This window comes from Rhipicephalus microplus, unplaced genomic scaffold, assembly GCF_043290135.1.
Source record: "Rhipicephalus microplus isolate Deutch F79 unplaced genomic scaffold, USDA_Rmic scaffold_24, whole genome shotgun sequence".
NCBI lineage: Eukaryota > Metazoa > Arthropoda > Arachnida > Ixodida > Ixodidae > Rhipicephalus > Rhipicephalus microplus.
Genome location: NW_027464597.1, coordinates 9,669,175 through 9,784,045, shown reverse-complemented (window position 1 = coordinate 9,784,045; position 114,871 = coordinate 9,669,175). Strand labels below are relative to the sequence as shown.

General features: G+C 46.1%; 8 protein-coding genes across 12 annotated transcripts; 5 read left to right on the top strand and 3 right to left on the bottom strand.

The window, feature by feature from the left end:
- Positions 1–3,594: 3,594 nt before the first annotated feature.
- On the bottom strand, positions 3,595–28,154 carry LOC119181336 (eukaryotic translation initiation factor 2D). The gene is made up of 10 exons (XM_037432551.2): positions 27,741–28,154; positions 27,202–27,476; positions 24,528–24,823; positions 23,894–24,046; positions 21,190–21,378; positions 20,071–20,273; positions 18,571–18,660; positions 17,547–17,811; positions 6,259–6,339; positions 3,595–4,965 (listed from the first exon to the last, which is right to left on the bottom strand). Exons 1-10 carry the CDS (start codon positions 27,794–27,796, stop codon positions 4,855–4,857), a joined length of 1,719 nt encoding a protein of 572 aa, XP_037288448.2. The 5' UTR covers positions 27,797–28,154; the 3' UTR covers positions 3,595–4,854.
- Positions 28,155–28,173: 19 nt separating this feature from the next.
- On the top strand, positions 28,174–48,569 carry LOC119181335 (transcription factor TFIIIB component B'' homolog Bdp1). 2 transcript variants are annotated; one of them, XM_037432550.2, is made up of 6 exons: positions 28,174–29,004; positions 30,017–30,119; positions 32,265–32,371; positions 33,947–34,337; positions 36,313–36,367; positions 45,698–48,569. In XM_037432550.2, the coding sequence occupies exons 1-6, from the start codon at positions 28,571–28,573 to the stop codon at positions 46,192–46,194; spliced, it is 1,587 nt and encodes a 528-aa protein (XP_037288447.2). In that variant the 5' UTR covers positions 28,174–28,570; the 3' UTR covers positions 46,195–48,569. The 2 variants fall into 2 exon arrangements, with proteins under 2 accessions (XP_037288447.2, XP_037288446.2); XM_037432549.2 differs by having other exon boundaries at positions 45,683–48,569.
- Positions 48,570–50,040: 1,471 nt separating this feature from the next.
- LOC142786482 (uncharacterized) lies at positions 50,041–57,640 on the top strand. Of its 2 annotated transcripts, XM_075884191.1 has the most exons (4): positions 50,041–50,603; positions 54,705–55,007; positions 55,709–55,961; positions 56,882–57,640. In XM_075884191.1, the coding sequence occupies exons 2-4, from the start codon at positions 54,713–54,715 to the stop codon at positions 57,192–57,194; spliced, it is 861 nt and encodes a 286-aa protein (XP_075740306.1). In that variant the 5' UTR covers positions 50,041–50,603; positions 54,705–54,712; the 3' UTR covers positions 57,195–57,640. The 2 variants fall into 2 exon arrangements, with proteins under 2 accessions (XP_075740306.1, XP_075740307.1); XM_075884192.1 differs by lacking the exon at positions 50,041–50,603 and having other exon boundaries at positions 52,631–55,007.
- A 6,647-nt stretch (positions 57,641–64,287) lies between these two features.
- LOC119181463 (E3 ubiquitin-protein ligase MARCHF9) lies at positions 64,288–72,426 on the top strand. The gene is made up of 2 exons (XM_037432719.2): positions 64,288–64,710; positions 66,031–72,426. The coding sequence occupies exons 1-2, from the start codon at positions 64,477–64,479 to the stop codon at positions 66,481–66,483; spliced, it is 687 nt and encodes a 228-aa protein (XP_037288616.2). The 5' UTR covers positions 64,288–64,476; the 3' UTR covers positions 66,484–72,426.
- Positions 72,427–73,290: 864 nt separating this feature from the next.
- On the bottom strand, positions 73,291–94,174 carry LOC142786479 (alpha-1,3/1,6-mannosyltransferase ALG2-like). Of its 3 annotated transcripts, none has more exons than XM_075884189.1 (6): positions 94,151–94,174; positions 91,191–91,378; positions 89,390–89,530; positions 81,127–81,316; positions 78,359–78,562; positions 73,291–77,047 (listed from the first exon to the last, which is right to left on the bottom strand). In XM_075884189.1, exons 2-6 carry the CDS (start codon positions 91,299–91,301, stop codon positions 76,545–76,547), a joined length of 1,149 nt encoding a protein of 382 aa, XP_075740304.1. In that variant the 5' UTR covers positions 91,302–91,378; positions 94,151–94,174; the 3' UTR covers positions 73,291–76,544. The 3 variants fall into 3 exon arrangements, with proteins under 3 accessions (XP_075740304.1, XP_075740302.1, XP_075740303.1); XM_075884187.1 differs by lacking the exon at positions 94,151–94,174 and adding an exon at positions 93,670–93,860; XM_075884188.1 differs by lacking the exon at positions 94,151–94,174 and adding an exon at positions 93,670–93,848 and having other exon boundaries at positions 91,191–91,397.
- A 78-nt stretch (positions 94,175–94,252) lies between these two features.
- LOC142786480 (ATPase ASNA1 homolog) lies at positions 94,253–99,647 on the top strand. The gene is made up of 2 exons (XM_075884190.1): positions 94,253–94,959; positions 99,033–99,647. The coding sequence occupies exons 1-2, from the start codon at positions 94,435–94,437 to the stop codon at positions 99,528–99,530; spliced, it is 1,023 nt and encodes a 340-aa protein (XP_075740305.1). The 5' UTR covers positions 94,253–94,434; the 3' UTR covers positions 99,531–99,647.
- A 3,411-nt stretch (positions 99,648–103,058) lies between these two features.
- On the bottom strand, positions 103,059–105,291 carry LOC142786483 (DNA-directed RNA polymerase II subunit RPB11-a-like). Its single transcript, XM_075884193.1, has one exon. It carries the CDS (start codon positions 105,197–105,199, stop codon positions 104,846–104,848), a length of 354 nt encoding a protein of 117 aa, XP_075740308.1. The 5' UTR covers positions 105,200–105,291; the 3' UTR covers positions 103,059–104,845.
- A 734-nt stretch (positions 105,292–106,025) lies between these two features.
- On the top strand, positions 106,026–114,521 carry LOC142786463 (large ribosomal subunit protein eL15-like). Its single transcript, XM_075884170.1, has 4 exons — positions 106,026–106,160; positions 107,200–107,390; positions 113,509–113,645; positions 114,193–114,521. Exons 2-4 carry the CDS (start codon positions 107,219–107,221, stop codon positions 114,496–114,498), a joined length of 615 nt encoding a protein of 204 aa, XP_075740285.1. The 5' UTR covers positions 106,026–106,160; positions 107,200–107,218; the 3' UTR covers positions 114,499–114,521.
- The last annotated feature ends 350 nt before the right edge of the window (positions 114,522–114,871 follow it).

Sequence of the window (114,871 nt, the reverse complement as noted above, 5' to 3'; positions counted from 1 at the left end):
GAGTGCCCGTCCCCGACTACTCGCCTTTTTTTTCTGCACTCTACTTTTATTTTTCGACGATGCACTAACTCACCCAGCAACGCATTCTCTTACCACAACTCCTAGTTATCCCTTCGTCTTCCATGAGGGTTCAAAAAGCCTTAATCGACAGCCAATTATTGGCAGTGCGGGAATCACCAAACCCAAGGGCCAGCCTCTACATGTTCTTTTTAACCTCTTCAAGAAATGCTAATGAGAAACAATAAATCAGTTGTTCAAGAAATTGTTCTCTTAGAAGTCTACCGTCATTGATAGTGCAATCATGGGCATGGTTTCAGGAGAGAAATTCAAGTTGAAACTTATAGTTTTGAATGACTCGTCAAAACCCTAACATCAGTGCATCACTGTGAGGTTACCGATTTCTAAGTACAAGTGTTAGTCTTTGACCACGTTTACTGAACAAAAGTTCTCAAAAGTGGCCAGGGTAAGTCTCTGGCTCCTTTAAAATGCAATAAATCTAATAAGTGCCATTTACAAGCAGTTGAAGAATCATATAGTGAGCTAAGTGCAGCATATTGTAGAGTAGATGGGAGAATTCCAAGGAGGCATGACAATGGCTTACCAATTTTCTCGCTGTTGAGCTCGAGGTTGTGAGTTCGATTCCCAGCCATGGAGACAGCCATGCTGTCTCCGTGGCGGGGAAAATGGCCACCCGTGCGCCTAGATTTAGGCGCATGTTAATGAGCCCCAAGCGATTGAAATTGATCTGGACGTAAGTAAACCCCCTCAGAATTTTTACTTCAATTTCCAAAGTTACACAGTTCGGTTTGTGCTTTAAAGGGACATGAAATTAAAACCACGAGTCAGCTTAGATTGATAAAATGTACAACTCTAATGTTATTATTGCACCATCATTGGCCTATTAATTGAGGAGAGAAACAAGGTCAGAATGTAATTTTTAAATTTCACACCTACATCCTTACGCGTGATGTAAAAGATTTCAAAGTGTATTTTTCTTGGCAAAATTGGCTCAACAGCATTTCCTGAAAGTTGGTAAGGGCACTTTTCTTATTTTGGTGACATTGGCTCAAGAGCATTTTCTGAGAGTTGGTACACTCTGTTTATGGCCCTCTCGAAATACGATACACTTCGCTCTTACCAATCAGGCACTGCCCTAGTAGACGCTATCAAAATGCAGGACATCGCGGCATTCGGCGCGGGCATTTCAAAGTGGCATTGACACCAAAATCTTCTTTTAGCTCGTTTTCTTGCCTGACAAGCGTGGTGATTTTGATATTGCGTGAGAGAGTGATATACTAATATGATAAAAACAGTCTCTCTCTTTAGTGCCTCTTTAATGTACAATGCTATAAAAATACACGACCTCACAATAAGATCGTGCAGGGACTTACAAGCTGGCACCACACATCTTTTTTTTCCCTTATTTTTTTGCATACCAAGCTTACTACCATGTAGCAGCATAATTTATGGCGTACAGCATAGCAGCAGTAAAATATAATGTAAAGTAGACTCGTCTTTATTCTTCCATTGAGCAAATAAAATTTCAAGTACCAAAATACTGCATACCTCGCATTAAACCATTTTGTATGTTGTGTTGTTACCACAATGTTTGTTTCTGATATTAGTGCCGTTTTTAAAATGTATATTTGAACATGTTATGAAGTGTTGAATTCAAAGATATGAATTCCTATGTAAAGTGTGTCTTGGCATAAGCAAAAAATAAAGAAAAGAAAAGTTATTACCAAAATGTTTCGCTTCACAATTTTGTCGCACGATTTCTAGCCTGAGAGTACTGCAAGACTTAAAATGTTTTCAGCGTGTACAGATGTGGCCATCGTGGCACAGTGCGTTGCAATGCCCATAGCATGCTACAATAATGCAATAAAAGATAGCACGGTCATTTTCAGAACTAACTTCTTATCACTTTCGATGCAGTAATGCTCAGTTGAGACGAACCCACAACGCCGCGTGCAGCGCAGAGTCGTTCAATGGGAGCACATCCACTCGAAGCAACAATCTACACAAAACAACGACACGGGCAAAAATTGTAACAACCTCATTTATTGCGACGCTAAAAACCGCCGGCTTCTCTCGATTTCAACAATAATGTGGCTGCTCGTCACACTGAAGAGCATGTGAGGCATGCACAATGTTTCCACAGCCAAAGGCAAGACGGTGATTACATAAAAAGATGATCCCTCATGTTCAACTACCTCGTGACAACATTACACGCAGCTCTAGTTCGTGCACGCAAATGCTACAAAAACATGAACACCATTGCGGTCATTCGGTGGCCTCAGAGATCTTTTACACAGATATTTACAGACACTGGGCCTCTCTTCTCCAAGGCCACCAGGTTGATGCTATGCCACTGAACCTGTTCCAAATTTAAGAGCCTGTTTTCTTTATTAAGCACAACATTAATGAAAAATAACAGAAAATTAAGCCAAGAAATGTATGGATGATGTTAATAAATGCAATTGTAATGCAAGTGTGAAGAAAGAAAAGCGGACAAAAAGAAAACTTGCCGCCGGCGGAGTTCGAACAGTAACCTTCGAATAATGTGTCTGAAACCCTTACCTTGGTATTCTGTTAGCTCTCATTGATATTGAAACTGTTCGACGATACATTGGTTCACATAACGAAGGACCCTTTGTACTGCCAAAAGCAGCTGAATATTAGAGATCTACCCAAAAGGGTACACTTGAATCATTCAATAAGAATACTTGATCTGGCGAACTAATGAATATGTAGAATGACTGCCAGATGGGCGTGTTGGTATGGTGAGATACGAATGGTGAGAATGAATATAGTGAGATAAATCTAAAATTCTTCAATAAAGAAAGGTACAAGAGGACCACTTAAAGATGAAACAACACAGGCACTTTCTGTTTTTCGGCAGTGTTACTCCTGCACTGTTCCGTTTCTTTGAGAAATAGTGAATGATCCAGCCAGACATCGCACAGCGTAGTAATATGTTTCTCACCAATGTGACCATGTAATGCGTATGCTCATCATGAACATTAAATGTAAAGAAATTATTCTGTGTCTCGGCCACAACCTCGATACAAAGAGATTAATCTATTTTTGAAGTAAAAAGGCACCTATGAAAGTACTGCTGCACCTTTTTTTTTTTTTTTAAGAAGAGCAGCTTCCTTTGCTGACAAAGGGAAGCTGCACAGAACACATCTCTAATCTTGACAATCCAAATGCCTTGATTACAAAGTGCCTTGGCCAAGCCCAGTGTAGCATTTGTCTATGCCTAAGCATGGTGGCATTTGGTAAAGTCAAATCTTGTCATAACAAAGTAAATCTGGCATAAAAATAGATAGATTAGAGGTGACAGCTCAAAGAGCATACACTGCTAATGCTGTCTTAATCGCAATGTTCCTCAATCACTGCATTAGAACCAATAATTCGTTACACTCAGGTTCGACAGTCAAGTCTAATGTTCTCATGACTTACCGTATTTACTCGCGTAATGAACACATTCGCATAATAAATGCACCCCCAGCTTCAGTCATCAAAATTTGGATTCCCCCCCCCCCCCCCTCGTAATAAACACACCCCCTACATTCATCCGCTGCAGTTTCGCTAAAGACACATGGCGCCTCCTTGCCCATTGGATCTCTTGCATTTTTTATTACTTTGCCAACCCCCCCCCAACCACCTCGGCTCCCTTCCCCCTCCTCCTGCAGGTTGCTGCCTGTCTATTGCTTTTCTTTCTATCTGTGCCCAGCAGGTCCCCTATCTTATTTGTGTGCCACAGGGGGGGTTGAGGGGTGGGGGTAAGTGCCAGTGTAGAGACATCGCAGCAAGCAAAGGTCACCAAACTGCCCATGCCAACCCACCTCACTCGCTTCCTGAGAATCCCCCCTTTTCTTTCTTAGCCTACTTTCTTTTTTATTCACTCTCACTGTCCCTGCATTCCCGGTTCACCAGTGAGTGCACGCTTTTGGGCGCCCCTCGAGATCACAAGCAGATACCATAGTTGCAATTAAACGATTGCAAGAAAATATAGTCACAAAGCGCTTTTATGGCGTGCACAGGTGGCCAGGGGACAGCTTGCAGAAGATAGCACTATCAACCACCAAAGACCAGTAAAGTGCAACAAAGAAGCTGTTTCCAAACAGTGTACGCATATGTAAATTGTGAAAGGCTAAGTGGCCTAACTTTTTTTTGCATTACCACATTTTTTCTTCTCCCAAAAAAGTTTTCATAAAATTTACACCATGTAATAAACGCACCCCCAACTTTGCTCCGATTTTTCGAGAAAAAAAAAAGTGCGTTCATTAGGCCAGTAAATATGGTATATACACAAAATATAACATTTTGCATCCTAATGCCTCTTCAAGGGTTATTTGTTCAATCAATCAATCCAATCAATCAATCACACTTATGGATTTTACAATATTGCGGTGGAGCAGTGAGCATTAAGGGAAGGCATTCCATTCCTCCCTGTACATCAACATTCATTGGCTCCGTCAATTAGCACACAATGAAAATGAAATTTCATTCATCAAATAGGAGCAAGGCTCTTGCATCCAAAGCTTCAGGAAAGGACAGACCACTGCCACCATTCTTGTCAGGTGGGCGGCATTCCGGGAGACACCAGCTGCATCTACCACTGTAGACACTCACGGAACAAGTGACCCAGGTTCAGTTCATGTTCAGGCACAGTTGAACACCTGCTCCCTTTTCTCCATAGTCCGGCCGCACGCACAACCCGTGTACATTGAATGTGTATTCCTGACCAGAGAACGCAGACCCACAATTGGTCGGGAGGCGGCCCAACTCCAGACTGATTGGTCGGGCTGCCCCAATGTCTGCGACGAGTGAAGTTGGCAGTCAAGTTCATTTTCGCGTGCCTCCTTTCTTCTTTCCCGCCGCATGTTCCAGGCCTTTGAGGTACTTGCGGGGCACACCGTACGATGAGCCGGTCAGCAGTCTCTCCATGAAAGCGACCTGTGTTGGCCACGGCAAGACAGAATTTCCCGTCAGTTTGAGGGTACAGCACAGGCCAAGTCGCGTGTGCACAGCAGGGATGAAAGAGTTTCCAAACTGCTGTACTGAAAATCCATTTTCGCTGTGGTCAATGTGCACAGTCTACTTTAAAACCACAAAGCTTGGCGTATCATATAGTACAGTCAAACCTGCATTATATTGAACCCACATATAACGGATTACTGTGTACACTGAACAGCTGTGAAATCCCCTTGAATATATTTTTCATATAGACAATATTTATTCTATATAATTTCACACATGCATGTGAATCCCTTCAGATTTGATGCTATATCTAGGCTTAACTGTATAGTATATAAATGCTGACATTCATACATGATGCAAAGTTAAGCACAGCAAATTCGACACAAGACCCACATGGCTGTCTTTTTGACAGCCTGGTGACAACGTGGTCAAAATTTCTGGTGGCCTCCGCTACGGCTTCCCTCGCAACCATATTGTGGGTTCGGGACATTAAACCGCAACAATTACAATTATTATTCACCTATAAAGAAGCTTCCCAACACACATTGCAGGCATGCACAATGCACAAGCTGGAATGTGTGCTGCATTTTCGAAGAGCGAGAATAGAAAATACATCTGAAATAGGAGGTCAGAAAACATCGCTAGAGAGATACATCATGAGAATCGAAACACATGGCAACTAGCTGAATCTATAAAATGGCTAAGCTGTACAGAATACACAACAGCCACAATTTCATTTTGAGAAAGAAAGAAAGATGGGCTCAACCTCTCCTTCTGATATCCCCTTTCTCAGTTACACATGTGACTCCAAGGCACAGCCTAAAAATTCTTCAGCTCAAAACTTCTGTAATACCGCATTTACTCAAATGTAACGCAACTTTTTTTTTTGTAGATTCTTGTAATCTAAAGTCGATCCATGCGTTACTATCGCATACCAAAATTACTATGCTTTCTTCTGAGGCTCAAAGAAAAATCACCCCTCGATTCACGATCGTGGTCTCGTTACAATCACGTAAATATGGTACGTGTCAGCAATGTGGCTTCTGAGTGCCCATTTTTTTATTCGTGCGCAGTTTTCTTTCTCGCGCTGTTTTCTCCACACTGCCAGGAGCTAAGGTGACCGTAGGTCAGAAAAGGGCAAAGGTTGAAATAAAGGCCAGATTAAAGCTGAAAAAGCGCACAAACTGGACACAACACTGCCCATGTCTTTTGTCTTCATGAAGTAAGGAAAGGGGCGCTGCTTGCTTGAATGGCGGTGCTTTGCATTACCTGATTGCCCTGGACGAGAACCTGCTGCTTGCCATTGGCCAGAGGGGTAACGGACACGCTGGCCGCCACGCCCACTTGAACCTGTGCAACAGGCAAATGAGAGTCATGGGGAGATGTACCAGGCATCTGATACACGGCAGATGATCTCAAGTCAACAATCTGTCAGGACTTCTAGAGCGAGCGCAAATCAGGGACAAAGCCTATCTAAACAAAGTAATGTTTCATACGTGACTACAGCCAAATCTCGTTATAGCGAATCTCAGATTAATGATTTTTTCATATTAATGACTTTTTTAAAAATCCCTCTCACACCGAATGTTTCAGAATAAGTTATCGAGTTTTGTCCCCCTTATATTACCAACAACACTTCAAAATACCAAGTAACGATGTTAAAACGTTATCGTGGCTGTAAATATAATGCCCAGCTCAGTACCTACCACTGTCGTCATCATCATCAAAAAGACCGCGCACTTGTCTCTCTGCCCAGCCTATACATATGTGAGACAGCCCTGTCGCCACTATCATCACCTGGTATTTGTTTCTAGCATCGGGGTTCGCCCCGTTGCCTTCGTTTTCGTCGAGTAGCTTTACCTGCGCGCTCATTACACGGCTGTTTTTTAGCTGTTTGGTCGCAGTGGTCTAGTGGCTAAAGTACTTAACTGCTGACCCACAGGTCGCGGGATCGAATCTTGGCTGCGGCGGCTACATTTATGATGGAGGCAAAAATGCTGAGGCCCGTGTGCTCAGATTTGGGTGCACGTTAAAGAACCCCATTCTAGGCTTCTGAAAAGCCTAGAATGGGAACAGTTAGGGATAAGAGTTAATGGAGAATACCTTAGTAACCTGCGCTTCGCCGATGACATTGCATTGCTGAGTAACTCAGGGGACGAATTGCAACTCATGATTACGGAGTTAGACAAGGAGAGCAGAAAGGTGGGTCTTAAAATTAATCTGCAGAAAATGAAAGTAATGTACAACAACCTCGGAAAGAAGCAGCGCTTCGAGAAAGATAATAGAGCACTTGAAGTTGTAAAAGACTATGTCTACTTAGGGCAGGTAATAACCGCAGAGCCGAACCATGAGATTGAAGTAACTAGAAGAATAAGAATGGGGTGGAGCACATTTGGCAAGCACTCTCAAATTATGACAGGTAGATTGCCACTATCCCTCAAGAGGAAGGTACATAACAGCTGTATCTTGCCGGTACTTAGCTACGGAGCAGAAACTTGGAGACTTACAAAGAGGGTTCGGCTTAAATTGAGGACGACGCAGCGAGCAATGGAAAGAAAAATGGTAGGTGTAACCTTGAGAGACAAGAAGAGAGCAGAGTGGATTAGGGAACAAACGGGGGTTAAGGATATCATAGCTGAAATAAAGAAGAGCAAATGGACATGGGCCGGGCATGTAGCGCGTAGACAGGATAACCGCTGGTCATTAAGGGTAACTAACTGGATTCCCAGAGAAGGGAAGCGGGTTAGGGGGAGACAGAAGCTTAGGTGGGCAGATGAGATTAAGAAGTTTGCGGGTATAAATTGGCAGCAGCAAGCACAGGACCGGGTTAACTGGCGGAACATGGGAGAGGCCTTTGTCCTGCAGTGGACGTAGTCAGGCTGATGATGATGATGATGATAATGATGATAAAAGAACCCCAGGTGGTCGAAATTTCCGGTGCCCTCCACTAGGGCGTCTCTCATAATCATATGGTGATTTTGGGACGTTAAACCCCACATATCAATTAGCCGTTTCGTTGGTGGTTGAATGTCCAAGATGAGCTCTGAAAGCAGCACAAAAAAAATGCTATGACAGTCAAAAAGTTGGGGGACCCTTAAGCTTCGCCTTTAAGAGTTAAACACGATAGCGAAATCCAGCCCCTATGCACCCTTCAACCGCTAAGTGCATACTTATTAATATGTTTTGTCATACACACGCACACAAACACGCATGCACGCAAGCGCGACGTATCTATAGCAATGGTACAGGTTTTCGACATATTTAACAGCACTTTTAAAACAACTTCATGAAAATATTATACAGTGATTGTTCACTGGTTGACGAGAATGTGTCACCAGTAGCCCCGCCGATGAGCAGGACTGTATAGTTTGGCCACTTCCCTCTGCCGATAAGGTAGTCTGGGTAGTGCACCCAGTTGCTCGTGCTTGAGCATTACTATCGCTCTGGCTCGTTAGTTTTGGAATCCTACTTGACATGATTGTCCCGCCCGCACTCATCGATGAGCAAGGCTGTGCAGCTTGGCCACTTTCCTGTGCTTAAACCGCGGAACCATATAAGCTCCATTGCCGCTGTCGTTTTGTCTCGCTCTGTTAAGCCAGCAATTCGTAGTTCTCTTACCGCTTCTGTCGCATAGCCTCAGCATGCTGTGCTTTGCTCTCTGCGTTTTGCGCATCAGTCGCGTGTGGCCTCCCTCGTCGTCGAGCACCAGTTGAGACAGATGCTGCATGAAGTGTCCCAGATGAGGCAATGTGGGTAGTGCTCCCAGTTGCTCGTGCTTGAACGTTAGCATCGTTCTGGCTCGCTAATTGTGGAACACTAATTGACATGAATGTATCGCCCACACTCATCGATGAGCAAAGCTGTGCAGTGTGGCCACTTTCCTCTGCTAGAACGGCACTCTCCTGTAGTCGAGACACATTTTTCACAATGTCTCACAGATGGCACATAGACACACACATGCACGCACGAATGGTACATACAGGTTCTTTATTTAAAGCAAGAGTCGCGTGGCCTCCAAGATAAATGCCGCGCACTTGCCATCTCAGGCCATGAAGAGTCTCACAATGCCTCACAGATGGAAGAACATTATCTAGCGCTACCTGTTTGCTTGATCAACGCCTCTGGAAAGGCATGATATGTTTTCCGCTAGATGGACATGGTTGTGCATTTTTAGAGCTGTTTGAAAGTTCCTGTGTGTTTTTAGCGGCGATGGCTGCACTATCCCGGTCTTTTTCGACGTAGTTTGTTGGCCTGCCAAATGCGCCTACAAATTGCCGAATGGGCTCATTTTCGTCGCGACACCTGTGGAACAAAGCGCGTTAAGGAGATTCCTTCCACAACATGGCATTTATATAGCGTTTTTTTTCTGAAGCAGCTGCAAGTAACATCGTGGCTTTGTGGTAGGACACCTGCTTGCCTTGCGAACGGCCCGGGTTCAATCCTCAATAGGACCAAAAATTTTATACATTATTTTATTTGCTTCTTTCTCAATTTTTTGCTCACGGATGATTTTTCGCTCACAACCAACGATGTTGAAGCGGATGGTGGAATTTCTGTGACACGAGCTCTCTAGCGCTATCGCGTTACAAATGCGATGGCACGAGTGACCTATGGGATGAAGTCACCTATGATTACCCGTGTGTGCTTCGCTAATGGCTTAACATAATGCACAGTTCGACAATCAAGCATGCACACGAGTTTAGCTGATGACCAATAAGATCCATACAATTTGTCGAAGTATGAAAACGGTGATGAGAGCGAAGACGCCGTTAAACAGCTTTCGTGAACCAACGTGAAGAATCGGTATTTAAGCCGATGCTTCGCAGTGCACAAGAAGGACGCACACGTTTTGAGAGTTTTTCTTTTAGCAGCCAAGCTGCCCTCATAAGGACAGATCGTGCTCTTTTTCAAACTAACATGCACCGGTTTCGTAATATTTTAGCGTTTCATTTTTTCTCGCTCATTAGAGAATAACCCGTTCACGAATATATACACAGCACAGGTAGGCGACTCATGTGCTTGCATTTGCGATTTTTGCTAAAATTTTTAATACTGTTACGTGATTTCGTCTGACTGAAAGAGGGCATAGTGGGGCATACCCAAGAAAGATGCCTCAGACTGAGAGTGAAGAAGTGGACGTTGTCAGTGAGCTGCGTTGTGGCTGCGGACTGACAACTGTTATTTTCCACGTAACATTTTGGTGGAAGTGCTGGGTACTCTTCTGACAACGGAGCTACGCAGTGGACGCCTCCTTAAGTCTGCTACCATGGCTCCGGGTGAAAATACGGCTTCGCCACCTACCTCAGCAACGCCACCAACCCGGTACGTCGCCCTAACGCAACCCCGCGATCCCGGTACCTTTACTGGAGAGGACAACGCGAATGTGGACAAGTGGCTTAGCATGTACGAGCGCGTCAGCAAGCAATATCGCTGGGACCCAACCTTTATGCTTGCGAATGTCATTTTCTATCTTGACAAGACCCCTCGCATCTGGTTTGAGACCCACGAGCACGAAATCACAAGCTGGGAAATGTTTAAACAACAGCTCCGCGACCTCTTTGGCAACCCGTTTGGCCAACAGCTTGATGCCCGAAAGCAATTGGCTGTACGTACACAGACGTGACGTCCACTGAGCCCTACTTGACTTATATTCAAGACGTCTTAGCGTTGTGTCAAAGGGCCGATCCCAACATGACTGAGGCCGACAAGATTTCGCACGTTTTAAAAGGAAGCGACGACGATGCGTTCAGCCTGCTTGTATTTACCAACGTAATGACCATCGATGCTGTGATAAAACAGTGCCGCCGTCTCGAGCAGGCGAAGAGTCGACGCATTTTGCAGCAGTTTCAGCGCCTACCCAACACCGCGGCAACGTCGTCTTGCGAAGCCACTCCTTGTCATCCGCCTACAACCGAAGACGTGACGCGCATCGTCCGATGTGAACTCGAGGCCGCTTACCCGGCTGCCAACAAACCGACGTTGCCCGACGCCTCAACGCCAGCTGTCGCCTTGATCCAGGCTATTGTCCGCCAGGAATTCGCTAACCTTGGTATCCTGTTCACTGCACCCACCCTGGATAATACTGGTCCCTCGATAGCTTCTGTGGACATGAGACGTCGCCGTCCGTACTCTATTCGAACCAGGAACCCGTCTGAATGGCGAACAGCTGATGATAAGCCAATCTGCTTCCGCTGTGGTCGCGCAGGACACATCGCTCGTTACTGCCGCGGCCAATGGCCATCTATGTCTTTTGGCTCGTACCCCGCTTACAGTAACTCATTCCGTCCACCAAACCACCGTTATCCGACCCACACTGAGTCTACAGCATTTACTGCCCCTGAGGACTATGGCCACCCTGTCCCGTCGTCGCCACCGCCTCAAAGCCGCCCTTCTCGTTCAAATACGCGTTGCCGCTCTCCCTCGCCATCGTTTAACCGCCGCATGTCCCCGGAAAACTAGGCTGCGCAGCTTCTGGAGGTGAAGCTGCCCTGTCAACCTCACCCAAAAATCCTCTGTTGCCCTTACGTTTGAACTGGAACACCCTAGAAGTATATGTTGATGGCACACATGTTGAAGCTTTGATAGATACAGGCGCTCACGTCTGTATTATGAGTTCGCGTTTTCGTCGTCGCATGAAGAAGGTCCTCACGCCCCCCTTGACCAGTGTCGTCCAAGTTGCAGATGGTGCAAAAGTCCCTGTCGTCGGTATGTGCACAGCTCAACTTACCGTAGCCGGTCATCAAGTGGTCGTCCTTTTTACCGTGCTTGCAACATGTCCCCACGACCTCATACTAGGCCTCGATTTTCTTGCCGCCAATTCTGCTCTGATTGATTGCTCCGCTGGTGGGCTCCGCCTTGAACTGCCACAAATCAGTGCCGCCCCGTACCAACCTACATGCCGATTACAATGCAGCGACATTGTTCGCCTGCCCTCCAAAACTGTGACGTACGTCGATTTTCTGTGCTCACCAGCTGTGCCCGATGGTGACTATTACGCTACGCCTCTCACCGGCGTACTCCTTGCGCACAATGTTGCAGTGCTCTATACGGTGCTAAGCATCACAGATAACAAAACTTGTCTACCTCTTGTCAATGTCGGCTACATGAATCATATGCTTCCACAAGGCATTTCTGTGGCCCGCCTGTGTCCGATGCTCGATTCACAAATTGAAGTGCTTGTCTTAGACACACTTGTTTCACCGCAGCACACATCACTCGCAACACATTCGGGCAGCCGTCAAATTGTAGACATGATCGCCACTGATCTTCCGCCTCCGCAAGTTGAAGCCCTACAACATCTTCTCGAGGCCTACCAGGATATTTTCGATTTTGGCGACCGACCTCTTGGGCAGATGTCCTTTGTCCAGCATCTCATACACACAGGTGATGCCAACCCTGTTCACCGCCGTCCCTACAGAGTGTCTGCTTTTGAGCGGAGCATAATTCAGAAGGAGGTGAACAAGATGCTAGCGAAGGACATTATTGAACCATCCTCCAGTCCCTGGGCATCCCCGGTGGTATTAGTTAAAAAGGACGGATCGTGGCGATTTTGTGTGGACTATCGCCACCTTAACAACATCACCAAGAAAGATGCATACCCTCTGCCCCGCATTGACGACGCCCTTGATTGCCTCCATGGTGCCGCCTACTTTTCTTCCATCGATCTTCGTTCTGATTATTGGCAGATTGCCGTGGACCCCATGGACCGAGAAAAGACGGCTTTGTAACACCCGATGGCCTCTACCAATTCAAAGTCATGCCTTTCGGCTTATGTAATGCCCCCGCCACCTTTGAACAAATGATGGACTCCCTGCTCCATGGATTCAAGTGGTCTACGTGTCTTTGTTATCTGGATGACGTGATTGTGTTTGCTCCCACTTTTGAAGCGAACCTTGAGAGACTGTCGAAAATTCTTGGTGTATTCCGTCTCGCCGGCCTTCAGCTGAATTCATCCAAGTGCCGGTGTGGTCGCCGTCGCATTACAATACTTGGACATATTGTTGACGCTTACGGCGTATAGCCTGACGCAGAAAAAGTTCGAGCTGTGAAGGACTTTCCTGTGCCAAAAACCGCCAAAGATGTCCGCAGCTTTGTGGGGCTCTGCTCCTATTTTCGGCGGTTCATCAAGTACTTCGCGGAAATCGCTAGGCCCCTAACAGATTTATTCAAACCAGATGAGACGTTTACCTCGGGTCCCTCGCAAGCAGCAGCATTTTCCGACCTGACCACTTTGCTCACTTCTTCTCCTGTGCTGGCTCACTTTGACCCTACGGCACCGACCGAAGTGCGCACCGATGCCAGCGGTTACGGAATAGGCACTGTGTTGGCTCAGCGACAATGTGGGCAGCATCGCGTGATAGCTTATACCAGCAGGCTGCTGTCCACCTCGGAGCGTAATTATTCCATCACAAAGCGCAAATGCCTAGCGCTGGTGTGGGCAGTCGCGCAATTTCGCCCTTACTTATACGGCCGACCATTTATAGTTCTCACCGACCACCACGCTCTCTGCTGGCTCGCCTCCCTCAAAGATCCCACAGGTCGTCTCGCCCGCTGGGCACTCCGCCTCCAGGAGTATTCTTACACCGTAGTGTATAAATAAGGAAAACTGCACAAAGATGTGGATTGTCTGTCACGCTACACTGTGGCCGTCTGCGATCCTACGAGCACTGATTCTGTGGGCTGCGTTCTTTCCATCTCCCAGCTGCTTCATCTCGGGGACGAGCAGCGTCGCGATCCGGATATCAGCCGCCTAATACAACAGCTCGAATCTTCACCGCAAGACGCTTCTGTTCGCACGTTTACCTTAAAGGACCGCACCTTATATCGACGTAATTTATCGCCCAATGGTCCCGACCTACTTCTGGTCATACCAAAGCACCTGCGTTCCACAGTCCTACGCGAGCTCCATGACGCGCCAACCGCGGGTCACCTTGGTGTCTCTCGCACATATGACCGTGTCCGCCGCCGCTTCTACTGGCCTTGTCTTTCACGCTCTGTACGTCGCTATGTCAACGCTTGTGAAATTTGCCAGCATCGCAAGAAGCCGTCAGCACTCCCTTCCGGGTATCTTCAGCCCATCGACATCCCATCGGAGCCATTCTTCCGTGTTGGTTTGGACCTTCTCGGTCCCTTCCCAACATCCGCCTCCGGAAACAAGTGGGTCGCAGTGGCTACGGATTACGCGACCCGTTATGCAGTTACGCAAGCCATGCCAACAAGCTGCGCTACAGACGTCGCTGATTTTCTACTACGCGATCTTATTTTAGTGCATGGAGCCCCTCGTCAACTGCTGACAGACCGAGGCCGTACGTTCCTTTCGAAAGTGGTTGACGATATCCTGCGTTCCTGCTCTACCCAACATAAGCTCACGACATCGTACCATCCCCAGACAAACGGGCTTACAGAACGTTTAAACCGCACCCTGACAGACATGCTATCGAAATACGTCTCGGCCGACCATCGTGATTGGGACCTTGCACTACCCTACGTGACGTTCGCATACAATTCCTCCCGGCATGATACTGCTGGGTACTCGCCATTTTACCTTCTGTTTGAACGCGAACCAACATTGCCGTTGGATACCTTCCTGCCAGCCGCTGCGCAGTCTACTTCTGATTATGCACGCGACGCTATTACCCGAGCTGACCATGCTCGTCAGCTTGCCCGCAGCAGATTAATGGCATCTCAAGACGCATTGTTACGACGAGCGGCATCGCGACGAACACTTTCCAACAGGTTCCCTCGTTCTTTGGTCCCCTACGCGACATGCAGGCCTTTCAAAAAACTTCTCTCTCGTTTCACGGGCCCATACCGCGTGCTTAGACGAGTGACCGACACTACATATGAAATTGTCCCTGATAATCCATCAACCTCTTCCGCTCTGCTGTCAAGGGACATCGTCCACGTATCAAGGCTCAAGCGTTACCACACTGCTCCTGCTGTGGCCCCGTAAACTCGCCGGGTCGGCGCTTTTGCCGCCAGGGGTCCTGTTACGCGATTTCGTCTGACTGAAAGAGGGCATAGTGGGGCATACCCAAGAAAGGTGCCTGAAAGTAACAATACTTTCACTACAATGACTTTTCAAAATAACGAATTATTTTTAGTGGCTCTTTGAGATTTGTTGTATCGAGATTTCACCATATATTGAAGCCAGTCTAAATGAGTCGTCTGTTGTAATGAACAGTGCAAAGCCATGATGAGGGTGCAATGCGGAATGCACAGCAACATCAAATGAAAGTGTCTTTACATATTAGAAGAAAAAAAATTATACCAAAAATCTGAGCAAAAGCTCATGCGATTCCAAAAGGCTTGGATAACTGATTTTTCCATGCAAAGAACCACTACAGCCTCGAGGGTGTATACATGATGAGATAGTGTGGTATGTGCATAGGATATGCATTTTCAAGGCACCATATGTGAGTTAAATCACCAAGTTTTCTTTCACAAAATCTGATGCACTGTGGAACCACAACATCAGTTCAAGGTTACCAGAACTTTTATATGAAGCAAGCACAAATCAACAAAATGTGACTTTCCAAGAATAGAGGGTATATCTGGGAAAAAGGTAGAGGACAAAGATGGAAGCCTAGACAAACTTCTAGCTTGTGCGCAATCACACTCAAGGTTATGCAATGCTATCAAGCTCACCCATACCCAAACTCTACAGAAGTACACTAGACTCTTGATAACTCAAACTTTCGTTTGTTTCAAACAAATCTCACATTTCTGGTTGACGCATCACTATGTTTTCGAGTCGAAATGCCCCACTGCACAAGTTCGGTAAATTCAAACTTTCTGCTTATTCATGTCTGCTGGTTTTGGCCCTTCTATGTAAACATTGGCATTTTTTATGTTGCAAATAAATAAATGTGGTCAAGCAAGCCAAACCAGAAGCATCCACGATCACATGCTGACTAGCAGAGAGAGAGAGAGAGAGAACAAAAACAAACGAAGAATTTCCACACACAGTGAAGCCTCGATTCATTTATTGCCTGCTACAGGATTTATCTATTGCCTGCTACCAGATGCCTGCTGCAGGAAGAACAAATCAGCTGGCAAACCCTTCCTCTCTTTTTCTTTTCAGTAATGTTGATCTCTAGTGCTACATGCAATCATTTGGCATATTGCATTGCCTCCAAAATGATCGTGCACCATAGATGACCTCAAAAAAATCTCGATTAGCATGCCCCCATGAGATGCGGGGAGGCAGGGGGGACGCCAAGCAGATGACGTGATGATAGTGTCGGTTACGCGCCACTTGTTTGAAACCGCTCCTCAGGCATCTAGTAAAGGAGGCAATGATCTATCACGTGCCAAACCCTTTCTAAACTCACTTTCCCCGCAGCACACAAGTGTCATGCAAAAAAGCATTCTAAGAATGAGAAGGGGTTACCAGCTGACACGAGACACCATGCACTTCATCTCTCAATTGAATATGCGTGCAGGTGATGTATATTATTAAGCACCAGTATGATCACTAATGTCTAAAAACAATACTGGCAATCATGCAGAGCTGTCTATGATGTTGCTAAAGCACTGACAAACAATAAACATGCAAACATGCAAAACAACATTGCATGTTTATTGCAATAAACATGCAATAAACATGCAAAAGCCACATTTTTGAAAATGTGGGGATCTTAGGCGTGCCCGCAACCATCCGCAACCATTTTGCGGGCATTCCGCCGTACGGCCGCTCCTTTTCCCTTTCCCGTGCTCTGGCAACAGCGCGTGGCGATAGATGGCGCCACACACGGGTGCGGCACGTGTTCTCAGAGGCTACGAGAACTGGAAGGTCGAGTCACGTGCGTGCCGGAAAGGTCTCCCCTCTGTTGGTCGGCGCCGGGTAAGCACGTGTTTCTTTCGTCCGCGTCCCCTTTGGGAATCGCCGGATTGTAGCCTGCCTGGGGGCCTTGACATCCCGGCAGGTGTGTTTAGTTGAGTGCTGGCTTCGGCATTGTACGCTAAGCCAACAGCGGTACGTGGTGCTTGAAGTGGTTGCACCACACCAAACCGCAGCTGCCGTAGGCCTATGCGTACGAGGTTTGCCCTAACTCTCGCAACCAGGCCCAGTGGCCATCGTGAGAGTGGGAAGCATAGCCCCAAGAGACCTTTTCCCGAACGGCGTGTCAAAGCTCGCCATTGCCAGCTGCGACGTGCTCGCGGTTTCCCCTTATCATGAACGTCCGCGTGCAGGAGCCTTTGCTCTCTGCGTCCCGGGAGCGGACATTGTACTGTTGCCCGGGGTCCTGCCAAAGGCAACAAAGTGTTGGTGTATTTCTGTTATTCGAACACTGTCTGTCTTGCCGCGCCGTGCTAAACGCCTTGTTAGTTGAGCGCACGCGGAGTGGTGCACTACACGCGAGTAGGTGACGGAGTTGCGGCCCTGTGGCTCGCTAAGCGTGAACCCGCGGTGATCATCCGCTACGGTGAGTAGCGAGGTAACCACAATAAGTATAGATATTTCGAACTTTTTGCAATTGAACCATCTCCTGAGGTTTCCTCAAGCTTGAAGTTTTGAGAGTGCACTGCACTTGGGGAAAAGTAGAGGGGCTCACCTCATGTGCCAGGTGTGCAATGTCGATGCCGTACGACTCGAGACCCTCGACGAGGGTCACCTTCTTGTTGCCCGTTCGTTGAGCCACCGTGAACGAAATCGGGGGCAGGGCACCGCGGTGGATGGTAGATCGCCCGCCGTCTGCGGGCGTCACTTCGTGCGCGGGCTGCATCCGCGACAGCACCCGGTTAAAGAGTTCCTCCCAGCTGAGCTTCTCCGACGAGCATGCTGCCGCGTCGCTCAGGCGTGGGTCCATTTTCACCAAGCTGCAACGTGCAGGCATTAAAAGGCTCAGTGCTTTCCGCTCTATGTGCACTATGCTGGCAGTTGAAACATTATAATCAGACTGCAGTGAAGAATTTACCTTTCTCATTACATGGTCCACCCTCTTAACTTTTAACCTGAACGCGCAAGTATTGACTGCAGAGATGATAAGTGCCATACAACTGAGTGCAGTGGGTGAAGTGAAAGATAACACATGCACGCATGCCATGAGTAGTCCTGTGCAACTGTCTTCTGTTAGGCTGTTCCAGGAACTGGACACCACCCCACTTTTTTTGAGTACCATTATCCCCATCGTTTTTTCTGTTCTGAACACAGCAATGAAGTAGTTATGGAGAAAAGACCATGTAGTCACACTCGAGCCGGACAGGATGTGATATACACCCGCTGATATTACAACATGCGACTCAGAATTAATTATTTTTGTATGCTGTGGTCCTTGCAGCACTTTACTGATGCAAAAAATAAATCTGCCCCCGCAAGCCAAAATCAGGAGAGTAAAGCACGCGGAGTTGGATCCGTTTCGCATGATAGCATGACAGAAAATAGCTGCTCTAAACTTTTCACTGTGCGCATGTGTGTATTCTCGCTGATTTTGTCACTGCTCTCTATCAAAAGGCGCGTATTATTTCATGGCCATCACTCGTTCGCTCAGGTTTAAAATTAAATAAATATCGGTAGTGTGTACATCCAAACCACAACATACTTCGTAGTTTGGACGAGGTATGATATGCTGTACTGACCTTCTGTCATCTGGATCTTGAAGTTCGTTTTCCTTCACGTAGCTCCTGATGACGGCCCTCACTTCATCGAGTCCCAGTGCGTGTCCTTTGCTGCCAAAAGAGAGAACACAATGGAATAGTTGAAGCGCATACATCATAGGACACGGACATGAAGCTGTGTCCTATGATGTGTCAAATGGTACACAAATGCAATATGATGTAACCAGAGCTCCCCAATCAAAGTAGTTCTAAAATTTCATTGCGAAATCTGAACGTGCTTATGTGCAAACTTGTGAAGAGGGGGAGAAAGAATAAAGCGAACGACAGGGAGGTTAACCAGGACCGAGGAGTTGTGAAGGTAGGCAAACGAACATGCCACCAGGCACCAGGGTGCAATGACAACATGTGCACCTTGCCACCACATCTTTTTCAGCAAACAGGTAACGCAACAATTGGCCTCGGTGATTTAGAGCAATGCTGCATGCGGACTCAGACACGCGGAGCCTATGAGAAGTCCCACAACTGATATGACTGAAAAGCTCTGGACATAAAAAGATGATGCCATGCCACGAGACTAAGCAGAGAAAAAATCACAGTTTGATCACAAGGGTGAATCAATGAGTGCCATAGGGACAAATAGCAACATTAAATGAATTGAGGCTAGGACTCAACTCTATCAGGTTCTGAAGTGGCATAACTACAAAATGCTGACATGCGAGGATATGGCTTTTTCGTGCTGTCTAGCACCATAATGTGAGATAAGAGGTGAGGGCAGAGCACGTACAAGGTAGGAGCAGTCTAGTTATGTCAGACGAGATTGCATCCGCAATCTTTCGATCAAACTTTGTGGTTGATGCCTGAGCTATGCAGCCTCCCTCTCCCCACTGGCAGCCTTTCATGCTCCTTCGCCCGCTGGAGTAGGCCAAATAGCGTGAAGGGTTGCCAGTGGGGGGAGCGTCGGCTTGAGCCATGTCCATCTGCAGCCTTCGCAAGCTTATGACGCATATGACGAGTGAGGTATGTTGGGTTAGCTCTACTCCAAAGAAAAGAGTGTTCGTCAGGATAACCTAAACACCATTTATTAATACAACGAAAACTTTAGAAAGTTACAGCGACAAGGGCAACACATAAGACAAATTTCCAAGCATGACCTCCGCGTCATGCTGGCAAACCCTGGTCCGGGTGGACAGCATGGCGCTCATATGAACAAACTCAGTGAACTTTCATCGACCCTCCTCTCCCCCGGTTGCCCCTACTGGACGCATGTGCAAGAATTCTCACTGCTGGGTAATATCACTGCCAGTGTGGACAAAGCCGAGGGTGGTTATTGAGGGTTCCCCCAGGCTTATCAATTGGGGCTTTATACGGAACGCAACGACGACAGCAAAAGTATGCCTCTAGTGTCCATATAATTGCCATAAAAGAAGGTTGCAGGTGCATGATAGCTAGCCTAAAGCCACGGCAGCCATAAATTGAACCTGTCCAAGCAGAATGCCGTAGCCACTCGTGTACGGCACTCACCTGCGACCAGGGAAGAGGGGCAGCACGGCGGCCGTGATGGAGCGCAGCTCTCGGATGGTGGGGAAGCGGTAGCCGTCCCTCTTGGGTGGCTCGGCCGGTGGCAGTTCCATCTGAGCAAAGCCGCGCAGGCGAGGGTGTTCCCTGCGAACCGACACAATGCTCTGGACGCCCGGACTGGTCTCCTTCAGTGCCAGTAGACCTTCCTGGGAGGAGTAAGGGTCACGAAAGTTGCTTCCCATTTCTCCGCTGAGCGACGAATAGCCCAGTCGCTACTGGTCACACTGTTATATTCCTGCTATGAGTGCAGGGGCTCAGGGAACTTCCACTACAGTTCTTACAACGAAGTAGAGTGTTCCACCCTAAATGTCAGTTAAAGGGACCGACAACTGTCCAGAACACGAAACGACATGACTCCAACGATGGAAGGATCGTCCGTTACATCGACTCAAACCAACCCTATTTATTCTGTGAGACGTAGACATTTATTTATCTACTTATTTTACCCTCAGGGCCCAAAGTCATTAAATATTTTTATTTCTTCATTAAATGATGTAAAAACTGACCTGTGGATTCTCTGGCAGCAAAAACATGAACAATTCGTTGTACCCAGCCACTTGACTATTGATTGCTATATGTGGCCGACTACTTTTTGAATTATTGTTTATTTTTTTATAATCAATATTACTTTATAAAAATGTACATATAGGCCTGCTTTAGCGGTATGCATTAAATTCGCACACCCTCTGTGTGATGTAATGATCCCTTTCTTGTCAGAATGTCTTGAGCAACTTTTCAGCGTGCTCATGCAACTATGCACGCAGCTTCCAGATCATTAACATTTTGAAGCGACATAGTTTTTCTGCCTACATTTCGCCTCAGAAATGTTGCGCACTGCTACTCAACGTGGCCGTGCAAGTGCATAGTGACATATTCGATGACTTGGCTTGTGTATTGAGAGAGTAACAACGCCGAGACAAGCCACTCTCGACATAGGCGCAGGAGTGCGTGCTTACTTGGAGTGTTAAAAAATATACCAAAGGTGGTTTAGGGGTGTGCGATATCGATGGTGGCGAAAAGCGGAAGGCGTTTAGTGAATAAGGCATGATCGCAACTGCTCACCGACTGCAAATGTGCCAGGTAGGTGGACAGCTTCTTGTACGAAGTACGCCGGATGTCGATCTGCCGACCCGGAGGACAGCGTGGCAGGACGTGACCGCTGTACAGGCTGCTTGCAAGCAACGGCAGGGGAAGCTTCGATCGCAGTGCCGACAGCACGCAGCTCTCCAGCAGGGCATCCATGGTGTCCGTCTAGGAATGACAAGAAGAGAGTGATTTAGCTTTGCAGATTAGTGGAAACAAACAGCTTGACTAATGCAAGAGACGAGCTCAGCAATACCGCGAACAACCCAAAGAAGCGCACAGTTCACATATGCGGACGAAACTTGTTTTTTTGCCAGTTCTTTCAACTGATAGCGAAGGAGAAGCAAGACACATTGTGGAGAGGCCAACTTGACCCTACTGGAAAGTCACAATGCCTCAAACTAACCTTGACCCGCCAGGTACGACTGTAGTGAACACATCGGTGAAGACACTACGGTACTTCACTTGCTTCATTCCTGTACCAACATGTAAAGGTACAGACTCTCGATAAACGGAAATCTGTTAAACGAAACTACTGCTTCAATAGAACTGCCTTTGATATGATTGGTTTCGTACTTGGTATTCTGCATCCCTCTCAATCCCTTCGTAAATGGAGCCTTTTTTAGCCGTACCTTCAGGTTCCCTTTAATTTAAAGTCTTCATTATTTTTCTTTGCCTGAAACAAATACAATATCAAACAAATCACACATGAATTTTGAGCCTACAATTCACTCAATAGTGGATACTGTTGATTGGGCGAGTTGGTGGGCGCTCTCATTTCGAAACAGTCACTTCTTGTAATGTGAAAGCGGAATTCGGCCTACTGCAGACTGATTAAACTTAGGATATATTAATGAAGCACACACAAGTCCACCTATGCATTTTCTTTTTTGGAACATGTTATCGAGTGCTTTAGAATTATGATGTGTGAATTTGACACATTTGCATATGCTGCATCATAACTCGTGCTGAAAGGCCTATGCAGAATGTAAGCACAATCATGTGAGCTTTGTTTTCCCAAGATATTGCAATTTTTAAAATTCACCAAAAAGTACTCATGCTGTGGGAATAAATAGCGAACTACAGTCGAATCTCTATAATTCACACTCAAAGAAGCAAGAAAGTTTGTTAAAATTAAAAGAAGTTTGAATTAATGAAAACTAAATGAACAGAGGGCTCACCATGCAATGACGCATGTGTGTCGAGCTAACACACGAGGGGGAAGTTTCAAAAGACATACATTTATTCACAAATCACAGGACATCCATCATTATATTGAAGCAATCGTTGATGCGTGTCTGCACACGTTTGCCTTGCAGCGAGTCAATCAATTTCACATGCAGCTTGCAAAGTATTACTACCTTGGCAAGAGAAGCTGCGTGCGGTAATGTCCAATGCCCACACTCTGAAGACGCAACAACAACTACGTCTCCACTGCTACCCTCTGCGCCGCAGCCGGAGCGTGGCCAGCACATGACCAGAAAGGAGGAGTGTCTCCACGCGGAGAGAAGCAGATCGGCATTTGAGAGAGAACCAACACTCCGCGGCAGATTTTATTAATTTTTTTTTTTTTGCTCTCTTTGCGCGCAGCTTTGAAGGAAGAATGGTCTCTACGTGGCCGGGACGGGAAAGCGTAGCACCGGCGCGTCGCAGATCAGCATTAGAGAGAAAGCCAAGACACCGCGACAAATTTTTTCCCCTCTCTCTCTTCACACGTGGCATTGAAAGGAGAAGGGTCTCTACGTGGCAGGTATGGAAAAGGGAAAAGCGTAGCACAGGCACGTTGCAGACCGGCATTTGAGAGAGAGAGCAAACATTCGGCTGCAGTATTTTCTTTTCTTTTCTTCTTGTCTTTCTTCGCACACAGCATTGAGGTGTCAGAGGTGCCACAGCGGGGGATTGGGTGTGGTGCTGAGAGCATTTTTGGAGAACGGTATGTTCAAATTAACCATCACAAGTGCTTGCGCGTTCGAATTACAGGGCATTGTCGCCCATCGGAATACACATAGCTTTGACGGGAACCCAGCGTTGGTTTGAATTAACCGGAAGTTCAAATTAAGCATGTTATAATTAATGAGATTCGACTGTTCAAGAATAGTGAAATTAATTTTTGAATCAGCGATGAAATTTGGCAACAGATTCTTGCACGACATAACAATGCGCGAATGTTCGAAAGTTCTGAATGCCACTTGAATATACCACATTTGTGTTTCGTCTATTCAATTTCAAAACCATGTACTGTAAAAAATCCTTAAATGAAATTTGCAGGAAACAAGCCAATATTTTCCACCTTACAGAAATTTCGTTTATTGAGAGATGTGTGGAGGCACAGCACCCCAATGTAGCATCAACAAAGTTAGAGGCAATTGCTGCTTAAGTGATTTCCCTTCACCGAGATTCTACTGCATATGAACAACCTTGTGGACCACCTGCTTCCCAGCAAAATGCATGCCAAAGAACGAAGACACTCTGACACTGCTTTGTCCTCTATTCTGCCTGACGTTCAGAACGTAAAATGCACAATAGATGCATCAAGCATCCGTTGAAACCACTCAAAAAAAAATTGTGATACAGCCACAATATGCAAAGCAGTAAAAAAAAAATGTTGCACAAGCATGTTCTTTGTCTGCTCCTTTGGTCCGCGAAAAAAGCCACAGGACAATGCACGAGGATCTGAACTTACCGTTTCTTCAACCTGCTGCTCTTCCTTGGCATCCTCCGATGGCTCCGGCTGCACTTCCGCCATTGCTGGCTTCTCAGTAGGTGTGCATTGCTCTTCGTCGACTGCAGAAGAGTTCTCTTCAGGTAGTGCCGCTGGGGTGTCCGTTTCTGGGGACTGAAAGTGTAAGAATTCGCAGAGGTCTTTTTTATGTCCCGTAGTTACCCATGGTGCACCGATTCACCATAAAAAAAAAAAAAAATGTGTATACCATATTTAGAATATCTTGTATTCAAGTGACAACTGAATGCAGCTTGTGTTGAAACTTGTTTTCAACTCCACGCTCGATATTTACTTCTCAAGAACAATATGAAGCACATACAACAAGCACATAGTTTGGAACACGAAGATATTGCACACGCAGCTTCAAAGAAATGACGTGGGAAATAAAAACTACTAATTGAGGCAAGATGGGCTCCATAGGGTGCAAACATGGCTTTTCATTAATGTATATGCAGGTGCACAGCAAATTCATTTTTTGCATACACTATTCAATGATTTGGGTGACTGTGCACATAAAAAATCTGTGCAATTCAGCAAAAGGAGAGGAGGTTGGGTGTGAATAGGGTGCATTCCTCAACCGGCGGGAAGTGCCCACCTCTGGCTGCTGGTTTTCCTCGTCCTCTTCTTCGCCACAACTGTCGCCGTCGATCTGGGGCAGCGGCCGCTTGCCACCGTGTGCCCACAGTTGGTCACCCAAAACGTGCGCGATGGCGACGGCCTTACCGGATCGCTGCTCGGCCACTAATGCCTTGGGGCTCTGCAGAAGGCGCCCGACGGCCACCGCGGCCCTGCCTTCTCCGGCCACTCGAACAGCCACTGCGTCGCCCAGACAAGCCTCGGAAAGGCTCTCGCTGTAGCCAGCCAGCCCTGGTGCCATGAAGTCTGCACCACCTGCCATAGGTGAAGGAGATTCCAATGTTTTCAGCTGGATTCAAGCCAGCTGCACTCATACCTCAATATAACGAACCAAAATAAAACAAAATATCGGTTTGAAGTAAATAAAAAATGGTCTTGCAATAGATATAGTGCTAGGAATATACCTTTATAACGAGTTTTCAAATATAGCAGACTTATTTTCATCTAAAAAGCTGACAACCTGGCAACATGGGAATCAATAAACTCTCAAAGTTAGACGAGGAACAGGGCGTGTTAGCCAACATGCTTTTCTTTTTTCCAAACTCTAAGCGATTTGCCTTTACCAAAATGCTTGCTCACATTTTCACAACTATAATTTGCCAGAGATTAGTCAGTAAAATCTCTATTGGGCAACAATTTATAGCTCCTTTGACTCTGCTCTAGCAGACTTTGCCTACTAGAGAATGTTCTCTGCCAACAGAGGTCACTAAACATTGCAGCTGCTGATGATAACAACAAGAGCATGTACTGCCCTCTCAGGCACTGCAGCGCCACTTTAATTTTTCCAATCCTGCTCCCCCCCCCCCTTTTTTTCAAAAATAAATAAATATTTTGAATATATTTTCAGGCAAGATTCAGAAAATCGTAAGTGACGTCGAACTTTGTACATTTTTCAAAAAAATTTGGAAGAGCTGGCAGGTATGACTAAGCATGCATTTGAGCTCGGGCGTGTTAGTTATGCTGAAGAAAGTGGACAGGAAGACGACTGCCACCGTAGCCCAATTGCAGGACATCAACACGTTATTCGAAGGTCGCAGCTCTAATACCTTCTAGTGGCAAAATGTCCTTCCATGTACTTTGCTTTCTTCCCATTTGTATTATAGTTACTGCGAATAACGTCCCGCCATACATTATTTGGCTTGATTGCCTGTTGGTTCTCATTAAGTGACGTGCACAACTACAGAAGTGTCATGACGTGAGCTCATTGGTAAATGTTAATTTCAACAGTGCAAGAACGAACCAGACAGCAAGAGAGTAGCTACAAGGCAAGCTTTGAAACCATCAACTCGACCTTTTTTTGTAATTATTATTCGATTGCCAATTGGGAGAATGTGTGGCAGTATACTTCTTTTTTGTGCTTTCTGACTTATATTTTTCGCTGTAATAAAAAAGAAATTATTTAGTTCATGGTTCAGAGCTTGTCGTGTATATTCTCTTACTTTGTCCCGTCCTTCCTTGTGCTGTTGAAATAGATGAACACGGCTTAAATCTGTGATTGCTGAGATCAACGTATTGAAGCTTGCTTCCAGATCATACGTTCCAGCAGTGCACTACCTGCCTAGAACAAAGCGAGGCTGCTAATTAAGGGCTAAAAATGAAACCGGGCCAAGGGTGGATACATATGTGGGGCTTAACGTCCCAGAACCACGATATGATTATGAGAGACGCCGTAGTGGAGGGCTCCAGGGGTGGATGGAAAAAAGCTGGAACTGAGTGCTTCACCTTTTTCTCCTTCCTGTCTCCCTTTTCCACGAAATGCATTTCACACCACAGTCAAGCATATCTCTTCAACTTATATGCCTGTTAGTGGGTCATTAATTGCACCATAATCTGCTTCTACCATTGCTATTAAGTGGTCACGCTACGGTCCCTCAGTGTCAGGCATAACATAGTATGTCACGAGCTTTTCCACTCACAGCTGAAACGGCGAACACTACTGCGCACATACTATCAGCATCAAATGAAACATGAACAGCTGAGTGTGCGGCCCAAGTACTAGCATAGGGCGCTCTGTCCATTCATCAGCATTGACAGGTGTGCACATCTAGATTGGCAGGGCTCGGTGATCTCTTTAAAATGCAATATTTTTGTTTGTGTTCTAATTCTGATGCGGTGATGACAGGCACCGGTGCAGGCAGGTCGGGCACTTTTGGCCGTTTCCCTTTTATTTTCATTGCCTTTGTTTCGAATATCTGAACTAGAACAGAGGCAAAAATATCGTAATGTAGAGAAATCACGCAGCGCCACCAGACCAGATGTGCGGAGCGGACCTGCTTACGGTGATGGCTGGAGGGCGCACACTGCGCCTTCAGTAATGATTGCGGACCATTTGTAATTTATATGACGCCGATTGCACACCCACGAGCAAAACTACAGGCCATAGGGGCATGAGCTGAAGTCGCTATATGTGCCGTCTGGTTGTGAGCTGTCTTCTGTCGAAAGCATTACTTCAATGAAATTTGTCAGAGAAGTGCTCTTGACAGGAGACGACTCGCCACTAGACAGCGCAAATAGCAAATGTAAACGACAGCACTGGTCTGAGTATTTTCGCTCATGAATGCGCATGATGTAGACAGCTGAATCAGCTGTTCAAAGCAGCAGTGAAGTGCTTGCACGCATGCCTGCACGCTCACCTGCTAGCCGCTCCAGGACTGGCTTCCAGGTGCAGACATAAGGCAGCATGGAGGGCAGGCGCCACAGAGTGTACAGGCTGGGCACCAGGCGGCCCCCGTCGTGCTCGAAGAACAGGGGCTCCGAGTCAAGGCTGTAGGCCACCACAGATTCGCCTCCGTGGCACAGCAGACGCAGCTGGAAGAGTTCGCCACCTCGCCCGACAGGGCAGAGCTCGTCCAGCTGACTAGCACTCAGGTGAGGGTACTGGGACTCCAGCTGAGAACGAAGGCGCTTGCTGCATCAAAGGAGAGAAGCAGTGATGTTAGGATGTGACGGTGGCCCAAGACACGCATCGATACGACGTGGATCACTAAATGCGCCGTTTGGCTTGCCTATAATTGAATACAACATTAGGAGTGTGTAGCATTTCGTAAAATTCTCGTGCCCTGCGACACCAGTTGACAGTGGTCAAGGTGAATCGAACAGACATGCATCCCGTTTGCAAACGTCAGTACAGAAACTACCAACAGAACACAACAATAAACAATGAAGGACTCACCGATCTGTGTTCCTGAGCCGGACGTTCGACTTGATTTTGAACGGTTTTATGAACATTTCCGGGTTGTCGTTGAAGAAAAATATTCGCGAGATCAATTTCAAGTAAGCCAAGTGCCGGTCATAAACCAACGTACTAACTTGCGTTTGCGCAGCACCTGGAAATCAGAAGTGTCTTTGATGGCTGCTCTTTAAGAGGATCAACGTGGGTGATGCAGACTATAATCTTAGTGCGAATGTTTTTACGGAATCTTGCTATTTAGTGCCGTTGTCAACAACTTCACCGCACACATCCCAGCACATATGGACTGGACCGGTAGACGAAGCCAGTTGGCTACGGCCGGCTAGTGAACTGACTTTTGGAATTTGACCGGACTTGACTTGGTTCTTGTGTGGCTTGTAACCAGCACAGCGACTTAGAAATGCGGGCCAACGCGTGCCAACGCCAACCTTCCTTGAGTGTCGCCGCCTCGGCAGCCTCGGGTCGGGGACTTCCGAATTTCTTGCTCTTTTTTACAAGCTCGTAGTCGCGCTGGGCAGAGTTTTCGCAGTTTCGTTATTTCAACTGCCGTACTGCTTTGCGTTGTACGTTCAACGCGACTGGCCGCGCATCGCTGAGCTACGCGACGGCGTGCACCTGACCGGTGAACTCGCCCCTGAAGCCGCGGTCGCAGCCACTTGACCGGACATGTCGTCGTCCCCACGCGTCCAAGCGTCACCGTGCGTAGTCGACTCCTTTTAGAGGCGTGCGTCTCGTTTTCGGTAAAGCATTTTACGGGAGCGCGGCGCCGTCTTACGATTCACACGTGGTAGTGGCGATAATCGTCCGCAATCATGTCGACGAGACGCTCCCGGATCCAGATCAAACCAAACTTGGGACGCAAGAGCGACGGCCCCGCGGGGTCGGGACAGCGGAAGCCGACACCGGCTGCCCCAGCGGCGGCGACCTCGGGTGCCGGTGACAGTGCCGCCGTCGGCACAACGACGATCGCTGCTGCGGCAGCGCCGGCACCTCACGAACCCAGCGCGGCGGACCAACCAGACGTCGCGAGTGTTCCGGAGCAGCCGGCAACGGTGCCGGTGGTTGAGGAGCCCACTCCGACCGCGGCGGCCCCACCAGAAGAGACACCTTGCGCCTCGGATGCCGTCGCGGAGACGCCAGCTGAAACTCCTCACGTCGCGGAACCAACGCGGCCCGAGCCCGCGGTCACCAAGTCGCCAATCAAGCGGCCGGCGCCCGTCATTCCCGCTTGCGCGTCTCCCGAAAAGTAAGTGCTCTCGTGGTCCTTCAACACCAGTACTTTACTGGACGGAAAGCCGCTCTGCCCCGAAGCGCTTCGTTGCGCTATTCGATGAATCGCGGAAGTGCTCAAGGTGATGCAATATTACGTGACTCGGGCCATCGACATTTGGCCATCTACTCTTTCGGAAATGTTTCTAATCGTGTGTGAACAGTCCGCACGACTAGTGCACGAAGGCTCGCCTGTTCGCTTTACACCGACTTTGAAGTGCTGGCCTCGAACTGGGTAGATTAATGTTAAAAAAAAAATAAACGTAGGAGAAGCAAACTATAATCTCACTGCGAATGTTTGTAAGGAATATGACTAGTAATAACAACACAATGGTTTTTATCATAACATAAAATCAAATTTTATCATCACACTTCATTATAAAATAAATTGTGTAAAACATGATATACAATCTTCAATTGAGAATTGCAATATCAGCCAATGTTTTAATGAAAGAATGTGAAGGAAAGAAGTGGAAATTGAAGTGCTCATTCTTGTTTAATAGACGAAATTACTTCTAATTGCTAAGGAGGTGAGTTAGTCAACTAACTTTATGAAAACAAATAAATTGATGCAGAGATACAACACACCAGCAAAAAGAGGTGCCTTAAACTGATTTTATAATCCAGGTTTGTTTGATCCTGCAGTGGTTTATGTAGATGCAATCCTTGTGTGTCTTCTTTCATGGCCTTATGTATATATCATGCTGATTGGTCACAAACATGTTTAGCTCACCAAGTTTGTTCTGCTTGTGCACGTCTCTACCGTTGTTGAATGCGCTGCTCTGTTCAGAGGTGGTTGCCACAAGTCAAAGGTTTTGGGATACAGTGTGAAGGAAACCACTGGAAGTTTCAGGTTACATGTTCGAAATGGAAACATCTTCACGTGGAGTGTCTCAAAGGGTACAGCAATTTGTGTTGGGTGTGGCGTTGTGTCGGACGGAAATGGTGCAGTTCATTAGTCCGAATTGCATTGAAACGTACGCTTGCAGGGTGGCCAGGCCATCTGAAACATTGGAGCCACTAACCCCCCAGGAGCCGGCAGCTACACCAAGTACACCGTCGGAGCCGCAGACTCGCAAAGGGGAAAAGCAGGTGAGATGATGTTTGTCAGGTTTGTTCGTGCGAGCAGCTTAAGCGGTGATGCAAGGCGACTTCGTTACTGTTTAGCTTGTACATTTCTCTGACATATGGAGTGCACATGCATGCTTTCAGAAAAGGTGTTGTGTAGATGTTAATGGGTGGTGGACACAGCAGATGCATGCTTGAGCCGATTTAGTCCAAGAACCACCTTTTAGCAGGCAGGCGATAAACTCGTAGTCACCATTAAAACCTCCTTCCACCAGTGGTATTACCTTACGGGGTGCTTTTGTGCAAGCATAGACTTGCATTCAATTCTAAATATTTGGGGCATGTTCAGTACAGTAACACACTAGTTTGACATTGTGCAATGATGAGTGAGTGACATGCTGTGGCTTCTTTTTTTGGCTATGTGTGTAGTGCCAAGTAAAATTTTGCTTGCTTAAGTCTACTACACGCTTAAAAATGCCTTAGCAACACTTGTGCAGCTTGCCATTGACCTCTGCAGGCGAGGTCAGGGTAAGGTCAAAGCAAAGTCACATTTCTCTTGGGGCATGTCTGCACTACTGACAGGGATTTTTTTAGAGGGATCAAAGACAATGGCACATCCAGTCAGTGGATTATTAGATTATGATTGTCTCCATTAGATTCGTAAATGTGCTGTTCTACAGGCGTGATCAACCTTGTAGTAGTGATTATACAAAAAAACTTCTTTTGGAACGCAATCCTGAAGATCGGGGTCTCATTGTTTACATTGCACGGTGAAAGTTGAAAGCCAATGTAGCTGCGCACTGCCGCAGATTGACGCTTTATTACCCCTTCAGTGGGGATGTGTACAGTTGTACTCAACTTTGCGGGCTAGTCACGCACTGCATGCTTTTCAATTCTTTTCAAACACAGTGTGCATATTTGTAAAGCGTTCTTGAGTGGACAACCAGCGCTAATTTAACTTGACTGAGCTGTGTATTACTGCAGTATATCACTTTGCTGGTAACACCACCATGTTCGACGATCATTTGACGTATTGCACTCCAGGGCCACCGTCAAGAGTATTATTTTTCTTCACCCAAAACAAATACAGCCAAAAAACAAAATGGACATGCATTTAGGGGCAAATGTTGAATTCTTTTTGTGCTCGAATTGAAGCTGATTTACTCTAGTATAAAATATTTCATTGCATGCTAATTAACATTATTTACAAAAACGAATAAAAACAACACATTTCTCCTTTTTTGGGGGGGACCTAATATTGAGTGTCTTGAAATCACCCTGTACGAACATGGCGTGTTTGTAGATAGTACATCATAACTGGCGCCCGAAAGGGATAAGCACCACCCGCGGAAATTCGATGCAACTTTCAAACTCTGTGAGAGATTCATTCCATCTGGCTCTCAAAGTGCAAAGTGCTTCTCTTCTGCTAACGTACGCACCAGAGCCTGTTGGAAAACATATAGCTTTGTTGTCCTTGTTTGAAATGTCACGTTTGGCTGCTTGTTGATGCCAGAATCTAATAAAAATATGGCTGGGACATTTAAGTTTTCAAGCGAAAGCGGCAGCGCAAATGTATATTCGTATGGCAAAATCTTAAATACACGGAAATGCATTGACGTCATGGAAATGAGTGAACATGACTGGATGGATTGCATGTGTAAATCCTCTTTGTAAGGGACACCGCCGTTTGTTGGGCAAGGCTTGTATTTTTTTGTTAGGTTATCAACGGTAGCTCTTCGCAGGCAGTGTTGGAATCTGTTACATCACAGGCCTACGCAGGAATTTATAGGCAGCAATGCCACCTGTGTTTTGTTTATATGTCTTTTAGCCTTTGCCATTTGTTTTAGAACAGCAGTGTAATTGTTGCCATTTTGGAAAAAACAATTGACTAATATGCCTAAAAGAATTATTAAAAAAATAATTCCTTGCAATATTAGTGTCTGTGGGATTACTAATTGGAAAAAGACTCTTCACAAGAGTTGTTTTTTCATTTTTATTTGGTAAGTGCACTTTCTCATCTGTAGCTGTGCTTGATGTCACGTTATTTTCATTTATTTTCCCATTGTTCTCTCTTCTGGCCTGACTTCCTTTCAAAAATTGTTGTGGCCATGTGCCACCAGATGTCGCGAAGCACCAACTCAGTGCTCCTTGGCATTCTGCTCTGTGCAGGTGCGGCGTCGCAGCAGGCGCCCCCCTCCCCGGAAGCCGCCCACAGACCGCAGCGCCATGACCATGCAGGACCTGATCTACTACAACCCGCCCGGGAAACCCATGCCGTACGTTCCTCTGTGAATCTCTCTATTCGCCACTGTCATTGACCCAAACACTTCTAACTTCTGAACGATGAAGTCCTTTCTAGCAACATTCGTTAAACCATGCACTGCATGAACACCACTGATGGGACACGTACGTGTTGCCTACAAAATTCCAAAACATAAAAAATTCCGGAGGTGTTACTCTGTCAGAAAAATTTGATTTGTGCATGCGTGATATACTAGTGTTTTTTTTTTTTAAGTTTTTATCGCATTGCACAATGCTCCCTCCCGACCTTTTCCTTTCTCCATGGCAGGAATTGGACCTTCATTCACGTGCTTAGCAGCACAACATATGCGTTGTTACGACGATGGTCACGCATTCATATCCCGATAACAATGAAAAGTAGCAATGTAAAATTATAAGTGAACTCGATAGAGGATCAGATTTTCATATCAGAAACTGCTCATCACCGCGAAGCTTGCGACACAGAAAGCATCGATTATTAAAAAAAGAAAAACACATACAAATCCACATTTTTTTGTACCTCGCGCATTTTTTAATTTTCTGTACCGCACAATGTGGCTTTGATATGTAGAGACCCGAGGCTTAAAATGGAGGCTAAGTGTGTCACTCAGGCAGAGTAGGAAAGCTACGTGTGAACATTAAATATCATTAGAACAAAAAAAATAAAAAAGCATAAAGATGAAGTGCTACCTCTGTTGCCAGTGGCTTTCACATCCTTGTAGCGTTTCTTTTTCCTCCTCCATCTTCTCCTAACGACATGACTTGAAAATTTATTTTAAATGCTTCCTGGACGGCAGTTTCCAACTTGCATCGTCTTCAGTTGGGCTCGCTGTTCTTCAACCCACTTCCCTTTGCTACTGTTTCGCAGGGACTGACAGGGAAGTGCATGATAGCGGTGGCCAAGCAAATAGAGTATCTGCTTTCAATGCGGGAGGTAGTGGGTTTCATTCTCAGTGCCACTGGTGTCCGCTCGTTTTTCTCGTGGAAAAGGGGGCAAGCGGGCCTTGTGCTCGATGTTTTGGGTATTCATTTCTCAAGGAGGTGGCCTCACATTTTTCATATCTCCTTCCCCCAAAGCCGCAGAGCTGTGCTTGCTTATTCACAGAAATAAGCGTCTTTTGTAACCTCAAAGCGCGACTTGTGCACAGTCGAACAGGAGTCGCCACGGCAACTCTGACCATATTGTTCATGAGGGCAAAGCATTTTGACTGCACCAGCTCTGCTGGATGTTAGGAATACTTTTGTTGGGCTTCTTGACTTGCATGTTTAAATATTGCTTGAAAACGTTTACAAATCTGACACTGAAGGTGCTAGTAAGCGAGAGTGTATACTTGTGGCAGTTGCGTATACACTCAAACATCGATATAATGAACCCGGATACAACAAAATATCACTTATAACGAAGCAAATGAAGAGTACTCTTGCAATCAACCTATTGCTAGGAATATATCTTCAGCGAATTTTTGCATATAACAAACTTATGCAGCTTAGTATAATGAGATTTGGGTGTATATCTGTATCTATTTCGTGCCGTTCAATCATTTGTGAAAGGTGCATGTTACTTCTTGCAGGGAGAAGCCATCTAAGACGAGCAAGGATAAGGCACCTGTGGAGACCGAGTCAGTTGCCGAGGCGGAGGAACAGCGGGTCGACGACGTGGTTGAACAGGAGGAGGATTCCGCAGACGTGGGTCCACGAGTTCGACTCGGTCCCAACGGCGAGATCACCCTGGACGAGGAAAGCTTGGTAATACGTCGGCCCGCTGTGCAGCCCTCTATGCGCGCCATCGTCTACGAGACCGGCGGCGAGACCAACTACGCTTCCTTCCGCAAGAACCCCAAGGGACGGAGCACGTGGACAGCGAAGCAGACTGCACAATTCTACAAGGCGCTGAGTGCCTGCGGGACCGACTTCACGCTCATGGCCAACTTCTTCCCGAAGCGCACGCGCCAGGAGCTCAAGGTGAGGAGACTGTGCTTTGGCATGGCCAACCACGAAACCTTAGACATGTCGCAGCGGAAGACCTCGTTGCCACGTTTATCGACCGACAGTGTCTTCGTGCTGTTATGCTGCACCAAAAATGTTTTTTTTTACTTTTACATGCAGTTTCGCAGCTGCGCAATACAGGAAAACTGCTTTTAGGGTAACGCTGTTGAACATATTGATAACAGTATTCAAATTTCATAGACTGAAATGGTGAACGCAAGTCCACTTGTCGAAAAAGTCAGTTTTGCTGCTGAGTTGAGACCATGAATGCTGTAGCGACAAAGTGGAACTTCATACAAAGTATTATTGATGTTTTGGGTTTGATATCCCACTATGGGGGACACCATAGTGTAGTGATTTGGGAAATTCTACCATCTGGTGTTCTTTGTGTGCACTGATATCACGCGGAGCTCCACTATTTTGCCTACACCGAGATGCGACTGTGGTGGCCGGGGGTTGAACCCGCCATCTTCAGGTCAGCAGCCAAGCTCCTTAACCACTGATCCACCATTGTAGACTTATTGAAAGTAAGGGTGGCCACTCGCTCCGTTACGAAAGTGAGTCAAGTGACTTTCGTGCTGTCTGTGGCTTTAACGCACACTTTTGCAACGAGAGCACGGTCCTTACAAAAAGATGAGTGTCGTGCTAATCCCCCCTGAAACAGGCTGCGAACAAGACCACAGGTGACAATGCCTGTTTGGTCAAAGCACGCGCTTCCTGCCTGAGGTATGCAGCCCGTCCTCCTGTTCCTATTTTTTTATATATATTGTCTATACATTACTGCTAGCCTCTAGATGAGGTTCCAAGCAGGAGTGGAAGTAACAAGTACAAAACTAAGTGAACAAAATGCAACCATCCTGTCGCACAAATCTGCAAGAACGAGAAAAAAGAATGTTCCTGAAGACTAGAGACGAAGCACATACACAATGTTTCACGCTGTGGTATGCTCAAAGTGAGTGCAGAAACAAGTGACAACTTTTCATGTACGAGAAAAACGAAAACAAAAAGTAAGGGCACTACAGACACTTCACATCAACTGAAACTAGTTTAACAAATGGGTTATAGTGGGCTATAAAAAAAGCAAAAACGCCCCGCCGCAGTGGTCTAGTGGCTGAGGTACTCGGATGCTGACCCGCAGGTTGCGGGATCGAATCCCGGCTGTGGCGGCTGCATTTCCGATGGAGGCGGAAATGTTGTAGGCCAGTGTGCTCAGATTTGGGTGCACGTTAAAGAACCCCAGGTGGTCGAAATTTCCGGAGCTCTCCACTACGGCGTCTCTCATAATCATATGGTGGTTTTGGGACGTTAAACCCCACAAATCAAAAAGCAAAATCAGTGTAAGGCAGCATATAGGCAACGTTTGAAACTAACTAGTCTTAAAAAACTGCATGGTTGAAATTTTCGTAGGCCTTCATACGACATCCATCTTAATCATACTGCAGTTTTGGGACATAAAACTTCAGATATTATTAGTAATCTTTCTGATTTACCAACGTTTTCCTGAAGAGTTTGATGGAACTGCTTTATGGAACTGCTTTAATTTGACTTTCACAAGTGGCCGAAATTTCCGGAGCTCTCCACTACGGCGTCCCTCATAATCATATGGTGGTTTTGGGACGTTAAACCCCACAACTCAATCAATCAATAATTTGACTTTCAGGAAATTATACGGTTATACTTATTTTCTGGGAGTTTGAATATTCGCACACCCCTAGTGACGATTCCCTCTCACTTTTTGAGCAACTGGCTCTAGTGGTCCTGCATGGCAAGGCGGTAGTAGTCCGAGGCGTGGTGCTGGTTGGGAAAGTTGTTTGCATGCATGTGTGTGTTGTGTTCATCTGACATATTGTCTACAAAGTGCTCACTTCTCTGTGTGTTCCTGAGTGCTCTGTGTGTTCCTGAGTGCTTTGTGTGTTCTCTGAGTGCTCACTTCTCTGTGTGTTCCTTGCAGAACAAGTTCAAGCGAGAGGAACGCCGCAACCGAGAGCTTATTGACCGCACCATCAGTAAGTGGAGCTTCGATCGTGTCTGTCCGTGTTACCCAAATACCATTGCATTGTCTACTGACTGTCTAGCTGAAACAGCAGTTTGGATATGGCAAACAAGCAAGTGAGGGGTGTAGATCATTCGATCTTGATCACGTCCATAAATCGTGAAATACCAGAACAAACTGTCAGCTAATAAGGCAGTAATGGTGGCTAGTTGGTACGTCTTCGTGCTTGCGATGCACTGCAGGCTACGAAAAAAAAAAAAAAAAAAGAGGTGAGAGTTTCTCTCCCCTGTAATGGGAAGGGTATAGACCAGACCGGGAGGTGCAATAATGAGACTAATTAATAAGAGCATAAATACAGTCAAATCTCATTAATTCAAACTTCCGGTTAATTCGAACTCACAATGAGGTCCTGTCAAAGCTATGTGTATTCCAATGGGCGAAAACGCCCGGTAATTCGAACGCCTAAACACTTCTGGTGGTTAATTCGAACGTACCGCGCTCCGAAAATGCTCTCAACACCCTGTTCAATCCCACAGCGGCACCTGCGACACCTCAACGCTGCGCTCTCTCAAATGCCGATCTGCGACGCGCCCGTGTCACACTTTTCCCTTTTCCGTTCCTGCCACATAAAGACCCTTCTTCTTCGAACTCCAGGCATGAAGATAGAGAGGAAATAAAATAGAAAGCTGTCACTGGATTGAATGAATGTGTTGTTGCAGGAAAGCAAAAAGGCACTACTTTCTGCAGCCCTTGCCCCTTGCGGGAGCACGGCTCTGCGCCTTGAGGGAGCACGGCTCTGCGCCTTGAGGGAGAGGGGGTTCTCAAACGCACCGATGGCATGGTTCCCCTTTACCGTTCCTGCCACATAACCCTTCTCCTCTCACTGACGCGCACGAAGAGAGCAAAAAAAAAAAAAAAGAAAGCTGTCAAGGAGTGTTGGTTTTCTCTCAAGTGCAAATCTGCTTCTCTCCGCGTGGAGACGCTCCTCCTTTCTCGTCACGTGCTGGCCATGCTGCGGCTGCGTAGTGGAGAGCGGGACGCTCCGTTACGCAGTCGTTGTAATCTTTAGAAGTGTCAGCGCTGGATGTTTCCGTACGCAACTTCTCTTGCTAGGAGGATGCTGAAGCCGAAGTAGAAATGCTTTGCAAGCTGCGTGCGAAATCGATTGACTCTCTGCAAGGCAAACGTGTGTAGATGCGCATCACCAATTAATTCAATTACTAACGGATGTCCTGTGATTTGTGAATAAATGTAGGTCCTCTGACATTTCCCCCTCGTGTGTTGTTAGCTCAAATGCACATGCGCCACTGCATGTAGAGCCCTCCGTTTATTTAGCTTTCATTAATTCGAACTTCTTTTATTCGAACAAATTTTCGGGCCCCTTCGAGTTCGAATTATTGAGATTCAACTGTAATTGATTTGATTGATATGTGAAGCTTCACTTCCCCAAACCACTGTTTCATTATAAGCGACGTCGTGGTGGAGGGTTCCAGAAATTTCGACCACCTGGATCTTTAACGTGCACCCAAATCTGAGCACATGGACCTACAGCACTTTCGCCTCCATCGAAAATGCAGGGGCCGCAGCCGGGACTTTATCCCGCAACCTGCGGGTCAGCAGCCGAGTACCTTAGCCACCGCGGCGCAGCAATTATGCTGTGTCACTTCTGATCCATACTGGTCATTTGGCTTTTCACTACGGAGAATGCAAGTGCACAGCAACGTTACCCGACAATAAAGTTTTGACGCGATCTTTCGATCGGACTGAGAGAAAAATTACAAAAGTTTTTTAGATGCATATCAGTGAAGGGTGTGTTAGCACTCCTTCGATTGCACCTTCTCTCACAAAGAAATTACCGTTATAAGGGGGTTTATTGAATAAAACCAACTGCTTGGTTCAAGAGGCGTCAGTCACTGTCACGAGTTCAGCTCTTCGTCGTAGTCGTCTTTCAGGTGCTCCAACTAGATACCGTCTCTCTCCCACTTCCCCACTACATTTGCCCCTGTGGTGAAGAGGAGCCATCCTGGCGACTCACGGCGAAGCAAGCACAAGGGGATCATAGTAAGGTTTTAAGCGGCTGATGTGGACTGTCTCACGACCACGGCATCGTCTGTCCTCGGCAAGTGTCACTGGTTCGACGCCGTAGTTGACCGGTGACGTGCATTGAACGATGCGGTACGGACCATTGTACTTGGGTGCAAACTTTCGGGAGAGGCCGGGGGACTGGAATGGGACCGAAAGCCATACAAATGAGCCTACGGGGAAGCTGTGAGCAGGCTTGTCTTGGTCGAGTCGTTCTTTTTGGAGACCTTGTGCGACGGACATAAAGGAACGCGCTAATTGGCGGCACTCTTCGGCACACTGAACAAGTTCGGAGGCTGGGCGGTAAGTAAGTATCGTGTCAAGCGTAGAAGAGGGCTCACGTCCGTACAGTAGAAAAAAAGGTGAAAACCCAGTAGTTGCTTGGGTGGCCGTATTATATGCATACGTCACGAAAGGGAGCACCAAGTCCCAATTAGAATGGTCGGAGGATATGTACATAGAAAGCATATCACCGAGCGTGCAGTTAAAGCGCTCTGTCAAACTGTCTGTGGGTGATAGCTTGCAGTGGTGCGATGAATAATAATGCACTCACTGAGAAGCTCCTGGACGACTTGCGATAGAAACGCACGCCCATGGTCGCTAAGCAGCTCACGAGGCGCGCCATGGCGAAGGACAAAGTTACGCAAGATAAACAAGGCGACATCACGAGCAGCAGCGGCTGGCAAAGCGGCGGTTTCAGCGTAACGGCCACAATAATCCAGCGATTTCCCGCAGGAGTACAAGGTGGTGGGCCGTAGAGGTCGATGCGGATTCTATCAAACGGCCGAGCTGGACACGGCAATGGTTGTAATTCGCCAGAGGCATGACAAGTTTTCCGTCGCTGACACTCAGTGCAGAAGCGTATGTACTTGCGAACGTACGAGTGCATTCCACGCCAGAAAAATCGCTGACGAAGGCAATCGTATGTTTTCAAAACGCCAGCGTGCGCGTTTTGAGGGTCTGCGTGGAAGTACGCACACATGTTAGAGCGCAAATGGCGAGGTATAACAAGAAGCCATTTCCTACTATCCGGCTGATAGTTGCTACGGTACAACATGGCATCCCGTATTGCATAATGGGGAACTTGCCGACCAAGTGCACGAGGTAGACGCTGGCGTGGTGTCACCGAAGACGAGGAGAGAACGTCGATGAGCGAGGCTATCTAAGGGTCCTTGCGTTGTTCCGAAGGCATGTCAGCGGTATCGATGCTGCCGATGGTAGCTTCGGCGAAGGAAACAGGTGCAACGGCTGATGGAAAAGGCGAATGAGAAAGAGCATCTGCGCCGGTGTGCTTGCGGCATGAGCGGTAAATGACGTGAATATCAAATTCCTGTAAACGTAGCGCCCAACATCCAAGCCGGCCCGAAGGATCCTTCAATGAAGTGAGCCAACAGAGTGAATGGTGATCTGTAACTACATCGAATGGGCGTCCATATAAGTAAGGACGAAATTTTTGTAATGCCCAAACAACGGCCAAACATTCCTTTTCGGAAACCGAGTACTTGTGCTCTGCCTTGGTTAGGGTGCGACTGGCATACGCAACTACATACTCTGAGAAGCCAGGTTTGCGTTGAGCAAGGACAGCGCTAAGTCCTATGCCACTGGCATCCGTGCGCACCTCGGTTGGAGCAGTAGGGTCGAAGTGGCGTAAAATAGGTGGTGAAGTAAGAAGATGGCGTAATGTTGCAAAAGCATCATCGCATGCTGGCGACCAATCAGAGAGGTGTCCATCGCCAGAGATCAGCTGTGCCAGTGGTGGGATTATCGAAGCAAAGTTCTTCACAGAGCGGTGAAAGTAAGAGCATAGTCCGACAAAGCTGCGGAGCGCTTTCACGGTCGTAGGCTTCGGGAACTCAGCGACAGCACGAAGCTTCTCTGGGTCTGGGAGGACGCCCTGTTTTGAGGCAACGTGGCCAAGTATTGTGAGCTTCCGAGCTCCAAAGTGGCTCTTCTTGGTATTTAGTTGAAGGCCTGCGCTCGTGAGGCAGCTCAAGACTTCGCTGAGACGTTGGAGATGGCTGTCGAAATCGGGGGAGAAAACAACGACATCATCCTAGTAGCATAGGCATGTCTTCCATTTTAGCCCACGCAAGACGCTATCCATCATCCTTTCGAATGTGGCTGGCGCATTACAAAGGCCGAAGAGCATTGAATTAAATTCGTATAGCCCATCGGGCGTCACAAAAGCAGTTTTTGGACGATCTGATGGTGCCATGAGGACTTGCCAATAACCGGACCGTAGGTCTAGTGATGAGAAGAATTCAGCACCTTGCAAGCAGTCCAGTGCATCATCAATGCGCGGCAAAGGGTATACGTCTTTAATCGTGACTTTGTTTAAACGGCGGTAATCGACGCAAAAGCGAATCGAGCCGTCTTTTTTTCTCACAAGTACCACAGGTGAAGACCAGGGACTGCTGGACGGCCGAATGACGCCACGTTGAAGCATGTCGGCCACTTGCTCGGTGATTACACGACGCTCCACAGGAGATGCACGGTAGGGACGCTGTCGCAGAGGCGCTTGGGAGCCGGTGTTAATCTGATGCACAACGGTGTGCGTTCGGCCTAAGGACGTCTGCTGGCAATCGAACGAGCCGCGAAACTGGTGAAGAAGTTCTAGAAGTTTTTCACGGTGTGGTTCTTCAAGTTCGCCATCAATTGAGGGGCCAAACAAATTATTATTTTCGTGGACAATCGAATGGGCAGATGGCGTCAATGCATTAAGCTGCAAATCACTTTCACCGTCAAGGTCGAAGATGGAGGAAACGTCTAAGTCTTGGAATGTTCCAATACATTCTCCGCGACGCAAGGGATTTGTGACAAACAAATTGATAGCGCCCGCCAAAATATCTAGAACTGCAAACGGCAACGCTAGGCTCTTGCGACTTTGGAATGTTTGGGAAGGCGTAAACAACACTGCAGGCTTAGACACATCGGCACAAGATACGGGAACAAAGGATGCGCTAGTCGGTGGTATGTCGATGTCTTCCGCGACAAACAGCTTGTTCAACGGAAATTCCGGAGACGAGGCACACAACGCAGAGAAGGCCACTTCAGCACGAGCACAGTCGATAACCGCATGATTACAAGACAGAAAATCCCAGCCGAAGATCACATCATGAGAGCACGCCTGTAGCACAAGAAACTCAACGGTATAGAAAACATCTTGGATGAGAACGCGGGCGGTACAGGCAGCTGATGGTCGAATATGGTGAGCACTGGCAGTACGGAGGGACAACCCCTTTGGCGTCGTGGTAACCTTCCGAAGCAGGCGGCAAAGTTTTAAATCAATTACTGAAACGGCAGCACCAGTGTCCACAAGCGCAAGTGTACGGTAACCATCCACAAAAACGTCGATGAGGTTTGTCGGAGAAATGCGAGGACTTGATTCTTTCGACGACGACGCAGTTCGTGCCTCTGGAACTGCGGCATCTAGTTTTCCGCGTCTGAAGGGCAGGGTCGACGGCACATGGACGACAGGGAGCGACGTCGGGGAGATGGAGATCGGTGGCTGACTGAGGGAGGGCGGTCGGGTGAAGAGGATCCTTGTTGACGTGCCGTGTTGTTAAAGCGCCGAGAGCCCTGCGACGATCTTTGCATGTTGTCGCTCTGAACGAGAGGGCGGCGGCGGCACAAGCAAGCCACATGTCCTGCGTAACCGCAATAGCAAATCGGGCGGTTGTCTGCGGTGCGCCACTGATTCGGAAACGCCGCAATCAGCCGGCTGGACGGAACTGGTGATGACCGAACAGAGACCGGTGAGGTAGCATAAGTGGGCTGTCGAGGTGCTCTGGCTGCAACGACTTGCGCATACGTCAAGGGTGCGGCCTCCAGAGCTGGTAAAGGCAAAGCGTCCGCTACCTCATCTTGTATGACGTGCCTTATGGCCGGGGCCAGATGATCTGGGGCCAAAGGATGCGTTTGTGCTGGCTCGGGCGTGCTCGATAAAATGGAGAGCTGCCGAGCGACCTCTTCACGCACGAACTGCTTTATGCGAGCCAACATGTCGTTCTGGTCTCTGAGAGTCAAGGCCGTGATCGAATCACGTTGTTCCAGAGAGTGCCGTGTTTGGGCGCGTTGCTTTCGCAATTCGTCAAAACTCTGGCACAAGCTGACGAGTTCGGCAATGGTTTGTGGGTCCTTGGCTAACAACATTTGAAATGCGTCATCGCATATGCCCTTGAGGATTTGTTTGATTTTGTCGGCTTCGAGCATCGCTGGGTTTACCGGCTTGCACAAGTCAACAACGTCTTCAATGTAGCTGGTAAATGTCTCTCCTGGCTGTTGAGCGCGCTCACGAAGTCGTTGTTCTGCGCGGAATTTTCGCACAGCAGGGCGGTTGAAGACTTGCGAAAAGGAGGCCTTGAATGAATCCCAGCTGGCAATGTCGGCTTCGTGATTGCGCAACCAGAGACTAGCGACGTCGGACAAGTAAAAGCTTACATAGGTCAGCTTAGCCGCATCGTCCCACTTGCTCGCTGCGCTCACCTTGTGGTAAGTAGCCAGCCACTCCTCAACGTCTTGGCCGTCAGTGCCGCTGAAGATCGGTGGCCGATGCAGTGGCCACACGCCGGGACATGTAGAGGCGGGAACTTGCGAGGTACCTTGGGTGGAGGGTTCTTCCGGCATTGCTGGCACTGCAGGTAAGGTGCGACTTCATAGTTCCAGCTTCGAAGACTACCGAGCACTCCCACCAGATTATAAGGGGGTTTATTGAATAAAACCAACTGCCTGGTTCAAGAGGCGTCAGTCACTGTCACGAGCTCAGCTCTTCGTCGTAGTCGTCTTTCAGGTGCTCCAACTAGATACCGTCTCTCTCCCTCTTCCCCACTACATTGTATTTACTCGATTCTACCGCGCCCTCGATTGTAACACGCACTCGGCTTTCACAACGAAAAAAAAAAGTAAGACATCGATTGCAACGTGCACCCATTTTTCTCGTTGGCCCGCACGATCACACTATTCGGAAAAACGACTCCTTTTGGAAGCGTCTTCCGTTTAAATATGAGGTACGGGGGAAGCTTGTGCCTATCTGACGTGAAATGGAGCATTGCCGTCACTCTTTTTACCGTGGCCCGATGTCAGCATGCGAACTTGCTTTGCCCCCTTCTTCTCGACGGTTGTGGTGCCAGTCATGTCGAAGTAAAGAGGCGTCTGATCGGCATTCCCGATTTGCCCAAGCAGGTAGCCGTTGTTGTGCCGCAAGTTTAGGACGGACCTCTGAAAACTGTGAAGCTTTTCTTCGTACTCCTCCCGCAAGTTTTGGCGCATGCCCGTTCACTTTTGGAGGGAAAAGCCTTTCCTCTTCATAAAGTTAGTTAGCCAGCACCTGCTCGCTTTGAACTGGCTCCGCGTTAGCCTTTTTTCTAAAGCTAACTGCATAGCCCGCACTTAGAACAGTTCTGTCGTCACGGGCCGCTGTGCCGCTCGCTGCTCAAGCACATACTCGGCGAGCAGCTCTTCACTTTGCGGAAACCGACCCTGCTGTGGTCTACTGAAGCTTTTGAATGAATCTTTGACAATCTTCTGCTTTTGTTTCCGCCAGTCCCACACACACGTTTCGGGAACTCCGAACGACCGCGGTGCGGCCCGATTTCTGTCTGTTTCGGCACATGCGATGGCTTTTCTTTTAAAAGCGGCATCGTTGTACACTCGTCAAGTTTCTGGAGTCGGCCCTTCCATGCAGTCGATGCTAATGAACTACATGATGACGAACTCCTCAGTACACGTACGAAGTGCCGCACATGGGAAACACATTGGCAGGAATGGCCGACGCGCCATGCCGAAGCACGTAGGGGGCGGCCATTTTGAAAATGCCGATGGCAATAGAATGACTGTATTCATTTTTTTTCGCACTCGGTTTTAACGCGCATGCGATTTATGAACTCGCTTAACCGGAAAAAAGGTGTGCGTTAGATTCAAGTAATTACGGTAGCTTTTTGAAGGAAACCGTATCACTGCAGTAAAATTGTTTGATCCCCAGATATCTTTCTTTTTCGTAGTCTGTTCTTTATCACTGAATTCACCTCCCATTTTATCTTGTACGTAAGACTGTTTACCATCAAAGTCAAGTATTTTTCAGTTGCGCTGCGCTTGTATTGTCTCTTGTTGTTTTGTTTTTTTCCCCCGTACCCTGCAACGTGTCACAAGCATAAAGTGAAAGCACTATATATTTAATATGGAATGCCGGGCACCCTGTTACTGCTCATTGCATTACCATAGGTAACATAGTGGGGCATAAGGACGAAATAACAATGTGGCGTCATACAATTGCAAATTGCGCAATTATTGTGTCGCTAAGTGCTTTCAACCTGTTACACAGGGCTCAGCCATAATTCTTTATTGTCATCAGCTTCAGCACAGGGTGCACACAATGCCTTACAGATACGTTGTGGGTACCGCGCTTGTACACAGAATATTTGCATAACGGTTCAGTGGGTGATTCCTTTACAAAATTGATTAATGGCATAGTGGTCACCTTGCAAGTATACTATTATTAGGTGCCTCAAGAGTTCTCGAAGGCCTCTCTTCCAGCTACAGCTGGGACTGTGCATTCTGTGCAGGCCTGGGCATTTTTTTTCTTCTACAGCGGCCATGTTTTTAAAGTGAGTAAAAGAAGTTCAGTAATGCAGCTTGATGGTCGAGTTGCTTCCTTAGGTTCAAAAAAGGAAATAGTGCTTGTGAAATGCAGACAGAAATGGAAAACAACTGGACAGAGTTCTGTACTTACAACTGAATGTTTGATGTGGGCCTCCTTCGGTAAACATTTGGCTGCGAGTCTAGCACTTGTTTTGTCTGGTTGTCCTTCAACACTGTGCGTTTTTTATTATCGCTGGTAAAAAGAAGTGCTGACATGCACCTCCATAGCAAGCGTTCATCTGTTGGAGCGTCTACAGCCAAACTGTGTTGTTGTGAAAACTTTGTTTGTACCTAACTACAGCCATCTTAATGAGTCAGTTGGAAGCATTGAATATAGTCGGTAACACAGGTCGGCGAACTCTCTCACACTCAGATTCAACCTCAAGTCTGAGTGAGTCCGCCTTAGTAATATTTTGGCAAGGCCTAAGTCCGAGTGAGTGAAATTGAAAAAAATTTGCTGGAGTTTCTGAGCTAGTCTGCCTGAGAAAAACTTTTGCGAGTCCGACTGGTCCCCAAGACAAAATTATATTTTTTAAGGTAGTCTGAGTGAGCTCCACCTTTTATTCTGACCTGTGGTGGATAAGCAGTGCTGGTCGGTTTACGAAAATAGCCCATCATTTTGCAGACGACCCCACCCAGTATTACATTGATGACCTGAAGCTAGAGTCCGACGACCCTGACGAGCCCGAGAGGGCACAGCCCGCCCCCAAGCGTGGGAGGGGCCGCAAGCGCAAGGCTCCGCCCACCGAAGATGGCGGCGTTCGGGAAGAAGTGGTCGAAGAGGAGGTGGTGCACGAAGAAATCATTCTGCCGGAGGAGCCGGAAACCGAACAGACCACAGACGAGACGACAGGGCCTGCCACTGTGGGAGGGAGTTCTGCTGTGACAATGGGACCGTGCGTGTCCGGTGGTGTTGCCCCCGTGGTGGGCGGACCGACGCCTCCGCTGCGGCTGCAGGCCGGCCAGCTGGTGTTCTACGCCAGCCGGACACAGGAGCAGGTCGTGCACGTGTTTGTCGTGGCGCCACCTCAGGCGGGTGCGAGCAGCGAACTGGCCGCTCGCCTCAGCAGTCCGCCTTTACAGCGTCCTGCCGCGACGGCCTCGCCCTCCGCTGCTTCTTAGTGCTGCTCCAACGGATGTGTTCAGTGTGTATGTGCGCACTCTCGGGGATGACCTTGTGTGGTGTCGTGTCTTGGTGCACTCTGTCGGAGTGTGGCACGTGCCGCGGTGGATGTTCTGCGTCCATGCCTAGGTGTGAACCCAGACCGTTCACGGCGTGCACGTTTGGACATGTGCCGTTGCTCACGCTTGGCATAGAAGTTGGGCATCTGTGCGTGCGCATTTGGGTGTGGTGCAGTGCCCTGGATGTTAGACTCGGCCTGGTGCGGTGGTCTGTTGGAGCGGATAGTGCAGCGCAGTGAGAGGTGTGCCAGTTCTTCTCTGGTTGTACTCCCTGCAGCATCCTACGCTCTTCCAAAGGCATGTCTCAGTGAAGGTTAAGCGATGTGCTCTTTGGCAGTGCCAGTGCAATTTTGCCACACTGTTGCCTTTCATGTGACTGAACTGACTCGGCTAGGTGTGTCTTGTCGGATTTACTAGCATTTCCAGGCTCTGTGGAAAAACAACTGCCACTCATACTTATCACCATGTGACCCGTCTCATCCCATTCGATGGAGGACAGCGAGCAAATGCACAAAGAGACTGTGTTCTTCACAGACTGCAATGAATGAGCCTCACTGCGCTTCCCAAAACAGAAGCTAATCAACCAAAGCCATTTACACTTCTTAAATAGCCGCTATCTTGCATGAAATCAGCACGGAGGTCACATGGCAATATTACTTTTATGTATATACGCGACAGTCGGGCATTGCTATTCATTGCCGATCCTGTCAGCCTAACGACGGCTACTTGCTAGACGCCCTGTCTTTTTTTGTTTTTGAGGAGTTTACACATGACGCTGCGCATCTGTTCCATGTGCTCTATGGAAACTTACAAGAGGCATTGTTTCTTTTAGAAATGCGAATGTTTTTGTGAATCGTGTTGACGTAAGCGAGGACTGATTGTGCTTGACAAAGAAGTGTCCTCGGCATCTTTTAGTATCGTTTTGTAGAAACTTTTTTTGGATGAGAGCAAGTTCCTGTAGAGATTGTATGCTGGGTGAAAGCGCTCATATACTTAGAATATTTACACGCTATTTATTCTGGAACGAAGGTTCATGTATGACAAGTGGGCATTGTGGCAAAGTGCAACTAGCCGTCCTAGATAGCTGCCTGAATTTAGCACACTGCACTTGATTGTACACTTAATGAAATAATGTTGAAGCATTTGATGTATATAACGCATGGAATGTATAGTTTCAACAAGCACTGTTTGACGATGATGGCTGGAGTTGATTTTGCATTGTAGAGATGCCAAATCGATGAGAAAGGCATCTTTTCAAAACTTAGAAATTAAGGCAGTGGGACATATGAATTCATTTTTTTCCCCTGCAGAATCAGTGAGTCATCTGAAAGAGTCGCATGTGAAGCTGTAGACTCAACTATTGAAAGCTTACTAGCCTTTTTTTTTTAGATTGAGTTGTCTTGTACTTTGGGTTCCTGTGGCAGTCGCCGTATGTTTGGCTGTCTTGCACTTTGGGAGGCTGCTAAGCTGGTGGCAAACATTAGGGGCTTTGAAATGCCAGTGGCACACTAATCTATGTAAAGTTCAAAATGTTGACTTTGGTTGCATACTGAGGTGCGTCCTTTCTTACTTTCATCTGAGTGGAACTTGCCATGTTTAACTGTGGCCACTGTTTAAGTAGCCGCCAATTACGATAGGCGTAAGAATGGCCAGTTGCAAAAATGCAGTGCACATGGCGATTCGAGAACAGTGAACCCCTTTTAACGCTGCCAGATGAGGTGGCAAGAGAGGCTTGGCACACACAAACCGTCTTGTGTGTCCCGTGCACCCATCTTGCAAGCGTGACTGCTAAACAAATTCATTGCAAATAATTATCAGTTTTGCTAATATCACTGAATGGGACCTAAACCAGTTACAGCAGGCTTGCTGCCAGTACTGGGCTGATTTGAGTGTCTCCAAAAGGCTTAACATAGGCAGCCTAGTCAAGCAACCACCTTGATTAACAGTCTGGCAACCTTGAACTGCTGCGACAGACTGCGCGTCCTGCTTAGCGTTCGAGGGGCGGCAGGCCTGTTGTGTGTGTCTGGCGTGTCACTACACCTTGGCATGTATAAATATCCAAGCAAGCAAAAGAGCAATACAATCTTCTGCCTCCCTGATAAAACCTTTATGTGAAATTTTTCAACGTAATCATCGAAACCGCTGTGGCTCAGATAAGCTGGTATTGTGCACCATATGTTACCAGAACTGTTAATGTGAGCTTTAATGAAACTATGTATCACCACTGCATGTTGCTGCACTGGGTAGAAAATGGTTCCTGCACAATTCCTGCGAGACGCTCAAATAAACTCCCTTCTATCAAGTGGTCTATGAAACGTGGTGCGTTTCAAATGCTGACACTTTCTCATAAGCTGAAAGTGTGGTCTCTGAGATTAGTTTCTGTGAAGCGGCTGCCAACATGTCCAATTTTGGCAGCACATATGAGGTGCTGCTGAGAGTCTGTACACTGAGCGTTAAAACATTATTGTGTCCCTGAATGAGCTGCGTCTGCAAATATTTGGACTGATTAGTTGCCCAGATACACTAGATGTCATCACAAAGCTAGACCTTTTTGTAATCCAGGTGGCACAATCATAGCAAACCTAAACATTCTCAAAACTGCTTCCATTTTTTCATAATATCTCATTGCAGTTTCATGAGTAAATTCAAGATGTGACACATGCTAGTAGTACACTAGTATATTGACAGTAGTGCCGCTAGAGGTGCTCAATAAAAGTTGTCAAAGAATGGTGCCAGGAACCGTGTGTTACTGAAAAGTGTGTTACTTGCACCCTTCCTTCAACAATTCACTCTGAGCAGTTCCCTCTATTGTTCAAAGAAGGTGCAGCACATCTTGTTAGTTGCGTGCATCGTGTTACACTCAAGCTGTCGCTCATAGTAGTGTTACTTAGTAAAAGTTATCTGGAGATGGAGAGCTATTGTTACCTGTGCGATATGTCTGCACTGCTGCGACACTTTTTTGTTTTTTTGAGATTGTACAATCCACCTGCGTTGAGACCACCTTGCAAGGCCAATCTGTCACCTGTGACAGCACAACAGAAGGTCTCAGCATGGTGGGGTTGTCCCCCCTCCAGTCTGACACCTGTGCTGGCCTGGTGCTCCTTTGTCATGTCATCGCCACTTGTTCAGCAGCAACTCTCTCACCTGACCACATTTCTCGTGGAAAATTTTTTTCGCAAAGTGTGCGGACAAAAACGAAAAGCTAGGCCAACTGGTGTCGCAGGGCACGAACATGCGTAGGATACGGTCGTGCTGCGTTTGTCATGGAACATATTGGTAGACAAGGCTTATGCCATCCGCTCAACACATCTAGGAGCCTGAAAAGAAAAGAAGCTACACTCGAAAAAATATTGCAGTTCTGCTGGTAAAGATGCTGTCTTCAAAACCTTAGTTGACATTATGTAGATTGTTTTATTGGCCATACAATTCCTGCTGAAATTCATTAAATTAATAAAGACTGTTCCATGTACCGAAGAGGGGCCCTGGAATTCGAATGCTGTGCCATGTCAGATATTCCACACACCCGATACTAAGACCCGCTGTAGTAGCATAAATCCGTTTGTGAGATCCACCAAGACACCTGGTGCATCTCGCAACCGGATTGCCGTTTCATGCAGATAATATCGCATCATTAAACCAAATTAATGTTCATGGGTGGTTGAAAGTGTCCACAGTCCCGTGTATTTCAAGGGCAGCTTGGCCTGCAAACTTTTGAACACCACTGTCGAATTCTTTATGTTGCGATGGTTTGTATACGGCGCACGGATTGACGAATATTGTTTACGTAGGCGTAACACGAGACGTGTCCGCAATGACGTAATAAACGTTGACCGCGCGTATGTGCGTTTACATTTCAACAGCTGCCGCTTCTTCAACGAGAAGGAGCCAAACGCACGGCGCGGGTGAGAGGAAAGCGCTGCAGCTGAACGTAGCCCGATCAAACAAACCAACAAACGGGGCGCTCAGCTGACCGTTCTGCGTTGTACGCACTGCTTTTTATGCCTTTTGTTTCGACGTGCTAACTTGCCCCACCGTTCCCCCTCGCACCACAAATACAACTCCATGTGCTTTTCGCCACACCTTCTGGCGCTGTGGGCACTCGGGCCAATGAGCGCTAGATCTCGGCATACCACGTGACTGAAGCGGACCAATCAGCGGTCGTCGTTTTCAAATTTGGTTCCTCTTTGTCCTGGGTTCTTGCAACGAAAATTTGGAGCGGACTTGCGCGCGGCCGCTGGTTTTGCCTTTGCATTGCGTTGTCCTGCGGAAAATCGAACCCCGGAACTAATGTGATCGTTTTTTGACCTTCAGGGAACACCGTTTGCGTCAAAAGCACTGCGACAAGCAAGGTGAGTGGTTCAGCGCGAGCGCCACCGATCTCGCGCGCTTCCACCGAAACAAAGCCCTCTTCCGGGGCGTCATAGCTACGTGAAACGTCCGCTCGCGACGATTCGTAGACGCTGCAGGTGGCAGGGCTGGACATAGTGACGGCGTCTCAAACAGCGAAAATATTAATTGGCCGAGGAAATTTCGTGTTCGAAAAGTAAGCCGCGATGCGCCGAGGTAATCGGAACCGCGCGCGGTTGGATATTTGGAGAAGCCCCTTCTTCCGCGCGCTGTTCTGTTGCCAAGACAAGGCGCCGGGTTTGAAATAAACGGCGGCCGACGCGCTTTCGCGTTTGACGTGCACTCTTTACTTCGTTATCGCGCACGTCGACGCGTAGCAGCATCCCTAAACACTTAAATCTGCATTGAGGGTGGCTCCGATACAAGTCGACGCGCGAAAACTGCTGGCGGGAACAGGCAACCGCGCGCTCGGTTTCTAAACGGCTCCTACGGACTCGTACGAAAGCCAGCTCTTGGCTTAGTACGCGCGGTAAGGTTGTCGTGTCGTTAAGCTGCGCGAAATGTCATTTTCTAGCCTGTTTACGCCGACGCGCTTCGATGGCGCACAATTTGAATTCGACCCGCGAGTGCATCGCGCGCGAAGTCGCCGAACGGGCTCCTAGCAGAAGTGGTCGTCAAATGTGACATAAAACTACCGGAATCTCCAAACATATCGTAAAGTTGTACCGGGCGGCTGCGATGTTTGGAATGTCGGATGTGTTCAAGGACCTCTTATCACTTCGTAACAGCGGATGGGGTCGAATGTCCGGCTACTCGGTGTGGGAAGCAGAACGGGAAAAGAGACCAGCATTATCTCGCCTTCAGCCAAAGATAACGCTGCTCTTGGTCTCTGCTCGAGCTCTTCCTTCAACTCTGTTATACAGACGTTTCATTTTTGCGACACAAACTTAAAATATTCGTCGCACTGCACAGATGCGTATAATATAAACAAGACATGATATATATATTTTTTTCTACCGCGAAAGTATAGTAACTGCTGGGATTACTTTGTCATTCAAAGAAATTGGCAACTATTTTTTTTTTTATTGCACGAGCAGAACAGCCTAAATCATAATCAAAGTAGTTACGTTTAACATACCCTCAAAATTTGCGAACAACTTTCTGAGTTTGCAAATTTGAGACGTGTACAATTCTGCTTCAAAGTTTTCAACATTTTTTTTTTTGTCCACAAAAAATATATATATATTCCTTATGCTTGCCTGTGAAAGGATAGGCGCTTGGTTCACACAAGTTCCCACGGTAGGTGAAATCACATTTACTGTGGTTGTCAAAGAAATGTTGCTGCGATGTCCCAATAACGCTTTCCTGGTCAATATAAATTCATTGACAATTGTGCAAGTCGGTGTCAATTCATCGCAGTAGGTATTGCAAATCACGAAAGCACACAGGATGAGGCTGAGCTTAACCTATGTTTCAGTCACTGAAATTGCTTGCTTGAAAGCTAACATAATTGCAGCTATAACAGAGCATTGCAATGGACCAACAAGAAGAAAGAATGGGTATTGAGAAGAACTGGATGATATATGTCTTTGTAGTTTACATTACCCGCCATATTGAGTGTGGGGGGGGGGGGTGTTACTGTTTAAATGTAAATTATCACTAATAAATAGCACATTTATTCCTTAGTGAGAATTTAGTCTAATGCAAAGCAGCTGTTCATCAAGCACCATTGCTGTTTCTGCTATGTGTTAAGTGAGTGAGACAACTTTATTGACGATCCGGCAGAAAGGGGTAAGGGGATTAAAGCGAGACACTAGCGTGCTCGGACGTCCCGGAGCAGCAACCTACTCGCGTCAAACCCGTGGGGGCGCCGCTTTCGGCCGCTGGCGTTCCAGGCTATGTGTTAATAAATTGATAAATGTGTACTGTGAGCAGTTGTGTGTGACTATGCTAAAGCAATGCCGCTATGACTGATCTGCTGTGTTGTGGTGAAGAAGCTTTATTCAGGATGCATTATTAATTTTGTATGGCATTTCTGTCTAAGCCAGAGTGTAAGCACACGGCAAATGCACATTGCAAGAAGACTTTGATAGGTGTATGTCAAATGTCTAAATATATTATTTAAGCTTTCTATTTCTAGAATATGTTCTTTATGGGGACTAAGTTTCCGAAGACACGAGTTAGCCCTAGTAATGAGGAATTTAGTATCATAGAATCCACTGAATACATGCACAATTCGAAGTGACAGTATTAGGGTATGTCTTTAAGCCTACAAGTTGACATGAAATGCACAAGCCTATGTCTTCACTAAATCTTTCGTTGCACAGAACAGGAAGTCACCTTCACAGGAGACATGATATACTGTAAGCCAGGAACTTGTGCATCGTACAAGAATGATGCAGCTGGATCGTTTGCAATCAAGGGAAAAGATTGAATATCATGCATTGTTACAAAAAAAAGAGCACAGGAAGAGTAGAATGCAAGGGGCAAGCATACAAGCACTGTGCCCACTTGTGCACCCCTTTTCTATGCATTTTCTTGTGCAGTTTCTTTGTTACAATTATAGCAAACCAACTAGCCCACCGACAAGCATTAACAGAATATCATGCACTCTATATTCCATTTAGAAGTAACTGTGTCCAATTTTAATGCAGCATGATTTCAAAAAATAGGAATGGCATTACGCAAACCACACCTAGTGCATATTGTTCCCAGCATGGTCTAGTAACAGCCAACACTCACCTATTTATCTAAATGTCAACAAGGCTGATGTGTGCATGTCCAAACGATATCTGTCTGTGTTGCTTATAACAACGTACCAATTGCACGCTCATTTTTTCCTTTTTAAGAAAGCCAGCGAAATATGAAAAATAACACGTGACTATGCTACCACCCGCAAAAGAAAGCAGCGCCCTCAAATAAGCTTACTACAAGCAACCGCTTTTCTGTTTCCCGAGACAGCATTCCGCCCATTGCAAGGGTCAACATGGGCCGGAATCTTGCAGGGATGCCTTTCACTTGATTGTGCGTCACTATCATTTTCCATATCTGATGGCGGACTGTTTTTGTTGCTGAAGCGGCTGCAACATTTTTCTGATCACAGCCGGACTGTCTGTGGTGCGAAGTGGCAGATAACGCGATCCGTATTTTTTCTTGCTGCATTTCTTTCCTTGATATCAGCCACCTCAAAGTGAGCTTGTTTGAGGGCGCTGCTTACAGATGCACTCAGCAGTCTAGTGACGTATTATTTTTCATATTTCTCGGCCTTTCTTTATCTGCATGAAAAATTGAGTACACAATTAATACAATGTTAAAATTAGTGCACACAGTTGACATTTTAGATAAATGGGTGAGTATTTTCGAGTTGCAAATATAAATATGATTAATTAATTATTTGTCATTACCAAAAAATTAGTAGTGGTTACTACACTACCAGGAACAATATGCACTAGGCTTGGTTTGCATAGCGCTTTTCTTATTTTTTTAAAATCGTTCTGCGTGATAATTTGGACACCCTGTATATGGACAGGTAATTCATGCAGTGAATTATTGTTCCATAGCTGTTGAGAAAGATATGCAGAAACTCGTGTTATATAATAATTGGTTTGAACAACCAAGTTCATTGTGCATTGAGCATGAAGGCCCAGGTGTGCATTAAATTAAAACTTGCTATCTTTCTCTCCTCCTCACTTTTAAATTAAGAGGTCATTTAAGAGGTGACTGCACACGTTCAAGTTTGACTTAATGCACAATGAGTGTGCAGTATATGCCAGTGTAGCAATTTCAACAAAGTTAGTATTTTAATAGCTTTGTTCTCAGTTGTGTTTTAGCAGCAAATACAGTTCCGTAACTGCCCGATCTAAGACCAGGCTGTTTGAGTCAGCTTCGTAGCTACTACCAAATGTTACTGTAATATTGGTTTTCTTGTTAATACCTCAATGTGACAAACATAAATTGTTGTGCCTGTGGGGATGGCCCTTAAATTCGCCTTTATTGTGGCAATCGTCTATTGTCAAGCCAAATAAATGTAAAGTTTTGTAGCTGTGGAGCTTTTATCGCAGATTGATGCTGGCTCAATAGAGGTTAATCTCCGGTTAATCCAGCTTCTGCCATGGAGCTTTACGAAGAGGCGTTCAAGCTACAGGAAATGATCGAGTCAGACATGCGTGCTGAACTGTCGCCATCGGGGGGCGACCTGCGCTGTGGCATGGACGACTCGCTGGACGCCTTCGAGCCGCCCTCCGTCTGGTCCACCGGCATCTCGCTCATCTCGGAGCTGGACGGTCTCGAGGGTCTCCTCGTTGATCCGCAAACCGGACTGCCTTCTCACCACCGGTCCTCCAACGGCTCCAGCACGCTGCAACTGAATGTCACGCTCGCGGCTGTCACCACGGCTGCAGCAACAGGTGTGTTGATGTTAGATGTAGCAATCGTGCTGAGCATTTCCGTGTGCTTGGCGACTTTGTGTTGGATCGACAGTCTGTTACATCAAAAAAGTGACCTTCTTTTGTTCATAGTTTGAAAAAAGTACATACGTACCTTAAACATCTAATCAAAAAGAACTGTTTACTTTTAGAGTAATACCTGATGTCAGAATTTACTCCTCGAGTACAAAGTTCTCTTTAGTTAAAGGTGTCTTTTTGTCAAGATTCTTGTCATTGACTCATGTGAAGCCTCATGTGTGTCAACTTTTATGGTTAATTGTAACATTCCCTACTCATTATACATTTTATAATTTTGTAGTAGTCCCAGTTCATTCAGATACCAATTTAGGCAGCAATGACGTCTAAGGAAACCAGATAAAAGTCTCAGACAAGTCCTTAGAGCTTGGTTGTAGGGAGCAATCTGGAGCTGCGCCACCTGCACATATAACTATCAGAAAAAGGCCACTGGGGTTCTGACGACTGATGAATTTGTCGCTTTAATGCATCGTTGCAGAATTGTTCATAATAAACAATGAACATTCAGATCATGGAGATTATTATAGTGCAACACGTAAAACAAACTTTTTAAAGAATTCGCAACTCAAGTCTCATTTTACAGCGCTTGAAGATGGCCGGTCTACTGGTGTGTGTGAACTTAACAAATGGTCTGGCTTTGGTTGCAGCGCCCACTGTGCAAACTACATCATCAGCGACGTCCTTAGACCAGCTGAGCGTGCAACCCATGTCGTCCCCGTCCTCACCCGACGACGAGGCGGGAGTGGTGACAACGCTACAAGACGTAGCAACAGCCGACGACACCCTGGCCTCTGGTTCCTACCCAAAGCCGGCGTACTCGTACTCCTGTCTCATCGCCATGGCATTACGAAATAGCAGCACAGGCAGCCTTCCCGTCAATGAGATCTACAGCTTCATGACGTGAGTGCTGTTGCGAGACTTTACTTCATGTCTGGTGTGTTCCAGGATATATTAACTGCAATTTTTAAAAGGACACTCAAGAGAAATAATCGTTTTTTTTTAGATTAATAAACTGCACTCTGAGAACTCTAATGTCATAAGTTCATTATTAACAAAGCAAATCAAGGCTGATGTTTCATTTTAAATGTTGCACTGTAATCTCCGTGTGTGATGTAAGAACTTCCGCAATGTATTTTTCGTATTTTCACAATGTTGGCTTGATAAAAATTCCTGAAACTTGTATGCTAAGTCTATGGCACCCAGCAATGACAATATACTGGAATATTATCGATTAGAAGGAATGCAGGAACCAGTAGACGTTGTAACGCCTAAAAGATAGGCAAGAAAAGATAGCTTTTGTTGCCCTTTTGCTGCTGCCTTAATTGCAACCCTACTTCTGTTGTACGGTCCTGGCGTGTTGTTGTGCCTTTCCTTTACCAAGCCATCCTTTGTGCAGAGGTAGTGAGTGTACTGGACAGCATTGCTTAAGGTTGATGCCTTTCTCGAACAAAACACCGGTCCTTTGATGGAGAGGAGGGAGGGGGGATGAGTTATCATGAGATTAAATTATTAGGTATTTGGCATGCAGTGTCATTTAATGTAGCATTGCATTCCTTTAGTGAAATAAGCCTCATGTACAAACAAACAGCACACTGAGTTAACCTACTAGTCTAATTGCTGGCATAAAAATACCCGTGATTAATTAGGTTTACTGCTCTGAAAAAAAAATAGGACTAATAACAGTAGGTACAGACTGACAACTGGCCTGCGGTCTAAAAAACCGGCTGAGCCGGTCTAAAACTGGACCTGTGGCAATTCTAGGATTGCTGCAGTAATGACTCTTTTAATACGATTTTTTCGGTGGTGGGTGTATGACGCAGGGAGAACTTCCCGTACTTCCGGACGGCACCAAGCGGGTGGAAGAATTCTGTACGCCATAACCTGTCCCTCAACAAGTGCTTCGAGAAGATTGAAAAGCCTGGCGCACAGCAGCGCAAGGGCTGCCTATGGACACTGAATCCAGCCAGGGCGGCCAAGATGCACGACGAGCTTTTGAAGTGGAGCCGCAAGGACCCGGTGGCCATTCGAAGAAGCATGGCCAATCCCGAACGCCTTGAAATGCTTGAACGCGGCCAGCCACAGTCCACCGTTGCCACCTCCGGTGACTCGACACACAACAGTGAAGAGGGCTGATGCCTCAACTCTGTCCGGATCGAACCCTAGTCAGACGGATCGTGCACATTCTCGGAGAGCACCGCCGAGTCTGCTGGTCCTCTTCAGTGGTAGCCGCAACCGAGAGATGCTCGGAAAGCAGTGTGGACATTCTTGATTCTTTCCTCACACTGGCTGCCCTTCGATCCGCTACCACTGGTGCCGCATCGGTGCGGAGTAACTTCTGGGACACCGTTGTGGTACACCTGCTCTCCGGTTAATGCCTGCCGGCCAAATCGCATTCATTCACCACTGTCTGTCATGACATATCACCCGCTACACTATATGCTACAAGACTCGACTACGTCCTCGCTGAATCGGGGCAGTGTGCACCCAGTTCGTGAAATATGCAGTGGCCAGCGATTGCGTGCCCAGCGGTCGGGCGTATGCCAACTGAGAAAAAAAGCAACAAGATTTTTATGCCTTAAGCGGTACACTGTGAGTGGTGCCTTTCCCGTGTTGGGCAATGTCAGCATAAGTGAATGCTGTTGCACGATTTGCATTCAGAAAGTGCATGCATACGCAGTTTCAACCCAATGTTGCCATTTCTCAGGCCAGCCAGCACCCTCCCCCCTCCCCAAACACATTGTAGTGTGTCGCATAGCTTAAGAAGACAATATATCTGTACCACTCTTTTTATAGGGGAATCGTTGAGGGATCTTCCCTGTTGGCAATTGCCAAGTTATTCAGATTCAACTGACTTGGTAAATGTAAGCGTTGCATGAAACGTGAAAAACTTCGCTGTTCACTTTGCAAATTTAAATGTTGAACTCAAGTTGTAATGCAAAATGGTAACTCGTAAATGTCAAAATGGACTTGGCCTTGAGCTGTCGGGCCTGCGAAAACCGCAAGAAGGATGTGAGTGGAATTAGTACTTCTGAAAAAAGCCACATCTTCAAAGAGATGTAAAACCATGCATGCCTGGTGTCGAATTTCCAGTGACATTTTTTTTTCCGTTTTTTATACAGCTGAGCGGTCACGAGAGCACAGCTCAAAGCTCTTGAACCATATTACGGTGAAGACTGTTGTGATGTGAAAGTACTCTAATTATGACCAATGTTCTTTAGTAATTGTACATTTGATATGTTCTGAAAAGTCTAAGATCCACCGTATTTTTACTCCGATGTTGAACAGTATTGAACTTGCAACCGTTGAAAATACTTTGTGCACAGTTTTGCGAGCATTCCCTAAGCTGGTACTACACAGTTTTTGCTTCCGATACCCTTGGGAAAAACCTTTTTTGGGAGATTTCCAAGGTGCTGACCTATTAACTTTGCCTAGTTTAAGGGCATTGGGTTTGCCCCAGACGGGCGAACCCGATGCTAGTGCACTGCATTGAATAGGCAGTCCTACTCACGTTGAAGGAATGAAGATGGTCTGTTCGTTCGCTTCACAGACAGTTTTACTGTTCACGAATGTACAGGCAGATACATGCATGAAATGTGGTTGTGTGGGAACTATTGAAAAGAGTGCTGCTGTTGAAGAGGGGCCACGTCCATCAACTTGCAAGGTGTGCCGTGTTGAGACAGAGTGGGCTGGCAGTGAAGTGGGTGCGGTTCCGCTGTTGAAGCAGTGGTGCCTCCTGAATGTGCAAGCAGCTCCCGATGATCTCAGTGACTTGCATGTTTTTAAGCTCTCGGCGGAGAATAGAAGAAGACTATTTATTGACGACATCCATCCGAACGCACGCTCCTCCAGGTATACGGAGGTGGTGGTTCCGTGCCCTGACATGGAGAAAAAAGCGTAACCCAGTTTTGTGGAGCACATCGATGAACAGCAACAATGGAATACTGTTGTGAAAGCGGTGGTTCCATCATCAACTCTGGTGCTGTACTCCTTTTTTGCTTTTTTTTTAATGAGAAAGATATTAGTGTGAGGATAGTATCCTAATGTTGGTGATGAAAAAAAAAAGAACTGGGGCTTACACATAACACATTGAGTCAAATATGCACTGTGCCTCTTCGACCATCTGGTGTAATACGAGAGACACGAGGTGACGGCATTGTCTCTGCCTGTGTGACACTTTCAGCGCACTTCATTTACACTCATTTCACGGTCATCATGTAGTTTTTTAATGTCATAAAGAGTATATTGACACAAAAGACTGGTGAATCCTGTTACTGAGCACTACGGAAATGTGAACACCAGCTCTGCTAGTTGGCATCTTGTCATCTCAATTAAATTGTACACTCTTGGCAATAGATGCATTCCACGTGGCTAGTCAGAACTTGCATTTTTGGCCTCTGAGAACTTGCATGTGATTTTTGTTCATATCTTCCAGCCTTATTACAGCTTCATAAATGTTTTTCTATGAGGTGTAACGCTTAATTCTGGGCCACGTACCGAATATCTTTTACAAAGATAGAGTCAATTATCAGTGCATAACCAATCGCAAGATGCTTTCAGCATCATACTAATGGAGAATTTCAGCTTGTACATAAGCGTAAATAATGGTTTATAGAACACCAGAAGAGGTAGCAATTTGAGTAGTCGTGATAATGGTGTGGCTGTACCATTTGTGGCAATGCTGGTGGCAACATCGCTGTTAAGCGTTACCGTAAAAACCCGCGTATAGCCCGGGGTTTTTTTCTAGATTTTAGGGTGCGAAATTTCGGCCCCGTACTATATGCGGGTCCCAAGAATTTTCGGCCCAAATTCAGTTTCGGTTTCGGCATAGCGCGGTGCTATCATCATCATCAGCTGTCTGCGCGCTTCTGCGCTAGGTAGTGTTAGCGGCGTTAGTCTTAACTGGTCAGTTGGTCAGTGGCCTTTGCTTCAACTTGGTGCCCATAATGACGGCCTCGATTTTGCTCCTGTGATTTTACGCCATGTCAGGACCGCGCAGGCAGTACTCTGCTGCTTTTAAAAGAAAAGTTATCGCTGCTGCCGAAACCATCGGCAACTGTGCCGCGGAGCGGCAGTTCGGAGTCAACGAGCGGAGCATTCGCGGTTGGCGGAAGCAGAAGGAAGCCCTCTTTGCATGCAGCGGCCAGCGAAAAAGTTTCCGCGGACCAAAAAATGGAGCATTTCCTGACGTGGAACGAGAACTCACAGACTTTGTGCGGGAGCAGCGAGCTGCACATCTCGCTGTCAACATCGAGCTGCTACAAGCGAAGGCAAGGGAGATCGCTCGAGACAAAGGCATTCAGCCGGAGGATTTCAAAGCGAGCAAGCATTGGGTGTCTCGCTTCATGCGCCGCGCTGGGTTCTCCCTACGTCGGCGTACGTCGATCTCCCAGAAGCTACCAGAGAGCTACGAAGAGCACCTCGTGGCTTTTCAAAGGTACATAATTGTGTTGCGAAAGGCAGTCCCCTTTCAGCTGGGCCAGATCGGCAACGCGGATCAGACGCCGGTCTACCTGGATATGCCCTCGGCGCTGACGGTGCATCAAAAAGGCTCCAGGCAAGTTATCGTGCGGTCGACTGGAAACGAAAAAACGCGGGTGACTGTAATGTTATCCTGCACGGCTGACGGTCGCAAGCTGCCACCCTACGTGGTGTTCAAACGAAAGACGCTGCCGAAGGGGGAGAAGTTCCCGAAAAATGTCGTCGTCCGCTGCCAGGACAAGGGGTGGATGGACGAATCGTTAGTCCTTGACTGGATAAAGTCCGTGTGGTGTCGACGGCCCGGAGCACTGCTGGGGCTCCCTTCGATGCTTGTGCTCGACGCGTTTCGGTGTCACCTGGCCGACTCCGTAAAGCGACTGCTGCGCGACTCCCGCACCGAGCTCGTCGTCATCCCGGGAGGGATGACATCACAGCTGCAGCCGCTTGATGTGTGCCTTAATAAGCCATTTAAGGACCATGTCAAGCGCCTGTACGTGGAGTGGATGAGGTCCGGAGAACCAGAAGTGACCCCTGCCGGACGGCTGAAACGGGCCTCGCCAGCGATGCTCTGCTCGTGGATAGTCGAGGCTTGGGCCTGCATTCCAGAGGCGCTCGTTTGCCGCGCCTTCAAAAAGTGCTCCATCTCCAACGCGCTTGATGGCACTGAGGATGATGTGCTGTGGGAGAACATTTCCGACAAGGGAGCTTCGGAAGAGAGTGCGTCCGACGACGAGGATGAATGAAATGTCAATAAATGCATTTTTTCCATTTTCCTCGGACTATATTCGGGTGAAAACTTTTTTTCTCACGTTTGCTATCCCCGAATTACACCCCGGACTATATGCGGGTCCGAGCTATATGCGGGTTTTTACGGTATTCTACGACTGTGCACCGTACAATACATTTTCATTTGCGCCGCTTGCACAATTGCGCATGCCTTCACTTTCGGAGTTACTTAAGCCGTAATATGGTTTCAACTTACCATCATGACCAGACTCGCATTTGCCTTCAGCATCTGTCTTACGAGACTTGATTGCCCAATTTAACAAAGTGCCTTTCAGACTGCCATTTGGTATCTAGCTATTTGCTGAAAGATTAAGGTGTGGGTCAATTTTACATGGGATTGGTTCCTGCAGCTTTCCCGTGTATCTTGGTTGGTACTATTTTGGTTGCTAATGCAAGTAGCAAAAGCCTTTATACTGTTGCCTACTAATTATAAGTGTGCTATTGCACAGCATTGTTTGGAGGCACATCAGCTGATTACTTTTTTTAATGAGTGCGTGTGTGTGACGTGCACTGTTGTGTGTTTCCGAATGCGCAGTATAGTGGACATTACATATATGAACAGAGAATTAATGTTATCGCTCACATCAAGTACGATGACATAGTCGTCCTTGAGCCGTCTGCGGGAATCCTTCTTGAGGACACGACACCTGAAAGAAACAACACAGGTATTCAATGGTGTGGCTATATTTTTTTTACCTTTACATCAGCAAGCTGTATGCGCCATGAAATGTTTAAAGCCCAGTTACATATTGTAGCTGCATCATGTCGAGACAAACGACGAGCCTGTATGCAATAAAGTTGCGACAAAAATTTGTTGAGGCTACAATCCTGAAAATCACAGTTGCAAACACGCTGTGGTTTTTCAATATTGCAGCCATATCGAATTTCTTTTGCAATCCATGTGCACTGGTGCAGGTATGGACTGGGATCACTTGAAGGAGTTCTGCAACACCTTTCCAAGTAATCATGAAATGAATTTTTTTAAGCAGCTTATTGCTTCATATATCATGCAACTGCCACAAAAATTTTTTAGAATCTGTGTCGGGTACGAGTGGAGCTGCAAGGGTTTGTTGCACGCTTTAAGACATTTCGCGATAGCGAGCGCTTTGAAAGCTATGCAGGGAAGGTGATTACCAGGGGAAAATCGATGCGTCCCTAAGAAGGTTTATGACCTCAAGCACTTTTTCGTTTGTTTTTTCCCCTTCGAACGCGCAGTTTTCTTTCAATGTAGTCGTAGGCACGTGGCGGCTGCAGCGACTATGCAGTTCACGACGCTCAAATCAGCCAATCGCCGTGGACTTTGTGTTAATGACGCGCTCATTTGGGTTTATGTCATCATATGCGAAGAGAAGAGGGAACGGCTTTTATCCTACTTTTGAGAAACAGTTAATTACAGAGCGCGTGCTGCTGTATGGTGTTAGGCATGCGTTCTAGAAGGCCTCGACTAGTTGACAATCAGTGTTTTCTGACTGCTGAGTAGTAAGTAACGTGGGACCCCTTATTATAACGTGACCTCGTGGTTTTAGTACAACCGCAAAAAGCAGATTAACAGGTTAGAAGGGAGACGTCCAAATCGTCGACGTTTCGCGTACGTTCTTTTTGCGAAACATTAACACTCTTTTGCTTTCAGAACTCGAATTTCTAGTGAAGGTACGATCGATCGCGTCGCTTGCTCTAGGCAAACGCGTTGCACCACATTTCTCCGAAGTTTTCCGTATCGTCTCATCGCTGTGAAAGCACGTGCCCCCCATGCAAGACTCGACGACAAATGACACGCCAACCGCGCCGCAACTTTGGCCGGCGTCCAGAGGATGAAACCGGGAACGGGTTTCGAGGAAGCGCGCGGATCGCATCTCTGCACGGAACTTTTCTTGTTCTTTCTTCCACCGCCGCGAAAAACAAGAAATAAATAAAAGGATGCAGCGCATATGAATTAGGCAATTGCGCGCTCGCGTGCGTGGGCCGCTCGAATAAAGTGTTGAACAAATGTCTCTCAACTCACAGAAAACAAACTGCGCCAACGATGGCAGCGACGATGAACGCCGTGGAGAGCACGAGCAGTGCGACGAACACCTTGGGGTCGATCATGATCGGCCGATGACGCCTCGCGATGCATGTCCAAAGGCTAGCGCCGGTCTAGTCGAAGAGGGTACCAGCAACCGCTTGAGCTGCCATGTCGCATCCACAGCGGACGAGGAGACGCAGCTGCTTCACCACGACCGTCGCCTGGACGAACTTCGCTTTGAAGAGCGCGCTTCGTACTCCGGCTCGCACAGTAGTCAAGACGCGCACGATGACGCTATGCAGCGGACGCGTTCAACGCCGGTCGCGTCGGCGACGTCGCTTTCGGGAAGCACACATGGCACAGCTCGAATAAAAAGCCGCGCTGGTAACAGTCCCCTCGGTGGCGGTGAGAGGTCCAGGTGCATCCGATGGGCCGCTACGGGCGAGGAGGTGCCCCATTGCAGCTGCCGATCGCGGCGGTCCTGTTTGGGTGGTGCCGGCGGGCGGCGTGATTCTCCCTCTCCTAGACGGCGCAGTCGGGCACGACAGCGACCGACGGGGCAGCTTGCCCGGGAGAAGAGACCCCGACGACGATTTAGAGCGCGGCGTGGGACTCGTACTCCGCGGGAAATCGAAACCCGTTCGCACCAGCACACATCGTGATGAGGGAGGCGACTGAGCGCGGACAACAAGCGCCAGACACCTGCGCGCCATGTCCATGCTCCTGAAAGTGGAGACTACCACCAGAAAGAAGTTTTTATGATGATTTATAGTCTTTACGCTAAAGCGCGTTTCACGCTCTCAGCTGTCTGTGGCTAGCAGCCTTCCTGACTTCGCTCTTCCATTCGCTCGATCCCCTTGCGGCCGCATGCGCTCCCGCCTCCCATTGGCTGGCTCGCCGTGCGGTGTGAGCGCGGATTGTTGTCTAGCGCGCCGTCGCATCATATGTGCCCGTGTTCTGTGCCGCCGTCGCGTGGCGGTGCACTACGAGCGGTCGAGGTAAACAAAGGGACGGATCAGACGGCGTTCTCCACTGGGCGCGCGCGTACTGCTCGGCTGCGCTGCGTTACCGAGTTGGGGGCAGTTCCGCGGCTCCCGACGAACGCGAGGAGGACGCCGCGACTCGCTATGGTTTGCCCCGCGGGCCATGGACCAAGCGGGCGAGCCCGAGGTGCACCACGTCTGGGCGAAGGCGGTGACCGCGGACGCATCGTGCGAGCTCGTCGAATCCTCCGCTGCAGTCGACGAGGTTCTCTTGCCTGTCGAGGATTGCGGGCCCTTCTGCAAGATCTGTCACATGCCGGCTCGAGACGATGACCCGCTCATATCGCCCTGCCGGTGTTCCGGCACCGTGCAATACATCCACTGCGGCTGCCTCACGGTGAGCGGAGCCCACAGCTGATCGCCAGCTGACCGCGCGCGGGCCTTGGTTTGCGTGTGCGCGCGTCAAACATCGCGGTTACCAGAATGAGGGTTATACACGCCTATCGGTCTCCTCCACCGTATTTAGCACTCCTCCCCCGCAATACCTAAAGCTTGCTGCAGAATGCTTTAAAAACGTTTATGTGGTCGCCTCGAAAGAGAGTGATCGCGGTGCCGCACATGTCGTTTACATTTCATGTAGCACGTATGCACGCATCGCGACGTTTTACGGAAAGAGCAATATTAAAGGACGGCTTCTTAGAAAATTAGCAGTTCCGCGTTTATGTGTACCGCGAGCGAAGCCAGCGATATGCAGAGTTGTTTTCTTTTGTTCTAAACGCAGCAGCTGAATTCGCGATGTGTGCACGTTTTAAAAGCAGAGTGCGGGTTCATTCTCTCGTGACCCTCCGGCTTCGGAATTACTGCGTTAACCGGTGCCGTTTGTGCGATTCGTTGGTGCCTTTAATTGGTGTGGCCCTGTGATAAGCGTGAACGAAATAAAATGACGCGCCGCCGTACGTCTCGTTCGGGCGTTGGTGCTGAGGGAGGTTATTGCTCCCGCGCTGCCTAGCGACTCTTCGTCACCCCCGAATGGTGTCTATTCCGCACCCTCGAATCCGGTCCGGATGTGCGGCATTTAGCGCGGTACGAACCCAACGGGCAAAGAGATACGCGAATGAATTTGAATTGCCTGCCTTGCATGAGTGCTTTCGCGCGTACGCACTGCGTAGATGAAACCGACCCCCGAAAGCACGGAGAGAGGCAATCGCGGTCGCTGCTAGCACGTTTTACTGGAGGAAAAAAAAGAAATTCAGCGTTTATTCCTGCGCGTGTGTTCTTTTTTATGCAGTTGTAAATCTCGCGCTTAGTGCAGCTCTACAGCTGTGAAACCCGAAGAAATGCATCGCATTTGCCACCCTACATCGTGGCAATCACGCGCTTGCCGAGGTGGTGGCGCCCCCTCTCGTGCGGCGTGGGTATCACTCGGATGTATTAGAAGCATTTTTTTTTTTTGCGACATTACTCGTCAATGGCTCGTCTTTTGACTGGTTCAGATATTGAAGAATATGTATCAACTAATCCAGATCTTAGTCTACTGCCGGGAAAACAAAAAAATTGCAATGTGCAGGCTCCGATGGGGTCCTGTGACTCTTAAATGATAGTCATCAAATTTTGCCGACCTGAAGTTGAGGATTCAAAAGATTGATACGAATGAGGCTGGTTAACATAGCAACGCATGCAACCTTATCGTCAGACGCTCGTTGTTTGTTGCGTGCAGCGCTGGCTGGAGATACTGAGCAAGAAGTCCCGCAAACCGCCAAGTTGCGAGCTCTGCCAGTACCAGTACCAGTGGCACAAGAAGTTCCGCGCAGGCGGTTCCTGGCGCCTCCCGCCTTGCTCACCACGTGACAAGGTCCTTCACTGCATCTTCCTGCTGTCAGTGGTCGTCATGGTGGCCTGTGCCACCGTCACCATTGTCTGCTTCCGCCAGGACCCTCCGTCGTCCTCCTCCTCTTCAACGATGACAACGGGCCGCCGAAGCGACCTGACCCACTCGGAAATGGTGACACTCGTTTGCGGAGTGCTCTTCTTCTTGGCATTTTTTGTGGCCATGTACGTGGAGGTCACCGCCCGCAGTACCCTCTACAGGCTGCTGCTGCGCTTTGTCTATCTCAACCAGCAGTGGTACATAGACGAGTACGACGCGAAGCGCGGGCCTGTGGCCGTCTGATCCAACTGAAAATAAAGAGCGCGAAAAAACACGACCGTGAGAAACGTACTTACTGGACAAGTGCCAACTTCCAGCTGAATTTTGTAGACACAAATGAGTTTGCCGACACGAAAGCAGCTGGAACAGCTGCGGTGGTTTGCTGTGCAAACCCCAGCATTTCAAGAAACAAATTTTCCTGTCACATGCAGGGGTTTGCAATAGGCCACTGTGATTTTTAGTATGGTTTTTGCTGATTTTGTGCAAAAGCATTTTTCCTGTTATCCTTCTTTGATGTAACTGTTCCCACAGATATTTATGATGCGTTCGTGGAAAAAAAATTCAGTTGGAAGTTATCTCTTGTCCTGTGCATAAGCTTTTCGTGGCCATGTTTTTTTGTGCTGTTTATCTTCAGTATGAATGACCAACTATCTCAGTCAGTTACTGATCTGGCCTCTCGTCTCAGAGGGGCACGCCTGTGACGAAGCTTGTAGCCAGGGAGTTCCTTTTGATCTCTGTGAGTGTGGCATTCCACACACAAACACACACACACAAACTCTCATACCTGTGTGTTATGATATTACGTGCCATTCGCATTTGAAAATGACAAAGCCGCCTCACCCTTATCTCCCATGCTTGTTTTTGTAACGTGTTTGTCCGGTTCGTGTGTCATTTGCATCCTCTTCCTTTTTTTATGCCGGAAGACGGCCCACGGCTAATCACTCTTAGCAATGCCCAAAATGTAACGCAGCAGGTCCTTGTTTTGTGCAAGGCGTCCATGACATTTTGTTTCTTGCTTGTCAACAGTATTGAAGCCGTGAATGTTTCACGATTTCCAGTCCCACAGACATCCGATGATTGCCCAAGAGCTGGTCCCAAACACATTGTGCTATTGCAAAGGGACAGCTTATTGACACACTCTTTACTTGTTATTGTCTGCTCAATGGGCTTGAACACCCAAATCCCCGTTCAGTATTGAGATGCACAAAAGCGCAGGTTACGCTGCGTAGATTCAGTGTTGATGTTGCCATGCTCTGGAAGCCCAAGTCCGGCGCTTTTTTGCCCCACCCAACTCATCACACTTACGTATTTTTTAAGTGGTCGGCACCACATCACTAATCATGGTGCTATGGCAAACGAATGAGCAATGCTGTTTCCCAACATTGATAAAAAAAAGCCAAATAGCACATGCCCAATGACGCCATCCTAGATTGCTTCCATTAACACTAGAAATTACGACATCAGTAACAGGTAAGTAAAAAGGAAGTGGGGATGGAGAGGATATCTTAAATATTTTGGTGAAAACAGGCTGTTTCTGTGTTCAATACTGTAATGCAGGTTTCGCAGCTGAATTTGGAGACGGCGCTCTTCTTATGTGGTACACAAACTGTCTTGTTGAGTAAGCAACTGTACACCTTTGCTCAGCATGCTTGCTTGATTGATTGATTGGTTGATTAACTAAGTGCCCATTGGCCGTGGGGTCAAAGTGAACATTTTTTGGGGGCTGCGCTAACGCAACAGCATTCCAACTAACAAGCTTGTGCATGGGGTCACTGACTTTTGACTGACAACTAAGAGTCTTTGCACAGGTGTAAGCATATGTGCATGCTGCTAATATTGAAGTAGGCTGCATCGAAAGTGCAGGCACGTTTGTTCCACTAGAGTAATGTGGCGCATTACTTGTCGGAGCCGAATAATAAATTTTTGCATCACGCTGTGCAATGGCTTTTCAAGTTCTCGACAAAAAGAGCCCGTATTTGCGAATCTCCAATACTACGAACAAAAATCAAACGGAGACTAGAGGCATCAAGCTCAATGCAAGAAAATGCTGCAGCAGTGAAAACTGGTCTGCTACGTGTGGAGTCACACACAAGCCCGGTGACTTTATTTACATCATTGCCTTTTTTTGAGCGCATGTAGACAACATACAATAGGCTATTGGCAAACTATTTGTGTAGATCTGATGTTTTATCATCATTGAAGAGGCTGGTGATATTTTTTGACGTGCTGTTTTTGTTGCGAATTTCCGTTTATTTGTAAGTTTACTATTCCAGTCTCTGAAAAGCAAATGCGCTGCTTGTGGAAGTATAAAATGTAGTTAGAGAGTTCTGTGTTCTTGACCTGGCCGTGTTGTTTGCAATTTATTATCACTGAACACTGGTTTATTGAGTCATTTACAAAAGCCAAGTGTGCAGAAGTGTGAAAGGCTATTCTCTTTTTGCTGTGGTCTTAGTCACATAATTTAACAGAACTTGGTGCTTAAAACAGACTGAAGGCTACCTTTTGATTTTACAAGGAGCAGAAGGGAGGCATACCAACAGTATGGAACACTGTGCCATTGTGATCGCTTCTGCTTGCACCCATCTATTGAGACATCCACTCGAAAACTGCTCTCATTCTGTGTTGCATGAATGACCAATGGTGGGCCAATCACATGAGATCAGCCAACTGGCTGGAACGTGAGCAGAAGGACGTGCTTCAGCCTCTCGAATACAGGGAGCGGCTTTGTGCTATGAAATGGATCATGTCTGCTTTGCTAGCTTCAGTAGCGGCTCTCTCAGTGTAAAGTTATCCAATATCAGGTGAGGTCCTTTTGCATAGAAAGGGTCGATGCGACTGCAAGAGCTGGAAAACATGCTGCAGCCATGTTCTGGGCACCTATTAAATTGCTTAAACAGACGTCAATCAAGTAGCTTTAACTTTGGTAATATATAGGCTTAATCAAGGAAGGTACTATAACTAATAAAATTATACTTATCCAATGGACTACAAGGTGAATCAGTAAAATCTGCTGCTACTTCCACGAGTGGGTCCTTATGCACAAGTCGAAAGGACTCTGAAACATTATACAAATTTGAGTAAACCTACTTTTTTTTAGTCTAATTAGCCTCATTTTCATGCTTCACAAGCAGACTTAATTTTACTTGAATATTCGCATTCTAGCTTCACGTTTAACTTGTCAGCTTCACACGCAACATACAGTACATGGCTGAAAATTGGTCAGTCATCAGAGCGATGAGTTGGACTCGCGCAGTCTGCTTCGCTTGGCAAGGTTTAGAGACTCTCGAGTGGCCACTTTTGGAGGTTCTTTCACCAATGTGAGGCACAGGCAAGGCTCAACGGGATAACAGGACACATCTTGCAAAATGGTTTGCGAACCTGTCCCTTGTTTAGCTCTTAACAGCACGTGCAGCTTTTCGTGATCTGGGGGGCTTCAGTTGGCTTGGCCCATTCAACACTGAAGATCTTAAAAACATTCTCGTTTTCAGTTAGTGGCTTTAACTATGATGCCCTATGTCCAATTCCACAGTGCTCGCTGCTCTTGCTAAAATGACCAAAAGTACGATCGTCATGCCCGTACAAATTCTGTTGAGCTTTATATCTGCCACTTCTGAGCTAATGTGACTCATTTTTGTGCTGAAAAGAAGAGAATTGTGGAGTAGCCTAACCTTTATTTTTTTTTTATAATTACACCAGCACCTAGTGGCATTGTGTTTATTCAAGGAGCACACTACAATTCCGCACCAGTCAACTGAAAGTAGAGTGGTGGCCCAAACGTTACGAAACCCTCAGCTTGTTAAAAAAAAAAAAAGTTATGGCTCAAGTTAGAAGTTGTAGGGTACACGCATGATATTGAAGGATAAGTTTAGTTGAGAATAAATTATCTCTTGAAATAATTAATTAAAACTAATTGGTTGAGTTCAATGAGAGACCAGACTTTTCATGCAAACAGTTGTGCAAACAGTTCATGCAAAATTGTGGCACCTGACGGAGCAGATCTAAACCACGAATTTTTTTTTTTTTTGTAAATGGCATCTGCTATCCACTTAGGCAGCACACCTAAATAAATTGAACGAGTTAATTGAAAGAGCAGAATGTCCTTGTAGTAGGTATGTGCCATCAATATGACTGGTCTGTTGTATGTGTCAACAGGGTCTCTTTCAACAGGGTCTCTTTGCTACGACATCTGCCCAAGGGAACCAAGAGTTGACCACAAGTTATGAGCAGGCACTATTGAAGATAGTTGAATTGAACATTACGGTCATCTAAAGATTTTTTTCATGCCATTTTTGTGAATTTAACAGAACTTGGTGCACGAAAGAGACTAAAAGCTGCCTTTTGGTTTTATACGGAGCAGAAGGGAGGCATACCAAGGTCAGGAAAGGATCAGGTAAAGGGGTTAGATTTTGAAATTGATTAGCTAAAGAATATAAAGAAAAGCACTTGTTATAATAACTTCAACCGTAATGCTAATGTGTGTGAAGTTAACTTTTTTAACTGAAGGTTGAAAGCTTGCGTACTCTGCAGTACAGCAAACTATGCTCTTTCCTAACACTGCTGCCGAAAGGAATCTTTCAAGCGCTGTTCCTTTTACAGTGCGTTCAACATCCTTGCACCTGATGCCACTGTCGCTCTGTCTGAAAGCTGCGAGTGGGCTTTTCATTATTTGAGTTTCTGGGAAACACTGGTGTTGCCCACTTATCTTGCAAATTCAAATTTTCTGCACGAGAAACGGATGTTATGGGTTGATTCACAGCAGAAGCTGTCGCGTAGTGCTTACACGAGTCGTGCGACTTTCTGGTCAGTTTCATGGATTGATAATAAAGTGAGACCGCAGGAGAAGACTTAGCAGATTGGGCGGGACGATAGGTTTCCCTGGTGAACATTGGGCAGCAGTTCAGACATGGGACAAGCAAGGATACCGCAGTTCACTGAGGAGTGGTGTGATCTGCAAATAGCACTCAGAAATGCAGCTGCGTTCTTGGACTGCCCATTAAAGAAAGAGATTCTCCGCCACGAAGGAGTAAGGCACACTCTCCAACTGACCGCTGAAATTCTGGCTTATCGAATAACACACTGCATATTTCTCGCCAAGCTTAGGCTGCTCAAGTGCCAATCTACAGTACATTTTGTTGCTCAGGTAGCTAGCCTTACTATCAGGGCATTATGTGTCGAGTTATAGGACACTATCGAATTGTGTCGCGTCATCTTGAGCCGATTGGTAAGACAATCGCAGTGTACCTCCTTGCCCTTATGTCAGCACCACCAATAATGCCACCATGACTGGCAGCCAATCAGAGTCGATAAAACTGCAAAACATGGCTGAATATAAGCAGTGCTTTAATGTCGCCCCCCAAAAACCTGATACGATCAGTAAACAACTGGTGACACATAGTATAAACAAGTAGGCACTCGTCTAGCATAACACTGAGCATTGTGCATGAGTGTTTTGTGTACAATAAAGGCAGCTTGCTCGAATGTACAGGAGGCTTCAGAAGTTTGAGAGACCAGTAGGTCCGAGATAGCTTTCTATTTCCCAGCAATTTGAGACTGTACTCTGGTGAACTGCACAGTACATGTTGTTGGAGCTTTCCATCTATATTATTTATTCAAGGCTGCCAGCTGAAGCATGGGAATATTCTTTTTTCTTGTACTTAGTGGTACTTAAACTTTTGGCAGACTGTGCCATTGCGGAAATCGTGCCAGCAATTGTTGCCCTCTTGTATCGCCATGCCTTAATTGCATGCTGACTTGCTACGCAAGTGCGTCAAACATTCTGCCATCCAGTAGACCCATTTTGGGACCAGCATTTTTGTCTTTACTGTCATTATATCTACATGCCTATGTGGCAGCTTTAAGCTTTAGTAACTCTTGTTTATAAGTGCAAGACAGTCGTGTCTGAAATGAGCACTGAGTGCTGGCCAGCAAAACGGGGACAAAAAAAAAGTTTTGCGATTTTGAGTTGTAATCACAGTGATCTAGTGTTAGAAGGATCTCGATTAAACACGTCCCCTCCCGTGGCTTGTGAAGTGTGCGTCAAACTTGCGTGCAGTGTAAAAAAAAAAAACGTGTTTGAAGGCAATGTGTTATCACTGTCTGTGGTGCTAACTTTCGCCACAGTTTAGTCACTTATCATATAGTTATGTTCAGATGTCTGGTCTGCAAATAAAGAACCTTTGGTGTAAACTTGTGTGCCTGATGTTTGTGGTGGCTAAGGTTGCCAACTTGTGGTGAACACCTCACCAGCGTACTATTTGTGACATTAACCAGGTTGGCACTAATTGCTGCTCCAAATTTTCTATTCTAACTTGCCTTGCCAAATACGGGACTTCAGAAGTCCTTTGAATTAAGCGGGATTTCAAAATAACAGAGTTTGAATTACTGGGGTTTTACTTTACTTCTAATAACATTCCCTATACTTCTCTTGGCATTAATGTCGGTTATTTCTCAGTAACATATCTAGGAAAGAAAACAAGCCCTTAGATATTCCCCTTCTTTCGTTCTTACCAATTAATGAACTGTATGCAGCAACTGTGCACCACATGCTCGCTTCGTTGGAGGCTCGTGCACCATGAAGGCATCAAGCAAACTTTTACTAGATGCAGCTTCGGAGCTAGTCTCTACCAGAGCTCTTTAAACTGAAAGCTCCGAAATTCCTCACAGGCTTCATGAATCGGAACAAGAACACAACATTAGTCAACGTCATGGATGTTTGCAGACCAGGACACCTCTTATCGGTAGAGAAAGAACCTAATAAACGACTTCTTTTTTCTTTTTGCATTCAACAAAATGCAAAAAAAAAGGCATTTTGCATTGCGTGCTGCAGCGTTCACCCCTTTTCCGATTGATAATGAAGTTGAAAACGGCAGTCGTAACAACAGCGGAAGGGAAGCATGACATCCATTTCATGGAAGCGTAAGCACAGCTAAAGCAGTTGCGCGCACCAGACTCGCGCTGAAAACTTGCGCATCAAACCCAGCTCATGACAACGCAGTGCTCATGAATCACACCGATTGTGACAATGCACGTACTGCAAATCAAACAAGCATGTGGAAGTACAACATTTTATTAAGCCTTTCACTGGCTCTCGCAATGAGCACTTTCAATCTGTACAATTAAATCACTCGCTCTTGCATACAAGGCTTCTCACACACTGCACACAGGGCATGTGCGAGCAAACATGACGAAAACATGCTTGTTAGTACAAAACTCGTGGTAGGAGCTTGTCACAAGTATTCTTTACTTCAAAGCTCGCTCACACAATCACAGCTGTAGCTAAGCGAGATATTGAGCCAGGATCACCGAATGAGTTAATCGTGACTCTCTTTTGGTTATTCAATGCTAGCCGCCTGCGGCATTCTTTCACCCTCTTTGTGGCCATTGAAATTTTCCGTAACGTCCTGTGAAATTCGACATATTGTTGGTTGCCAGCGCAGGTGTGATTGCTTTAGAAACAGTCCAGTTTGAAAAGCTGAACCAGCATAGTAAAAAATGCAGTGAACTGTTTATTGTAGGCTTGTGTGAATATTTGAATGCTTCAAATATTTGCGAATATTATTGTACTTGAATTTACTCCAATTTGAATTTAAATCGTTGAAAATTTCAAAGTATATTAAATAAACGAGTAAATGTATACCAGGCCGCATATAACTCCCTGTAAAGGTGGGTTCACTGCAGTGAAGGGGTGCTAAATCGCGAAAGCAACTATGCAAGTGTAAATTAGTCCGCATAACACATCCAGGGAAAATTTGCACTGCCGCAAAGCCTTGCTTCAAGGTTAAATGAATAAAATGTTGTAGGCCCGTGTGCTCAGATTTGGGTGCACGTTAAAGAACCCCAGGTGGTCTAAATTTCTGGAGCCCTCCACTACGGCGTCTCTCATAATCATATAGTGGTTTTGGGACGTTAAACCCCACATATCAATCAATCAATCAAGGTTAAATGAATATGTTATTCTCACATTGATTTATAATTTACGTAAAAAAGAACAAACTTGCTTTACTGGCTTATATACTTCAAGTACAGAAAATTTTAAAATGTAAGATATCTTATAAGTTATCACATGCATTCTACTCGAAGGCAAATCCTGCTACTATCCAAAATTGTTTCCTGTTCCTTTGAATAAAAAAAATGGCATTTGCACAGGCCTTGTTTCAATATTTGAAATATATTGTGCAGGTTAGTTTGGTCATGACAGATATGCCCATTTTTCTTTATATGTGATATATACTACGTATTCAATTCTAAATTATTCCACCAAAATTGCTATTAACTTCGAATTTAGGTTCAGTTCGAACCTAAATTTCACTATTTGCACAAGCCTAGTTTAAAAAGTATTACCACTAATTTATCAAGTGATACGTAGCACAACTTCTGGAAACTCTTTCGTAACAACAGATATAAATCACAAAAGTAGTTCAAAAGCAAGCACCAAGCGACATTTAACAGGGAATGTTTAGAAAAAACTTTCATAACATTTAATAAACAAGAACAAAAGTACTACATATGATTGTTTTGATGATGTGCCAATTTAAAGCTGATAGATGTCACAGTGCGACAGATCTTGGCAGGTAGTACAGTTGAACCCCTTTGTAAAGGACACCGACATAAGAGACTAATGGATATAAAAGAAACCAGTGCGCCTAGAGTAAAATATAGGTTGATGAGGGAATTCATACGTGGTACCCTGCTTATAAGAAACGTCTCAACAATAGACAAAAACTGCCGCCCGTAGCATGCCTTTCGTAAAGGGGTTCAACTGTACAAGTATTTCCTAAGATGTGTTGGTGACCAGCTAACACACGTTTCCTCAACACTTTTACAACACACACACAAAAATACAAGCGCACAACAAAACCACAGTATTCTTTTTTTCCAGCCAGGACAACTTTTCCTGCCGTGGTGCGTTTTGACACTTTTTGTTGGATGGAAGCGGCTACGCTCACTGTAAATTTTGTGCCATTGTAATATAGATGCTCTGTAATGGTATATGTAGAGTTGTCAGTCTAGTATACGTTCCTCAACAAACCAGTGGACACGCAAGTCGTGACTGTGACAGGCGTTCGTCACAGGTGTGAGAATATTACAGTGTGGGCTAGGTGTTGCATGTAAGACCATATGGTGGCTGGCAATACAGCGCCAAAGGACAGGAAGATTGTGAGGATTATACGCTAAAAGGCACATTGACATGGTTAAAGGGCACGGTGTGCCCTTTAGCTATGTTAATGTAAAGAAACAAACAGATGAAGCGAATCAACATATATAATTTGTCGTATAGTTTTTCAGCTTTATGTTCCTAATGTATACAATAATGCTGACTAGGAAGCAATGTACACTTCGACAAGTTCGCTTTTGTTGACAGTTCACAGAGTGCTGCTGTACCAAACTGGTACACTCATACCTCGATATATTGAACCCAATTATAACGAAATACAGGTCATAAAAAAGCAAGTTAAGAAATACTCTTGCTGTAGAGACAGTGTTGGGAATATACTTATACAATGAACCTTCAGATGTAATGAACTTATTTTAATTAAGATGTAACTTCATTATGAGGTTTGAGTGTAATTGCATCCACAGGCTTCATAAAGGGCCTGAAAGTGAAGAAACATTTTATGGGTAGAAAAGCACATTTAGCAGGATCACCTAATCGATTTTCTGTGCTGATATAACAGTGCATTACCATCAGGTGATGGATAGGCTATGCTGTGGTGCAACTGTGGTCTGATCTCAATAAGCCTCCCTTCTATAGTTCGAAAGAGTAACTTATCAAAGGCTCATTTTCTTGTTATGCACTACTTTAGTGAAATACAGCAGACAATGAAGTCAAGGGAGGTGTAGATGAGGATGACTTGCTGTAAATTGACTGGGCACATTATCCGGAGGTTGCAGATTAGGTCCTTACCAGCAGCAAGTTCTTTTTTCATCCACTTTAATTTCTTTACATTTAGAGTATAATCACTGCAATAATAAATTTAGAAGGCTACAAGTAATTTCTCATATACCTTCCTCGGCTGCATTGTACATCACTTTTTTTATTAAGCTATTCATAGTTTACAGTCCGAGTTAAGTTTGTCAATAGAATGCCGAAGGGGGCTTTAAAATGGTGCATGAAAGGAAACACGATTTGTCAAAAGTGGTGTCAACTTCCATAAAGCGGTCGTATCTTGCCAGCTTCATTAAGCTGTCTTCCGATGCTGTTTTATCTGCTGCATCAGAGCCACTGATCATAAGCACCAAAGAACACCCAAAACACCAGGATATGAACAACGATGCACGAAGTTGACAGTGTGGTGGGTTGGCCGTTACCGATCCTTGTGTTCCTCGTCTCCAAAGGCGACTTCCTGCACCTCGCGCACGAAGCGTTGCCAAGAGAAAAGTTCCACTGCACGCTGACGTCCACGCTCGCCCATTTCCTGCGTTAGGCTGCGGTCTTTCGCCAGGCGTACGAGGCTCGCGGCAAACGCCTCGGGCGTTGGGTCACACAGCAGTCCCGTCTCGCCGTGCAACACGGTCTCGGTGGGCCCTCCGCTGTTGCATGCCACCACGGCCCGCCGCATGCACATCGCCTCGACGGGCACGATGCCGAAGTGCTCGTTGGCCGGTGTGTAGACCACGGCGCGGCACGCGTGCAACAGTAGCAGCTTGGCTGCCTCGCTGGGCGACCGCACAAAACTGACCCGCTGCTGCACGCCCAGGTGCTCGGCGAGAGACACAAGCTCGTCCCAGTGCTCGACATTCTCGCGGCATTCGGGGTCGTAGCCGCCGGCCATGATCAGGTGTACTGGTGTCTCGCGGCATGCAAGCTCTGCAAGAAAGTGGAGCATGTGATTGAGCCTTGGATGTAATAGAGATCTAAATTTTAATAAAATTATGTATTAAAGTCACAGAGTATAGTTACAGTCAAAATTCTACGTAAGTTCATGTCAAATACCCAACAACACACTTAACGCCAAAGATAACTGATTGTCATGCAGTAGGGGCTTATATCTACAATATCGAACCACTGAGGCGAAAGCCTTGAATGCCTCAACAATCTCAAAACTTGGCCATCAGTATTCGCATGAACACGAGTGATTGAAAAAAAATTCCGCCATATCCACGAAGTGAATGATGATGAGTGGGCGAAGCTCCGGAGGTAAACCTGGTAAACCATGAATCCTCTGTACATTTTGCCCACTCGATTTTATTACATCGCTCCCCCTAGCGTACGTCGCCGCACTAAATCGAACGATTGCCTTCAACCAATGACACGCGCCATATGTGACATCATTCCTATTTTATAAGATCTCGCGTCTTTCATCAACTACAAGTACCGCTTTCTAGTTTATAACATCTTACATCTTTTCATCATCAGCTACAAGTACCACCATCTAGTAAACACTACAAGAACTAAACGAGAGGTGGCTACATACAGGAGACGGTACCGCCATCTAGTGAACACTGCAAGAACTAAACTAGAGGTGGCTACATACAGGCTACAGGGGACGCACAGCCCACGCCCTAAGGAGCTTCGCCTCTAAAATCACGTGATGATGTCACCCTATGCCATCGTATATCACCAATATTTATGACGTCAGTATCTTCACATGACACCATTGCTAGATCCAAGGATGGGCCAAACACGGAGGCAGTACACAACCACATTAGGTGCAGAAAGCTTTTGGAGCAAGGCAGGGCAGCATCAACACATTGAGTGTGAAAAAAACTGAGGATGGTTCTTGCCTTTCACTTGCCTTAGGCAGCAAGTGCACAAGGGACCTGTGATTTCGGGGACCCTGCGATATCTTACGGCATTTCGCAATCTCCTTCATAGTTTATATCCAGGTGAAAATGTGCATCTGGGCATTCAACTGGTCACTGTTAATTTTAACTGGTATGCTATGGGATCAACCAGTGTCAGTTTAAAATCAAACAGCGCCAGGTGTTTTTAAACTAGCATCAGTTGCCGACCAACTGGTAAGGTCTAGCTCTCACTGCACAACCACTGGCAGGCTTTGCGACGGCTTTGCGACGGCTTGGCAGGCTTTGCAACTCACTCTGAAGTCAGTCACTTGACGCAGAATACATATTGTACATTTTAAAAAAGTACACAGACTTTTGAAACATCTCCACTCACCCACGGCGTGCAGTGCCAACGCAAGGTTCTTCTTTCGCTCAAAGCGATTCAGCGAGAGGAACAGCGCGCCCTGGGGCTTGTCGATGCCAAGTTCCTCGAGGGTTCCTTCCAGGGGACGCTCGATCGCCGACAGGCTTGCAGCTGGGTAGAGGACACGCAGCTGCACGTGGGACAGCCGGGGGAACACCTCTCGGAACACCGTTCCTGCGATTCACGAGGAAGAGAGTTCTAGCGTGTTATCACAGCCGTTGCGTACAGCTTACGATTCACTCCTCCATGACTGTGTCGTATATGTGCCACCTTCTCTCATATAGTAATTGACATGAAGAATGCCCACGAACATGCGCGAGTACTACGAAGATGCACCCACTTCCTTGGTCACTGCACTCGTCTTCAGCGGTTCCTTCGCTGGGTGACCTAGGCCTCAAGCAGTCACCCACACTGAACATAATTCAATTCTCACATTTAACGAAAACTAGCAAATACAAAAAGGTAACAAAGTAGATGAAGCTGTGTCATGCACGCAGTCGGGAGTTGAACCCACACTTTTCGCACCGGCAGCTATTCTCCCATCTGCTTACTTATGTGTTTGCATATTTGCGTATGTCTAAGTTTTTGTAAGTAGTATCTGTAAGTTTCTGTGCATCTGTAAGTACAATATGCAGTGTGTTTGTGGATTGCGAGTGTAAGCAGGCACCACTTCTGGCAAAAAAAAAAAAATTGATGATAGTATCTGGGGTGTTACATATATAGAAAAACACCAACGAGGAACTCTCTATTTGAGATTAATGTTGGGCACCAACGGTTTCTCTGCATGCACCTGAACCTAATCAACATGTGCATTTGCATTTTGGAACCTGTGTTAAATGCAGCTGCTGTGCATGGAATCGAACCCAACACCTCCAGCTCAGCAGCACTTTGCCATAACCATTAAAGGGGCCTTGCAACACAAATTAAGCAGGTTGCAGTAAGCTTGTGAATGGTGACCACACCTTTCTGAAGGCCCACGGTGATTTTATTCGTTTGCAAACGCTGTCTTTGCTCCTTTGTATCGCAGATTAGCTGCAAGTTTTGCATGGTGCACTCAAAGGATTGTTCTAATTAACCAAATGGTGGTCAGAGGACTAATTTAATGGGAGCTTAGTGCTATTAAATGAAACATGCTTACTGGCACCAGAGGACATGTTGAAATTATTCAACTTGCCAAATTAATGCGGGTCGTCGAGTAAACAAGCTTTTACTGCATGTCCCCCTAAGAGGCTCACAGTGATTCGAACCTGTCAATGATGCCAGTGGCTTAGTGAAAGGCGAAAGGGAACACTTTATGATTGCCTGCTGAGATTTTAGAGTTTACAAACTGATAACTTCGGTTATTGTGCAACAATTTTCATCCTTATTTTTGTGTTCACCTCAGTATTTAACACAACACACTTTCCAGCCTTGTGGATTGGAGACGAAAAATGTTGCAGGGGCCCTTTAACTAAGCTACTGTGGCATGTAAAGTTCACGGCAACAGAATGGGAACACCATTTAGTCATAAAAAAAATATCGTATTTTTGCATGCATAACTCCCCCCTGCATATAATCTGCACCCCCCTTTTCAACTCGCCAAGAAAGCAAAAAAAAAAAATCCTTGCATGGTGGTTGCGCATTTGATATAATAAAAAAAAGCTGTACAAAAGCTACTGCTCAAGCAGCATACCACATATGTAGACAGAAAAAGCTTTATTTGCAAGCCGAATACGCTGTCTGCAAGGCCAGTCACAATTCACTCATTGTCACTGCTTTCGCTAGAGCTATCACTTGTGCCGCAATCCTCACTGGTATGTATGGAATGGTCTTTCATGCCTCAACAACCCACTTGCAGAATAGGGCAATATCAGGCCTTCTGACGTTACCTGGCGGTGTCAAGTCATAGAGGCCTTTGGCCATTGAATCTGCGTAATTGCGCTTGACATGCGCTCTGAAGGGCTTGTTAAGGGACACATCTAGAGGCTGCAACATTGATGTCATTCCACCGGGTATAATAACTCAGTCAGTCAGTGTCGTTAATTGCATGAAAGGCGGTCCTTCACTTCCTCAGTAGTGAGGCCACCGAACGAGTCAAGAGCGACCATGAACCTCTTTGCGAGCATCACACTGGGCCTCTTTTCCCATACCGTCTTGACCCAGCTAGTCCACAAACAAGTCACTGTTCATCCACACATTCTTGTGTGTGTGCACCACCCCACCAGTTCGGAGTATCCAAAAATTTGTTATAGAGGTATACTCCCCTAACACTATATCTATTCCAATACTCTTTTTCATTTACTTTGTTATAACCAATATTTTGTTATCCGGTTTCGCTATATCCGGTTTCTCTATATCGAGGTGTGAGTCTAACTCTTTATTTGGCATACTTAAGCATGGGAAATGGAATGTGCCTTGTGTTTTATTGATATTATTACACACTTGTCTCACAACTGTGCTCGAAAATTGTGTCGTCATGAGGTACACATCTAAACTTTTGCAGATATTTTTTTCTCAAAATAATAGGACCACACAAAATCTACGCGGGTTTTAAGTGCAACTATAATAGTGCATGCTAATGTACAGTGATCACCGTTTTTGTAAAGCTCTCCGTTATGTTTCAGTTCTTGGCTACTTGTCGGACACAACTTCTGTTACTGTAAAACTAGAGAGAGAGAGAGAGGCAGTTCTATTCGCATCGATCACTGTGTGGCCAAACTGCCTGAAGTTAGCCGCCTCATCACAGTTCCAACACTAACCAGTAAAGTGGCTGTTGACAAGCACAGCGTCTGCAAACTTCATGCTCCACTGCTCGAGTGCGTCAATCGGCCAACGGTAGACGCGCTTCAGCAGGCCACCTGGCTTTGAGAGCATCAGGTCGGGGAAGTGGCAGTAGAATACGATGCGGGCGTCACGGCACATACGGAGGATCGGCACGCACGCAGATACCTGCGCGGAAAATGAGACACAAAATGTCACCTTGTTGCAAAAGAAGGCAAGGCATTTAAACATGGGCCCAAGAGTGTCACCGAACGCCGGCCTTCAATAGGTACAGCGCTGCCAGAAAGACGAAGTCGTGAGACAACCAACAAAATGCATTTAATGGCGACAATCGAACACAAAACAGTCCACGATGTTAGTACTTATTGGCTCTAGATGTGTACACAGCAGCCCATGATCAGCTCTTCTTCTACGTCTTCTGCTGATCTCTGACAAGAAAAAAGTACAAGGATACACCAAGGTTGCCTTCACTATGGGCACGGCTTTCCAAGTAAAATTGAACGAAAACACCCAGCATGGAATGCTAGGCCTAAGACGGCCTTTCAAAGACTGAAATGCAACGTCATTTTTTACACTAACAACTATTAGAGCAATGGCTCATGATAACTGTGTCACGCTGCGGCAAATTTCACCGTTATCGATAATAATAAGCTTTGACACAAGAACATAGGTCGGCGAACTCCCTCATGAGTCAACACACTCGGACTTGCTCAGAAACTGATCGAGCCGTGAGTCTGAGTGAGTGCGAGTGAGCAATATTTTGTCGAGTTTGAGTCCGAGTGAGTCTGGTTGAAGAAAATTTTCGTGCGAGTGTCCGTGTGGCTCCAGCTCAAGATAATTTTGGGGGGTCTGAGTGAGTCCAAAGCGCGAAATATAGTTCCTGAGTGAGCCTGCGTGAGTTCCACTTTTTATGCCGACCTATTGTCCTATCTACTCATCCGCAGCATCACTATCATCATGTGGATTCAGGTTTTTAATCACATCTACTCACACGTGTGCAAAAGCAGTATCATTCACACACCATTGCAATATTTATTGATCAGAGGCGTGAACTGTACCTTTAACTGTACTGAACTTTAGAGCAGTATCATGCGACAACGCCACTTTTTTACAACACTCGCCTGACTCCTTTCACAAATAGGTCCCACGCCTGAAAATATCTGAAGGCATTACTGGTTGGTACCTAGTATTTCTTAGTGATGCCCTTTTAATAGTCGGCAGTTATACTAGTATCGGCATGCTTTGCAGGCAGAAACCCCCGCTCGTCTATCCCATGGCAAGATGGCAAGGGTGAGTTTCCAGCATGGGCGTAGCCAGAAATTTTTCGGGGGGGGGCACAGGCATCAGCTTTTTTCTGTGACGTCACTATTGGTGGCAGTTTAAACAGGTGATGTACATGTATACCAAGTCATGAGATTCCCCCTCTCCCCATGCGTAAGATTGTGTAAAGAGTTAGTAAAAGTACCGTACGAATGATTGATTGATATGTGGGGTTTAACGTCCCGAAACCACCATATGATTATGAGACGCCATAGCGGAGGGCTCCGGAAATTTAGACCACCTGGGGTTTTTGAACGTGCACCCAATTCTGAGCACACGGGCCTACAGCGTTTTCGCCACCATCGAAAATGGAGCCGCAGCAGCCGGGATTTTATCCTGAGACCTGCGGGTCAGCAGCCAAGTACCTTAGCCATTAGACCACGGCGGTGGGGCCGTACTCTAAGAAGTACTGTAAAATACAGTAAACGACAGGTACAGTGATCGTTTGGAGCAACAGCCCCTCGTCGCACCACTAAATGGACTAGTCTTCGAAAAGTCATTATTGCAATGACCCGCCCGATCGGAGAAGACATCATTAACCTCTGTTAGATGACGTAATCCTCGTCGGGGCAAAGTGCGTTTCACAGGCCAAGGACTGTTCAGCTTACAACAAGCAATAAGAGGTATACGCAGGATCTTTTAGTGCATTCATAATTACACTTTGATCTGCTTAGCCTGCTGAACAAACTTCTTACTGTCGATGTCTGTGACTGCATGTCTATGGGGATTATTTTTATATTAATGTCTATATGTCAAGCAGTCCTGATGCAGTGGTAGCTTTTAGTCAACATTTTTTTTTTTCAATTTACTGCGCGCGTTCAAGCATGCATGTGATATGCCATAAGTATTTTTTTTTAAGATCTGCTGTACGTTGGCAAGACGATTTTGCACACATTATTTTTCGGGCAGATTTTCAGTTGCACTGTGACCTTTGATAGCAATGAAGTACTCCAATCATAGAGGTTTGATCGTGCAATATGCGAGGACAAGATGATTAATGAGATATTTTCACTTGCTATCAATTGGTGCACATGCGGCTGGACTATACCTACTCACATAAAACTATCTTGTTTGCTGCATATATGTGCTAAAACACCTAAATACATGCAAAAAACGTGGCATATATTTTTTTCGTAGCTTTCATCACTCAGCTCTCTAAAACGATAGCCTTGCGGCAAGGTGTCTTCCGTTGTTTGCAAGCGTGCAGCCAACATTTCCCTTTACGTCATCAGATTCAGAACTGTACAAAATATTTCACCACGCAGCTTATGTGCAATCATGTTTCCAGCATTTACACCGGCGTGAACAGGAACAGCCTCGAACAACACAAAATCTCCAATGATGAAGGAATGAACTTCGGAGTTTTTCAGAGCATAGTGCCCCATAATCCATTTATCAGAACGTGTGAACTCTGATGAGCACTGCCAGCCCATGCAACACGAGTTTACTTACGCTCTACTGTTCACCATCCATGCCTGTTCGTTGTCTATTTCGGGCATTCTGATGAGAGTCGCTGGAATTTCATTGCTGCCATCAACTCCTTCGCGTTCATTCATGTTTGTGGTATTTCATCACAACGCGACAGAAACTACCAGCCTTCCGTACGGGCGCAATCACAAACGGAGACGTCTTGCACGCAAAGTAAAATACAGGGCGAATGCAACCTTACCGGCACCAGAAGGGAGGCGGAGGAAATGTATACCCGCGAATTTTTTCGCCAGGCGAGAAACGAGTGCTAGTGTTTAAGGCGGAACTTTACAAGCCGACATGCACCGTCACTAAAGTTCTCGTTTCTCGCATTCAGGGTCACTGCCCGTACATTGCTAAGCTGGTTGCTTCCTAGCAATGCGAAGTCACCCCCTTGAAATATGCTGCCTACACGTATTGCTTGGTAGCTCGTGTCCTGGGTAGATCAGCGCCCTTCTATGAGACCAGATAGTCATGCCGAAACGTCATACGGTATAATGCTTGAAGATTATTTCTTGAAAGGCGACGCTGCTTCCAGTGGACACTTGACAACTGGCGAAAATGAGGATGTCACTTGTCACAGGTAGGCAGCTTCATCGAAGTAACGTGCCAGTGGCTAGCGTTGAAGAGCACTTTAGGCTTTTAGTATTTCTGGCATTTTCTGGACTATTTAATAGACCACTTCAATAAGCGCTTTAAGAGGCATCGGCACACCTTGAAGACGCTTTCTTCGCTTCTGCCACAAAACATTTGCGAATCTGCTACTCTTCCCACTGCCGAGAAGTTTACTGGCGTGTATACTGGAACATTATCTCAACATCAGCATTGCAAGGGAAGTTAGCAGTATGGGCTGCCAAATGGAAGCGTGAAAAGAGAGAAATGCTGAGCATGTCTGCGATGCAAGCAGTTGCCAATTGCCCAGAGGTATTGCTACCAAACGTGCACCATCTTCTAAAGATTCCGGCAACTCTGGCGGTGGGCACAGCTGAAGCAGAACGCTTTTTTTCATCGTTGAGACGCCTAAAGTTGTACCTGAGAGCTACAGCAACACATGATAGTTTGGCATCGCTCTCTGAATATCCACCGCGAAATAGAAGTCCGCCCGCACGATATTCTTTCTGTTCTTTACCGGGAACGTAAACAGCTTCAGCAGAATTTTTGCGTTTATCACCCATAGAGGTCTGCTAAAAATCAAGGAAGAAAGTTAACTGAAGTTATTCTTGGATTCTTGAACAACAGTAAAAACAATGTTGTTAATGATCAAATGATGGGGTTAACATCCCAAAACCACGATATGAATACGAGAGACACCATGGTGGGGCGCTCCGGAAATTTTACCATTTTGGTTCTTTAACATGCACCTAAATAAAAGTGCACGGGCCTCAAGCATTTCGGCCTACATCGAAAATACGACAGGGATTCGTTCCCGCTACCTGTGGGTCATAAATAGAGCACCACAACCACTGGACCACCTTGGCGGGTAGTAAAAAAAGACGGCTTTGGTAAAATCTGTATGCGCTGTACTTTTCTTCCAGCTTTAAGAAAGCAAGTTCAACTGTATGAGACATATTGCTGAAAATCACTTTGACAGCATGTCAGAGTGATTCCTTTCTCTCCCGTTGCCTACTCCTTGCTTTTCAGTGGCACCTTTCATTTGAAGATGTGGTTTGCGGATATGAAAGGTGTGAACAGCAATGCAACAATTCAGAGTTGCATGAGGCGATTCTCGCAAATGTTGGCTAACATATGGGGCGTATAATATGACCTGTAATGCGAAGGATAATCTTCGTGTCTATTGAAAAAGATAATCAACAGTATTCCTCTGTGTAATGTGTCTGTTTGCTGCTTGAGACACTGCTTGCACAGAGTTTCTTTCATATTTTTGTAAAATATCATGGTTACTATGTATATTGCTCATAATTTTATGCGATAACATGCCCACTCATGTTTCTTCTTCTGTGCATTTCTTGTCCTGCGTCATGTCAGTAGTTGCAGAAATTGTTCGGTGCGCCCTTTAGCCATAGCAATGTAAAGAAACGAACAGATAAAGCAAATCAATATATATAATTTGTCGTATAGTTTTTCAGCTTTATGTTCCTTATTTTTTCGCTGTTTGCCACAGTGCTGAACAGTAAAGCTCGTGCTCATTACAGCTGCCCACACTGCATTTCTCATTATGCTGCTTTAGGTTTATGACCACCATCTCTTTATTTATCAGCCTAAGTTACGTGATGAGTATTTTGGTGGGCTTTTCTAAGGCTGTGACTGGCTTGCACGTTTGTATGAGTTGTACTTTTTTCACTAGACAACACTTCGGCATGCCTTTAGCTGTTTGGGCATAATAAAGATATTGTAGGCGTACAAATATAATGTAGGTGTACAAATATAATGTACACTCACATACAAGCCAAGTTAGGTGTATGAACCAAATATTCTGTCGTGCGCATGTGTGCCTGTGTGTGTGTTTGGATGTTAGTAGAATGCGCGAAGGTTCAATAGAAATGTTATTCTCTGGCCTGAGTATATCTTAGCACACGTACGAAGAGGAATTCTGTCATATGCTCTAACTTGGCCTATCAGACATTGCAACTGTGTCTGGCTTTTTCCATTAAAATGAAGCTCTGCTTATTGAAACTTACTGTAGTGATCGACTCCGGCGAGATCTGTTCCGGCGGGTACAAGTATGACTACCCCTTGAGCATTATTCCCATCACCGAGCCACTTAAAACACTCGCGGCCAAGATTCCTTCCCAAAATCCCACGGATTGCCAAAGCCTTGAGAAACACCGTGACACGTTTTTTTTGTATGAAGACATAATTAATTGTAAAAGCGCCCAGGAATATTATTCTGATAGTAGCAGCACTCAGTTTTTAAAACATGTCAGCGCGAAGCGACGAAAAAAAAATAAGTTGGGTATATGGCAGGTGGGGGGGGGGGGGGGTGGACCAAAAGTTGGTGTGGGGGGGGGGGGGGGGGTTGAACCCCTCTCCAACTCCCCATTTTGGCTACGCCACTGGTTTCCAGTACGCCTATCCTTTGCACTGCCTTTTATGACTAGAATTCAAGATTGTCGCATAGTGCCTCTTCTTAGACCTTACACTGAAGTTGGACAAGTCTTACGCTATGTGTACAGTACTGATTCGTGAGGTAGCAATGCATCGGGCTATTTGGCCGTGGTACATGACTTCTAGTTGCAAATGCCAATGACGAGAAAGGACGGGTGGTGCACACCGCCCGCCTTTCTCTTGTTATCCTCGGTGCAACAATTAATCATAAATTCGTGAGCATCGAGCCATTAGAAAGAGTGTCTACACATGGCCTCGAGGTGCACAACACTAACTTCTTGGTGTGCGCGCTGGCAATGAGACAATTACAACCGTGTTTACTGAACCTCAACAAATGTAGTAGAGCTATAGCTTCTGCAAATAACAAAAATGCGCGCTGGTGGCTTTCACTCGCAAAGCAATGACCCCTTATGTCATCTCAATCTGCGGGCGACCGATTTCTTACGCCAAAACCCACCGGTTTCTGGGCATCATTATTGATAGGGACCTCTGTTGGAGTCCGCATGTGACCTATATGAAGAAGCGCCTGACCGCTATTTCTCAACTGTTCAAGTTCCTGGCAGGAAAGACGTGGGGGATGTCAGTAGACGCAATGATGGAGCTCTACAGGGCCCTGTTTCTCGGTTTCCTCAGATATAGCTTGCCCGTGCTTAGCAATACCTGCAAGACCAATGTTCGTGTTTTACAGGCAGTACAAGCCCAAGCGCTGAGAGTGTGCCTCGGTCTGCCCAGATGTACGTCAACAGAAGCAACAATTGCAATTGCTGGTGACTATCCGATACAAACTCACATTGTTGTAGAAGTCCTGAGAACGCACATCCGACACTTCGCACGTGCCCCCGGCCATCACCTTGCACTGTTGCCTTCAGAGAGGCGCCAAGCATCGTTCGCCAAAATTATCGTGAAATACAACGATGAACTTCCCTCGGGCTTCACTCATGCATCTAAATTATCCATACCACCTTGGTGTCTTATTCGACCCACAGTGCATCTTAGTGTACCAGGGATCCGGAGGAAATCTGAGTTTTCGTCGCCCGTGCTAAAACAACTGTCTCTTCTTCTTTTGCACGAGAAATATTCAGACAGCATACATGTATACACCGATGGTTCCACGAACCACCAGTGTTCGTCAGGGGCAGTAGTTATCCCAGCAAGAGGTGTTACCATCAGCTTTAGGACTGACCACTCCACGGCATCTACAGCAGCGGAACTAGCTGCTTTGCATGCTGCACTTTGTGTGGTCAATCGGGAACCACCGCAACAATGGTCGATTTTCAGCGACTCAAGGGCTGCCCTACAATCTGTGCTCTCAGCACTGCGTCGCGGCCCGTACGAAGAGCTTGTTTTCGAAATTCGATGCCTTCTCCACACTTTACTCGAGAAAGGGCATCATGTGACGCTTCAATGGCTGCCAAGTCATTGCGGCATCATAGGGAACGAACATGCCGATACTGCCGCGCGGGCAGCCCTTGAAGGAACACGAGAAGAAGCCATACCACTTTCGAGGACTGATGCTGCCAGTAATCTTCGACGACTTGCGCGTGAAATCACGTTTTCACTATGGTGCCCACCAAGCATCGATACGAATCGTCAACACCACCTGTCCTCTTTGATGGCTCTCCGCATGCCCACTGGACTCGACCGAAAAGAAGCCACCCTACTTCATCGCTTATGGCTAGGAGTGGCATTTACAAAATCTTACTCCTTTGTCATAGGAATGGCCGACAACGCTCTCTGCGATGCCTGTCATTGCGAAGAGACGCTACACCACATCCTGTGTGACTGTCCATTGTATGAAATCTAGAGACAGTCACTGGCGTCTGCTTTTGCTCGCATCGACAACAGCCAAATGTCTGTGGACACTATTCTGTCAAGTGCCCGAGAGAAGACACTGCAACAGAAGGCGACGAAAGCTCTGTTGAAATTTCTACGCGACACCGACTTGAACAAGCGACTGTAACAGCAATGTCACACACCGCGAAAGACAAGACTGGACTATGACTGAGTGTGCGCGCATGTGCTGCCGAATGTGCTGTTTCTATCTTCCCTCTCTGCTCTCTTTCATCTCCCCCATCCCTTTCCCATGCGCAGGGTAGTAAACCGGCTGCCTATAGGCTGGTTAACCTCCTTGCCTTTCTTTTCCCTCTATTTTCCTTCCTTCCTTCAACAGTAGGGGTTTGTCATGTTATGCGAATGAGTTCAGTGCTGTTTGAACATTTTGGAATGCATCTTTTGCAAAGCGGAAAGCTACTTCACAAGGCAGAGAGCTCCAAGGCCAGGGTGGGTTTTACAGACGTTACTACACCACAAATCGTGAGGTGGAGCAGTCCCATTGTTCAGCTAACGCAGCTCGACGAAATCGAATAACTGAGACTGTGGGGTACTCACCTGGTCGCATATGATAATGTCGGGCTGGATGTCGCTGCACCAAACAATGTACATGGCGGCCACCATCATGCGGACGTACGAGCACAGGGCGTAGAAGCGGCCCAGTATCGACCGTGGCAGCCAGTCACCCACCACCACCACCTGAAAAATAATGATAATAATAACTAGGCTTGTGTGAATATTTGAATGAAAATTACTGAAATCATGTTCCCTTCAATTCGAATTTAAATTGTTCGAAAATTTCGAAGAATTCAAAATGAATGAGCAAATGTTATTAACGCGCATGTAACCCCCTGTAAAGGTGGTTTCAGTGCAGAAGAGGAGTGCTATGCCATAAAAGCATTTAATTAAAAGTATTAGTTCGCATGTAACCTTTTGTAACGGTCGTTTCACTGCAGTAAAAAAATGCTAACCCACGAAAACACTTTCTCAAGGGAAATAAACATTGCTGCAAAGCCAAGGTGAAATGAACATATTACCCTCCATTCATTTGTCATTTCTTACGCTCAAAAGCTTGTCACACCAGCTTATATGCTCTAAGTATAGTAAATTAGTGAATTCTAAAGCATAATGTATTTTACACGTTATTACTTGCATTCTACCTAAATTCCAATTCTGCTACTATTCAAAGTTCTTTCCACTTGCTTTGAACCAAAGAGAATGTCATTAGCACAGGCCTTATTTAAATTATTTAAAAATATTGTGCCTGTTGGTTAGGTCATGACAAGTGCACCCATTTTTTATTACAATATTTTACTATGTAGTATCTTAATTCAATGAGAAATTATTCAAACCAAATCCCTATAAGCTTTGGATTCGCTTTGAGCATAATAATTCACTATTTGCACAAGCCTAGTCATAACTGTTGGGATTTTCACATATCAAAATCAAGCACACGGACATCTGGAATTTTCGCCCCATTGTAAATGCAACTGCCACAGATGGCACTCGATCCCGTGACATTCGAGTTAGCAGTTGCACCCCATAGCAACAACACCACCACGGTGGGTACCACCTGCAAGATGTCTGCCAGCCACTTTACTGCCCAATACAACTGTACAATTCATGCCCGTGAGTCACTTGCACATACCATAGGGTCTGCTAAGGAACTTACTACGGGCAGCTTTGGTGCTAGTGTCAACAGCAGCTATAGGTACAGTAGTACATCCTGTTTGTGTGATGAATCTTGTATAAGCAGGCCGCTAGAAACACAAAGTCATTGCTAAATCAGACCGAAATCAACAACAACGAAAAAGAATGCGCTCTTTCAAAGTTGTACTTGCAGTATTTAGGGCATTTTACAGGCAGTTCTCTCTACTCAGAAAAGAAAAAAAAAAGAAGGAAGGTTAGATAACAAGATTAATGTTTTAGTAAAAAGTTATTCTGTGCAGCACCACAAATTAATATTAACATTTCCCTCACTAGGGCAATAACCAAACATAGTTACTTATTAATACCTAGTAATAAAGTGTGGGCAATGACTACACACTACAGCAAGTACAACTTTTCTAGAGTGCATGGTATGCCTTTAAGATCTCGATACGAGTTAGCTTGGACACCCAGTATACATAAGCATATATGTTCTAATATTAATTTTATTTTTAAGTTCACAAGCATAGTAAAGCATTCAACAGTGTGGTCATGACAAAGCTTTTGAGTTTACAGCCTGCAATGTGCTCTATGCATGCTGCGCGTCACTTTGAAATTATGTTAGAAGCACTTTGGGAAAAAATGTTCTGGCACAGTGTGAGTGAAAGTGCCCTAAACGAGTGCCACCAAAAGTGTCGAGAGATGACGCCACCTTGAAGTGGTCATCGAGCGTCTCAGGAAAGCAGTGGTTCTTGTCGTGGTGGGTCGTGATGATCTGGACGGGGTTTCCCTTGGAGCGCAGTGCCAGCCCAACGTCCACCATCAGCCGCTCGGCTCCGCCAACGCCGAGGTCCAAGTGAACCAGGCAGACCTTCTTCGGTTCCGCACTGTCTCCCGCACCTGTCATGGCAAAGTGATGCTGCAGGAATCACCGCATGGTCATCCCACCACTTCAAGCCACTCCGTGGGCAGACACCCAAATTACACCACGCCCTGTACTACAAATAATTGGACACCAATTAAACACGGCAAATGAGATTCAAACTTTCAACGTATGCCTCGTATGATCAGGCAGAAAAAAAGAGCTAACTGGTAAAGACCAGGCATTACACATTAGAGAAAATAAGTAACCGATTACTATTAAAATGACTCCTTTTGAAATGTAAATGATTACAGGAGTCAATTTCAGCCCTAGAAATGTAGCTTAGCAATTACAGAAATGTAATAAATTACTTTTGCTTTAATTTTTATCAAATATTTTACAGCCCTTACACAATAACACGAGTTTACTCAAACTGCAACGAACTACTGTGGCTTGCACGGTAGAGAAGGCTGGAGGCTTGCATTAAAGCTGGGAGGCTTAGTGTGGCTTCTGTGACATAATGTTAGACGTTATTAACTTTCAATGGGAGCTGTTTTTCACAGTTGTCATCAGTGAATCGTAAGGAGGTCAGCTGCTAGACTTCACACTCTCTCTCTGAGTGCACTGGAGGAAAGTGTGGTAGGAATAACATGTTGCAAACCAGCTCATAGTTGCGCACTGCTTCGATACTAGCGCCCATGCCTGCTATGAAGTGCCATAGTTCCTTGTTGCTCGTGCTTGAGTAGACATTGCCGCTAAGGCCGAAGAAAAAGTGAAATAAGTTTTGTAGGAACTACCTCCCCATCCTGTCAGATGAGGAGGGAGTCCCACAAGGCGGTTGCATATTTTTCAGGGTGAAAACCACCGTATAAGACTGTTTGCAACTTGATACTGAAAAAAAAAATTGATTACTACTAGTCAACTGTAAGAAAATGTAACTGAATTACTCAGAATGTTACAGCTTCAAAAGTTGCAATAATATGTAATTGATTACAAGCAGTTAATATTTTGTAAAGCAACATGTAAAACAATGGTGCCGAATCATTCAATTAACAAGAACAAGAGAAGAAAAATTGAGTAAATGGCATTATTTTTTTAACGATGTTTTGTCAACGGTGTGGTCTTACATTAATAAATTATATATATGTATTTTTTTTTTTTTGTGGAATGAGGCTTCAACAATGACAAAGCCTGACACATTGGTGTTACTTCTACAAGTATTCAAAATTAACAATACTGACTTTGTGTTGCATTGTCATCATTCTTTGACCATTCAAAAGTTAACCGTTTCTTGACGTTTCTGATGGTCCAATGATTCGAATATTTACAATCACATCTAAAACAAGAATAGAGTTTGCACTGCTCCTGATTTTTTTCCCTGTTGCTTTCATTCAGTTGTGGACCACCGCAGACAACTTAATTCAGCGCACCTGCCTAGGGGTGTACTGATGTAATGAAGGCAATGTTTTTTTTTTTCTGATGAAAAAAAAAAAATCTCTATCGGTGTCCATAGCTTTTCATTGAATGCAGCTGTAGACTTTGCATACAGGTTATATATTTCATTGGCAATTCAAGTTGCAAAGCTTTCAGCGCAGATGTATGTAAACGTTGCTTCAGACGCCACTGATGAAAAAGACACGCGAATGACCGCGCTTATCTGATGAGCTCGGACACTGTGGCAAAGTTTGTGTTGTCGCACACATTTAAGCCAAGAGGATGCTTATTAGTCAATGTACTGCTGTTTCGAAAAAAAAAATGTACACAATAAAATTGTAATTTCACAGCAGAGGAACCCAGAAGATGCGACTGCTGAGACGTAACGTTTCTTTTTCACCAGACAAACTCCCGAGTGCTATAGACAAAAGTGCGAACGTCTCATTACAGCTATCACGCCAGCCATCCACGTAGCACACAGCCTGGACTGCTTATCGCGATTCGCACAGTCGCGGCACCATTTTCAATTACGACGAAAGCGGGAGAACTGGTCGATTACCGCATTATAACGATATCTCAGAGTACAGACCAACTTGATATTGCCGTGGACGCGTTTATTTCACTTTCGGCTGTGTATAACTGTAGGCACTATCCGAAGCGTTCGAATCTGTCTTACGATGCCAGAACGCGCATGCCAACGCTCTTTCACCATAATGCCGCTTGGTCGACACTCTTACGAAACACCTTGGTTCCCACTTCCAGTAGCGAGTAATGCCGTTGTTGGCAGAACCCGCATGCAAACTGCAAACAGGGCAGGATGTGGGATGGCCGCTGTCGGCACGTCAAACTGCGAAACAAACCACTGTCGTATTGCTTGTAATAGATATTCAGGTACCTGAAGCACTTGAGCCTCTTGAGCCACTGCTCCCGCGTTTTGGCATCTTGGCCGTTCAGCGGGAAATCGAACAGCGTCAATTAAAACTAGACTTGCTGAATGCCGCTACACACTTGTTGAATGCCGCTACAGCACAACAGACGATGATGCAAGGAGTGATGTGGACGCAGCCATTTTGTCGCACGTGGAATAGTGTTTATGTGCAGGTTTTAATTTTTAAAAACTGCTTGATAGTTTGATTAAGTTTATATAAATTAAGCAATGTATTTTTTGGATTTGTTGCGAGGATTATTTTATATCGGAAAGTAAAACTTCATTAGTTTTCTCAGTTTAGTTTTGTATGAAATCGTGTGCTCGTACGTTAGTTTAGCGCTGCGTTCACCACACCTTTATCGTAACATTAGCTTTAGTTTACTGTTGGCACGACGTACTGGTATACCATAGGGAAATAATAAAAGCCACGGATGAAGGATCAAGGCACCTAGTTTGGTTCAGGTTGCCGGCGGAATCGAAGAGGCATGCACGTAGTGAGCAGACGACGGTGGCGCAAAATGACATCATTGAATCCAATCCATTGTGTAGCCAGTCGCAGCCATCGGTCGCGAATGGATGATGCACATAATACACCTGCTGTGAATGGATTACGTCCACTGCATCTGTGCCACAGCCCTTTGACGTCGCTTCCACTTGCGCCAAACAGCGCTTCTGCTCCGTCAGAAGGGAGACGTAGCCGTCATAGCGTAGCATAGGCGAGCACGCGATCTGATGGCGTCCAACACAGCGGGCGATGACAAGGCGTCGGCCGTCGGCGACCTTCTCGAGCCGTCGCTCATGAACATCATCGAGCAGAAGTCCCTCAAGTGGGTCTTCGTCGGCGGCAAGGGAGGTGTCGGCAAGACCACCTGCAGCTGCAGCCTGGCCGTGCAACTGGCGGCGACGCGCGACAGCGTGCTCATCATCTCCACCGACCCGGCGCACAACATATCGGATGCGTTCGACCAGAAGTTCTCCAAGGTCCCCACTCCGGTAAATGGCTTCTCCAACCTGTATGCCATGGAAATCGATCCAAACCTGGGCTTCTCCGAGCTGCCCGACGAGTACTTCGAGGAGGGCGACCCTTTCCGCGCCAGCAAGAGCATGATGCAGGAGATTCTGGGCGCCTTTCCGGGTATCGACGAGGCCATGAGCTACGCTGAGGTCATGAAGCTGGTGCGCAGCATGAACTTCTCCGTGGTCATCTTCGACACCGCGCCCACCGGACACACGCTCAGACTGCTCTCGTTCCCTCAGGTAATCGACATTAGTGACCACCGGCCCTCTGGTTATGGCGCACCCTACGGGTCGCGAGATCAATCCCGCCACCGTGGCTGCATTTCGAGGCATGCGAAACCAATTGGCGAAACTTACAGTTAGATCCGCGTTAAGGACACCATATGGCCTAAATTTCCGGAGCCCTCCACTAGGGCGTCTCTCATAATCCTATCGTGGTTTTAGGGCGTAAAAAGCCCATCAATAGTGAGTGCCATTAAATGTCGACTTGTCAGCTGGTGCACCGGCCGCTGTGTCACGAGCTGGATTGTTGGCAGCCGTAGGATTTACCTTAAAGCTTGCGTTTGGACGTGTTGGTATTGCATTCTTCGTATGCCAAAGCAGGGCTGCAAATGGAAACAGACATAGCGATAAAACCAAACTCATCTGTCAGCTGTTTCGTTACAAAAACAACAACAAAAAGACAGGGTAAAAACATTGTGGACAAACAACACATGCACCAAGACGGAATCGCTAACTCTGCACAAAAAGTTAACCCCTGGTTTTTTCTCATAAACAGCTAAGATGCACGTCTGTCAGGATTTCCTTCCTGTATCTGTTTTTACTTTGTCACGCTGCTTTGAAGTAGAAGCTGTAAGAATGCATACCAGAAAAGTTGTGAAAGTGCATATTGTCCAGGCAGTCGGCTGTATGCACTTGCAGAGGTATTAACTCTGTATGCAAACCAAAAACAAGCTGTGTAATATCATTTTAGTACGCTCCCGATATACTAGCTGCATTTATTGATATGTGGTGTTCAACGCCCAAAACGACCATATGATTATGAGAGATGCGATAGTGGAGGACTCCGGAAATTTCGACCACCTGGGGTTTTAATGTGCACCCAAATCTGAGCACACGGACCTACAACATTTTCGCTTTAATTGAAAATGCAGCCGACGCAGCTGGGATTCGATCCCACGACCTGTGGTCCAGCAGCCGAGTGTCTTAGCCTCTAAACCACCGCAGAGAAGCCTGGCTGCGTGCTAGAATATTGAAAATGCCACAAGTACTGGCACTGTCGACAAATATCTGATTTATCTGCATATTTTTACTTGACAAGGAGACTATTTCGGTGAAATAATTTATTTGTTTGATACCATACTGATGATTAACTGCTGCTGTGATGACTGTGATGTGTTACTGATTACATATATCTCTGTCAGCTTTGACCTGATTTCTGCCAGAAGTACTGGTATGTTAAATGTATAGGTAATCTTACTTAGTGAATCACCATCGAGCTACTCTTGCAATTTGTGATGATTATGGAGTGTGCAGTACATGTTAATATTATTCATAAATGCTTAAATAATGCTTCAAACTCTAAAGAATGTTAGAGAACTAAACTCAAGAAAATAGGAATATTTTACCATCTGCTCCAAAAACATTTATAACTGCTCCAAAGAAGCATTATTTACTGTTCTAAAAAGCAAAAAGTCGCTTCCATCACTGTAGGAGGCACAATTGATAAGTCATGCAATCATACCAGCCTAGGTAGCATGGCGGCAAAAAAAAAATGTGAGAGCAGGCAAGAGAAGATGCTCAGTGTTAACATGACCACGCCTCACTATTGATGCTGTATCTCTGGTTGTGGCATATGGTAACTCTTCGTGTAATATATTCCGTGGCTATTAATGTGTGATAAGCTGCGCATTGGCAAAAAGTGGTTTGATTGCAGCTCTAATTAAATTTTATCAATCATATAACTAAGGCACGAAACGATGCTGTCCACAGATCATTTCTTGTGACACAACGTCCTCATTTAGAGGCGGAACATGCTTTTACCATTTCTCTGCAGGGAGACCGCAGGCACTGAGCTTATCGTAAAATACTTAGGCATTCTTTTCACCTAAACCTCCTTTATATCACTTTTGGTTAGAACTGATTGGCTTCAACTGGTCGGAGAGTTTTTTCTTTCTTTTTAGTAATGCCTGCTACTAGCTGGTAACTATGGCATGGTATTTGATTGGGTCATAGAATTCGGTTCGCAAAATATGTCTGGACTGACTGTGCAATGTATAAAAAATTTTTTAAATTGTCATTGCAAATAATTGCTGTGAAATACACCATAATACTTCCACTTGCTTGAAATTTGTTTTTGAGAACCTTGGCATGAAATTGTGTTAATTCACGTATTTATAGATGGTCAATCATAATGTGGGCTGTGGAGGTTTTTCAATTCGTACAATATAATTATTTTTAATGATAACAGTATAAGATTTTTGGTTTGCCGACGAACTTGAATGGTCTGGACAAGTGGTGCCATCTGACAGTAGATAAATTAACCACACAAGCGCATAATATAGATAAATGTAGCAGAAACATTCTCACTAATTTGTTCAGATGCAGTAGTGTTGGGTCAAGTGATCTGGTCACTGCAGAGCTGAAATTGAATAGACGCTTTTAAGCAAAATATGAAGGATTTTACTTTTAAGCGAAAATAAGCAGAAATGATTTTTAAGCCAGGAGCATAGTGTTTATGTTAAGAGGACTTTAAGGTAACTAGCACTTTAAATCAACAGTGAGAAAGCAGTGCCAGCAAACATCTAAAATGCCAATAATCAAATTGAGCCCATTCAAATAAAAAAAGCCATTCACTTCGAATACTGTGGGTTCGGTAAACATTTTTCACTCGCAACACTTTCAATCCTAGGCTCACAATCATTCGAAGATTGCCAATGCACCTAATCCCTGAAGTTCTTCCCTTCACGAATAACTCCTCTAGTCTGGTATCTTTGGATTGTTAGCTGACCTAACTTCTGCTGTAAGATCTAACACGGGAAACTTCCATTACCTGAAGATCTTGCATTATTTTGCCTATACGGACTGTTTTAAATGCACCTTTCTTGTGTAGTAGAAAATGGAATTCATTGTGTTTACTCATTCTCTTCTTGAGATTTATTCTTAGATGTATGGACATTATTTTACTTGCTATTATTGTTCAATGTTTGGCATTCATTCCCACTCCCACGATGGCCCAATAGTACTTTATTAATTGAGGAACGATGGTAAACTCGAAAAAACAGTGTGTTTTATGTTTCAGTTTTAACCGTGAAGCTCACAGCGAGCTCTGTCTAAGACAGTCTTTATGCTGTCTACATAAAGAAGACTTGCAAATTATTTACGATCATGAGTATGTGGTCGTAAAACAAAGCTTTACTACTAGGAATAACTTACATAGAGTGTAGTTGCTCACCTCTTTCTATTATTATTCGTATCATTATTTTGCTGGTTCTTTGTCTGTCAACATATGTAGTAAATGTGATGTTTCTTTAGCCATGAATTTTTGGGGATCCTTGTAGGCCGGTAGAATAGGTAAGGAACTACCTGCAGACAGATAAAAAAAAGGGGGGGGGGGTGAGAAGTCATTACACAGCAGGCAGAGTGAAGTATGTGGCTCTATTCTAATAGATTTCTCGGGGGCCCCTATTTGAGTACCTCTGTGTAAGACTTTATTTTGGACATGTGGGCACATGCTGAAGGTTTTCTTTGCTTCTTCATAGGCATTTACAAGCTTGTCCTTCTAATTTTCTTCATAGTTTCACAAACTGTTTGAAACAGGAAATACCATATCTGCTTTTTCTGTCACTAAAATTCTCCATAGACAGTTTGCGCCATGCTTATTTAATAAGGCTGTAGCGGGGGCTAGTTGGTACGATTTCATTTTGTGATGCACAATTTATTTCACTTCAAGCATGAAATGACTTATGTAAGGCTTGGAGAAAGAAAAACAAGAGGAGATAGTTGGCAATCAAAAATGGTTGACATTTCAGCCTCCAGGTCAAAAAGTGCCTCCGACGCATCATGTATTTTGCAAGGGGAGGCATGACTACTTACGAAAGGTTAATTTCTTTTTCAGAAAGCACATTGAGGGTCTGCTGATGTGCTGTTCACTAATGCATATAGGAAACAGTTTGGCGATTTCCCTCTCTGTGTGATCAGTAGTATGCACCAATAATCTTGTCTGTGTTTCCTGCTTGCTTAGGTCCGTTGCATTATTTTGTGCTGCCTTCTTCGATAAAAAAAAGCCAACCCGTATATGCTCATGCATGCAGGTCATGGAGAAGGGGATGGGCAAGCTTCTGCGTCTCAAGTCCCACCTGAGCCCATTCATCTCGCAAGTGGCCGGCCTGCTGGGTCTGCAGGAACTGACGGCGGACGCCATGTCCTCCAAGGTAGAAGAGATGCTGCCCGTCATCCGCCAGGTCAACGCCCAGTTCCGCGACCCGGACCAGACGACCTTCGTGTGCGTCTGTATCGCCGAGTTCCTCTCGCTCTACGAGACCGAGCGGCTCGTCCAGGAGCTCACCAAGTGTGGCATCGACACACACAACATCGTCGTCAACCAGCTACTGTTTCCGGAACGCAACCCGTGCCGCATGTGCGCCGCCCGTTGCCGCCTGCAGGCCAAGTACCTGGACCAGATCGCCGACCTGTACGAGGACTTCCACGTGACGCGGCTGCCCCTGCTCGACCAGGAGGTGCGCGGCGCCGAGCAGGTGCGCGCCTTCTCTCGTCACCTGGTGCACCCGTACGTGCCGCCCCACTCCTAGCCCAACCTTTACAGTGAAACCGTCGCTGCCCGCTTTTTGTGTCTTCTCCTGTCTCATGTGCTCATTTTGTTACCTCGAAGGACCCCACCCCCAAATAAAAGTGGTATAAGAGGTGTATGTGTGTGCATAATGTTAATATCTTGATGAAGTAGTCATAACAAATCAATACTGTGCTTGTTCTTGACTTTAAAAAATCTATGGTTAACAGTTCTATGAAAGTTTGGTCGGGTAATGTGACGAGGAAGTTGCGGTCAATGGCCAAGTCGAGATGAAAACAGAAGATGATTTAGGACTTTCAAAACTAAACTAGTTGGTCATGTCATGTCATAATTTTCACCATGATTTACCCACGCATTATGGCCAGTTGGTCTCGTTAACGTGGGCTGTAAAGCATGTCCAATATGGCAGTGATTACTTAAAGCAGAGAAAAAAATCATAGCTACGTGTAGCATTGATCCCAAGAAGTTCGTTGCAGTTTGTGTCTTCTCTGTGAAGAAAAGAAGAATGAAATTATGCAAGTTTTTTCCAATTGACTTGTGTACAGGCCATGGTGACTGGATATCAATGACAAAGCATGGCTTTGAAGTGTTGGAAGCAAGTATTAAATTGGCAATTGTTGAAGTAGTGGTCCAGAAATGGTCATAGTGCAATTTTTGTGCCAAGGAAGTGCTTATTTTGAAACTAAATCTCGTTTTAGTGGCCTGCATCGCTTTCGAATCACCTGCCTGAAAGCGATTTTTCTGATGTCACTGTTTCCGTGTACAACGTTGCCCAATTTCACTACGCGGCTGCCGACACTAGCAACATCAGAGCAAAAGTAGCGGGAGCCACAGCAGGAACAACGGCTATTCAATAATTTTCTGCTTGCTTGGTTGCACTAGGGCCCGCTAGGTGGCACCACCTATGCAGCCAAGCCAGGCAAAATGGAACTTTGGGACCACTTCTGCCATTCCCCATGGTAATGCCAGGCGGTTCTTTTTCTTATGAATCAAAGAAAAATAGACAAGCAGCATTTTCTTACGTGCTGTAATTCACGGAAGGTTCTTTCTTTACTGCAGCTAATTTGATTACCAGTAAATTATTGTAGCTGGACACTCTCATGTCATTGGGATCATTTAAAAAATATTCCACTCGTGGCACATGTGATGTCGTAAATTTACCCTAATTTCTTAGAGGACTACTGTTGATAATATTGATGTTTTAAGACATTCCCAAACATGGTTCTTTCACTTGACACAAATTTGCCTTTAGTGTACCTTTAAACATTACAACTATTCGAGTGCATTACATTTCTGACACCAAGCTATACAGGGTCACTTGTGTGAGTCCCAGCTATGGGAGCTACATTCAAACGGGGAAGGTACAACGGCATGAAACAAAAAGGGACTTGACCAGTGTGTTGTTATGTACTATAAGTGTGCTCAGCCAACTAGTAGAAACAACAACGTTGTGCTATTAACATGCTTTCCTGGTCTACAATGTTGCAGATCTTCTCCACTCTTTGTGAACAAACAGAAATTTTCATTTCCCCCCACCGCTGCTGTGAAAGACCAGATGCCACTGAAACTTAATTCATCAATGTGAGCTATGATACAGTTACTGTCATATTATTCACTTTTGAAGTAGTTAACAACCCTTTATCAGCTTGTCAGAGCAGTTCTTAAGCTAAGAATAAATACATGCTCCGCCCCCACTACTGCAGCCCGCCTGTCGCTCATCTATGCAACAAAGCAATGATTGGCGATTTCGGTTATAACCATAAGCACACTCGCTGATAATGCAAATACTACACATACTGTAAATTATAAATTTGTTGTTCCTTCTTAAAACGTTATATTTCGCAGAGCAATGTGGTCAAAATGTTTTAATGAAATTTTGCTAAGTAAAATTTTCCAGCCAAAATCTAGCGAAATGAACAGGAGCCTGTACGGGCAAGTTATGTGCCTGACGTCACGTAAATAGCCGACTGTGATTCAGTAAGACGTGTATGCAAATTATGCCTAGAGGGAGGGCGACCGCTGTGCGGGGAGCTTATATTTTTCTAGTATTCTTAGGCTGTAAACTACTATAGAGATGTGTGAATAGCGAAATTGTGAGTGTGAAGCAAATTCAAATATGCAGATGTGAGTGCGAATCGAAGCGAACACTTTTGTAATAGTTCGAAGTGGAATCGTGGGATAAAGAAAGGTTGGAGCTTACTCCTAAGCATATTCTTCTGAAATACAGCAACATGAAGAGAGAGATGCAAGGAAAGACAAGGAGGTTAACTAGCCTAGCAACATGAAAGTGTTTCTTTTCGCTAGTTTGATGAAGTGCTGGCAGGATGCTATTTCATAAGTCTTATCGAGAATGAGGCACTGCACAGGCTGCATTGTATTAGTACATGATTTGGTGCTACCGAAGTGTTGCCGACAGCACTTTTTCACGTGAAAGGCAAAGACGCAATTTCCTCATCCCCTTTCAACGTTTGTGGAAGCCTAACTGATGCGGCAGACAAGGTTGTGCTCCCTCCGAGTTGGGAATTCCAAATCTGCCTCGTAGACGTCGTCATACAAGAACGTTTGAAAGTTTGTGTGCTAAAAATCTTCAGTGTCCAATCTTTAGAACTTCCTGCCCAAATTTCAGGCCCGAAACAGCATCAGTTGCACCCTCACTTCTGCCACATCTATCATCTTTATGTTGGAAGCATTTTTTTTTTTTTTTGAGTCAGTACATTTAGGATCGTAGTGGAGCATAAAAGACAGCCTTGCCCCAATAGGGTAGTGTAATGAGGTGAAGCATTTGAATAATCTCAAGGCACTGTTTTTAATTCAACGTTGACCTGACGATTGTTATAGCGCGAGAACAGAACGTGCTATAAGAGTTATTCCGCTATAACAATTGTTTTCATGTTGTACCAACTAGCCTAAACCGCCACGCTTCTAAGTGACGTTGACTGTCTTTGGGAAGTTTGACCATAGCGAAGTCTGTAAGGCAGCTTTGCCAAATACGAGAATGTGATGACGTGAAGCATATTGAAGATCTGAAGAGGTCAGTTTCAATTGGATGTTGACCGCATTTGTCTTTGGAAAATTTAATTAGAAAAAATTCCAGGGCGAATAGAATAGCAAGCACTACCTGAAAAATATTCAAAATTTTGAATATTTGCACACTCCTACTTCTTATGAATAAAGCAAGAACTTGATATATGCTATTCAATGAAGTCTGTAAGACTGACCACATCAGTGATGCTGCTGTTTGCCTTGATTGTAGATATTTTCTTTAGTCTAAGTGTGCCTTGTAATGTATATGCTACGAATGTAGAAGTAACTCTCACGGTGGAGGAGATTGTGATGACCAGGTTATAAAAAGCAATTGTGTGGGAACAAAACGTATAATGCTGCCAGTTCGATCATGTTAAGTTTTATTAGTTTGCTAACAGATCAGGATGCGATAGCTCAAAAATGCATTTTAAATAAGTTGCTGGGCACTGGTTGAAATACTGCATCACCGTTTCATTTTGGCTGTAATGATGAACATTGAACGGTATCCAAAATAGCAGGTTTTCTTTTTAATGAACTATGCACAGAGAGGTGAGGATATCCACCTAACAAGTCTCCGGATTTCTGACAACATGAGTGCTTTTGTAATTACACTTGTTCCGCTAGTGGTAACAAAGCTATCACAAGAGTTGGGAATTCTAAGGAGCAAGCAGATAAGGAAGTGTTCGTACCCAACACACTCATCTGCGGTGCAAGATTCAACAAGGACTTGCAACATGGCGAGTATCACAAAAGTGTTTCGCTGGGCTAGTTGGTCACACGTAAGAGGTAAAAACGGCGCATAATAGACGAGATGAATGAAGAAACACACAGGACGAGTGCTTGTCTAACATTTGTGGTATCGTGCACGATATCAAGAAAATCGCCAAGAAATCGCACGTAGAAGAGCTTTTTAGCACCCCCAGTAAGCTAGGCAAACTTCGTAGATGCGTCAACTGGGAAGGGCCCAAGTAGCTTTTGTGCACAATGAAACCGTTGATAGGATGCACAGCCCACATCGTCAATAAAGTTCCGCTCTGCTGAAATATGCACGTTGGTCAAACGGGTCATTATTTTAATCAGCAACTAGGCAAACACCATAGCAATTGTGTAATAAAAGAAGGCAGCAACAAAGTCATCCACTGCGGCAGGCACGTACGGGTGCACACCAGAGTTCCCAGACTGCAAAGTAATAGGAAGGCACCCAAGCGTGTAGAGTCGTCTGATAGCCAAAGCTTTCGCTATAAAACTAAGGTGCGACACTTGCGCTGGTGAAACAAACGTAACACTACGCAAAGAGGAGATTAACTATCTTTGCATGTGCCTATGTGCACTCTGAAATTTGTAATCTTGTTAATATCTTTTACCCATTTTATCATGGCAAATAGCTTGAAGTTCCACGTGACTGATTTCCCTACCCTTCTTTCATTATATTGCATTGAATAAATAAAACGGTAAGCTGTTCAATGCTCATGTTATGTGTTCTTTCGTTCGTCTTGTCGATATTGTGCTCTTATTGCCTTTCAGTATGGCGAGTATGACCTTATTCCGTACTGCTGTTTTGAAAAGGCATAATGCAAGCATAACCAGCTTCAAAACAAAAGCTTGGGTTTATTTACATGGTCACAAAACTGAAGAGCCAAAATAGCCAGTCAGTTACTAAAAAAAATAGTAGAATTCTGCTCCAAGGACGGCCAACAATTATTGAATAATAGTTTCAAAATGGCTGGCTGTACCAAAACAACTAGGAGCTCAGAAATAGTCCTTAAAGCTTGTTTTTTACAAGGCCATGCAATGCATTTTTGGTTGTAGGGTCCGCAGCCCACATTGCGTAGTTAAGCTAACACATCAGCCAGGCAGAAGGTTAAATGAACATGAAACATGGCTCACAGCGGGTATCCCAATGTCAAAATTCATGCTCAAGGAATTCATCATGCTTTAATGAGATGAAGTAAAGGGCATTGAACAACAAACGCGAGCTACAGACTGATCCTGCAGCAGTGAAGTAGCTGGCGGTATTCGGAGCACGTTCACGGGTGTTCTCGCCACAGCGAGGCTGCTCTGGCACAGCGTTAAACGAGCACTCCCCGATTGGGTCGGCAACACTACAAAACGCGAACTGGCGCCGAGTGCGCAACTCGTGCACGAAACGGCAAGTCTGTTGGCGAGGAGGAAGAAAACATTCAATTCTATGAGTTATGTACAGTCTGTTGATACACGTCTTTCTCCGTAAGGGGAAAGCAGCAAGACCAAGTTGCCCGGATGAGTTCACAGTGACCAAAGCAAAGTAATGAATTACTCCAGGCCATCGTGCTTCTCTCTGACGGCCTCCTTGAATCGCTCTTCGAGCAGCGACAGCTCACTGATGAGGTCGGTGATGGCGTTGGTGAAGGCCTCCTGCGGAGTGTTGTCCGGCGTGGTCTGCAGGCGCAGGATGAACTTGTGCTCCAGAGGATGGGGCACCTTGTAGCCGGCGAAGAGGACGCAGGGGTCCTTGAGCAACTGCGCGCGGATCATGTTGGCCAGCGTGTGGTCTTCCTTGTTGACCGTGAAGATGGCCGCGTTGGGCACCTTGGTGTCTTTCTCGATGGTCACCTTCTTCTCACCATCGAACAGCAGGAACGACTCGAATGCCGGCGGTGCGTTCATGTCAGCGACGCCGACGTAGTGCGCGGTTCAGTGGAGACGCAAAGAGGGGCCTGAAGTAAGTGACGGCAAGCGAGTAGCTAGGAACAACACCTCCTAGATTTCTCGCGCCTGCCGAATGAGCGCGAAACGCCGGTCATCTAAGGCGGCGCTGCCTACGTAGGTGTAAGGGTCTTTGTGCTTGGCCTTTGAGATTAGCAATTTTGACGTTTGTTACTAGTTTTAGAGGATGCCTTGTATTAAAAAAGTTGCTTTTTCAATGACAATATCACTTACGTAGGGTTAATTATTAAAACTTTTTACGTTATTTTTCTTGCATATAAGCTCCAAAAACGTAAAAATTTATTTGAAGACACCCTACTTGAGTAGCGCCACTACCGTAGTTCCAACGACCGCCGCTTCCCAAGTGACCGCCGATAATCCGGCAGGCACAAAAAATCTAGGAGGCGTTGCTAGGAAAGACAGATGCTAGAACGTTTAAAGCGTTGGTTTAAAGTGCGTTGGAGACGGCGAAAACAAAAAAGTAACAGTCACTTACGAAGCAAATTGTCAGTACAAATGTGTACGGCCGCAAGCAACAACAGAATTTAGCCGCCTTAACAAAACGCAACGTTACTAGTAACGTTGACAAAATGCTGCAAAATTTCACTAGAAGTTACCAGTCTTTCTAGAATAGCTTTAACAATGCTATATCTTACCACCATCTTCCCTAAAAAATAAATGTAAAAAATTAACCTTGTTTTAAATAAAAGCTTGTAAATCAAAACGGAATCATCAAAAATTGTATGCCTGTAAGCTTTAAAGTGCTTATTTCAAATAAAGTTAATGCCAAAGTTTGGCGTAATCGTAAAAAACAAGCGACCACACTGAAACATTTTCTCGCGGGTTCTCGAACGAATCGTGACTTGCCGAGATTTTTCTTTCATTTTTCTTTCGGTTCTTTTTCGTGCTCAGCGCCGGGGAGGTATGTGCTATTCCGTTAATACCGTGTAGTTAAATCTCTCGAAATCCGCCTTGCACTTTAAAATATAGCTGCGTGTTATAGCCGAACGTGTACTTTGTTAGTTACTAAGAGCTTTGATGACAATATTTTGTTGATTCGAGATTTTAGGACGTCTTGATGCTTTCGGGTGTTCAGCTTGGGAAGGCCATGTCCCTCTCGGTGGTACGACTTGTCACAATTATCGTATATGTGTTAATTGGACAGTAATGTATCTTAACTATCGGCGTGTTCAAGTGCTTAGTTGCCGCGACGCAGTGTCAACCAAAACCTTTATTTGGTGTTACAAAGGGAGCTGTATTTTTTGCCATGTGTTGTTATAGGTCTGCGCTAACCTATTCGTTTGCCCACTTCTATGCTGATCGCGTGATGTGTAACGTCGTCGCTCTTGCAAAAAATAAACGGACCTGTGATATGCCGTGTCAAGCCCATCGCGATGGGTATTTGGTTAAGCACGGAAGGCTTTAAATGGTCAAAACGGGTTCAGGCTCCGGTCGTCGTGGTTTCACGAAGCCGACCGCGGCCTACATCGAGTCGACTCTAGGCCTTCCATTTTACGCCACGTAAAAGGTGAAAAATACAAACACTACAAAAGGCGTAGCTAGGGGTAATTTGATTATAAGCATTTTGCCTGGAAAAATGCATCATTGAAAATCGAAGGACGTGGAAGGGAACGACATAAGCGTCAGTGTTGTTTCCTCTCGCGACAATGTCTGAGCTTGTGCTTGTATTTTCACTGATGCAGACGCGTCAACTAGCCCGTCTGTACGTCTTGCATCAAAACTGTTCGGTCATGCATGTCAAAGCACTGTGTGGGAGTCCTGGCCTAAAAGCCAATGAGGGAGGCGAGGGACGCTGAAATGGCTTTAGACTGAAGATGCAATCACTATTCCTTAATGACCTGTGCTGTAATTTTATATGAAATATAAGACCTTTAAAGGGGTGTCATTTGTCTGTCCACGTTCCTGCAGCGAGTGCTTGAAAGGTCCGTTGTGCGTTTCAGGCGGGCCTGACGAGCAGCCATGGGGGCGTACAAGTACATGCAAGAGCTGTGGCGCAAGAAGCAGTCGGACGTGATGCGATTCTTGCTGCGACTGCGCTGCTGGCACTACCGCCAGCTCAACACCTGTCACCGGGCACCCCGTCCCACCAGGCCCGACAAGGCACGTCGCCTGGGATACCGGGCCAAGCAGGGTGAGAGCTTTTTGCTCCTGTTCTGCGGTTCTGACTAGTGCTTGGCTATTTTCGAAGTATCCAGTGGACAGGCCTGTTTCCGCGGACGGCATTGAATTACTCGTGAATGCGGTGAGCTGCGATGTCATTGCGCTCTCGATACCAAAGGCACACCAAACCAGCACAGCACACTCGTCAGTTGGTTGAAAGGAAGTGGACGTCTGCAATCACAGAACAGTGGAAACTTTACTAGGCTGTCCTTTAATGAGTATGTCCCAGGTGCTTGCAAATGATGCAGGGGATGTGTTCGCAGGGGCATGAGTTGGAAGGTCACATTGAATCTAATTCGAGGGCTGACACAATCGCAGAGTCAACGCACAGTCTCTGAAGTTCACATGGTTAAAAGCAGATCTCCTGTGGTGTTGTTGAAGCGCATTCCATCCACATTCGCTGCGAAAGCTTTATGATGTCAGAATAATGTTGCCGAAAAACCCTAAACTGGGTATGCGCGCGCTGCTTGTGCTGAGCTCCGGCCCCTTAACAGCAACCGGAATACGTCGGAGACTCGTTGAAGTGGGAAGCAGTGTCAATCATATGTCCGCCTTTGCCCGAATAGTTCATAATGCCAGGGTACTGCGAGTGCAATTTACGACAAACTTATTTGCAATTGCAACATCATACCTGCCAAGTCTCCCGGATTGGCCGGGAGTCTCCTGGATTGCCAAGTCTCCTGGATTTGCCAGATGGCCCGCCTGAAACGCACAATGGACCTTTCAAGCACTGGCTGCAGGAACATGGACAGACAAATGACACTCCTTTAAAGGTCTTATATTTCATATAAAATTACAGCACAGGTCATTAAGGAATAGTGATTGCATCTTCAGTCTAAAGCCATTTCAGCGTCCCTCGCCTCCCTCAAGTCTCCCGGATTGGCTGGGAGACACCCGGGTTTCGACCACTTTTTCTGGTTTTACGGTTGTCATGAAAATCTCCCGAAAATTGAAATTTCTGTGCGTGATCTAAATTTCTGTGATGATTCATAAAGCAGCTCAATCTGCTCCAGGCTTTTCGAACCTACCCCATTTTATTATGAGTTTAAGAGGCGCTCCCTCAGCAGATACGAATTTTTGGAAAATCCCCAAGCCAAATTCCACTATGTTCATTGGGCCTCAATTCGAACGTTCCGAACACATTTCCTAATCGCGGCGGGTGTTACAAACTTTGATACAAACAAAGGCCGAGAGCCGCGTACTCGAAGCTTCGAAAGTACTGTAATTACTCAAATCTAACGCGCACATTTTTCTGGTTAAGCAAATTCATGAGTTGCATGCGCATTAGAATCGAGTAGGGGAAAAAAAATGAATACGGTCATTCTATTGCCATAGGTATTTCCAAAATGGCCTCCCCCTACGTGCGTCCGCATGATGCGTTGGCCATTTCTGCCAATGTGTTTCCCTTGTGCGGCACTTCGTACGTGTGCTGAGGAGTTCGTCGTCTTGTAGTGCATTAGCATCGACAGCATGGAAGGGCTGACTCCAAAAACTCGACGAGTGCACCACGATGCCGCTTTTAAACCAAAAGTCATCGCGTGTGCAGAAACAGACGTAAATTGGGCCGCATTGCGGTCGTTCGGAGTTCCGGAAACGTGCTTGCGGGACTGGCGGAAACAAAAGCAGAGATTGTCGACAGCAAAGCTTCACGTAAAGGCTTCAGTGGACTATAGTAGGGTCGGTTTCCGCAAATAGAAGAGCTGCTCGCCGAGTATGTGCTTGAGCAGCGAGCGGCCCAGCCGCCCGTGACGACAGAACTGCTCCAAGTGCGGGCTATGCAGTCAGCCTTAGAAAAAGGGCTAACGCGGAGCCAGTTCGAAGCGAGCAAGTGCTGGACAACTAACTTTATGAAGAGGAAAGGCTTTTCCTTCTGAAGGCGAACGGGCATATGCCAGAAGTTGCTGGAGGAGTACGAAGAAAAGCTTCACAGTTTTCAGAGCTTCGTCCTAAACTTGCGGCACAACAACGGCTACCTGCTTAAGCAAATCGGAAATGCCGATCAGACGCCTCATTACTTCGCCATGCCTGGCACCACAGCTGTCGAGAAGGGGGCGAAGCAAGTTCGCGTGCTGACATCGGGCCACGAAAAAAACTAGAGTGACGGCAATGCTCTATTGCATGTCAGATGGGCACAAGCTTCCCCCGTACCTCATATTTAAATGGAAGATGCTCCTGAAAGGAGTCGTTTTCCCGAGTGGTGTGATTGTGCGGGCCAACGAGAAAAATGGGTGCGCATTACAATCGATGTCTTACTTTTTTTTTTCGTCGTGGAAACCGAGGGCGCAGTAGAATCGAGTAAATACGGTATGCGTGCGACCGGTGCACCCACTGTTTTCTACAGTGCACGTGATTGTCGTTGCCACAACTGCTGGGGACAAAACTGCGCATGTATGGCGACGACGTGACTGACAGAACCCCAAAAGTGTGCGCTCAACCAGTCAAAGCAACGATGATTTATGCTAACTCTGTGGACAAAACTGCGGAAGATGCTATCGTAGATGGCATAAAACGACTTAGTTTTGAAGGCACGTGCAAAGCCAAGCACATGGGGATTGTAAAATAAACTACCATTCACAGCAACCACTGCGCACGGGACCGCGGTCGCGGCGACGCGATAGCAATCTACGAACTCCGAGGACACGCAGCGGTAGGTTCAAGGCAGTAAGTACGTAAAAAATTTTAAAAAAGGTACACTTTCGCCGCAAGGGCGAAGCAATAAATGCGACAGCAACAACTTGGAATGTAACGCTGAAAAAAACAGCAAGCAGATTCAAACGTGCAGCGCGCTGCTCACACACAAATGACGCATGAACACGATACTCGCAGGACAAGAGGGAACTAGCAAGATTTACCGCTTGACACGTAACGCTCTGTTTAAACAAAAACGATGCATGATACGTAATCACAGGTACCGATGAGTAGAAATTGACAAACGTCCCAGTTATACCTCGCTGTGTATGAAAAGCGTGCTGTTTTCGCTAAGGGGCCTGTGCAGAGACCAAAGTGGCCTTTGTAGGCCCGGCAACCCCATCAAAGGATAAGCGTGCGCAACAGGCATCCATTTATGGGGCAAAGTACAGGCAAGCGTGGGCGGGGTTTTTTTTGTTTTTTTTTTTTGAGTGTTCATATATATAGATACATACACATATGCGGTGAAGGACAGCGGCAGTGGCGACGGTGAAAAAATAGCCTGGAGTGTCTATATAATTGCTATCGCAATAAAAAGGGGCCAGCCGTGTTTTGGCGTTCCTGTCAAAAGAATCTAGTAGTGAGCAAAGCTTTGACCCGCGCTTTTGTGGCAGCCAGCTGCGCCGTCCCATCCATTCACGTGTGTCCCAGGAAGACATCCGCGAGTTGTTTTAGCTGAAATAGATTCTGCTAGTTGTGTTGATCCTTTCAGACTCTCACCTTAGTGAAAAACTCTACCCTCGTGTGTTCGGCGACTCCTAGCCACTATAAGACCGCATCACTGATGTTGGCGTTTGTGATTGGGACCCCCTTCCCACCCCCCTTTGTTTTTCGTGTTTTTTTTTTGTTAGTTTGTATGTCCTTGTGCCGTGCACCCCCCCCCCCCCTTGCAGAAATCTCCCGGATTCAGAATCCTTGAACTTGGCAGGTATGCAACATACCTGTAAAGGAATGTTCTCGCTGTAATTGTCTAATGCAGTGTGGTGGTGTCGTGATCATTAGGGCTGTCTGCCATTGTGGTGTAAGTTACTGTGCTCGGCTGCTGACCCTGAAGGTTGTGGGTTTATCCCGGCTGTGGCTTCCGCATTTTGGTGGAGGCAAGCTGCTAGAAGTGTGTGTGCTGTGCGATGTCAGTGCACGTTAAGACACCAGATGGTCCATATATCCAGAGCCCTTCACCACGGCGTCTTATAATCGTATCCTGGTTTTGTGGTGTCAAACCCCAGATATAGGCAGCTTGCATGAACGGCGGCGACGCTATGCACTCTGGGTAGGCAGCCATTTTTTTTTGTCAAAAGCGGCCGGGGAGTGCAGCAGCGCAGTCGTGTTTGCGAGCATTGGCGTAGCTTGCGAGCGTAATCAAGTGCGAGCACGACGCAAATTTAACTACAAGAAGTGTCGTGCACGATGTCTGCTTCACTGGAAGACTACACCGCAACGCTGTGCCAGAAAGACCTCGAGCGGTACCAAGAAGAGACGAGAATTATCTCAGAGTGGACCCATTCACGCTTCGTGCGGGCGACTGTGTAAGTGACGTGGACTTGTGGCCGCACGTCGACAGCTCCGATATTCAGGAATTTCTTGTTCCAAGGACGAGTTTCATTACCCAGGAAGCTGTTGAAGTCTAAAGGTAATCTAGGGCTCAACCTTGTGACAAGTGGCTGGTTGTGGGGGGGTGGGTGAAGAAATTCCCCGCTGACACCGTGATCGTCACTCTAGTAAATGGGTGTTAAATTACTTGATTTTGCCGAGATGCTAATGTTTGCTTCTGTTCAGGTTAAACTCCCAGTGTGTTAACAAGCAACCCATCGATGTCTTGTTCATGGGCGGGAGTGATCGCGAGATCCTTGCCGCGCACTGCACATGCATGGCCGGGAACAGCGAAGTCTGCTCGCATCCCACAGCGTTGTTATTCTACGTGGAGTACGACGCACGTGCACGAGAAGAGCGCTCCTCAATTTCTTAACGCGTCTTACTTGAGTGACGACTACCACAGTGTCAGCTGCGACTTTTTTCACGCACGGCTCCCACACTCGGCCACTCTTCACAATGTTGTGATCCTCGAGGGCCTCCCCGAGTAATCAAACTCATCCTCGGAACGAGAAATTCGTGAATATCGGAGCTGTCGACGCGCGGCCACATCTCCACATCACTTGCACAGTCGCCAGCACGAAGCGTGAATGGGTCCACTCGGAGCTAATTCTCGCCTCTTCTTCGTACCGCTCGAGGTCTTTTTGGCACAGCGTTGCGGTGAAGTCTTCCGGTGAAGCTAATATCGGTCACGACACTTCTTGGAGTTACATTTGCGTCGCGCTCGCACTCGATTACGCTCGCAAGCTACGCCAACGCTCGCAAACACGACTGCGCTGCTGCACTCGCCAGCCGCCTCTTGCCAAAAAAATGGCTGTCTACCCAAAATGCATAGCGTCGCTGCCGTTCATGCAAGCTCCCTATTACTAATAACATGGTTAGAACTGAAGAACTTGGTAATGTAAACAACAAAAGGGCACTTATTGCTCCCTCGGTATATTGAACCCCACCTAGCTGAAGTCTATGGCTAATGTAGAGTGCCAGTTAAAAACATGCAGTGTCCGAGATGTCAGATTCTCAACATCAATCTCTAGTCCACCATTGTGAACCCATGTGGAGGTTTATAAGGGATAAGCATGCAAGGGTCACTCTTGCAAAAGTACCATACTGGGTGAGTGTATGGAGTTGACTATGCATGATATCGATGCCTAGCAGAAACAAATTTTTGTCTTGGTTAACTGCAGTATCAAGTGTACCCCCCCCCCCCCCTCCCTGCAGTTGCTGCTTTCACTATCAGCTCTGGTCTTTTCGGGCAAAACTAACTTTTAACATGATGCTTGCTTATCTCGCACGAAGTGTACCGTTTTCAATTAACAGTTGAGCTTGTCTGTGTGCACTTGAATGCGGGAACGATGCGACAAATTTAGCGTGAACTGCTTTAGACACGGGTGTTTCAAGAGGCATGCTTAGCCTCTTGCCTGGAACAGCAGATCCAGTTCTTATGAACGTTTTTTTTTTTTCATTTTTTTGTTAGTCAGTTTTCGTGTTTTCATATCGTTTGAATGACCTTGTCAAACTGGAATCACTGAGGCATTAGCGTGTAGGAGCATCGTTTAGTAACCTTCTGTCCAAATCAAAAGAATTCACTAAAGTTATGCATTTGTTACTAGTGTAATAATTTCGTAAGTTTCGCTGCAGTGCACAGCATGTGAAGCTGGTTACAGTTTCCATGGTGCCGCCCTATCTGTGGTGCAATGAGTATCATTGAAGGAAATCGTGCTCGTAATGGTTGTGCCGGCTGTTCATGAGAGAGAGTCATTGCAGTCATGTTCTGTTTTGCCACATCCTGACAAACGGCCTGTTTGGCGCAGGTTACGTGATCTACCGCATCCGGGTGCGTCGTGGTGGCCGCAAGAAGCAGGTACCCAAGGGCTGCACCTATGGCAAGCCCAAGAACCACGGTGTCAACAGCCTGAAGCCCGTGCGCAACCACCAGTCTATCGCCGAGGTGCGTTGAGGATCTCTGCTGCTTTTTGTTGATCGTGCTTCCTTTAAAATGTGATGAACTGCACCCCGAGGGTCTTGTGTAGGTGGCTGGGAGGGAGCGCTAGGGAAGGAAAAAGCATGAAAAACTACAATATTCGCAACGCATGGCTTGACGTGAGCAGTTGTAAGGTGGTGCATATCTTGCTTCATGTTCGCGTCGCTGTATACAGAGCAGGGTGGTGGATTAGTGCTTCAGTATGGTGGATTAGTGCTTGGTATGAGTAGGGTGGTGGATTAGTGCTTCAGTGAGTAGACTGTGGTCACTGTAGGCCATGCATGACTGTCACAATCTAACTTGCATTTGTGAATGGAAGAGAGGCATTCCTGTGGGAAAGGCAGCTTGCTTCCACATTGTACTGAGAAAATGTTTTTCTTTTGTTTCTGTACTCTGCGAACATACGTGTGCTTGGGCGATCTCTGGACAGCGTTTCGTTGTTTAGTTTTTCTGTCCTTTTGTGTGATAGTTCTTTGTTGAACCCATCTGAACTACGCCTTGCCGGTCGTTGCAGGAGCGAGTCGGCCGTCGGTGCAAGGCACTGCGCGTGCTCAACTCGTACTGGGTGGCTCAGGACTCCACCTTCAAGTACTACGAGGTGATCCTGGTGGATCCCTTCCACAAGGCCATCAGGCGCGACCCCAAGGCCAACTGGATCTGTCAGGCCGTGCACAAGCACCGCGAGCTGCGTGGCCTCACCTCTGCCGGTCGCAAGTCGCGTGGCTTGGGCAAGGGTCACCGTTACACCAAGACCGTGGGCGGCTCGAGGCGTGCCTGCTGGAAGCGCCGAAACACGCTGCAGCTGCACCGCAAGCGTTGAAGCTAATAAACAGTTATTTGGCATCCTTTGTTTTGGGTTTTCCTGTCGAAAAGATTTTCCCCACTTCTCAGCACTAGTGTCTTTTGTTGCAAGGCAAGATACTGCAGTGCTAAGAAGCAAATGTGATCATCCCTAAAGAGAAGTACTGAGTAGCACAGCTTTCGCGAGGTGCATAAGAAACTGAAGTATAATCAGCAGTATTATGCAAATATTCGAATATTCGAACAAATATTACAGTATTTGAATTAACTTCAAGTCGAATTTCAAATATTGAAAGTTTCAAAGTATTCGACATGAATTAATTCAAATGCAACCCCTTGTGTAAGTGGTTCCACTGCAGTGTAGGAGTGCTAAGCCATTTTTCCCCCAACCA

Excerpts from the sequence above, each read along its gene's own strand:
- LOC119181336 (XM_037432551.2), bottom strand. The coding sequence starts at position 27,796 with ATGTTCATAAAACCGTTCAAAATCAAGTCGAACGTCCGGCTCAGGAAC. Across the intron at positions 24,047-24,527 it reads AGGAAAACCAGCAGCCAGAG|TCCCCAGAAACGGACACCCC; the intron begins GTGGGCACTTCC and ends TTACACTTTCAG. Across the intron at positions 6,340-17,546 it reads TTGCACACCTGGCACATGAG|GTTCAAGTGGGCGTGGCGGC; the intron begins GTGAGCCCCTCT and ends CCTGTTGCACAG.
- LOC119181335 (XM_037432549.2), top strand. The coding sequence starts at position 28,571 with ATGTCGACGAGACGCTCCCGGATCCAGATCAAACCAAACTTGGGACGC. Across the intron at positions 30,120-32,264 it reads CTCGCAAAGGGGAAAAGCAG|GTGCGGCGTCGCAGCAGGCG; the intron begins GTGAGATGATGT and ends TGCTCTGTGCAG. Across the intron at positions 36,368-45,682 it reads GCTTATTGACCGCACCATCA|CCCATCATTTTGCAGACGAC; the intron begins GTAAGTGGAGCT and ends TTACGAAAATAG.
- LOC142786482 (XM_075884191.1), top strand. The coding sequence starts at position 54,713 with ATGGAGCTTTACGAAGAGGCGTTCAAGCTACAGGAAATGATCGAGTCA. Across the intron at positions 55,008-55,708 it reads CACCACGGCTGCAGCAACAG|CGCCCACTGTGCAAACTACA; the intron begins GTGTGTTGATGT and ends CTTTGGTTGCAG. Across the intron at positions 55,962-56,881 it reads GAGATCTACAGCTTCATGAC|GGAGAACTTCCCGTACTTCC; the intron begins GTGAGTGCTGTT and ends TGTATGACGCAG.
- LOC119181463 (XM_037432719.2), top strand. The coding sequence starts at position 64,477 with ATGGACCAAGCGGGCGAGCCCGAGGTGCACCACGTCTGGGCGAAGGCG. Across the intron at positions 64,711-66,030 it reads TCCACTGCGGCTGCCTCACG|CGCTGGCTGGAGATACTGAG; the intron begins GTGAGCGGAGCC and ends TGTTGCGTGCAG.
- LOC142786479 (XM_075884187.1), bottom strand. The coding sequence starts at position 93,715 with ATGCCAAAACGCGGGAGCAGTGGCTCAAGAGGCTCAAGTGCTTCAG. Across the intron at positions 91,379-93,669 it reads AAGAGGCTCAAGTGCTTCAG|GTGCGGGAGACAGTGCGGAA; the intron begins GTACCTGAATAT and ends TTGCCATGACAG. Across the intron at positions 78,563-81,126 it reads TGTCAACAGCCACTTTACTG|GAACGGTGTTCCGAGAGGTG; the intron begins GTTAGTGTTGGA and ends CGTGAATCGCAG.
- LOC142786480 (XM_075884190.1), top strand. The coding sequence starts at position 94,435 with ATGGCGTCCAACACAGCGGGCGATGACAAGGCGTCGGCCGTCGGCGAC. Across the intron at positions 94,960-99,032 it reads GACTGCTCTCGTTCCCTCAG|GTCATGGAGAAGGGGATGGG; the intron begins GTAATCGACATT and ends TCATGCATGCAG.
- LOC142786483 (XM_075884193.1), bottom strand. The coding sequence starts at position 105,199 with ATGAACGCACCGCCGGCATTCGAGTCGTTCCTGCTGTTCGATGGTGAG.
- LOC142786463 (XM_075884170.1), top strand. The coding sequence starts at position 107,219 with ATGGGGGCGTACAAGTACATGCAAGAGCTGTGGCGCAAGAAGCAGTCG. Across the intron at positions 107,391-113,508 it reads GGGATACCGGGCCAAGCAGG|GTTACGTGATCTACCGCATC; the intron begins GTGAGAGCTTTT and ends TGTTTGGCGCAG. Across the intron at positions 113,646-114,192 it reads ACCACCAGTCTATCGCCGAG|GAGCGAGTCGGCCGTCGGTG; the intron begins GTGCGTTGAGGA and ends CGGTCGTTGCAG.